The 141,920-nt window shown below is 45.9% G+C and overlaps 3 protein-coding genes across 8 annotated transcripts; 2 read left to right on the top strand and 1 right to left on the bottom strand.

Moving 5' to 3' along the window:
• The first annotated feature begins 4,300 nt into the window (after positions 1-4,300).
• On the top strand, positions 4,301-23,295 carry TMEM183A (transmembrane protein 183A). 3 transcript variants are annotated; one of them, XM_036756536.1, is made up of 8 exons: positions 4,301-4,611; positions 4,768-4,857; positions 8,310-8,500; positions 14,590-14,749; positions 15,866-16,046; positions 18,677-18,757; positions 21,585-21,740; positions 22,534-23,295. In XM_036756536.1, the coding sequence occupies exons 1-8, from the start codon at positions 4,301-4,303 to the stop codon at positions 22,717-22,719; spliced, it is 1,356 nt and encodes a 451-aa protein (XP_036612431.1). In that variant the 3' UTR covers positions 22,720-23,295. The 3 variants fall into 3 exon arrangements, with proteins under 3 accessions (XP_036612431.1, XP_036612429.1, XP_036612430.1); XM_036756534.1 differs by having other exon boundaries at positions 4,402-4,611; positions 8,342-8,500; XM_036756535.1 differs by having other exon boundaries at positions 4,402-4,611; positions 8,342-8,500; positions 14,593-14,749.
• Positions 23,296-25,626: 2,331 nt separating this feature from the next.
• Positions 25,627-95,371, top strand: PPFIA4 (PTPRF interacting protein alpha 4). Of its 4 annotated transcripts, none has more exons than XM_036755244.1 (30): positions 25,627-25,749; positions 46,772-47,419; positions 50,720-50,821; positions 50,979-51,143; positions 51,506-51,580; positions 51,800-51,889; positions 52,589-52,780; positions 53,105-53,251; positions 54,399-54,533; positions 60,336-60,419; positions 61,185-61,316; positions 61,549-61,611; positions 63,036-63,127; positions 64,436-64,556; positions 65,528-65,736; positions 66,688-66,928; positions 67,709-67,744; positions 68,114-68,247; positions 68,681-68,847; positions 70,637-70,730; positions 73,531-73,612; positions 74,244-74,444; positions 75,519-75,581; positions 76,260-76,286; positions 77,300-77,475; positions 84,602-84,699; positions 85,059-85,234; positions 87,422-87,490; positions 92,510-92,684; positions 92,990-93,105. In XM_036755244.1, exons 2-30 carry the CDS (start codon positions 47,186-47,188, stop codon positions 93,046-93,048), a joined length of 3,639 nt encoding a protein of 1,212 aa, XP_036611139.1. In that variant the 5' UTR covers positions 25,627-25,749; positions 46,772-47,185; the 3' UTR covers positions 93,049-93,105. The 4 variants fall into 4 exon arrangements, with proteins under 4 accessions (XP_036611139.1, XP_036611138.1, XP_036611141.1 ...); XM_036755243.1 differs by lacking the exon at positions 92,990-93,105 and adding an exon at positions 93,595-95,371 and having other exon boundaries at positions 25,694-25,749; XM_036755246.1 differs by lacking the exons at positions 76,260-76,286; positions 92,990-93,105 and adding an exon at positions 93,595-95,371 and having other exon boundaries at positions 25,694-25,749.
• Positions 95,372-102,664: 7,293 nt separating this feature from the next.
• MYOG (myogenin) lies at positions 102,665-105,602 on the bottom strand. Its single transcript, XM_036758101.1, has 3 exons — positions 105,048-105,602; positions 103,957-104,038; positions 102,665-103,512 (listed from the first exon to the last, which is right to left on the bottom strand). The coding sequence occupies exons 1-3, from the start codon at positions 105,600-105,602 to the stop codon at positions 103,391-103,393; spliced, it is 759 nt and encodes a 252-aa protein (XP_036613996.1). The 3' UTR covers positions 102,665-103,390.
• Positions 105,603-141,920: the final 36,318 nt, after the last annotated feature.

The raw sequence follows: 141,920 nt of genomic DNA on the forward strand, positions 1-141,920 counted from the left end.
ACTTTTCCTGACCTTGTTAGATATAGTGGGGATGCCATAGAAAATCACTGCATTCAGAGTCAGAGGACCTGGGTTCTGATCCTGGCCCTTGAACAAGTCACTTAACTTCTCCAGGCTTTTTTCCTCCTCTATAAAATTTTACATTTTGGACTAGATGACACACATTAGATTATTTCCAAAGTCCCTTCCAACTCTAAATGTATGAGTTCTGGAAAAGTCAATTATTCTTTTATCTTAAGCTTTATTTGAGAAATTAAAAATAATTATGTGAACATGTTCACGAAGCATTATTTCAGTATGTGGAGTTATTTTGGGTCACTGTACAGTTACACAGATCCACAGTCCAATCTTCAATCACAGATGTAGGGTGCATTCAGAGAATGAAATAATGAACCAATATCTGACTACACAAAATTGATCTCAGTAAAATCTCATTCTGAGGCACTTTTTGATTATACCAATATGAGAATCAAATGAGTATCTCATGGGTCAATACATTTCAAAAAATTTTGTCAGCCTTCTGTGTGGAAGAGAGGTACTAGTTAGGTGCTGAGAGGAATATAGAGGTGAATAAGACAGGGTTTGCTGTGGTCTGGGACAGCAAGGACATGAAGATAAATAACTGCGATGTATGTTAAATTTCCGAAGAGATGTACAAAGAGAGTGTTTCATTGCTTAGAAGAGAGATCATATTGGGTTGAGAAGGCTCAGGGAAGGCATATTAAAGACTGCAATTAGACATTTATTAAGTGCCTACTATGCCTCAGGCAATATGCTAATGTTGTGGTGAAAAAGTAAGGCAATAATAACAACACAGATGATAATTGTCAATATACCTATGAAGTTCTGTATCGCAAAGTATACAAGACTTTCCACAAATGCTCAGCTCCCACAGCCAGTCAGTCCACTTCATCATAACAGCAAGGAACCCAAAATATTCAATACAGAATATCACAACATGGAGCCTCTTCATCCCAAAACCTTTCCAACCCCCTGCTGGGGTCTTCCCCAAAACAAACTCACAGTACAGCTAAGTCAGCCTCTTCAGTTCTAACAATCATGAGGGCAGCCATTAGCGGCCGTTAGAAGCCATAACACCTCTCTCTCAGCATTTTCTGTGACATAACATCCTTTTCCTTTCAGGAAGCTCCTTCTACCACATATGTCTTAGTTTTCCTGTGACATAAGCAGGTCACATGCCCTATTAATGGGTGGGAAAGATCTTCAAATCCAAATTGGTACTATATGGGGTTACAAAAAAGAGGCAAACACCCAGTCTCTGTCCTCAAAGAGCTCATAATCTAATAGGGACATAATAATAAGCAAACAAATATGTACAAACAAGTTATATGTAGGATAAATAGCGAATAATTAAAAGAGGGAAGGTGCTAGAATTGAGGCTTTGGGAAAGGCTTCCTATAATGAGATGCGATTTAAGTTGGGACTTAAAGAAAACCAGGGAAGGCAGGAAATGGAGATGATGACAGAGAGCATTCCAGGCATGGGGGAAAGCCAGAGAAAATGCCTTATGTGTGAAATGTATAGTGAGTGAAGTCTCTTCAATGATTAATAGCTATCTGAACAGTTTTTAGCATTTATATAGGAGACCAGCACTAGCGGAGAGGTATGGAAACATTGCTGCATAACCTCCAGGCACGCTTGACCAGTTTTGACCACAAATATCCTGTTTTTCATAAAGACCTTTGTCCTTTAAGGAATTTGCACAAACAGCTATAAAAAGTTTTTTCTGACCCTTTATCTCTAAGCTGAAAACATGGATGCGGCAGATAAAGACTGCCTGCCTCCTTGTCTCTAGGCAAAGTTTATCCTGTTTACTTTGTGCACCCTAAATCCCAGCCAGTGGGAGGAAGAGGGAGAAGTAGGGAGGGGTCTTGTGTTAGGACCATAAGTACAGGCTTTTTCCTTCGCTTGGTGCACCCCAACCTCTACCGCTTGGGAGCCCTTTCTCATGAGAAAGAATAACCGCCTTTTCTGATTTCTGGCTCAGACTCCAGACTCTCTGTTGTACTGTTGCACACACTTAGAACCAAAGATGGTGTGTCTTCTTCATGGAACTTTGAAGAGCATGTTGGGGGTAGTAAGATGTGAGAAGGACAGCTAGGTGGCAAAGGGGATAGAGTGCCAGTCCTGAGGTAGGAAGACTCATCTTCAAGAGTTCAAATCAATCCACTTAACCCTGGTTCCCTCAGTTTCCTCATTTGGAAAGTGAGCTCGAGAAAGAAATAACAGACCACTCCAGTATCTTTGCCAAGAAAACCCTAAATGGGGTCACAAAGAGTCAGACGCAACTGAAAAACAATTCGACAAGGTGTGAGAAGACTGGAAAGGTATCAGGGGGCTAGGTTATGAAGGGCTTTGAATGCAAATAGAGGATTTTGTAGTGAATCACTGGAGTTTGAGTAGGGAGGTGACACGATGGCATCTGTGTTTTAGGAAAATCACTTTAGTGGCTCAGTGGAGGATGGATTGGAGTGGGGATGATGAGGGCACAGTCTCTGGGAACCCCTTGAACCCTTGAACTCTCCTTGAATCCTCCCACTCGACCTGGCCTTGGCCTGAGGCTATAACCATTAGGCCTAAATGCCTACCTTGCCCAGTCGTCTATTGTCCAGCTGTTTCCCACCCTCAATCCTGTTTCCCATCCTTAATCCTGATCAAAATATCTATACCCTAGCTCTGTTACCCTAGCCCTTTATTGTCTGTCATTTCCATCACCCCAGACCACCCCTCAATCCCTCCCACAACCTTTGTGTATATAATCTCCTTCTTGCCTCCATGAAGTTGGTCAGATCCAATCTAGCTCGGATTGATCTGGCCCGCTTTCCTTACAGGCGTCGCAAGGGGTGGGATGTCTTGGGGCAGGCCTATTTGGCTAACTCTTAATAAACTTTATCCTTTCCCTTGGCTGAGAAAGCTTGAGTCGAATTCTTTCGGCAGGACCCGGTGTGTCGGTACTTTGGGGTGTCGAGCACCCCTCACCCCAAACCCTCTTCAGGGAGAGACTTGAGGTAGGCAGCCACAAGCGGGTTATCATACTAGCGCAGGTGTGAAGCAATGAGGGCAGTGAGTGGTGGCGGTGCCAGGAGAGAAGGGGGCATATTGGAGAGGTGCTGCAAAGGTGAAATTGAGACGCCTTGGCCACAGCTTGGATTTGTGGGGTGAGAGATGGTGAGGAATCCAGGCTGACTCCTAGATTGTGAGCCTCAGGCACTGGGAGGACAGCGCTGCTTTCCAGCAATAAGGGAGCTAACAGCGGCGTTCTAGGGAAATACTGGGTTTTTATTTAGATGACCTGCTGCACATCGCCACGGTGACCTCAGGCAAGTTACTCGCTTTCCCAAGCTAGGTGTTTCCTCATCAGTAAAACGAGGAGGCTTAAATCAGATGCCCTCTACTAGCTCTAAATCCTATCATCTTGTGACGCGTGGCATTAGCTGAGCTTTCCCGAGGTGGGTCTAACCATTTCCACAGGTGAGAATGGGGGTGGTTAGAGAGGAGCCAATAGGAGCCCAGGAGCAGGTTTTAACACCTGGGAGGTCCAGCTTGGGGAAATGAAGGCTGTAAAGGTGGCCTGGGGCTAGACGGGGTCTCGTGGTACGGTGAAAAGGCCCCGGCCCCGAGTCATTGGCCCTTCCTGGCTTTGAATCGATTCCCTGCCAGTTGGCCTCACAGACCCAGGCTGAGGGGGCCTCTAATCCAAACCTCCCACCTGGGGAGCAGCTGCAAGGAAGGTCAGGGCTCCACGTGGCCTTTAGGCTGTTCGGTGTCTCTACAGTGACCGCTGCTGTCAACTTGAGCGCTTTCCGCGTTTTTAAAGCGCTTTATGTACCGTGGTTGGGGGTCGGGCAGTCCCCAGTCCTCGGGAGAACCATTTTGCCAGGGAGGAAATAGACTTAAAGAGAGAGGCAGCGGGCCCGCCTCAGTAAGGCCCGCTCCCGGCCTCCGTTTCCTTATCTGTAAAAGGGCCGTAATAATGCCACCCCCCGGGGGTTGTGAGGAAAGCGCTCGGTAAGCTGTAGAGCACTACGTAAAGGTGGGCTCTTATTTTACGGCCCCTGCACCCGAGGCGAGCGCCCCGGCCAATACGGGGGAGTCAGGAAGTTCTGAAGCGGGACCCCACGATCGCTGCCCCTCTGGGAAGATGAAGAAGGGTTGGCAGGAAGCCGGGGCCTCCGCAGGCCCTGGAGGCACGGCCGTGACGGCGGTCACAAACCACGCCCCGAAGTGGGGGAAGCTCCGTCCCCCTTCTCTTTCTCTTGGTCTCGCCCGTTCGCCGGGGATGACGTCACCGCTCTCGGACCTGGCCGGGATTGGTTCGGCGAGAGGGGCGCCGGCGGCGAACGCGACCGGACGTGGAGCGACGCAGGACTGGGAGCCGGAGGTCTCGCGAGAACTGCGAGTCCTGGGTGTGGGATGGACGCGGAGCCGGGAGGAACTGGTCCGCTGCTCTCCGGGCCTTCCTGCCGGCCCGAGACATGGCCCGGGGCCCCGGCCCGCTAGGCCGCGGCTGTCCCCGCCCCGAGCCCGCCGCCATGCCCAAGAGAGGGAAACGACTCAAGTTCCGGGCCCACGACGCCTGCTCCGGCCGAGGTGAGAGCGAGGGCGAGGGGAGGGGACGTAAGGGAGGCGGGGAGGCTGGGATGGAGCCGAGGCTGCGGGGAAGGGGCGAACCGCACCGGAAGGACGGAGGAGGGAGAGACACCTGCCGAGAGGGCTGCCGTGGTGAGAACCTGTCTTGTTTTTCAGTGACTGTGGCAGATTATGCCAACTCGGATCCGGCGGTCGTGAAGTCTGGACGAGTCAAAAAAGCTGTTGCCAATGCTATCCAGCAGGAAGGTAGGCAGGCTTTGGTGATCGTGGGGTGCAAGCCGCCCGAGCCGTCGAGCCCGTTGGCCTTGCTGTTGCAGCGCCTCTGCTTGTAACGCCCTCTTATTCTTCTCCCATGAGGATATTCTCATAAAGTCGTTTATCCTCCTCGTATCATCCTCAAATAAGAGCTTTCTCGGGGGATGGAAGAGTGAAGGGAATAGCCAGAAACAGCATTTTACGGAAGAGGAGTTTATCACCTTCATTTGTTTATTTACGCCGTTTTATTGTTTTCTTTCGTTTTTCCCTCAGTTTATTTGCTTTCCAGTCGATGGCCTTTGCTCCCTGGTTATTTTCTCCCATTACATATTTTTCCTGAGTTTTCTTTTCTTGCTTGCCTTTGTCTTTTTGTCCTTTAGTTCCTGGAACTGCTGTAATATGTGCCATCTCTTTCAGGTTGAAGATACGTTGCTCCCTGGGTGCTGTATACCGAGTGTTCCAAAAGTCTTTAAGAGCTTAAAACTGCACTAGGATTTTTGGAACATCTTGTATGATAAAGAAGGGGATAGACCTGTTGGGATTTCACTAGAATAGGGAACTCCAGGAGGCAGAAATTCCTTATACCGATGTAGGTTGGCTCCTTCTTTGCAATTTATTACTTTAGAGAAGTTGCCTAACGGACTGAGAACTTTATTAAGTTCCTTTCTTTGCACAGAGTCACAATTCAGTATGTGGCAGAGGGGGAACGTGAATCTAGGTCTTGCTGGCTTTATGGCAGATTCTTTATGCTTTCCCACACTGCCTCTTCACTAGAGTAGATGTGAATGGCATGAGAATTTGTCATTGCCTTCAATCATTTTTCAGTTGTGTCTGACTCTTTGTGACCTCATTTGGGGTTTTCTTGGCAAAGATAGTGGAGTGGTTTGCCATTTTCTTCTCCCGCTCATTTTACATGTGAGGAAAGTGAGGCAGAGTTAAGTGACTTGCCCAGGGTCACCCAGCTAGTAAGTGTCTGAGGCCAGATTTGAACTCAGAAAGATGAGTCTTCCTGACTCCAGGCAGGCACTCTATCCACTTCATCACCTAGCTGCTCCAGAATTTGTCATCCTTTTTACCAAATGAATTAAATCATGGGGTAGCATGAAAGTACCATATTCTCTCTTTGAGAAATTCGAATTCAGCAGATAGTTAAGCACCTTTATATTGTGAGTTCAGGCCCTGTGCTCAGCTGCAGATGTAGATACAGAAATGAATCAGCCCTAGCCCTTAATGAGTATGCATTTTCCTGGCAATGTACGACAGAGACACATTACCTAAATATGGGGCAGTTTAGAAAAGAGAAAGAGAGAGCAAGTAACTCTTTAGGAAAGATAGATCCTTCGTGGGGTTGATGGGGGTGGGCTTCGTGGAAGAAACTGAGCCTTGAAAAGATTCCGATCAGCGAATGTGACAGAAGACGAGGTTAGATGGTTCAGATGCGTCAGAGCTGAGGGATAGAATTTTGAGTTCTAGGAACGGTTGTTGCTCTATTGGGCTATTGAGTAGAATGTGTGAAGGAGGTAATGTGTAATAAGGCTAGAAGAGGTAGATTGGAGGGACGTAAGTGCCAGGGTAAGGAGGTGGTTGTAGATTGAGCGGTGGGGGGAGCTTTTGTGTCTTGGTAAAAGTAATGATGATGAATGATAGCTAGCATTTATAGAGCACTTTAAAGTTTGTAAAGTACTTTAAAATATTATCTCATTTTATTCTCATGAGAACCATGGGACCAAAGAACTGCTATTATCTCTGTTTTACAGAAGAGGAAACTGAGGCAGACAGGTCACAATTAGTAAATATGTCTTGAACTTAGGTCTTCCTGACTCCAGGTCCAGCACTTTATCCACTGTCTAAGAAAATTATTTTGGCAGCTGTATGGAGTGATTGGAGAGGCAAGCAACTAAAAGAAGTGTGATCCATTTGGAGGCAATTGAAATGGTACAGGACTTGAAGGTGATGGCCATATTAGTGAATATAAAAAATACTGAAGTTGTGGAGGCAGAAGCAACAGGATTTGGCAAATGATTGATAGAGGGATGATGAAGAATAAGGAAAAAATCAAGGAATGGTTACGAGTTTAAATTACAGATCTAGGTGATTTGGAGAAAGGCATTGCCTTCAGTAGAAATAGAGCAGATTGGAGGGTTGGGGGTTGGTGTGGAACTGAGTTTAGTTTTGGACTTTTTGAGCTTGAGATGCCATTTGGGGCATCCAGGTCAATAGCTATCCTGCTGCACATCCAGCAGTTGGAGATGCATGAGTGGAGTTTAGGAAGGGAATTAGTGTTGGATTTATAGATATGGGAGGAATCTCTGAACCCATTGGAATGGGAGAAAGAGGCCCTGGAACTGAGCTGGGGATGAAGGATGTTCCAGCAAATGAACCTTGAGGAGAAGTCAGAAGGGAAAGAGGAGAGAACAGTATCATAGAAGCACCAGGAATGAGAACTAGTGTTAGAGTTGCAGAGAGGAAATGGAAAGGAGAACAAAGAAAGTTTGAGGAAAGTACTTGAGACTTAGCATTCTTTTGGCTGGTGGAGTCAGAGGCCAAATTATAAGAGGTGGAGGAAGGAGTGGTTTAGGAAGTAAAGAGGTTGGTTTATAGACTATTATTCCTATGAATCTGTCAGTTAATGATAGGAGCAGTGTAAGCAAGTAGCTTGAGGGCAAAAGTGAAGATTTCATAAAGAATATGTAAGACCTGAGTATGTTTCCTTGTACTAGGGAATGTTAGTAGACAGAGAAAGATTGAAGACAAGAAATTTCAGGGGGATAGTATCAAAGGTATAAGTCTTAGTCTTGTCAAAGGAGAGGGCCACGTTTTCAAATTTGTTTAAAGTTGGGACTTTCCAAGAAACTCATTATTTTATGGATTAAAACATATTTCTGGAGAAAATATTACCTGGTTTTCTGGAGTTAAATTGCCAGGTTTAAGAGATAACTCAGAAGTACAGCCATTCTTCTCTAGATTAGATTGGCTCATGCTCCTGACTCTTTTTTTCTTTTACTTTTAAAAAACAGTTGTCACTTTGTTATATATTATTTTTATCCATTTGCCCAATGTTTATTACTCCTTGTTGCCTTTTGCATAGTCATAGTCAATGTGCTTATTGTCTTTTCAGTGCTGTTAAAGTTGTATGTTTTCTATTTATCATTTATATTTGTCATTGCTTGTATTATAGTATTCCATACACAGTTCAGCCATTTTTCTCCTTTTGGACATTTAAGGATTTTTCCGGTTTTTTGCTGTTACAAATGACAACCCTAAATACAGATTTTTGATTTGCTTGACAATGCTTTGAAGGTATATCCTTAATAATAGGATTATTTTAGCATATTGTTAGAAAGCTCTTTAAAAGTGATTCTCTTAATTTTCAGTGCCATGCTCTAGATGTCTTCTGTTAGGTTATGGCAGCTTGGCTGGCTTGTTTTGTGCCCCTGGGTGAGATTTTGTTTCATCTGGCTCTCCTGTCTCCTAGTGAAATCTTTGTGTGGCTTGGAAGCCTCCCAGGTCCCCACAGAAGAAGTTTCCTTTGGGGCTGGGGAGCCCTGTGACAGTAGTGATGAGATGGATGCCCAAGAGGAGAGCATCCACGAGCAGACTGTCTCCAGAAAAAAGAAAAGCAAGAGGCACAAAGGTAAGGAGAGTGCTTTGTATTGTCTTTAACATTTCTTTCTATAATGACACAGGGTAGCTACATTACAGCAGTTTTAGGGAAAGTACCAGAGGAAGCTTCCAGAATCAAAGCATGGGGGAAAATATGCTTATATGAGTAGGGATGTAAATCAATTATTCTAACTTTTTCCAGATGTGGAAGGTGATGTATGACCATTAGAGCAATCACTACTAATAGGCAAAAACCTATATAATTGTCCTGGAACACAACTCTGCTGGCTATCCAGGGTGTGAGGCAGGAGAGATGTAGCAAAAACTTGGCTTCCTCAAATATGTGGACATCAGTATGTCAAATGCCTGTGATTTAGCTGGTTTGTAAATACCTTCCACTGATACAGACTCTAAATTTAGTTTTAGAGTGTTGCCTGAGGCTCAGAGCAGCTAGGTGACTTGCTCATGGTCATATGCCTAGTGAATGTCAGAGGTGGGTATCAGAGGTGGTCATGTCTTCCTGATTGATCCCCAGTGTCCTTACTATTATTTGCCTCTCCAAAAAGTATGTATAGTAACTGATTGTGTTAGATAAAATTATAAGTGTTTAGTTTAATACAATATTACATGCCTGCTATATGATTAATAGGTCCTGTAGGTGGATATAAATGTATGATAGTTCTTTTCCTCAAGGAGCTTATGATTTAGTTAAAGCGATGCTTAAACAAGTGAAACGATTAGAGAACAATACAAGATAGTGTAGAATAAAATACTAAATTGAATGTAAGTAGAATATGAGTTCTCTGAGGTAAGGGACATTTCACTTTTGTATTTGTAGCCCCTGTACCTAGCATAGTGCCTGGCATAGAATATGGTAAGTGCTTGTTCATTAATAAAGTACCAAAGTTTATGTTACACACAGAGCTATACAGAGATAATGTGGGAGCACTTCTAGTTTCCTTTCTCTGCTTATATTGCCAATTGGACATTCCATTATTGTCTGAAACTGAGTTTGTCAGATACTGAACTAATTTCTTTTCCCTTCCTCGTGTCACACATCCAAATCCAGTTACCAAATTCTGCTCATTCTCCTCCATAGTATTTCTTAGGTTTGATCTTTCCTGTCAGTTTTTATAACCAGTACAATCTAGACTTAATTTATCTCCAACTTGGGTTTCTGAAGTCATAACTACTTAACCAGTCTGATCTATAGCTGCTAGATTAGTTTTTCCCAACATATTATATTTTCATAATTCACTTCTGGCTGTGGTATAGTGGAAAAGATCCTGGGTTGGAAGCAGAAGTCCTAGATTCATTTTAGGAAAATATTTTGTTGGTAAGATGGCGGCACTATTATTTTCAGTGACTTAACCCTCCTCTGTAACAGAAATACAGTTAAGCAGAACAAATCAAGACATTGACCATATTTGAGGTCGATAGGCCTCATTCCACCCCTGTAGTCCATCACCTTTCTGTTGGGAGGAGGAAGCCATGCTTTACTGTAAGTCTTCTGAAGTATGATTTGAGTTTTGATGTCTTTCAATAATATCTTTCTTTGTATTTTTGTGCATTGTAAATTGTTCGCTTGGTTTTGCTTACTTCATTCTGCATCAGTTCAAAGTAGTCTTCTAAATTCACGTTTGTAATTTGTTACAATTCAATATTTCATTGCATTTGAAAACTGCGTTTTATTCAGCTATTCTTGTTTCCAAATCTTTGCTACCACAAGAAGTGCTACTATAAATATTTTTATTTATATAAGACCTTTTCTCCAAGAGACCTGAATTTCAATCCTGGCTCAGACAATAGCTGTAAACCCACAGATAAGTCAACCTCTCTGAGCTTCAGTTTCCCCACCTATAAAGTAGGCATTGATATTTGCACAGTCTGCCTCCTAGAGTGGTTATTCGGGAAGCCTCGTTAATCTTAAAATATGATGTGGTCTGTTGTTATGAAATGTGTAATACAGCAGATCTTGAAATTGTTGCTTTTGGGGTCAAATCCAAATGCCTGCATTTGGTATTTGTGCTCTTCCATTTATTGTTCCCACTTTTATCTATCCAAACTCGGCTCTTTCTACTCTCCAATGTGAGCCTTCCATTCCAGTTAAGTGTGTTTCCTTACTGTCCCTCAAAGATGCCTTTTTTCTTCCTTCTACCATGGTTTGATTCACACTGTTCTTATGCCATCTGGAATGTCTTCCCATTGACCTTTAACTTGTCCAAGTCCTTTATCTTCTTCAAGGTCCAGTTCAAGACATATTTCCTCCATGAAACACTTTCCCTGGTTAATACTCTGATGTTGTGGGGTTTTTTTTTTGGGTCCCATGAAAGACAATGTTAAATTTTGAGCTAGTCTCTAGCATAGGATTTTTCAGCAATTTTCAGTTCATTGCATGCTAATAGTTGTGAAATTGACAGGGTACCGAGGTAGTTTTCCCATTCCCAACTTAACCATTTATTGTCTATTCAGAAGCATATCTTCCTTACCTCTTTCAGTCATTCCCCTGCTTCTCTCCATTGTGGTTATAACTAGTTCTGCTCTCCTCAGTTGCAAATTGGCAAGAGGAAGAAAGTAAATTTTTTTGTAGTAAAAATTAAAAACATGCTAATTAGTTGAATGTAAAATTATTTATTACTTCTGAGAGCCTTGTGTATACTTGGCACATAGCATTTGGGTATTTGGTTCATTTGTAAAAAGAACCACTTGAAACTTGAGGTCAGCACTCCTTAAATTTAATTATCCTGACTTAGCTTTAGTGCAGAGAAAGGCAATGCACAATCGTGTAATGCAAATACTAGACATAGGTTTACTGCATGGTTAGGGCACATTGAAGTTTTATGTGGTACAGAAATTAATACTGTACTATTTTGTTAAAAACCAATGAGAAATCATTCTCTATTACGAGATCTTTAATTTTTTTCATACACCTTATAGGAGAAATCCTTGTCCGGCTGCCCTGATTCTGCCAAAAAAGACAATGAACCTAGACAGTATTGGGCACCAGGGAATCTGAATTAGCGTTGAAATCTGTCCTAAGGGATGTCCACGTGTTTTGTGATTGCCTCCAATCTCTTAGACTCTAGTTCCATGTTGTTATGCCACAGTTGTAGTTTGTATGTACATTCAGTTAGTGTTTCTCTGCAGGTAAGTCTATTTTTATTCAGTTTTTGTGCTTTTCCAGTTAACAGCATTAAGATGTTAAAATGTCATACAGATCTACCAATTTAATCATTTCTTTCTTTTCAAAAGAAGTGAAGTTACTGATGCTCATCCCTGACATTTAGGCATTGCTCTACTTTGTCTCTTAAATGAGAAAGTTAGCTCCTTACCATGTGAAAGTCAATATACTTATGTGGGGAAAAGCATCTGATCTAATTCTTTTGTGAACACATGAAAATTTAATGCACTAACATTAGTTCTGAACAGTGGTGATGCTAGGAAATGTAAACCTGCAACAGTGGCTTCTGGGATAGGAGGTAGAAGAGAGTGGTGGCTCTGGAGGGTGCTAAGCAGAGCTGTCTTGTCACTGTTGTCACTGTTGTGGGGGACTAGCGGTTAGAGAAAAGAAGACACTTAGAGAAGTTGAGAGGAAATAAGATGATGATGATGAAAGCTGGAGAACTTCATGAAGTAGCCAGTTAGAAAAGTTTTTCAGAAGGAACAAGTGAGAAAAAATTAGGGGAACAGCCAAGTAAGGCTGGAACATAGGAGCAGCTCACTAGGAGTGACTTTGGGGTTGCGTACTTGGAAAGGAGTTTTGAGGGAGATTCTTGGAATGGAAATGGAGTTCAGAGAAATTGCCATATCCATTAAGGTAATTTTAAGGAGAGGAATTTTTCCCAACACCAGTAAATCATTAAGCATTTATGATGCATCTACTGTTTGCCAGGCATTGTGCTAAACACAGAAGATACAAAGAAATGCAGAAAACAGTCCCTCCCCTTGGGTAGCTTAGTCTAATGGGAGGCAGATCTCTGAGCAAGATAACATTTATTAGCAGGGCTGTGCTACCTGTCAATAAATGGGTCCATGGATCACCTGCATTAATGGCAAAGACCCTGAGCAAGAGGACAGTTACTTGTTTTGGGGAGCACAGAACAAAGAACAGAGCAGAGTAGATGACATCAGGGAATTAAGGGCAACATGGTTGATTACAGAGTTGAAAGACAGGGAACATTATTGTTGGAAATGAGGGCTAGCAATGATCCTCCTTCTGTCATGAGACTAAGAAGTTCTTACTGTCTTGAGTGCAGGTGTGAGAATAGTGGCCTAGACTTTTGGACAGCAAACCAGACACCCTTGAAGGATAGCTTGGTGAGAAGATAGCAGGCCCAAACTCCCTTGCTTTCTCACACAGTTAAATTTCTTGAGGTAGGAGAGCTGGATTTTTAAACTTAACCTATTACAAGCCGGCTGAACGCTGAACTAAGTTTAGAGACAAGGAACCATGACTTAAGCAGTTGCAGGACAAAATGAATTACTTATAAATAGGATCAATAGGAAAATGATACAGGATCAGTTTTAATCTCTCTCTCTCTCTCTCTCTGTATGTATATGTATGTGTGTGTATATATATTTATATAAAATAAATTGGTAATAACATAGGGAAATCACTAGAATTAAAGGGGGTTGGGATAGGCTTATAGAAAATGGGATTTTAACTGGGACTCAGAGGAAGCCAGGAGGCAGAGATGATAATGAGGAGGAGGAATATTACAGGCATGTGGGGCGACCACTGACATTTCCTGGAATTGAGAGATAGTGTGTCTTTTTTGAGGCCAGTTGTCATTGGATCATTAAGAGTACGTGGAGGAGTAGGATGTTAAAGGTGTAAGAAGGTATGGAAAGTTAGGGTGGGAAGCAGGTTATGAAAGGCTTTGAATGCCAAACAGAAAATTTCACATATGATCCTGAAGGTAGTAAGGGAACCACTGAAGTTGATTGAGTTGGGGGGGGAAAGGGCCCATTTTATAGGTGAGGAAACCCAAATTAAGAGTAAGATTGTAGCTATAGGGACCCCAAAGGATACCTTGCCTAACATTTTCATTTTACAGATGAAGTAACTGAGTCCCAGAGAGGTTGAGTCGCTCAAGCTCACAAAGGTGCTGTCAGAGGCAGTTTGAACCTAGGCCTCCTGACTAGAGCCAGTCTACAGTCAGTCTGTGTCCTAGAATCTTAGGTCCTTGAGGGGTAACTGTTACTTTAAACTTCATCTCTCTAGTACTTTGCCTGGTACGGAGTAAACCTTTAATAGAGGTGTCTTGTTATGGAGGAGAGAGCACTGGACTTTGAGGCAGGAGGACCTAGGTGCAGATCCCACTTCTGACATTGGCTTTGTGACCCAGGGCAAAGTTGCTAAAGGGAGGTTTAGTTTCCTCATCTGTAAAATGGGAATAATAGAAGCACTTGCTTTATAAGGTTGTTGTGACCATTACATGAGTGCTTTGCAAAACATAAAACACTGTATTACAGTAAGTTTTGTTATCGTTGCTTTGGGCCTGTGATTTCATTGGCTCTTCCCAGTGAGAAACCTACCTCTAGAGAAATAGGAGCTGTTCTGTAATTTATAATCCCAGAGAGACTTGCTTGTGGTACTAAAGGGACACTTTGTAAATGCAGAAATATAGACAGAATAGACACAACGTCAGGTGGTGTTGGTGGCCTTCAAGGCTGGTAGGTAGGAGAATTAGGAAGACTTCTTAAAAATTATAGCTTGTGCTGATCCTAGAAGGAACCTTAGGCAGCTTCTGAGAGTTAGAATTGAGGAAAGTATGTGTTGCAGGCGTGAGGGATGTTTTTTTAACAAAGACATGGAGAGCAGAGATGGAGTGAGTAACGTGTATGAAGAATAGTAAGAAGGCGAGTGTGGACAGTAATGTGCTGAAGTGGGGAATAATGTGGATTAAAGCTAGGAGGTAGTTCAGGACTAGTCTGTGGAAGAGTTTTTTGAAATACCAAACAGGTTTATATTTGTTCTTGGAGGTAATAGAGGATCCTGTCCATCAGAGGAAAATACTGGACTCTAAGAGGCAGAAAATAGTTAGAAAGCCTCCAGTATAAGTTTAAGTTACAGAAGGAAAAAGGCTGAGATTCTGACTCTATTTCATTCTATTTCAGAAGACCCTGAGGGGACTGTTGGAGAAGAGTATCCCATGGATATTTGGCTTTTATTGGCCTCCTACATTCGTCCTGAGGACATAGTGAAATTTTCCCTGATTTGTAAGGACGCCTGGACCGTCACTTGCACTGCCGCCTTTTGGACCAGATTGTATCGAAGGTGCGACTGAAGTGAGCTTAATATACTATTTGTATAGCTGACTTCAGTGCTTCCTGTGGCTTGGAACTGCTCCCTGGATGAGGTCCTGGTGCTTTATGCTATGCCGTGTGCATTTTCTTGCCTTTTGGATGCCTTTCTAATTTATATTTACAATTTCTAATTCTCACCTGTTATCTTTTCTGTGACTTTTCACTTCTGCAGCTTCCTCCAGCAGAGTGATCCCTAAGTTTCCCTGAAAGACCTTTCTGTGGCCTTCCAAGTGGGGCATTCCTAGTCAAACTTGTTAAGTTCTGGAGACACCTGTTTTCTTATCCTCTCAAGTTGATTTGTTGAATTAGTGGTGCCTCTTTCCCTTCTGAGAAGTTTAACTCCTATAGTCAATTCTGAGGTTTCATAATGCTGTCTTTTTGCTTGCATTGCTGTATCTGTATCAGTAGTAGTTATAAACTGCCAAGGAGAGAACAGCTTGTGTATTTAATCAGAATCCCAGCTCTGATTACTGGAAATATGGGTACAATAGAGAGAGTGAAGGTGAACATGCAGTAGGGATAGAAAGGTCTACAGGCCATACTCGAGAAGGCAGTTTCCCAGGAGGTAGACAGCTAGGGTAAGATGATGGTTCTCCCTTCCCTGGTTCACTCTTCTTGTTTCTTCACTTTTGTTTCTAGCAAAGCACTTAAGCTCATTCTAAGAAAGGGACCTATAACAATTCAGATTTTTGTTTCTACCATGGTCCTTCTGGTTCTTGTGTCCTACCTCACTTGGAATCATCATCTCTTGCTGTTACTACAAGTTTAAAGGGAATCTTTTAAGTGTTTGCACTTCTAGTAGTGAAGAGGGAGCCAGAGTGGTAACGAAGAGGACTTAAAAGTGTATAATAGGTGGAAACCTGGAGATTATATATCCATCTGTATTTTGTGTGGGAATAAGAATGATTGAGAGGTATAGGAGATGGCGGCTCTTGGGTGTGAACATTGTGGGTTGGCTGAGAACACCTTTAATGGGGTAGTATAGCCAAGTTCTGGCTCATCTGGTTTCAGCCGTGTAGTGGTCCTGGTCTGGCATGCTGTTGTGGGATCGTTCACATGTTGGTATGGGTAACGTGTCCTGTTACAGGCACTACACGCTGGACGCCTACCTGCCCCTCCGCCTGCGGCCGGAGTCTATGGAGAAGCTGCGCTGTCTCCGGGCATGTGTGATCCGGTCTCTGTACCACATGTATGAGCCGTTTGCTGCTCGAATCTCCAAGAATCCAGCCATTCCAGAGACCACTCCCAGCACTTTAAAGAATTCCAAAGTAAGTAAGAGGGAAATGGGGAACTTGTTGATGGGGTTTGGGACTGATGGTCTCATGTGCCTTTGGGGGCACATTTTTATATCAAGTTTCCATTAAGATTCCTGTCCCCAGCCAGAGTTTTGGAGTGGGAGGGAAGAAAGGTTTTGTGACCTATTAGGGAACCAACACTGGCTCTTTTAGTTCAGTTTAGTCCTTTGAAATATTTTTTTTTTCTTGTTGAGATGGCTTTTTGCAGCCATCGCTGTTAAGGCCTTTTTGTGCTTTTAATGGAGTTCCCTGTTTACTTTTATCAGTTTATTTGCATTGTGCTGAATATTGGGACACTCTAGGTGGTGGTTTTGTTGGGTTTGGGCTAGGAAGAGGACAACACAATTTATTTTCCAAGTGAGAATGGAAGGAATTGATTTCTTTATGTGGATAAATACATATTTTTAGACAGGGGTAGCATAAAAAGTGCTTTTTATCATAAAACAAAATGAAAACTTTAGCACACATGAAAAGGGCAAGCTTTTTGTGGGTCTAAGAGCTAGGGTTTCCTTTTCTCATTATATCTATGTCAAACACCCTGGATTTTTAATTGTTTGAAGCCTCCTGTCTTCGAGAAGTTGGCCAATTACTTTACTTTTATACCCTCTATGTCTAGTCAAGTACCTGATCGGACATAGGTCTCTCAGTAACAGATTCTCTCTCTCCTTTCCTCTTGTCACCCTGAAATCTCCCTAAATGGTGACGTTACTTCTATCCAGGCAGTTTGACATCTCTGATCCTTTGGGGAATCAATCTCTCAGGTTGTTCCCTAGTTAGCTTATACCTCCCTGCTCTCTTGAGTTTTCAGATCCTTGCAGGCAGGAGCCATATCTCAGTTATCTTCTTACCTCCTCTAGTGCTTCACGCAGTGCTCTGTCCGTAGTAGACAGTCAGTAGATGTTGACTTGAGTTGAATTGCAGGTCACTTGGATTACCCTGCCCCTGATCCTGCAACCAACCTAGCATTCTTCCAAGCCTTCTCAAGTCTGTTATACTGATGCTTTAATTAACACCAAAGTTATACAGTCTTTAATTATACAACCCTTCATTTCAGATCTTGGGTGACTGCATAGCTTTCCATCTATCTGTCTATCTATATCTATCTGTCTTTTTATCTATCTGTATATAGATGGTTTGGCATTATATGCATTATATACTGTAGTAGTTTGAAGTTCCTTTTCTTCCCTTTGTCAACTGAAACCTGAGAGTCAGGATTATACACAAGGGCTATTAGCAAAGCTTTCAGCTTAGCATCATGTTACCTGGTGGATTCAGGTCAGGAGCAGAATGCATGGCGAATGGAATTCTCACTCAATAGCTGCTTATGCTTCTAATGTGGATGGATGGTGTGTCATTTGTAGCATTTACTTAGTGAGCTTCCCAGATGTTTACCATAGAGTTAGATTGGTGGTGGTGGACATGGGGCTCATCCCATAAATTTACGGGCCTAGTTTTGTTGGTTAAAGGGAGTAGAGTGACATTGGGCAAACTCCTAGAGACACATCCTAGCGGCTCCAGTGCAGAATGCAAATGCTATGGCTAAGTTGATCTTAAATGCCCATCTCTTCTTATTTGTACTGCTGCTTGTTAAATTGGAGTAAATGAAATATAAAAAGCCGGAGTGGAATGACAGTGAGGGTTTTACCCAAACCCGGGCAGTGAGCTCAGGCCGCCATGGCTTCTTCTATGCTTTTGTGTTAGATTTTTCTGAGCTGGAAGAGGGTTTGGGAACCAGAGTGGCAGGTGACCTGTGCATGGCCTTGCCAGTTGTGGACCCACAGTCGCATGGCATTCAGGGAGCTGCTGGCATGCCTGTAGGAGAACTGTCCCCTGGTCCTCGGCTCCAGCTTTTCGTATTTGATTCTCCCCTCTCTCTCTTTTCAATAGCATAGCTTGTGTGGGACACTGGAGCCGTTGTGATGGCAGCAGAAGTATTTGCCCCCTAAAGCCAAGCCCATTATTTTTGATGGAACAGCAGGACGTACAGGGCATGTCTGAAGGGCAGGACAGCCAGCACGGCGGACGACCCACCCCCTACCCCCTGGGAGGTACTTCACTTCTTGTGCTTAACCCTAGCTGTAGCTTGGCTGCCACCAAGGGGCTGCTTATTAACAACTAGTGCAGCCTGACTACAGTTTTCAGATGGGCCCGCTGCTCTGAGGAGCTCTTGAGCGGCTTCCTTTTATCACAGGGGCGGGATTTTCTCTGCCCAGCTTTACAGCCTTGCTGGCACCTTGCCTGGTGGCTGCTGACTATCCTTTGGTTTCAATATGGAGATGTGGCCTACTGAATCAGAGTGAATGCACCAGTCTCTGTAGCCCACATCTCTGTATTTTAAAGATGAGAGCAGCAGGGGGTGACCTTGAGAGATTCTAAAGTTCACACTGTTGGTCCCTCTTCTTGGTGATGGGCAGCCCTGGGATTGTCTAGTTTTATGTGAAAAATAGAGATGAGCTGGGCAGCTCTCACTCAGCGCCTTGCAGTGCCACTGTAGATGATAACTCACTGTAGGTGGTACCAGATCTGTCAAGCAGGGAGGCTGCTGTTGGTGATTTTGTTTCACTTTACAGTCTCTTGTGATGTTTTTTATTTCCTTATAACAGTGTCTGCTTTTCTGGTACAGAAAGATTGTTGGGAACAGACAAGAACCAATGTGGGAATTTAACTTCAAGTTCAAAAAACAGGTATGAGCTCTTCTGATAACTCATTTGGGTTTGGTTAGCAGTGGCCCTGCCCAGCGTTTCTGGAGTGATTGGGGGTGGTTGGGTGTAGGACTTTAGTGAGGCCCAGAGGGCAGAACTTTTCTTGAGGATTTTGTCATACTGGGGAATTTCCCGATGGTTGACAGCCAGTCCTTTGGATGGACTAATCAGAACCCTTATACTGGTTCTTATTCAGAATTTTCTCATTGATCATATTAGGCCTCCTCTGTTGTTTTAACAATGCTTTTCAGTCCTTCTTCCTTTTAAAAATATATCCTAAGGCTCCAGATGGCTTCCCTCTTAGGAGATGAATGACACGTAGCTTAAGATTCCACGATGTCGGTATAACTTTTGCCAAAAAGACTACCATGCCAAATGTGAACTTTAAGAAAGACGAAGTTCCTCCCAGGGTGTATAACAGTGATGATTCTAAGGTCAAGCCCCTTTTGAAAATTTGTCGGGGGGACCTGGAATTTAAATTTAAACCATGACTTTGCAGGTAGCTCTGTTTCCATTTTGTACTATGGGTACACAGCATAGGAGAACTGCCTAACTGAAATTACATTTATAATATATGAACATTTATATAGCACTATTTCATTTTAGTCTCACAAGAATCCTGGGTGGTAGGTGCTATTATTTACCCCTGTTGTACAGAGGAAGAAACTGAGGCAGACAGAGATTAGTGGCTGCCCTAGAATCACACAGCTTGTGAGTGGTTTTGAACTCTGGTCTTCCTGACTCCAGACGCAACACTCTATTCACAGTGCCACCTAGCTGCTCTGTAAAAGAAGGAGGAAGTCGGTACATTTTTTTGTTATTCAAATAAAGCAGATGTTTTGGTGCTTGTGCCTGTATTTTGTGGGCTCTTTAGGATTTGGAGTGCCAGATAGCTGGTACGTTTCAGATTTAACTTAAAGCTATGGTGTCCAAGGGGCAAATGCTTTCTACTGGGATTGTCCTTAAGGGCCAGTCCCTTTTCTTGCTTGTCTGTCTTTTACCACCTTGCCTGCTTTGTTCCCTCACTTATCTCCTAGATTCTGAGTTGCTTTACAAATGGTTTACCCCATTTAATATAAGACATTCTGGGGAAAAGTACTTTTGTAAAGTGAATCAGTTTTTAATTGATTTTTATGTAATTTCTGGGAAAGGAATGTGCGCTCATGTAAGTATATTTAGTGTGAGGGGCATTTATTATATTTCTAGGCCAAATTTTTGGTCTTGATATATAGCTGCTAAGATATTCTTAGTCCCCTAACTTCTTGTCATATGTCAGACATTGGGGAAACATGTTTGGCAAAATCATGCTAAGATGGGATATTGGGTCAGGATGGGCATCACAAATTCCTAACAAATAAGAGATAGGAGCTTAGTGACTATGACAAGGCAATCTTGAGAATCTTCTACTCAAAAAATGTCTAATTTCTCTAAGGAATAGTGACCAGAGTTCGATTATCTTCCTCTGTGCCACCTCTTTGTACGCAGCACATCTCGCCACTAATAGCTGAAAAAGCAGGAAGCATATACCTGTCATACACTAGTTGACATCTTACTAGAGGTTCCAGTTTTGCTACAGCTTGTCAGACACCCAGGAGTACTGACTTACTAAATAAAGTACAGAGCCCTACCACAGATTTGGGAATTCTGTTATTATTGCAAGTGCTAATAATCCTTTTCTTTTTAATAATTTAAAGTTTTCAAAGTCCTGTCATATTTATAGGATTGTAGATTTAAGAGAGTTTAGAGGCCTGCTAGTCCGGCCTCCTCACTGTACAGATGAGGAAACGGGGATCTAGAAGTGTCATATGGATTGCCCAGAGAAACAGGCAAGATATTTCAGGGAAGTTCGTATGAATCTGCTTCTCATAATGGCTTTGTGAATTAAAGCTAGATGATAATCCTCATTTTAGAGATGAATAAATTTAGATTTAGAAAAATTAAATTGGTAGTTGTATTTTAATATAATTGTTTTCCTTTATATTCCTGTAGATTTTATTTTATGTATTTAAAAACATTCTTCTGATGTTTTTATAGGTTTCATCAGAATGCCAAAGGAGTCCATGACATAAATAAGGATTTAGAATTCCTGGGCTAAAATTGAGGTCTTTATCATCTAACTGTTCCATACTGATTCTTTGTCTTGGTAGATGGGCAAATCTTGTCATAAGATGAATTAATTTGAATAAAATCTACCCTTTAAAAATAATTGATTTCAGATTTTAATAAATCATTTATTATTGTTGGTCATTTGCCAGAACATAGAAATAATTTGCACCACTAATAAAACTTTACATTTAAAATATTCATTACAGCATTTTTCCTGTAACAGCTCTGGTTAGAAGTTTGTTGAGAAATGAGTTTATTCAACTAAAATAAAATTTTGGCATATGTCTGTGTATGTATACGTGTATATATACACATACACATGGGTGTCTATCTTTCTTCCTGCCTTTCTGTCTTTCCCTCCCACCTCTAACACTTATTCTAAGTTGAATGTAACTACTTTTTGTAAGATTCATTGTTGTCTTTTTTAGTAAATCTTAAGATATCATTCGTCCTTCTTTCCTCTGCTCATGCTCAGGGACAGATTCTTTGAAAGTGGTAAATTATAAAGTGCTATGTGAGCATAAGCTGCTGTTGTTCTTTCCTTGCTTACCTTACAATCTAGTCCTTTGCCGCACAGAATGAGTAGCCAGGTGAAGCAAAAGACAGTAGGTGTCATTAGGTTAGGCATAGGTTTCTCATTGGTGGTATCCTAGAACCACTTACATTTTTCTATTCCACTGAGTTCATTTTCAGTTCTGTTTAGTCCCCTAGGTTAAAGAGTAAGTGTGTGGGAGGGCTGCAACCTCCTGTTCAGTATGAAGATGTTCACACCAACCCAGACCAGGACTGCTGCCTCCTACAAGTCACCACTCTCAATTTCATCTTTATCCCCATTGTCATGGGCATGATTTTTACCCTGGTAAGTGGAGACAGGATGAGTCATTAACTGAATAACCCTGTGTGCAGTAGGATAAGAAAGAATGCCTGATAATGACGTGGTCTTTGGCGGGGAGTGACTGTGATTGGGATTTGAGAGAAGAGAAAGTAATGAGAGCATAAAGGGGGAAAAGATGGTCCTAAGTGTTCTGGTGGTTCACTGGTTCCAAAATCAGCTGCCCCTGGCTTGTGGGCAGGTGGACTTTTAGAGTGGGTAATCAGTTGAGATCCCACTATCCTGTCTGAATGTTGAGTTTTAATGACCCATAAACATTGATGGCCCTATTTGTTTGAGAAGTAATAGTGTCTTAGACACAAGACAGACCTCAGGGCATATGGAAGGCATCTCTAACCTAGGATGCAAGTTGACACCCCTTGTGCAAAGTCGAGACTGTTTGAGTCACCTTACCATGTAGTACTGCTATTTCTATACCTCTGGCACATTGTCCCATTTCTTATAACATGTTTGGCAGCTAGAGGAGGAAAAATTATGACATTTAGTCTTTTGTGCCTTTTAGGTTTATATTCAAGGATCATTGTCTTTATTTTTAGCCTAAAAAGCTTAAACTAGGATGAGTTTATAAAATTAAATGATTTTTCTTTATAAGACAGTTTTAGTTAATTTTATAGGGTAATTGTGGTGCTTTTTTGGAGTTGAGCAGCCTCTGAATTCTCTTTAGACTGTATTTTTTTTTGTAGAGTATAATCTGTAGCAAATCTAGCTTGCTTCATTTGAAGGATTGCTTCACGGGGCTAACCTTGCTTTTTCCTTTCAGTTTACCATCAACGTGAGTACTGACATGAGGCACCATCGGGTGAGGCTGGTGTTCCAGGACACTCCTGTCCAGAATGGTCGAAAACTACGCAGTGAACAGGGTGTACAAGTCATTTTGGACCCCGTGCACAGTGTTCGTCTCTTTGACTGGTGGCATCCTCAGTATCCCTTTTCCTTGAGAGCTTAGTCACTGCCTCCTGTGTTTGGGGGCAGCCCTGAGCCAGTTGGATAATCCGTTAGTCATCAGAATACAACTAGGAAGGGGGCAGCTGGATTGCCTTTCCTGTTAGTAACTCAGATGCTGCTCAATTTCTGGGGGCTCTCACATGGGGCTACAGAAGAATCAAGGGGGGGGAACAATGATTTGTAAACCTATTTTAATGTAAATTCTGCATTTGGAAGGAGAAACTTGGCCCTGTTCTTTTCTTTAAAAGCCCTTTTTGGTGCTATTGAGTTTGGTGTCTTTTTATTTTATTAACCCCCGTGAAAGTGGACAATCTTAATTTGAGAAGAGCTCAGCTATTTTGAATCCCCAAACTGGAAAGTTTCTGCATTCCTTTGTGGATTTGAGTCCCATATTGGCCCATCTGCATATAAATAAATATTCTTTCCTCCAGGAAATTAAAACAGTAGGTAGCAGGGTTCTCAGAAATCTAATCATAATGATTTTTTTTTGTTTTTTTTAAATGGAGATATTTGTTGTTTTAAATCTCCTTTGGCCATTTAAAAATCTCAGATGCTTCTGTATAAAGTTGGAATTTGAGATTTCTTGGGATATATTAAAAGGTAGCAGCTAGTAATGTATATAGATGAAAAGTAAGCTTTTGGAATTTGTCTTTTGTTAGATTGTAGTTAAAATGAAAAACAGAAAGTTGCTACAGGGAAGACACTGTTATTCTTCTAGAAATAAGGAGACATTTATATCATTAAAAGAATAAAATTGATTCATCAATTCTTTGTAAAATTGGGTTCCTGGGCTAAATAGGAGGTCCTGATTTACTTTACCTTTAACTTTCACCCAGCTGCCTTTGACACCACCCTGGGTGCCTCCTGAAGCCTGATCTGCTGTACCTTTGCAGATTTGTTTATTCCCTATAGTAGACAGGGGTGGACTGTTTCTATAGCTGGTGATCTGAGAAAAGAGAACAACTGTTTTACATGAAGCTACCTTGTTGCTTTTTAATGATCTTAAGCTCTCAGTGGAGGAGGTGGTGGCAGTGGTGGCGGTGGTGATTGTGATTGGCTAGACAGCTGGATCTCACCTAGAGCCTGGGAACAAAGTAGAACTTTCTTTGTGGAAACCCTGTGTGCCAGGTAGCTGGTAACAGGTCAAGCTTCTAAATGAGTATTTTGCCCCACTATTTTTTTTACTGCATGGGTTCTGGGAAATTTTGAAAAATCGCTGCCTGATGACGCAGCTGTATCTGTTATTAGGCCTATCTGGCCTCATTCCATACCATGTGTGTCCTCCGTTGTTAAGGGGATGAGTGCTTGGGATGGCAACAGCAACATTTGGGGTTGTCACCAAGAAACAGGGAGGTTCCTTATAAACTCACCTATTTTAAAACTTTTTTTTTTGCATTGGAAGACTGAAATAGTCTCCCTGAAATGAAACTACCAGAAATAGGGTGACTTTGAAAGAAAATGGAAATGAAATTATTTGTTCTGTGGGTGTTTTGATTTGATTTCTGCCCTGTTCACTTCCTTTCTCTTTGCAAACCCAAACTTGGAGCTTATTGTATAAAAACAGTGCCAACAGTGGATATTGGCGTAGTTGTCCAGTTGGCGTAAGATTACTCACCTCTCAAATTTAGTAATGATTAATCAAAATATCTTGGTTTGAATGCTAACTTTGCTATTTAGTAGCTAGGTGATGTTGAGTAAGTCACTCCTCTTAAGCTCCAGTTTCCTCATCTGTAAAATGGGAAAAAAAAATACCTACCTCCTGGTTGGTGAGGAAAGTGCTTTCTAAGCCTTTAAAGCACTTTGTGCCAGTTGTCACTGACTCCTGTGGCCTTAGTTTGCCCAGCCACAATTTCTAGACCTTTTCTCTCTCAGTGAAAGGATTTGCATGTCCCAAAGCCTTTAACTTTGAGGAAGCTTCTCCCTTCCGCATTCCCTCGTGTTTGTGGGTGGTCATAGGTAATGGAATGTTTTGTCCTTCAGTTATTTTCTACGAATTGTCCTTCTAGAGAGCCTCTTAGGTAAAAGGGCCTATAATTTTCTCACTAGAGATGGGCATGTCGTCTTCTGACTCACTGGGTTTTGAATCACTCAACTCCCCCCACTTTCTTCCTAAAGCAGGAAAATGACATGACATAGGAAGTATTTTTGGAGAAGGGAAAAGGGAGAGCAAGGCTCTATGTGCCATCCTTCTGCTGCATAAACTAGTATTTGCTACTGAAATAGAACATGTTATGTATATATTTATAAATACATATGTACACAGTGCTGCATGTATATAAAAAGTCTTCACACTTACAGCAGTGCTCATTGGGTATTCTTAATGGGTTCTGTAGGCACCCCGCAACTTGCAGACTAGAGTGGGGAAAAGTGGTGGTGGTGGTGCCAAAGGGAACCTGGGCATACCCCGCACTTCAGGGAGCCGCTAGTACTTTCGGCCTGAGCCCCCTCTCCGGGCTGCCCCTTGGAGCATGGCCAGCGCATCCACAAGGGGTATGGGGAGAGCAGTCCTCCAGGAAGAGTTGGCACGGTACCCCGTTTTCTCCCGCGCCGATTCTCGAAGTACCTACCGGGACTTGGAAGTCTCAAGTTTTTCCACCCGAAAAATGGGTGTATCCCCCTCCCCCGAAGCTAGGGCAAGTGCGGGACCAGGGAGCAGGCCTTAAATGCCAAGACCACAAAGCCTGGGGTTTAGCTGCCGCATTGGGGTGAGGGCTGGGCTGGGAAAGGCGAGGTGGGGAACTGCCGCCCAGCACTTAGCCCCCAAACACCCAAGTAAATCCACCCCTCGCCGGGGGTCCCGCCAAGATGGCGCCAGAAGCGTCGCGACCCTCGTCATGTGCCGCGGGGCGGGCCGGCTCCGCCCACGGGGCGTGGACATGCTAATATACGCGGCTGGGGGCGGGGCCTCGGGCCGGGCACCGGCTGAGGTTGCAGCCGGTTCGGCTCGGGCTCCGCTCACTCGGACGTGCCGGGCTCCCGCGATCGGGGGCGGCTCCCTGCTGCCCGTGAGCGGCGTTGGCAGCGGCGGCAGGTGAGGGCTAGGCGGGAAGCGGGGGGGGCAGGGTTCTTCCTTTCCCCCCTCCCCTCCCCCTCTCCTCCACCCCTCAGCCAGGCCTAACCCCTGCCGGGCTCTCGCCCGGTCTGGTGGCGGCGGTGCCCACGGCATCCTAGGAGATGGCTCTAGCCCATGGATACCCCCTGACCGCCAGGTGTTGACTCTGCCCCTCCTGCCGCCCCTCCAGCTCCAATGGCCCTTGCCCTTGAGTGTGTGGGGATGGGGGTGGGAGGTGGGGAGGGGAGATGATGCATCGTCTGCGAGTGGGAGCGGGGAGCCCTCTTGGTTCCTTCCTAGGCCACCCCAGACTGACCCCCGCCTCCAGCTCCACCAGCCCCGGGGGGAGGGGGGCTGAGTTGGCCAGTTCGAGGGGGTGGGGTGGGGGTCGTTGTGGATAGCACCACCCTTCCAGGAAGCTCACCTAGCCCCTTCATCAGCTCAGCTCTCTGCGCAGACTAGGCCCTGGGGGGTGAGGGGTATCTGGGGTGGGGTCTCGGTCCGAGGCTTCTTCCCTCACACCACCTCCCACAATTGTCTAACCCGTCAGTTTTCTGGATAGCGATGCCCTCCCTCTCTGCAGTGCTGAGGATAGGGGGAGGGAGCCAGCTGGCCAACCCTAAACGGGGGTCCTGGAACGGGGGTCCCTGAACATGTGGGGAAAGTGAGAATTCGTTGCCGTCTGGGTGTATGTGTGTGTTTCCTGGAGGGTTCCTCTCCAGATTGTGTTCCTTTGCCAAATAGGGGGAGGGGGGAGAAAAAAAGAGGTGGTGAAAAGATTGTAAATGTGATTTATGGTTTTCTTGGTGGTGGGGGTAGGAGAAAAGCAGGGATCATGGGAGAGGAGAGAAGGAAGTGCCACTAGAAGGTGATGTCACTCTCCTGGGAAAGACTTGTGGTGGACTCCTAGGTATGGGGCTGGCTCCCCACTCCCACCTCCCTTCCTGATGTCTAGCATTTAATGGTGTAGAGGGAAGAGGGATGATGAGGGAAGTATTGCCCAGGTTTTATATCCCTCCCTCTTGGGAAGCTTAAAGGGCTTCTGGCTTGGGCTTGAAAGTGGTCCCTTGGGGCTGCCTTGAAGTCACCTCCAGGGACACCTGGGTTGGAACCTCAAGCACTCCTTTATGTGTATATGTATGAGTGTGTGTTTGAACAGCAAAATGTACTTTCATCCAGTCTACCCTCCCCTCTATTTGGGTGTAACAGATCAAAGCAGAGAGAGCGGACCACATCCTTTCAGCAGGCTTTTTGGATACTCCCACAGTATAGCTGGCCAGGCATTCCTGGGGAAGCTGTCCTGGCTGGAAGGACAGGACTGTATTATTTTTCCCCCTTTGTCGTTTTCCAAGGCTTTGTCCTGCATCTCCTCGATGCCTGAATTTAATGGCATCTGGAAGTAACTAGATGATGAATGGTGCAAAGGTTATTAAGGGCCAGGAATGCACTAGGCACTGGGCACAGATGACATCTCTGGAAGAAGGAAAAGTGTGGGGGAGGAAACGGGGTTGGGGGAGGGGGGCAGAAAGGGAATTGTACTTGTTGGCATCAAGGATACTGCTGTGAAACAGAATATCATGATGTCATAACCGTGGGGGTGGCATCAAATCTGGGGCTTGAGGGTGGGTGGAATGCCAGGCTCCCAAGTATCATCTGGGATCTGATTGCTGTGGTCTAGTGAAAGGAAATTTTAGCTGGGGGCCATTTGCAGTATATTTTTTAGGGCTTCAGAGGACAGTGGAGGTGGGGAAGGGAACAAGATGCCCACGATAATGACAATAAAATAATCCATTGTGATAAATGAGGACCTTTATGCGGGACCTGGTACAGGTGCCTGGTATAGACAGAACCCTGAGAGAGAATTGTTTTGGCTCTGTGTGCTTGTAGTTTGAGAAAGCTAGCTGAAATCTTCTTCAGCCAAGGACTCTATTTATCCCTTGGGGCTTTTGGCCCTCTCATGTTGAATTGGCAAATAGCTTGAGCTAGGAAAATGAGGTGTAATAGGGGTGTGAATGGTGGTGATAGGATTGACATTTAGAGTCAGGAGTTGGGGGAATAAGGGTAGGGTGGAGAAAGCTGTTATAAAGTTCTTTTCTTAGGAAAATGGGAGGGATGGGCAAAAAGGAGTGTTTGTGTGTTTCAGGGCCACAGGAAGTCACCATCTGTCCCCTTCTCTGTCCTAAGAGCTCACTGACCTATAATTAGCTACAGAGGACATGTGTGGTGCTGGTTTTGTACGATTGTGGTGCTGTGGGTAACAGGGTACAGAAAGCTCCTGGTTCTAAGGGGAGGCCTGGCTTGACTGAATATGAAAATATGAAGCAGTGGGTACCATCATAGGACTTAGAGCTGGAAAAGACCCTAAAGATTATTTGGTCCAAGTCCCTAGAGGATTTTATGAATGAGGAAATTGAAGGTGCCCCCTCCCCCCAAAGAGGAAGTGACTGGCCCAAGGTCACACAGGCAGCGGTAAGTAGCAAAGCCAGAATTCAAACCCAGATCACCTGACTCCACTTTACCACTTTCCTTAGTGAGTCACTTTGACAAACATTTATTGAACACTTACTGTGTGCAAGGCATTATTCTAGGCAGGCTAGATAGATGACAATAAAGGAAGTCTTCAAGGAACTTCCATTCTAGTGAGGGTGATGTATAACTTGTGTCCCATAAATAAATACAAGGTAATTTGAGAAGGAAGGGTGAACACTAACAATTAGGTAAATCTGGGGAGGTAGGAGCTGAGTTGAGCCTTCAAGAAAGGTTAAGATCCTGGTATGCTGCCATGAGAAGGAAATGTATTCTGGACATTAAAGACTGCTTGAAGATTATAATGCATGGAAGAAGAAACCTGAATGTAAATTTTTGGGAAGCACCCCAAATATAGAAAATGAATGAGTTTGGGGACTAGTTTGGCTGGGAAGAAGAGTGTCAAGAGGAGTAAAGTCATAACTGACCAAGTAGGTGGGAGCCAAATTGTGGAGAGCTTTAAATGATGTACTGAGGGGGTTATATTTTATTCTAGAAAACAAGATCGAGAGCCAGTAGAAAGCCATTGAAGATTTTAGATCAGGGCATGGAACATGGTCAGACCTGTGTCTTAGGGTGTTTTGGCAGCTGAATGGAAGATAGTTTGGAGAGGGGAGAGATTGGAAATTGAAATCCATTTAGGAGGTAGTTACAATAGTCCAGGCAAGAGGTGATCAGGGTTTGAACAGGTTGGTGGCCATGTGAATAAAAAGGGGAGATGGATTTTTGGAGGTAGTTTAAAAAGTAGAGTCAACAGCAGTTGGCAACTGATTGGATCTGAAGAGTGAGGGAGTGGGAGAAGTCCAGGTTGGCTTGGAGCTTATGGATCCTAGGAATTGGAAGAATAGTGGTACATTCAACTGAAAGAGGGAACTTTGGATGAAGGGTGTGGGTTAGGAGTGAGATGAGTTCTTACAGAAAAAATAATGAGGCTGTGGTGGGATACAGTGAGTATGTGATGAAAAGAAAAAATGGGAAAGGGGTTGGAAGAGAGAGGCTGGCTAGTTTAAGGGTAGGAGAGGTGGCAGGGTTTGTTGCCCTGTACAGGAAGGAAGTGTTATTTATAGGGGAAATCCAGGGAGCTGTGGTTGGGGGATGGGGTCAAGGATGGTCCGACAAATGTCAGAGGCAACAAAACCTGTCACTGAGAGAAGGATCAGGGGTTCATTGGTCGAGAGTCGGAAGAGATCTTAGACATCTTCTTGTCCAGCCTCTTCATTTTATAGATAAGGAAACTGAGACATAGGGAAGTTGTTAAGTGGCATGCCCAAGGTCTTGCAGGTATTAAGCAGCAGAACTGGGATTGGAACCCAATGGGACATGTGCAGTGGGAGAGAAGCAAAGGTCAAGCACCAGCTTGGCCATGGATCCCTTCTCTTGCTTGGTCCCAAGAATCTCTATTCCCAGAACCATGAAGCTAGGTTGGTCAATAAAGGATGTTCTTGGAAATGAAAGAACATTTATTTCCTACGCTGTCCCGTGGCTTATTGAAGGTAGCTACCCTCTTCTAGGCACAGTAGATTTCTAACATTTTTTAAAAAAATATTTTATTGGTGATCTTTTTTTTCTATCACTGTCATCTCCCCATCTCCACAGAAAACTTTGTTTTCTTACAATAAAGAAATACATCTAAGCAGAAATAGACATACCGGCTCTGAAAATGTGTGCCCCGTTCTGCATGTCCAATCCACCATCTCTCTCTGGAGATACATAGCTCTTGGGGAGAGAAGCATGTCTAGCCATGACACTGTTACTTCCTACATGATATCCCAGAGGCTTCACCAGTCCAGGAGGACCAAGAATAGATATTTCTTCAGTTTTATTCAGCAAGCTTTGACTGAGTGACTTCTTTGTGCTTGGCCTTGGACTAGGCTCTCGTGAAGAAGACCAAGGCATCATTCTTACCCTCTAGGAGAAGAGTGTGTAGTCTATTAAGGACAAATCAAGGAGAGAGAGCAGAAAAGGACAGCATATAATCCAATACTAAATGACTGTTACAAATAAAAAAGTACCTGGTGCTTTCTCCCTGTGGCTCTGATGTGCCCAGTGCCCCTTCTGCTCACTGGGCCTCCCACTGTGCAGCTGGGCCCGGAGCTGTCCTTTTCTGTCTGAGGATTTTCTATTGTGAAATATAAACTCCTTGAGGACAGGGACTGTTTATTTTTGTCTTTGTATTTCCAGCACTTAGTAGGTGCTTAAATGCTTACTAGATTGGATTCAATTGAATTAAGACTTGGGCCTGACCTTGCCTTGTGGTTTTGGGCACCTTGGTTTTTTTTCCATCTTTTCATTGACAGTTTATTCACCCTTCTCCTCAGCTTTGTGGGGGAGGTTCTAAGACTTAGAGTCTAAGCTATATAAGGGACCCTAGCTCTTTTCTCTTATGTATATATAATAGGGGACTTTCTTTGCAGAAGGGAAACAAGTATTTTTGCCTTTATCAGATTTTATCTAGTACTATATTTATTTATACATACCTCTTATTTCCTTAATTTTAGGAACTCTTGACAGGCCAGGAAGGGGCTGGTTTGGAAAGATGGGGCCTTTCCTAGCACCTCTCAAATCACCCTTGATCTCAGGCCTCCCTATTGTAGAGCTATAGGAGGCAGATGGGTGCCAGTAGAGAATCTTAGCAACATAGGACTATAGATTTAGAACTTTAGAATAAGCCACCTAGTTTACCCCCTCATTTTACAGATGAAATTGAGGCTCAGAGAAGTTGTTTAGCAGAATTTGAATCCAGGTCCTCTAACTCTAGAGTCCATGCTCTTTCTACTGAAAGTTAGGCCACTCCTAACCCCTTCACTCCCTGGAAAAAAGGGAAGATTTGGGAGAAGTGGTGTCTAAGAATTAACCCTTCCTATCGTGACTGAATGTGCGTGACTTTAGGAAACCAAGACTGTTGCAGGAACAATGAGAAGGCCTTCGAAGTCTGTTCTTGTGGCACAAGTAATAAAAATAGCCCCCTTTATGTGTACAGTGCTGCCCACTTTTCCAAGACCAAGAATCTAGAATCATAGAATTACAACATTGGAAAGGTCCTCAGGGATCATCTTGTTTATCTACAACATTGCTGCCAAGATGTTGTTAAGGATCACTTCGAAGACATTCAGGGACAGAGATCTCACTACCTTGCAAAGTAATCTGTTCCATTTTGGAGCAGCTATAATTATTAGGAAGTCCTTACTTAGTTTGAGCCAAAATCTGCCTCCTTATAACTTCTATCACTAGTCCAGGTTTGGTCCGGTAGAGGAAATAGCACAGAATCCATTTAATCCTTTTCCAATTCAACATTTCATTAATTACCTACTCTGTGTAAAGCACTTCATGTGAGAAGCAGTATTTTAGTGGATAGAGAGTCAGCTCCACAGGAAAACCTGAGCTCAGGATGTCCCACCTGTGACACATACAGCCTGTATAACCCTGGGCAAGTCACTTAACCTCTTACCACCCCAGGCAACTCTAAGGTGGGGGTTCTTAACCTGAGGTCCATGAACTTGTTATCCCAAGTATGTCATTTTATGCATTTAAAATCATTCTGAGAAGGGGTCCATAAGCTTCACCAGAGAGGTCCATGTTACAAAAAAGCTTAAGAACCTTTGTGCTTAGACTAATTGCAGATCAGGGGCCTGTCAGCATCAGTCAATGAAGTTTCCTCACTAGGAATTACAGACACCAATCAAATTAAAGGTTCAACCTGAAGAAAAGAAAATGCAAATCACTCTTAGGTATTGGATATCTACAAAGAAGAAAATAGACAAGGCCTGCCCAGAAGGAGCTTACAGTTTAGTAAGGGGAATGATCCACGAGCAAGATAGGAAGTAGATTGACTTAAGCAGGAAGGAGAGGCCTACGTAAAGGATTTCTTTTAAAAACATTTTTTAAGATAAAATTTTATTGATACCGAGTTTTTTTTTAACATCATGAGAATTTCTCCCAGGATCCCTTTCATATCTGCTTCTAGAGAGCCACCCCATATAACTAAGAATGTTTTTAGTGAACAAGAGGAAAAAAAGAGCTAAACTGAGCAAATACATTGAAAAAAGTCTGCAGATATAAGCCCTGTTCCACACCTGTGGATCTCCCGCTTCTGCCAAGGAGTAGGGTGGGTTTATTTTTCTTTCATATCTCCTATTTTTTTTTCATAGTGTTCACTTTTGACTGTTTTGGGGTGGTGATTCTTTCCATTTACATAGCCGTAGTCATTGTGTATGTTGTTTGTTTGGCCTCTATGCTTCTCTGTATTCATTGTTTCTTATAGCCCAGTAAGATTAACATTCTGTTTCACTCATGTATCACAATTTATTCCCATGTCAGTGGGTATTAACTTTGTTTTCCATTCTTTGCTACTATAAACAGTGCAACTACAAATATTTTGATATGTATGATGACGTTCTTCTTGTTAGTAGCCTCTTTGGGCAGTAGTGGAATCTCTGTGTTAAAGGGAATGGGCATTTTAGTCATTTTATTTGCATAAATTTCAATTGCTTTCCAGAATGTTTGTACTGATTCACAGCTCCACCAACAATGCACTAGCGTTTCTATCTACTCATAACTCTGTCCAACATCGACTATTCTCATCTTTTGTTATCTTTCCCATTTTTCTGGATATGAGGTAAAACCTCACGGTTGTTTTGACCTGCATTTCTCTTATGATTCGTGACTTAGAGTAGTGGTTAGTAGTTTGCAATTCTTCTTTTTAGAACTGTTCTTCATATCCCAACAAAGTATTTCAAGAATTTGAGGAGAGAATGATCCCTTTGAATTCAGGAGTATGCGGAGTTAATTTTAGGGAAGTGTCCTTGGAAAAAATTCCCTAGGAATTAGGCTTGGAAGGAGGAAATGGATTTTGAGTGGTGACGTGGGGCAGGTACAGGCCAGGGTTGGCCTCTTCGAGTACAGATGAGAAGAGTAAGTTGAAATCCAGGAACATCAAGTTGCATAATTTGTCTGGAACATAGAGTGTGTGATGGGGACTCATATGAAATATGGCTGGAGGGTTGGATGGCCTTCAGTGCTAAGGCATTTGTGGTATAGTGGAATCAGGAAGACCTGGTTTTGAATTCTGCCTCAACACTTGCTAGCTTTTTGGCCCTGTGCAAATCACTTCACCCTTCTGAGCCTCAGCCCCCTCACCTGTAAATTGGGGATGCTACTTGTCACATTTACCTCACAAGGTGGTTGTATGGATCAGATGAAATATGTAAATTGCTCTGCAAACCTGAAAGCCTATACAAATGTGAGCTGTTTATTTTATCCTGTAGTCACTGAGGTTTTGCAGCAGTCTTTCAGGAAGATTATTTGGGGAATAGTTTGGAAAAGGGGAGAGATGGAGGCAGGAATGTTGTTAGGTCATGATCATCTAGGCACGAGATTGTCGTTCATTTATCAGTTATGTCTGACTCTTCATGACTCCAATCGGGGTTTTTCTTGGCAGAGATACCAGAGTGGTTTTCTGTTTCCTTCTCTAGCTCATTTTACAGATGAGGAAACTGAGGCCAACAGGGTTAATTGACTTACCCAGAGTCACATAGCTGGGAAGTCTAAGGCCTGATTTGAACTCAGGAAGATGAGTCTTCCTGACTCTAGGCCTGGCACTCCCTCCATTTGGCCACCTAGCTGACCCTAGAGATAGATGGAAGATCTTTAACAAGTGTCAAAATAGGCACTTAATAAGTGCTTGCTCCATTGGGATCAGCAGGGCTGGGCAGCTGATTAGATGTGGGATTGAAAGAGGGAGAAGAGTCAAAAGTAACAAAAGAATTTTTTTTTTTATGTTTGAATGACTTCTTCCATATAGTAGTTATTTGAAGGTAGTTATTATCATATCCTGCCCCTGGTTCTTCTTTTCTCTTCTGTAGGCTAAACATGCCCAGTTTCTTCAACTGATCCTCCTGTGACAATCCTATCAACTAGATAGGGCTCCTGAGGCCTAGAGAGTTGGGCATGGGGCTATATATTAATACTACTACTAATGATAGTAATCTGCTTGGTCTCTCTGGTTCAGGTTTCTTCTTTTTCCCATCTGTCCTCCAAATAGCTAACAGACTGACATTCCTAAAGCATAGATCTGAAATAGGTAACTTTCCTACTCATGAAGCTTTAGTGGTTCCCTGTTGTTTCTAGAATGAAATAGAAACTTCTCTGTTTGGCGTTTAAAGCCCTTTTCTACACTGATTTCACATCACTCTCCCTCTCAAACTCTGTGTTCTAGCCAAACTGGCCTTACTTGTTATCCTTGTAACATTCTGTTTCCCCCCTCTGCACCTTAGCACAGGCTGTCCCTCATACCTGGAACACTCTCCTTCCTCGCCTTCCAGGCCCACCTCCTAGAGGAGGCCCTTCCTGAGCCTCCCAGCAGATTGAGCTTCCTCCTATCTCCACAACTACTTCGTAACTACTTTGATATTTTGCATTTGTTTGTATATGTATCGTTCCTTCCAGTTTACCTTCTGGTAAACTCCTTGCAGGCAGGGAACATTGCCTTTTTTGGTTTTTGTACCCCTGGCACATATCCAGATACCCAGCTAGATCTGGGATCTTATTGATCTTACTGTACTGGCTGTTCTCTCCAGTGACACAGTTTATAATCCATCCGTGCCTGTCCTCCTGCCCACGTCTTCCCACAGGTTAGCCACAAGGGCTCCACCTGACGTGCTGAAGACCTTGATCACTTTTTTCCAACATTATGAGGACACCATAGAGGTTACCAAGCTATTACTGCTTGTCTGTGCTTGTCCAGGAATAGCTCATTTTCTCTTTTGATCATGCATTTCTTTGATGACATCCTTTACTCTGGTTCCCTTTTGGAGTTTTTTATTTTTGTTATAGTTTGCTGACTGCTCCCACCATTTATTGCCTTCTGTGGTACTCATTTTTAATTCTTCAGAAACTGTTGTATCTTGTGTTTTTCAGTAACATAGACAAAACATGTTGGAATTAAAAGGCTGCACCTTTATTTTGGGAGAAGTCTGGAGTCATTAAAAGAGCTTTTGTAATTTATGAAGGCAGTCCAGCCCACTCCTCTTCCCGTTTAACTCTAGCCACGATTCACTGTGTTTGTGTGTGCACATGTGGGTGTATGTGCATGTTCATATAAAACATACATCATTGATACGCATCTGCTCAAAGGCCGTTGGTTGTCCACCTGCATGTCATACTCTGAGTAATAGACATTCTTTATCCACTTGGTTTTTCCTGTGTGGATAGTCAGACCAAATTCTTTTGAGTGGTCATGAATCCCTTCCAGGAGACTCTGCAGCATCGTTGATATAAGCAACGATGTTGTTTGCCAACAGAAGATCTGGAGAACATCCCTCCTCCTCCCCATCCTTAAAGAATCTCTCTTCAACTTAGACTCTTCACTGGATATGTTCCATCACAGTGGCAAACACTTTTGGAAAGCACCTACTCTTTGTTCAATATCTCGCCTAATGCTTGTGATCAGAAGGTTGCTGAACAAGGTTATCTCTGTAATATAAGGAATCTTGAATGATTTTTACATATAGATGGGAGGCACCTTGTTGAAAGAAAGCCTCTTTTTTTCCCTCTACCAAACAAAATGCTTTTCATAACATCAACAGACAGTAAGCATAATGGGATCTTGTATCCTTTGAGTTATATAAAGGTAAAGGTGTAGCCCACTGTGGAACATCACTTGCAAAAGCCTGTCTGTTCCCTTCTAATATTTTCATCAAGCATGCCCTTGTAGATGATTCTCACAAAAATGTAATGTAGTTGGGAAATAGGCGTATAGGCTGGTAGTTGTTGATGGCTTCTCTTTTTTCAGTATTAATGAGGCCTAAGATTTTTTCCCATTCATTTAACATCTTCTCCTTCAGATGTATTATGAATCAATTCCTCTATGCCTCGTAATTGAGTCTCCTCCAGCACGGATCGCCTCTTGTGTACTCAGTTTAGTCCTGCTTCTTTTCTTCACTTTGTTCTCTTCTGTGCTATTTATATTTCTTCCATAAGCACATCTGGGATTATGATGTTAGAGTCCAAGTGTGGTAGCTCTATTGTTCTTGTTGGAGAAGACAGTTTATTATAAAAGGACAGTTTATCTTTTTCACTTTTCTTTGGTTTGTTGATTTCTTTCCATTTTTATCCTTATGTAGCGCCTCTTCTGGGCTCACTCCCCCAAACTCGGCTAGAGGGTTAGGTCCTCAGAGAATGATCACTTCTCCTCTCAGGGTTCTTTGACTAACTCTGAGGGACCAGAGTTTCTTTTATCCATGAGCCCTAATCGGCTGCTCCCCCAATATCGATTAACTAGTTGATATCGATTAGCTTTTACAAAGGGATATTTACTAAGCATAGTAAGGACAGAAGTGCACAAACATCCCTTCCAAACTCAGGAATACAGTCTTCTTAGGATAGTGGGCTTAAGCTTAAAGTGGTTGATATAAAATGTTCCCTCCCAACCCAGGGGACTCTCTTTCCCCCCTCCCCCCACCTCTCTCTCTCTCTCTCTCTCTCTCTCTCTCTCTCTCTCTCTCTCACACACACACACACATGGTCCTTGGGAGAGTGGCCTCAAATTTGGAGTACAAAAGGTACTGAGGAACCCAGTTAGGGAACCTATGGGGCTGAGTGGTACCTCACAACTTCTGGCCCTGGGATTCTTTTTCTCCCTTCTGTGGATTGCTACCAACTTTGCTTGGGGGCAGGTAATGCCAGCTGGACTGGCTTCTTCTAGGGCTTGGTATCTCAACTGCTGGGCTGTGCTCAATCGCTGTGTTAATCTAATCCTTCACTGTTGCAATTGGCTCCAGTTGTCTCTGCTACCAACTCTGATTGCTGGTGGAACCTGGAATGGCTCTCCTAACATTTCAGAACTCACAAGGCCATAACCTGGTCCCTTCCTTTTCTGGATACTCATTCATCTGAGATCAAGGAGGAGGAAACACAATAGAAACAGAGATGCCATGTACTCCGGAACACATGATGTCTGGGTGAGATATAGGATACTCTGCCCTTCCCCCGTGTGGTGGCAGCTCACACAAATTCTTCTCACTGGGAAGCTGCCAGGGAAGAAAGTGAGAGAGAGATCTTCTGCTTGAACCTTCTGTATACTCCTTCAGTTCCGGCTGCTCAGCCAGTTAGAATGCCAGAATGCTGCTAGTCACTCACAGCCAGTGGTAGGCTCAGTAAGCCGCCATGTGCTGGATTGAAGCCAGGGAGGAGATATTGCAAGTGTTCTGTATAACCCACGAGGATCAGGCAAATCCACATGTACTCTATGGGCTGGGCCCCCATTGACTATTCTTGCATTACCTTTAAATGCCCTTGGGATATATTTGCTTAGTTGGATCTCTCACTAAGCATCTTTTAAACTGATTTTTACCTTTCACTGCTTCTCCCTGCTTTGTGAAGTGATATTACTTATAATCATCCTTCATCATGAGGCCTTTTCTAATTCCCTCAGCTGCTGGTGTCTGCCCCCTTCCAAATTACCTCATATATATTTTGTTTATATGTAAGTATTTGTATATGTCGTCTCCCTTGTAGAATGTAAGCTTCTCAAGGGCAGGGACTGTTTTGTCTTTACATGCCTAGCATCTGGCATAATGTTTGGCACACAGTAGGCACTTAATAAATGCTTGATTGATAGACTATGCTTTTCCATAAAATTTTACAATAGGGATTTTTGATATAATTGATTTAGGAAACTTCCTGGATGAAGAGACTCCACTGTAAATTTGAATCAGCACCTTCTTATCTTAGAAAGTTACCTATAGTCTGGCTAAGTTAAGTGATTTGTCCAAGATTATGTGGCTAATATGTGTCAAAAGTGGGACTTGATCCCAAGTCAGCCTGGTTCTGAGACTGGTTCTCCATTATGCCATATTGACTCTTCAGAATTTTACAAATAAGTTTGTGTTCTATACTTGTGTTGCCTTTGGCTGCCTTCTCATTCTGGTTATCAAGTGTTTGTTGATTACTTTGTGTTTTAGGCACTTTGGATTTGTTATAAAAATTGTTTTACATTGGTTAAATTATGAAATTATTTAATTGCTGTCAATGTCTTTTTATTGTCCATTGCCCATTTTTCGTTATCCGTAATTTGCTTGAATGGGTCAGGGCTGACTTACTTCAGTTGCATGCGGTATCATTTTTTTCATCGATTTTTTCTAGTTTTGTACCCTTTTTGATCTTTGCTCAAACAAGTTATTTGTCTTATTGCCCACAGATAGCTGATTCAGGAATGACTTCCATATCAGTAAGAAGCCTTTTCCTGTGTTTAAACATAATAAAATGTCAGTTTTTGTAATGTTATTTGGTACATGGTTCCCATGTCTAGCCTTTCATGTTGTAGATGCATGAAATCTCTGTGTAGTCTAGAACTGGTCTGGGAAGGTTAGACCTGGAATTAGACTTTTGGCTCTGACCAAGCAAGACGCTTACTGCATGGCCTTGAGAAGGTCACTTCATCTTATCTCATCTGTAAAATGGGTAGACTGCCCTCCTTACCCGATTGCTGTGGGAATTGTCCTTTGTAAGCCTCAAAGTGCTCAATAACAGTGAGCCTCAAGAATTGAACCCAGAAGAGAGACATCAGGGAGATTGGGCAGGCGTGGGAGTCACTGTAGGGGAAGGGGGATTGGGAGCATGTCAGTGAAGGAAGGGCAAAGGAAAAGGTGGAATCAGATCGAGAAAATTAAGGGGCACAGGAGCGAGGATCCTTAGTGTAGCGTGAACTGGATCAGATGGAGTGGGTCGAGAGGGGCAATTGAGGCAGTGGCCTTTGGAATGTAAGGAAGGTGGGCAGCCAGAGAGCAGGATGCTTCAACCGAAGGGATGGTTGGTTGATGATCTTCCCCTGGGTGTCTTTGAAGACCCTGGCTAGTACTCTTATTCCCTGGGATGCTCTTCCCTTCCTATCACCCCTTCCTGGCAAGTCACTTAACCTTTGTCTGGTAGATTGGTCCCCACCACTGGGTCACACCACTGATTTGTGTGTCTGGATGAACTTTGACCTTGTGAGAACATGTGTATGTATTTAGGGTTTTGGAAGGACTAAGGGATAAACGTACAACTTAGGGTCATCCACTTACAACTCATTTGTTGGGCCCCATTGTGAATCCAGTGAACTAGTATTTGAAAAGTGCCTAGCACAGTGCTTGGAACATAGTAGGTGCTGTGTAAATGCTCATTCCCTTTTCCCTTCTTCTCATCTTGAGCAAATTCTAGATCGGAGGAAGAGAGGGCTATTAGGGATGCTGAAGGGGAACATGGAAGAAGAAATCTTATTCCAGGAAGGGTTCTGCCTCTTGGCTGCTCCATGTTGGCTTTTTCCTGAAGTTGGAGGATGAGTTGACAGAGGGCAGGGCCAAAATATTCTTGGGCTCCTCCTGCCAAGCTTGTGGAAGGATGAGGGGAAGGATATGGCTGATTTCTTGGGGAGTGGGGTGGTGGTGGAGGGCTGAGCATTTTAATTAAACTATGGGCATTGCCCTCTGCCTGTGGCCACTTAGGGGCTTGGCAGAAAAATGTGGATGTTCCAGTTTGTTGTAGTGGGGCCTGCCTAACCATCTGGCAGCCTGACGAGGAGCTGGGCCCTTTGTGGCCAATAGTGACTGAGGCCAGGGCTGTCCTCCCATTTGTTTGACAGAAGAGAGAAATTACTTTTGGGAAGGCAGGAGAGATGCCTCAGTCTTGGCCTCTTATACTGAGTAAAGAGCCTGATTTCTTCCCTCCCCTTCTGCCCAACCTTCCCTGCCCTGTGCTGCTGTCTCACTGTTCCCCTTCCTTGGTTTCACAGTCTCCCCACACTCCTCACAGGCAAAGCCCATTGCAAATTGCCTGCTTTAAGGAGCTGGCAGCTTTCGCCCCTGAATTAGGGACCTGTAAGTGTTACTTAGAAACCACACTGGGGCTGGGGAGGCTTCTGTGAGGCTGAGATGATAATTGTGCTATTTAAAGCCAACGCCAGAGCCAACAGCCTGATGTAGCCTCGGGAGCTGCCTCTGTCCCCTCTGGATGGGAGAGGGGTGAAGGAAGGGGGGGGGGCACAGAATCTTGTCTGTTTTGTGCGTGTGTGTCTGTGATTGTTCCATCCTCCTCCTCCAGAACACTCCTGACCAGTAGAGAGATTGACAAGCAGTCTGGCTCCAGAGGAGGGTCACAGAGTCAGTGAGGGGTCTGGATACCAAGCTGGGCAAGGAGCAGCTGAAAGAACTAGGGATGTTTGTCCTGAAAAAGAAGAGACTGGAGAAGGGCAGCAGGAGACACGGGGGTTCTCTGAGCTGGCATGTGGAAGTAGGGTCAGACTTGTTCTATTTGGTCCCAGAGGGCAGACCTAGAGGAGGGGGAGAGAAATTGGAGAGGCAGATTTAAGCTGGATGTAAGGGAAGACTTTCTAACAATTAGAGCTGTCCCAGAGGAATTAGTGGCTTCCCCATCTTCAAGTCAAGTGAGAGGCAGTGTGGGGGCAGCTGGTGGCTCAGTGCAGAGAGGATAGGCCTAGAGTCCAGAAACCCTGAGTTCAAATCCAACCTCCAACAATTAACTAGCTATGTGACCCTAGGCAAGTCACTTAACTTCTGCCAGCCTCAGTTTCTTCACATGTAAGATAGGGATAACTGTACCTACTTCCTGGGTTCTTGTGAGGATAAAGAAAGATACTGATTGTAAAGTGCTTTGCAAACCTTAAAATGCTGTATAAATGCTAGCTATTATTATTATTGTTATTAAAATGAAGGGGTTAGATTCACTGGTCTCTAAGGTCCTCTCCAGCTCTAAAAATGTTTTTGGTCATGTTGTATGCAGGGGATTCCCGATGAGGTGCTGGTTGGCTTCTGAAATCCCTTCTAGCTATGTGATCCTGAGTAATCCTGCCTTCCCTGTCATCTGGACAATGCCTTTTGCACCCTGGAAGATGAATAAATATTAGGATAGTGAGGGAACCAGAGTACGGGTCCCCAGGGCCAGACAGCCCTTTTCTCATGGCCAGCAATCTTTTAGAGGGTAGAGTGGCTTCCTGTGAGGTTACTGCCTCAGTGTAGGACTCTTGGTTTCTTATTGGTTGTCTTTTCCTCTCCCCAGTGAGATCTTTTTTCTTCCTTCAGGGGAACATCAGACATTCCATCCATGTGATAGTCTTTGCCTCTGAGAACATGAATCTGGGGGTTCATCTTTGTGGGCTTTCCTTTCTTCAACATAGATTGCGAATTCCCCGTGCCTTGGTGGGTGATGACATGACGTGCTGTGGCCAAAAAAAAAAAATCATCCCCTCTACTCCTGGTAATGACCTTCTCTGCCCTTAGGCTGGTTTTTGGATCATAGACAGGGAATTCTCCAGGCCCATCTCAGTACCTTTCCCAGTGGAATTTGCTGGCATAGCTTTCCAGATCCCCTGGTCCTCTCCTCTCCCTGCCTTGATGGCGCATGGGAGCAGGACTGGTGCAGGGGGCCTCTTAGAAGAATTAGTGCTCTATTTCTATTATTATTAAAAAGTTATTGACATATTTTGTTTTCACTTTTACTTTCCCATATATCCCTTATTCTACCTAGAGAACCATCCCTTTAATAAGAAGGGGAAAGCAGTTCAGCAAAATTTACCAACACAGTAACTCAATGCACCATTATATGAAGTATTCAACTCCCGTAGTTCTCCCCTTCTGCAAAAAAAGGAAGGGAAGTACACTTATATTTCTTTTACTTTGAAAACTGCCTGTTCATACTCCTTGACCATTTATATCAATTGAAGTATGACATAAATTTGAATGAGTTCTCTGTAGGTCTTAAAAATGAGACCTTTATCAGGGAAACTTGCTGGAATGATCCCCCCACCCCCATCTCTTGCTTCTCGTCTAATTTTAGCTGCATTGGTTTTGTTTGTACAAAATCTTTTTGTTTTTATGTGATTAAAATTGTCCATTTTACCTCCTGTGAATCTGAGAACTTTTTCCATGCTTTCCTGATTTCCTTATGATGCTGCTCTTTATGTCTAAATCATGCACTCATTTTGGGCTTATCTTAGCATGCAGTGTGAGATGTTGCTCTATACCTAGTTTCAGCCCGACTACTTTACGGTTTTTTCAGTTGTTTTTGTCAAATAGTGAGTTCTTGCCCCCAGTGGTTAGAATCTTTGGGTTCACCAAAAACTAGGTTACGGCGTTTATTTTCTTCTGTATCATTGGGGCCAAATTCGTCTATTATAATTGCACGTTTCATAATTTTCACATCTGCTACCTATGATCGTCACTACACCCCTGTGTGATAGGGAGGGTTGATTGTGATTTTCCTTTTCCAAAGGTGGCAGCTGAAGTACAGAGGTGCCTAATGACTTGTCCAAGGTGTGGTTAGTGGCAGAACCAGGACCAGAACCCAGTTGTGTTCCTTACACCATGCTGCCAGAGGGCCTGAGACTTTACGGGGTGCCCATAGTCTCAGGATCCCACAAAGACAGGCTCTGGAATGCCATTGAAAACATTCCTCTGGGTACAGGACAGGTGGGGTAGTGTAATGGCTAAAGTGCCTCAGACGCTTATTAGCTGGGTGACCCTTGGTGAGTCACTTAACCTCTTGACACCTCGGTTTCCCCATCTGTAAAATGGGGATAATAGCATTTGTTACCTCTCAGAATTGTTGTGAGGATCAAGTGAGATGATATATATAACAAACTGTGTAACCTTTAAAGCACTATCTCTTATTATTGCTAGCCTCTCACTTCTTTTCTTTCAAAAGTTAATTATTAACGCCTTGGTTTATATCGCCATCATTTCTCAATGTACTCGCTGCCTCCCCCCAGCCTCTCCTACCTCTGCCCTACCATGCATCCTGCTTGTCTAACAAAGAGAAACAGTGAAGCGGTACTAGTGGATGTGGCAACCACCTTTGTCAGCGCACGCAGCATTCCATATCCATACCGCCCCCCCTTTACTAGTAGCACATTTCCTCAGCCTTTTCCCAGGGCCAGGATTGCTCATCACAATTACACAATGTCTGGCATCAGCTTCTCTGTGTATTTGCCTTAGTGCGGTCACTGTGGAGTGTCTTCCTATTCCTGCTTCCTTCAGTTATTCCTCACTGGGTCATATCAATCTTCCCATGCTTCTCTCCACTCCTCACGTTCATTGTTTCTTATAGTACAGTCGTATTCCATTACATTCACCCCCCACGGTTTAGCCATTCCTCAGGGGTGGGCCCCAACTTTGTTTCCACTTCTTTGCTATGAGAAAGAGTGGTGTGACTAATATTTTGGTATATGTAGGACCTTTCTTCTTGTCTTTGATCTCCTTGTGCCCAGCTCTAGCTTAAAGTCATCACTTCATTAGGGAGTATGGGGTGTTTGTCAGTGTTACAGCTCCAACTCTGACAGTTTCAGGAGTGAATGATGAATTTCAGGATGAATCGAACTGCATGGAGTGATAGTTATGGGGGCTACTGTTGTCTGGGTTTGCAAGATGGCAGCTCTGGCCTTCCCCACTCTCTTTGTCCCAAGTGGCAAGGGTAGAGCTGGGCATGCAGCCTTGCCTCAGGTCTTTCTGACACTGTTAATCTATTGGAGAGGGAGGAGGAGGACTTGTGGGGACACCTATCTGACTGCCGTGTCAGGAGAGATGGGCAGGCACGGGCAGGACATCCATAGTGGGGAGCAGCCTAGGGCTTGCCTCTGCTGGAGCTGTCATTCCAGGAGAGCCACAGTGATCTCTCTCAGCTCTGTGCCAGATCCATCTCTGAGCTTCTGGGCATCCATGTTCGTTAGAGAAGGAGGAGCACTGAATTTGGAAGAGTCCTGTTGTTACAATCCAGGCCCTTCAGCCTCAGGCAAGTCATTGGCCTTTTCTGGCCAGCATGTTTTCCTCATCTATCAAAGAAGGGGTTTAGACTAGGTGATCTCAAAGATCCCTTATTTTAAGGGTTCTGAGTCCTGTTGCTGTTGTGTTTGTCCTCCGTTTTCAAAGAGGATGATGACATCAGGGAAATGATGACATGACTTGCAGTTGACTTTGATTTGAGTGAGGGAGGTCTGTGCAAGGTCACCAGCCTCACTTTCTCCTTCAGAACCATCTGGGTCCAGTGACCAGATATTCATAAGAATGACTGGAGATGACCCAGGATGCAATGGGGGACCCTGGCCCTTTTAGGCTAAGGCCTTTTCATGTACTCACTTAGAGTGAGGTAATGCCCATTCAGTGAATAGACCTCTAAGAAGTGACTCAAGGGATGGCCCCTTTAATTAGAAAAAAGAAAAAAAAATCAAGTTGGGAGGGGAAGACCCTCAGGGTTGCTGTTCCAAAGAGAAACAGTTATGATAGACATTCACTCTAAGCCAGGAGGGCCCAAAATATAATATAGCCATTAAGTGAAGCTTGGGCAGGGACCCGTGGTGGTCCAATCTATGCACTTCAGAGTGAACTTTCTTTCTAAGTCCTGTACTTTTATATATGTGTCTGTTTCCAGGTGTATGTGTGTGTATGTGTATATGTATGTGTGTGTTTATGTGTATATGTATGTGTGTGTGTATTTCCCCCTTTTGCTTTTTTTTTCTCATGATCTGACTGTTGTCCCTTTCCATCCAGTACACTGAATCTTCTCAGAGTCTAAGGAGGGCTGGCTGCCTAGGATTGGCTCTACATTTTCCTCCTTATCCTCTCAATAAAGATGTGTTGCATTAGGAGTATCACGCAACCACATATGCACATCATGAAATATTCACATCCTGTAATGTACATGTGTTCATTATATCATATTCACATGTGTGTATACATACCCACAATATAGAAACGTGTCAACACACATACATATATTGCATATATGAAAGAAAGAATGCATAAACAAAGCATTTATTCAGCACTTGCCATGCATGAAGCCTTGTGCTGAACTCTGGGGATACGTAGAGAAAAAGTTCTTGCTTCCAAGGAGCTTATATGCTTATGGGGGAGACAACCCACCTGGAAGGTTCGCATGCACTTATACATCTGTGCATATGCACATATTTATATTTATATATATGTTTATTGTGTATGTATAGCTATGTAAGGGGATGCAAACCTGCCTCTGCTGTTGATGCCTCAGTGACACTTGGGCACAACTCTTCACTTCTCTGGTGCCTCGAGGCTCTGTAAAGGTGGAGTTGGACTGGATGACCTCTAAGGTTCCTTCCAGCTCTGAATCTTCAGATCAATCCCAGGTGGACAGCAGAGCTGATACTGCTCAAGCTGAGGCCCTGATCCCTATCCTCAGCCCAAGACCCTGGCTGTCTGCTGTTCCCTGGCCCTACCCCAGGGAGGGTTCCAGCTCTATGTGGTGAGAGGAATTATAGGAAATACTCCCATGGGATCCTAGCTTTGTTGGGTGGGTTTGGAGTCTGATGTTGTTTCCCACATGGACTAGACTTTCCATTGTTGCTCTATCCCACCGTGAGGCCCCCCTCCCACCAGGTGTTAAGTGTGCTAGAGACCAAGGAGCCCTCATTGGTTCCATGCTGTCTAGGTACAGCTATCTGTCAACCTGGAGCCAGGTGACACAGAAGGAAATTCTTATTATGGAGCACAAGCTGAGCACAGGATGGTTCCCCCACCCCTCTCCAGCCTGCCTCCAGGGAGAGCTCTCCCCGAATTGAGGAGAGATCTCTGCCCTACCTCTCATCCCTATGCTAAGCTCCTTCCCAAAGCAGAGGAGGGAGGAGGAGAGCTGGGATCTGCAGCTCGCTGCCCCTCCCCAGGCCAGGGTGCTATATAACTTGGCAGGTTCCACAAGCACGAATTGACTTGGGCCAGAGCCATCTAACTAGATTAAGGACATCTTGGCAGGTCAGGGCTCTGTGCCTGCCCCAGTGCCCATCCTGTGCCCCTCCGGCATACCTCTTCTATGTGGTGCTTTTTTGGGTACAGGTGTCTAGGGCTGGGGACTGTCCTATGTCCCCAGGTATCCTCACCTGGGTGTGACTCTTGAGTCACATAGAACCCTTTAACTCCTTCAGGGCTAGCACTGGGAGGAGATTGGGTGGCTGTGGGGGTGTTGTGGGAAGATGCCACCTTCCATCTCCCTCCCTCCTCCACGAGCTCCCCCTCCCCAACTCCAGTGAGGACTCTGGGCATCGGGCCGGCTGCTGCTCCTCTGCCGCTGACTGAATCATTTCTATATTTGGCCAGTGAGCCACGTGGGTGGGGGAACCACTGCGGCTGCCCTTCTGACAGCTGCTGGGGGGAGGGGGTGGGAAGGTGGGGCTGAGCAGGAGGGACTGGGGCTGCAGGCAGCAGGCAGCAGGCAGGAGGCAGCAAGCAGCAGACAGCAGGCAAGTGTCTGGATTTCTCCAGAGAGCCAAGCATGGCTGCGTTTGAACAGTCCTAGAGAAGGGGCAGGCTCTGACCTCTCCCTTCCCCCTTTCTTTCCCCACAGCCTCCACCCTCTTCCTGCACCCTGAATCTTTGTCTCCCTTTGTCTTTCCACCCTTTTTGACTCCTAGGTATTCCCCCTTCCTCCTGGCAACAGATCCTTACATCTCCTTCTTCTCCCACAGACCTGGTCCAATTCAGTGCACTCTCCGTTGGAAATGATGGGCGTCCCTAGGCCCAGCTGGGATTCTGCCAGGCTCCAGTGCCTGGTGTGAGAGGAAGGCATCCTTTCCAGCCTTGGCATCTCTTCTCATCATGGCCCCACTCAGCTTCTGCCCATTCGCATGGGGACTCAGAGGGCCCAGCTTCAGCCCTCAGAAGTCCCATCAGGCAGTTTGGCACCGCCCTTCAGAGGTCTCCCAGGCACTGTGCTCTACCCAGAGCAAGAGCCATTGATGGCCTCAGCATGGGAGAACCCCCTACCCGCATATCCACCTGCCTGGCACTGCCCACTCTAAGGCCTGTGAATTGGGTCGATCTGGAGGTGCCAACCCTGTGAACCCATTCCCCACCCCTAGGGATCCCTGACCACCCCAACCATGTGTGAAGTAATGCCTACCATCAATGAGGGGGACCCTCTTGGTCCCCCTCATGGTGCCGATGCTGATGCCAACTTTGAGCAGCTGATGGTGAACATGTTGGATGAGCGGGAGAAGTTGCTGGAATCATTGCGTGAAAGTCAGGAGACCTTGGTGGCCACACAGAGCCGACTCCAAGATGCTTTGCATGAACGGGACCAACTTCAGCGCCACCTCAACTCTGCCCTTCCCCAGGTAAGCTGCCCACTGACTGTCCTGCGGCTTGGACAGTCGTGTTAGTCCTGGTACCTGCCTGTTCCACCTTCCATCTCTACCCATCCTTGAGGCATTGGTAAGCAGGCTTGACTCCTTCCCCCTCACTCCCCCTCCAGTCCTGGGTTTGGAGTTCTAAGGCCTGGGTTCAAATGCTGGGTGTGGCACTTAGCACCTGTGTGACTTTGAACAAAATGCTTCCTCTCTGGGGCTCACTTTTCTCGTCTGTAAAATGAAGCTGTTGGACCAGGTGGCTTCTGAGGTCCCTTCCAGCTCTAAGTTAGTGATCCTCTCATTCCCTCCACCCCAGTCAACTAGTTTGGATTAATTTGTATACCATATACACATGCCTTGAAAATCTAATTAACTTTTGCCCTCCTTTAGTCTCTTCACCTGATCTTTTCCAAGCCTTGTGAGTCAGTCTGGTCTGAAATGAAAGATTGGGGGCTTCCTTAGCTGTGGGTTAGTTTTGATCTAGGGGAGGGAACCCTTGGAGACCCTAGCCACAGCTGTGACTGCAGTGAGCAAAGCCTGCCAGCAGGTGGCACCCTAGGCTGGGAATAAATTTGCCAATTAGATCCAATGGCTCTTGACTCACCCAACCTGGAATGGGGGTGGATGATTTTCTGAACAAGGGGGTAGGTGCAGGAATCCTTGGTCATCAGGCATCTGGGCTTCTTGCCTGTGGATTGTCAGGGGAGTGAGATGGGGAGCATCAAACCCTGGGTGAAGGGGATGGTTACTCTGTGCCCTGAACTACCATATCCTATATGCGCTCATCTGGTTCCCTGTGGTTCCCTCTCCTCCCCTCCCCCATCATCCCCCTCCCCATTCTAGGAATGGAATTAGCTTTCAAAACTAGTTGCTAGACACCAGACACCAGTTTACCAGTGATCACTGAGCCAACAAAGGGACCCCATGGTTGGGAGGAGAACTGATGAATCTGGGGAGGGGGTACATGTATAATCTGAGAGCCTGGGGCAAGAGCCTCCTATGTTGGCTCCCTTGGGGTGGGTCACAGCTTGCTCAGTCTCTTGGCCAGGGTTTATTTAGTGTGGAGGCCGCTAAGGCGCCCCACATGGGCTGTAGCTTCTCAGAAGACCCCAGCCCTGCCTGGCTGGGGTTAAGGGAGTCAGATGTGGGAACTCTTGCTTTGGGCGGGCATTCCTTTGCGCTAGGCTAATGCTGCTGCCTCTCCTTGGGTGACAGAGGTGAGAGGACCCTGGTGTCCAGAGAGCCTTTTTATATTCCACTCTGAGAGCAGTGGCCTGGCTAGTGGTCATTGCAGGGCCTGACTGCTAACACTTCTTGAGGACCTAGTGTGAGCAGAGCACAAAGCAAGGTACCTGGATCTAGGGGGCTCAGAGATGACACAAACCGTGGTCCTTGTGGAGCTAATGGTCTAGTGAGTGGATAAGATACACACAAAGGTGACCATAGCAATCATGGCATTAGCAGTCATGATCACAGCCGGCGTTCATATATAGCACATTAGGGTTTGCAGAGTGCTTCACAAATATCTCATTTTCTCTTTGCAACAGCCCTGGGAGATAGGTGCTATTATTATCCCCATTTCACAGATAAGGAAATTGAGGCACAGAGAGGTTAAACGATTTGCCCAGGGTCACACAGCTAAAATAAGTATTTAATGCAGGATTTGAACCTGGGTCTTCATGACTCCAAGTCCAGGACTGGTCCACAGTACCACCCACTTTGCCTCTAATACAGAACAATACATGATAAATGTATCTGAGAGGTACAAAATAGTGGTTTGCGAGGTCTGAGGAAGAAAAGGTCACCCCTGACAGGAGGAGAAGCTGTTATAGAAGAGGTGACATTTGAGCTGGCCTTTAAAGGTGGTAGAGGAATTCAACAGAATAATACCAACAACTTGAATTTATATAGATAGTTAAGGCTTTCAGAATGCATCCTCTACAACGAACCAGCAAGGTAGATTGGAGAGAGGAAAGAGATAGTATTCAAGGCACAGAGAATAACATGAAGTGAGACTCTTGGTCGGGCAGAGTCTCCTTTGGCTAGAGTGCTCCTCTCATCAGCTCTGTGACCAGGCTCATCCTTGTTGGCCTACAAGAGCATTTTATTTTTTTTCTTTTTTAAATAAAATGTTATTACTGTCTTTTTATATCACCTGCATTTCCCAATGCTCCCAGAGATCAATTCTTTATAACAAAGAACAAAAAAGGGGGGAAAAGCCCTGTTAAACAAAATCTAATCAACAGATAGAAAAAGACTGATGATAAATGTAGTGTTCTGTACCTATAGTCCCTTCCTGCAAAGAGGTGAGGGAGATACAGAAGGGCCCTGTTTTCTTGGTTAGGGAACTAAGTTCTCGTGGAGGCCCAAATGGAGGCCTCAGCAGAGTCAGAGGACCTGGGTTCAAATCCCATCTCAGTGGTGACTACTTGGGAATCTTTGGGCAGGTCATTTACATTCTTTGGGTCTGAGTGTGCTTATCAGTTAAGTGAGGGGGTTGGATTAGATGTCCTCTGAGGTTTTCAGATCTAAGTCTGATCTGATCTGATGATCTCCAGGCAGGGTTTGGGGGTGGGGGGAGGCTTGGCACTAAGATGCTGGAATGGTGGGCTGGGACATTCTCTAATGTCAAGGTCTGAATGATCATTGCCCTGGGTCATGAAGCCAGAGAAGTTTAGGTTGTGGAGGGGTCCACAAGGTGCCTAGACCTCATGTCTAACTTAGTAGGAAGCGAATAGCTTCTTATAGAGATGCCTTCAGGGCATGTGCCAGTAAGTTCGATGCTCTTATAGCTTCTTCCTCTTCTTCTTGGCCCCTGCTGCTTAGAACTGGAACAAGTGTCTCCATTGTATAGTTCCGAGGAGGGAGAAGGCTCCCTTTTGGCCACACAGTGTGTTGAGGGAGAGTACCTGATAGCTTTTATCCATGTGACCCGTCCCCCCAGTATCAGACCCTCATGATGAGGTGGAGCTCAGTCGCCTCTGTCTCCTGGCTTTGTGACTTAGGGCGAGTCAGTTAAGCTCCCTGTGCCTCAGTTTCCTCATCTGTGACATGAGGGAGTTTGGATCTCTTCCAGCCCTACCTCCAGAGCTGCATCATCTCTGATTGCAGCTTCCTCCCTGGGGAGGCCACCCAAAAGCTGAAGATGGAGAATGGATGCTTGGGTATGGGGGTGGGTGGTGGAAGGCATCAGGAAGGGTGAGACATTGCTTCCACTGCCTTGAGGAGTGTAAGCCCCTCCATTGGGGTAGGATCCCTGGGCTCATGGGTGTCTTGGGGGGTTTTCAGGAGTTTGCCACATTAACCCGGGAGCTGAGTGTGTGTCGGGAGCAGCTTCTAGAACGGGAGGAGGAGATCTCTGAGCTGAAAGCTGAACGGAATAACACAAGGGTAAGTGGGAAGGGCTGGGTGTGTGTAGAAGAACCAAGGCAGGCAGATGCTGTCGGGACAAGGGCTGGGCCCCATGCCAGTGACACTCTTGTCCTGGACAGCGTCTAACAGCAGACTAATGACCCCTTCCTTATCCTCCCCCCTCTCTCCTCTTCAGCTGCTGCTAGAACATCTGGAGTGCCTTGTGTCCCGTCATGAACGATCCCTTCGGATGACAGTAGTGAAGCGTCAGGCTCAGTCTCCCTCTGGTGTCTCCAGTGAGGTGGAAGTGCTCAAGGCCCTAAAGTCTCTGTTTGAGCATCACAAGGCACTGGACGAGAAGGTGAATGGGGGCCCCTTGCCCAGTCCAGCTCCAGGTCCCTCACCAGATAGGTCACCATGACGCAGCGCAGTGGCCAGCAGCCTTGTCTTCCCCCTTTGCCCCTGTCTCTGGGGCTCTTATCACCCTTTACCTAGGGAACCTTGCCAAAGGAACTTTCATGCTGCTTTCTGGTTCAGAGCTGAAACCTGCCTATCATTCTCCTTGTCCCAGGACCTTCCTGTGCCAACTCTTCCAGATGTCTCACCCATTGGCATAGCCTCCTCCTCTCCCCCCATTGCCTGGCCTCAGATTAGTAGACCCATTCCTTCAGTCTGAGGAAGGCATCAAGATGACTTTTTCCTCCTGCCATCTGGCCTGGCTAGGTTCGGGAGAGGCTACGGGCAGCGCTGGAACGTGTCAGCACCTTGGAGGAGCAGCTGGCAGGTGCTCACCAGCAGGTAAGCCACCCACCTATCTTTTTCCCTCTTTGACTGGCAGGGTCCTCCCATAAGACTGGATGGCAGGGGCTGCCTTGTACTTTTAATCCCTCTTTGTTCCTCTGATGTCCTCGTATCCTTAATGAGGCACCTGTGGCCTTTGGGTGGGATATTTCCTCTTTGAGAAGATGGGGGTTCTCATCTCCAAAGCAGCACTTATTATGTTCTGTTCCCCTGTAGGTATCTGCTCTACAGCAGGGAGCAGGGCCCCGGGATGGAGCTTCAGGAGAAGATGGGGCTCTGGAGTTGGGACCAAGACTCTTATGGAAGGTGGGTCTTTGTGAGACTGGCGGGGAGAGGGGTTCCCTCTTTCCTCTCCCTTGTAGGGGCCATATGCGCCTTTATCTTAGCAACCAATCCATCCCTAATTCCCATGATGGAAGGTGGGGCCCAGCCCTACTTTAGAGAGGTCGACACTGGGACCAGCTTGATTGGCATTTGAGTCTCTCACCTTCACTGCAGATACCTCTCCGTACCCTTTCTCCCTTTGCATTTCCTTTGACCTGATTACATTGCCTACCACAATGCTGGGCACAGAATATTTACTTAACAAAGACCTGTTGAGTTGACTTTAGTTACAGTGTATTGGGTTGTCACTGCCCTCTGATCCTCTTGCTCTACCAGGTCAAGAGGGCCCCTTCCTTTGCTCTTCCCTTTCCGGGTCTTAGTTCCCACTTCCATAAGCCTGCTTCTCCCCAAGACTGGCATATTCATGAGAAAGTAGGCACTGATTTAGAAGAAGCTGCCTTCTGTGAGGCTGGCTAACTGAGTACCAGAGTGGGCTCCAGAGGTCTAGAGGGAGGAAGGGGCTTAGCTGGAAGTGTACAGGGATGTTGGAGGCAGAGCTCTGCATAGAGGCCCATTGCTGGCTTCTCAGGGGGAAGGGAAGGGGTGGAGGGCACCCCGAAGGAGGGTGCTTGCTGTGCTCAGGACACACAGAGACTGACCCGTGACTTGGTGCCCCTGGAGGATGAAGCAGGCCGGGCGGGAGAGCTGCAGGAGCGCCTGGAGAAGCAGACCTTTGAGCTAAATCAGGCCCGAGAGCGCCTGGTTGCCCTGGCTGGCACGGTGGCTGAACTAGAGGAGGATCTGAGCACTGCCCGCCGGGACCTCATCAAGTCAGAGGAGCTGAGCAACAGACACCAGCGGGACCTCCGAGAGGTTAGAGGCTCTCACTCATCCCAGATGTGCCCTGGACTGGGTTTAGGGAGAGCAGTACGCTAAAATTGAGAGAAGGTGGTGGATCCTGGGGATGGCTAGTCAGGGTGGGAAAAGGGGCAAATATACCTGGGCAGGGAGGGAGCATGGTGGGGCATGACCAGATGCCAGAGGGGCAGTGCAGGCAGGCACTGTCATGGAGGATCAGAGGCCAGTGTTGGAAAGAGTCAGGAAGGGAAAACTCCAGTGTTGCCCAGTGTCAGAGGGAGGGCTCAGCCTTCGGTCGGGTCCAATGGGCTCAGCACTGGTGACTCTCTCTGTGGTCAGGCTTTGGCGCAGAAGGATGACATGGAAGAGAGAATCACCACACTGGAGAAGCGCTACTTGGCAGCCCAGCGTGAAGCTACATCCATCCATGACCTCAACGACAAGCTGGAGAATGAACTGGCCAACAAGGAATCCTTGCATCGCCAGGTGTGTGGTCTGGGTGGGCTGTGGAGTGGGACCTCACGGCCTCTTGTGGCTGTTTTAACAGAGACTCAGCTTCTCAGGTCACCTGGGTCTGGGTCAGCCTGTGTCAATAGGACTCTGCCAAATTCCCCTGGCTCCCAGGGGCCTCAGGTTATTTCACTTGGTCTCTCCTGGGGTATCTGCTCATTCCACCTTGCTTCTGCCTATTGTAACAATCCTAACGACTCGATGTTCCGCCATGCTTTCTACCTTACGCTGCTCAGAGATATCCTCTATAGCCACCTAGGCTGTACATTCACTTTTCTTTCCCATCCTAAGCCCAAACTACAGTTGTGTTTCATAAGGAGATTTATTTGTCCGGAAGAGACAAAATGACCAATATAGACAAAGGTTATGAGAAATCAGACCCTTCTAGTCACTGGGCCAGTAAGAAACCTTCTCATCTAAACCAGTCTCATCCCAACTCTGCTAGAAAATTTAGTTTCCTTTGCTGAGAGGAATGCCAAGGCTTTCTGTGTCTCCCAGGCCTCTTAAAGATCTCCCCTCTTTCCAGAATGAATCCAGGGGAATGGCTAATGACAGTCACCACACTCCATCGGGGGCAAGTTGTCGCCTTAGTGGACAGAGTACTGAGCTTGGAGTCCGGAAGACTCCTCTTCCTGAGTTCAAATCCAGCCTCACACACTTAATAGCTGTGTGACCCTGGGCAGATCACTTAACCGTGTTTGCCTCAGTTTGCTCAACTATAAAATGAGCTGGAAAAGGAAATGGCAAAGCATTCCAGTGTCTCAGCCAAGAAAATCCCAAATGGGGTCACGAAGTGCCAGGCACGACTGAAAAGTGACTAACAACAACACCCCCTCAGCATGCGCTGCCCCCTTTGTGAATTAGAGAGAGACCACTGGGCAGAGGATAAAAGTGACACCCAGCTATCATCATACTTATACAATTCCTGCAGCCAGACTTCACAAGAAATAGACTATTTTATCCCAAAAGGTTGAGATGCTAGTTGCTAGTGCTGAGTGGAAAACTTGAGGCTGCTGTGGTCTGTGACATGGCCCCTCTGCCCCTAACCCACAGCTCCCAGGAGCCAAGGGAGAGAGCCCGGTCTAGCTTTCACATCCTTTTCTTGCGTCCAATCTCTCCGCAGTGTGAGGAGAAGGCCCGGCACCTACAGGAGCTTTTGGAGCTGGCTGAGCAGAAGCTGCAACAGACAATGCGCAAGGCTGAGACCCTGCCTGAGGTCGAGGCTGAGCTGGCTCAGAGGATCGCTGCCCTCACCAAGGCAAGTGCCCAGATAGCAGCCCTAGGCCTTCTCCCCTTCCCCCCCTCCCCTCTGCCACCTCTCACTCTCCCATGGAGCAAGGCAGATGGCAGAAAGTGTGGTGGGGTGGACCAGGAGGTGGGAGCCCTGGCAAGCTGCTGTGCCTCTGGGCCTGTTAGCCAGTCTGCCAGGTGGGGAGGGTTATTCCTGTACTACGTACTTCATAGAGTTATTGGGAGAACAATGTGAATATGTGAATATGGTTTGAAATGGCAAAGTGCTATACAGCTACAAGGTGCTATGGTTATTCAGTAGCTATGCCTTCTCTATGAGGTCAGACCAAAAAGAACAGGACTTTTCCATCTAGTCTGGGGGTTCTTAACATTTTTTGTGTGTCTTGGATGCTTTTGGCAGTGCAGTGAAGCCTGTGGACCCCTTCTCAGAATAATATACTTCAATGCTTAAAATAAAATACATCATAAAGGAAAACAATTACATTGAAATACAGTTAGCAAAATAGTTCTCACATTCCCTGAAATCTCTCCATAGGTCTCAGGTTAAGACCTGTGATCTAGGAAGATTCAGACAGAGAGGGGATGGGGAGGAGGGAAGATGTGATCAATTGATTCATTTTTATTTCCACTAATATTTGTTGAGCATCTGCCATATTGCAAGACAAAGATAGGGTGAAAAGGGATAGAGTGAACAGATTGTTCCCCAGTTCCAGGATAAGGAGTCCTGGCTTGGGAGGCACTCCTGGAATCTTGAAGGAGGGAGTTTTAGGGCAAATAAAATGACAAGTTTGGAGAAGCTTGTCAACAGGTTAGCCATTAGGTGATGGTAGGTTTTTTTTTGGTCTGTCGAGATCAATGAAACTGGCAAAACCAGAGACCCCTTGGTCTTGTGCGGCTGACACCTGTTTCTGAGGTGACTATATTGGAATGGCAAAAGAGTAGAGGATGCTAAAAAGTATCCAGTCCTTAGGCCATCGATAAGCATTAGTTTGCCTGGTGATGCTCATAGGGTGTGATTTTTTGTCCAAACCAACATGGTAACTCATTACTGCCCTAAATGCTGAAACACACCTACACTGACATTCATACTCAACAGTCCTGTGGTTCTCAAACTTGTGTGGTTTCAGGACCCCTTTATGCTCCTAATAATTGTAAAGGACCCCAAAGAGCTTTTGTTTATGAGGGCTTTACACGTTGATACATACTGTGTTAGAAATTAAAACAACTTAGCATCATTATGAAAGCAGTTTTGGCCTCACAGATCCCCTGAAAGGGTTTCAGTTACCTTCAGAGGCTCAGCACCACACTCGGAGAACCACTGATCTGCATGAAACTGGAGAAGCCACAAGCTACGTAGAAGGTCAGCTCAGTGATTCTCCCTTGAGAGACTAAAAAAGGACTTGGCAAAGTTGGATTCGTAATGTACTCAAAGGTAACAAGGAGAATCATTTCATAAGCTGCTTGATCATCTGGCTCCTCATTGGGCATGGTGAGTGCCAGCACACAAGATGCTACAAAGATAATTGTGGCTTATGCGCCAACATCTGTTGCAAAAGATGAAGGAATGGAGAAATTCTGTAAAGAACCTTACAACATTCATTGATGTACACCTCGATAGTCAGTGATCTCCATGCAAAGGTGGCCATAGGGGAGGATAACAAAAAGTGGCAAGAAATGGAAGAGACCGCAGTCTTCCACAGTCTTGTGCAGCTTCATGCTAAGGATATCATTCATGCTTTAGGTAATCGGTGAATTGAAAGAGGTGAGTGTTGAATGACATCATACAAATGATAGGAAACAGCTGAGTGATGACAGCAGTGATCATTTCAGATTCAGATGTTGGTGCACTCAGATGGTTAGAGCAAAGACCGAAGTTAATATCACATTAGAGCAAAGGACACAGCTTCAGAAGGGACAGCATTTCCAGTCTTACCTGTTTAGACTCCGTCAATGCAAAAAAGAGTAAATGGAAAGAAATCAATTCTCTCAGTAATTTTAGAGGAGTGAAATTGTTTCAGAACAGTTGCTGCCACGAGAATGCTAGGAAATTACAGAAACCGCTCCAGCCATCGAACACACCTTCACCCAACTGTAACACTAGGGAAGCACTGGTTTAGCATACAAACAACAACTAAAATCCTGGAGGAAGATCCCAAGCTGCACTGCCTCATCAAAGAGTAAAAAGACAAAACACCCTGGAAGAGAGCTTGGGGTGAGATCCCCTATGCCAAGTCATCCCAAGAGCCTAATTCATAGCTTCTCAGAAGGAAGACAACAAAGAGATTTGAAATGGAATGTCTCTACTGGCATTTGTTTGGTGATGTTTGCTCATCAGCGCTGGCTGCGGAACGAGCCACAGCATTGAACTCTATCGCCTCAAGATCCTGTATATCATAAGAGGGAGAAGCAATGGCCCTTTGCAAGTTTGGAGTAATTGCATCTGCCCCTCTATAGGGAGGGTGTTGGGACCGGTAATTCCGTTGGTCTAGTGAACTTCCAGGTGAGGAAATGCCTTCTTCCAGCGTAGGTCAGCACCTTCCCTGCAATGTATCAATCAATCGACAAGTATTGATTAAATTCCTACTCTGTGTTGTGTGCTGGGGATGCAAGTACGAAGAATGAAACAATCCCTTTCCCTTCTAGTTTTAGGGCACCGAAAAGTCTGATAACTTGTCGAAGGTCACACAGGCAGAATGAGTCATAGGCAGTTCTTGGCTCTCTGTCCACTTACCATGCTGACTTTTGGACCAATATGGAAGAAATCTGTTTTGGAAACAAAATTTTAATGAGGCTCAGGGGTCAGTTGTCAAGATATTCATAGGTAGAATGCTAGTCTTAGAATCAGTAAGATCTGAGTTTAAAACCTGCCTCAGACACTAAGTGGTTGTGTGACCCTCAAATCACAACTTCTCTCAGTCTCAGTTTTCTCATCTGTAAGATGGGGATGATAAAAATAGCACCCACTGCACAATGTTTTGAAAATCAAATGAGATAATGTGTGTAAAGTAAACCCTAAAGCACTTTATGAATGTTAGCTATCATTATCACAAAAGAATGGAAAAGATCATTGAATGGTACTTTTAAAAAGGGCAGCTGAGAAGAAATCAGCAGCTGCTAGCCTTACATGCCTCCTTGCTCATTTCTATAAAATCTTTATGGGTATGGTCTATGCATGTCTCAAGAGTGTCCTTGATGGAAAGACGTGAAGGGGATAGTCAGGCTTCTGTCCACAATATTTACAGTCATACAGTGATCTCATTGATATAGAGAATCCAACATCCCATTTGCCTGTTATCTGATTATTAAAAAGCATTTGATTCAGCAGAACAAAATTTGTCCTTTAAAGCTCTCATCAAACAGTGCCTTCCATACGTATATTAAAATAGCATCCTATGATAGAAGCAGTTAAGGAGAAAATTTGGTTCAATGAATTGTTGAATTAATGACATCAAATAGGACATAACATTTGGAGACATATGCTCACCTAAATCATTTGCCAGGATCACACGATGTACTAGAGAGTCCAAAAAAGAAGGACATTCTCTATGGGCTGAAGTCCTCTGAATGCTCCTTGTGCACACATGGTATGACATTGAGTTCCAGAGCATTACAAAGCCTCCTCAGTTAAATCCAAAGTTATGGAGAAGAACTTAGTCTAACTGTCTGTACCAAACAAAACAAAACAAAACCCACAAAACCAATTTCATTGTGAGTGAAAATTGCAGCTAGGAAGCACAACTCGTTGAGTTAGTACATTTATCTTTCTGTCTGTCTATGTAAATATGGGATATCCTGAAAGTCTTGGTGAAGTTTTAAGCTACTGAAATTTACAATGGTTTATGATTATTAGAGTTTGAAATCGCACCAAGACTTTTGGGATGCCATGCACGTATTTTGAATAGACAATGCAGAGCTGGGACCAGAATCATGTAGGAGGGGAAGATAGGGGTATATTTGGGAAATTATGTGAAACTTTGAATGATCCCAAGCTGCTTGTTGACACAAAAACCCATCTCTTATGCCATGTGACTCTAACTTATGGAACACCACAATTTTGGAAAAATAGAAATAATGATTAACCCGAAGGGCAGCACCAAGATGCAGGGTAGGCATTGATAGACTCCATCCCATTACCAACGGCGACTCCTGCACAAGAAGACACAAAATAAATTGTTCAGGGCACATTTGACCAGAAAATGAGGTGGACTGGTCATGTAGTGAGAACATGAAACAACACGTGGATTGTCCAGGTGCTGCACTGACACCCCCTTCTCCCCCATACCCAAATATTAATGAACCTCTGCACTGGATGAACCATTCATGGGAAGGTATGAGTGAGAATAGCACAGGATGGTTAAGTGTGAAAGGGCTGTGATCTGCCCTGGCGGTAGGAACACACACCAGTAAGATCCTTGATCCCTTTAAATACCTATATAGACAATTAACTTCATGGAGCTTATTCCCCACCCCTCCCCCAAAAGTTGGTGCTATAAGATGGAGATAATGTCACAGAGCTCTGACTATGAATTACAACTCTAAAATCAAATTACTTTGAAAGGAAGAAAAATGGTACTTACGTGTGGCAGAAATGACAATGACTATTCTGCGTGCAAGTTTTATACAAGTCAGATGTAGGAGGAAAAAGAACAGTTTATTTTCTGACCAACATGGCAAATAGTTTCAAGTAAGATTTACGTAAATTCATGGATGACAAATACATGAATTAAAGGAAGTGTAGGAATATCTATCTTATCCTTAAGGGAATCTGCTGTACCTTCCTTCCTCTACCATTTCTGAGTGCCTCTCAAAATGGAAGCTTGGTTCATTCTACTATTTTTGGATTAGAACCGGGAGGTATTGACCCTTGGGTTCAATGTCTTCTTCTCCTTGGTAATCCCCCTGCAGGGGAATTTCCAAAGATGTGTCTGTGTGCATTCTCGGCTTCTTCTGCAGGCCTCTGGTTCTTGTCCAGAGAGCCCAGGGTGGCGTTCGAATATGGTTTTGGAACTGTAAGGGTTTTCTTTGCCCTGGTAAGGCTTTGATTAGGTGCCTAGCCTTGAGTATGGTCCCAGAAACTGGAAGCCTCAGATTTTGAAGGGAACTTAGAAGTCATCTTGTCCACCTCTCATTTTATAGATGATAAAAACGAGGCCTAGAGATGTGAGTGTCTACAAAGGTATTAGTAGTACATCTGGGACCAGAGCCCAGGTCTTCTACCTCTAAGTTTCCTTCCACTCCACATTTCTCCCACAATATGAAGAAATCAAAGAACAACTTACCTGGCAAGAGGTTTGAAAGGTGGGCTTCTGAGGGTGTCTCAGTCTATTTGTCCTGGCAAAGAGAGAGGCTGGCAGCTTGGGAGCTTCTTAGGTCCTGTTAGAGTCTTTAGGGTATTTTGTGTAGGCTGGGGCAGCTGACCACAGGCCAAGTTGATGGTGGGAGGGGTTTAGGTCAGCTTGAGAAGAGCTGCTTGATGGTGAGAATTGTGAACCACAATATTGGGCCAAAGGGCTACAGAGCTTCCTCTAGTGATTTTCCTTTTTTAAGAAAAGCAAAGGCAACTCTGTTTCCCTGGGCTGGTGTGAATGAACACAGGGGAATGGCTTTGTAGCTCTTTAAGTCCCAGTTCTAGCAGTGTCAGCTAGGAGAGTGCCAGGTTATAGAAAAACCTGGTCTGTTCCTCACTCTGAGTTCTGGTGCCAGCTCTGCTGGGATGGGCTGTGGAAGGGAGACAGGTGGGGAGGGTAAGGAAGGGAAGGAGAAGCTAGGGAGGGAGTGTGATGGTCAAGTGCAGTATTGGCATCCCCAGGCTGAAGAACGGCATGGCAACATTGAGGAGCACCTTCGGCAACTGGAGGCACAGCTGGAAGAGAAGAACCAGGAGCTGGCTAGGGTGAGGTGACTAAAGACCCATGAGTGGCTCCTGTTATGGTGTACTTGGGCAGGGGTGGCTTCAGGGGGGACAGGAAGAAGGGACTCCAGTGTCAGGTTCTCCAGGTGATTCTCTGGGAGTAGAGGTCCTAGAGAGTGTGGAGGGAGTGCAGTAGAGTGGGAAGTCTGGGTTTGTAGTTATGGGGGGTGATAGGAAGCAGAGAGTATAGCCAGATGCTTGGGTAGGAGTTCAGAGGGCGTGGCCAGATGCCAAAGATTGGTATCTGTGGAGGGAATGCCCAAACACTGGAGCAGGAGGTATGGTTCTTGGAGGGATAAAATAGAGCCCTCATGAAGCACTTGTCATGTGTCAGGCATTGTGCTAAACACTTGGGATATTAATACAGTTCCTTGCCCTTGTGGGGCAAGACAAGCCATAAAAGGGAGCTGGAAAGTGGGGGAGGGAAATTGGGGAAACTGAGGGCAGCTGAACGGAGGCCAGGTCCCTAGGAAGATAAGACAGAAAGGTCACCCATCAAAGCCAGGGAGCAGGAGTGGAATACAATTTTCTGTTGGGTTAGAGACAGAGAGGAGGGGCGTGATGAGGGGACTTCAGGAAGTTGCAGAGAGGCCTGGGCAAGACAAGACCAAAGAGGAGATTCCCAGAAATGATGCCATCGGAAGGAGTGAGGCAGAGAGAAGGAGGATGAAGCTCAGTTATGTCTCTTGAAGGAATTCTCCAAAGTCCCGGGGGTTTCTGGGTGCCACATGGCTTGTTTTATGGCAGGTGCGCCAGCGGGAAAAGATGAATGAGGACCACAATAAGCGTCTCTCAGACACCGTAGATCGGCTACTGAGTGAGTCCAATGAACGGCTGCAGCTGCACCTCAAGGAGCGGATGGCTGCTCTCGAGGAGAAGGTGTGGCTGAGAGCTGGGGCTGCAGCTGGAAGTGGGGGGGTCACCTAGGTGAATGCAGGGAAGGAAGGGAGGATGGGACTCTGAGAACCACACTTCCTTCTCTGGGTCAGGGTGTGTGTGTGTGTGTGTGTGTGTGTGTGTGTGTGTGTGTGTGTGTTTGGGGGAGGGGTGTGTGGTATCCAAGTTTCCTGAGTCTGATCTTTGGCACCCTGGGGCTCTCATTCTTCCTTAGAACACACTCATCCAGGAGCTGGAAAGCTCTCAGAGGCAGATTGAGGAGCAGCACCATCACAAGGTATCTCCTAGCCGTCACCACCTTCTAAAATGGCCTGCCCAAGCCACTGGACATGGCCCAGGGCTCGGGGAGCTGGCAAGTCTTTTTGGGGGAGACACTAGTTTGGTGCTAGTGGACAATGGAGAGACAGAGACTCCTCAGGAGGGCCGGGCAGGCGGCATTTCACTGATGTGGCCTCCTTCCCCAAATTCCGGTGAGAGATGTTCTCTGGGGTTCTTATTTAGGGTTACAGCGTCCTAGCATTTAAATCAGCTCACTCTGCCCCCTCATTTTACGGATGAGGAGGGTGAAGCCCAAAGAGGAAAGAAAGGGCTGCTCGAGGTCACACAAATATCTCCCCGGGCTGGCGCTTGACCCCAGGTCTTTTGAGGCCAAATCCAGCATTCTTTCTACTCAAGAAGTTCTTCTGGGCTTCGACCGCAGCAGGTATTACCGGCATGGCAGGGATTATTTGATCTCATCATATTCACATCAGTGAGTTCCAGGTAGGCCTACAGGGCAAAGGGACCTGTGCCAGACTCTGTCCATTGGAGGCTCTGCAGAGGGAGATTTTGGAGCTGAGTGTCTGCTGTTCCCATCCCATGAGCCAGCCCTCCTTCCTGTGTTCGTGAATGACAACAGTGTTTGGCAGTAGAGATTCAGGAGGAGGGGTGGGTGGATGGGACTGGGTCGCTGCAATCCGCTACTCTGCTTCTCCCCTGAAAGGTGTTCTCAGGGATTCTTTTGGAGATCTGCCTCCAGTCCCTAGCAGATCCCACTGTGAAACATGCTGCTTTCAGCAATAACCTCCCCTTCAGATCTCATATGGGACTTGGTTTTGTCTCTCTCTAAGTACTTATGTAATATTGTGTGTGCTAGTGATCTGTAAAGTCTATCACCTCTCTACTAGACTGTAAGCTCCCCGAGGGCAGAGACTTCCTTATCGAAACTTTATCTCCCCCAGCTCCTAGACAGTGCTTTGCGCCTGTTGTGGAGGGCACATTGAATCAACGTTAGCAGGGCCATGGGACTCATGCCCTCCCTGGAGGGATAGTCTCTCAGGCTGAATTCCTATCAGATCTGAGTTCATTCCCCAACCCCTTGGGCCAGCCCTGTTTCCTCTTCTATGTGTGACAGACAGCAAGTGTGTTGGGCAGTTCTCTGTTAGCTATTAGCCTCCCTCCTTAACCAGATCCCTCTCTTAGCTTTAATACTCTTGGATCAGCCCTTTGCCAGGACCCTCCGCTGATGCTCTCGTTGATCCTTTAATCATGTGGTGTCAGGAGTGGGCCTAGATTGGGGCTTCTGGGGTGTGGCCTGTGCTGAGTTCTTCTTTACCCTTCCCTGACCTCCACTTTCCCCTCTCTGCTGTCCTCTCTTTGCCCCAACCCAACCCCCACCATTCCTTCTGTGACCCCCACCCTCCCTGGGTTGGCCTGGCACAGGGCCGCCTTTCAGAAGAGATTGAGAAGCTACGCCTGGAGGTGGACCAGCTGAAGGGTCGAGGGGGGCCATTTGCAGATGGCGTCCATTCCAGGTACTAGAGTTGAGGAGTCTGGGTGCACTCGGAGGGGTCCCTGGAGCATCCTGAGAGAAGGAAACACTTTTTCGGATGCTGACCGTCTTATGGTTCCTGGGATAATCCCCCTTCAATAACCTCTGTCCTGTGAAAAGAACAAGAGCCTCATCTTACCCAAGGCTCCCAGAGGTTGAGAGAGAGAAAAGGTGGCATTTAAATGGCCCTTGATGGCCCAGAGAATACTGTCTCCTCCCTCCAGCTCTGTGAGACAGGCCCCAAAGTGGGACTATCCCTTTGTCACAGCTGAGGAAATTGAAGCCTAGGCAAATTGACTCACCCAGGGTCACTCAGCTAGAAATGTGTCTGGATTGGGGCTTGAACCCCAGGCCTTCTGACTCCTGTGTTCTTTTCATTGCTCGCCTACAGCACATCAGGGCAGAGGCGGGACCAGGGCCTGGCTCTTCTGCCTGGTCGGTCAGTTCATTCTGTCTTCCAAGGGAACTACATCCATGTTCTGCTTTGAAAACTCTAGATGGTCAGGGTTAGAGAGAGCAGCATCCGTCCTATAGACCTAGAATGGAGGAGGGGCCTGAGTCAGACCCTCTCATTTTACAGCTGAGGAAAGTGACTTTTGCCCCAAGATCCTCTTGAGGGAGGTTGAGAAGTAGATGATACAAAGAAGGGGACGGCTGGTCAGTCTCTTTCCGCCAGGCTCTCCAGAGCTTTTGCCATGCTTCCTCTGCCCCGCCCCCCAAAGCCCCATTATCCAAAACACTATTTCCTAGGGTCTTATTTTCCTTTGATGGAAATATGATATGACCCAGGATGTAATTAGCTCTTTGCCACTTTTTTCTTTCTGTTCTGTCTTTGGTGTCCTCTGGTCTATACCCCCAAATTTCTGGGCCTGGGGTGGAGGGCTTAATGTGATGGGGAAAGATAAGCTGGAATCTCTACTCTCCCATTCCCCATAATCACTCTGAGTAGTTTAATACAGACTCCTGCGACCTTCTGGTCTGCATCCCCCTTGGGGTCCTAAGTGGCTTGAGAGTAGTGAGGGGCAGTGGGGAGCTAAGGACTTAGCAGGGACATTGGAGGATGGTTCCAGGCCAAAGAAGTTTCTTTAGGCCTCCCTTCTGTTGTGGTCTCTAGGCTTGAAGCCTCCCCAGGGTTTGCCATAGGCCCAGGGCTGATCCAGCTCTGGGTAGACTGCCCAGGATGGGGAGGTTCAAGTGGATCCTTCCCTGACAATTCTGTATGGTCCAGAAGGCATGACATTGGTGGGGAGAGTTTCCTGTGCTTAAGGGATGTTTTGCCCTTTTCCCTCAGGTCCCACATGGGCAGTGCTGCGGACCTTCGGTTCTCTATGAGTGCCGGAGCCCACGCTCCCCCTGGTCCTACCCCCAGCCTTCACCGCAGGTTTTCTGCCCTTCGAGAGGAGCCCACCAAGGTAAGGAGCCGGGGAGTGAGGCAGGAGGAAGCTCCCTCGGGGCCTGTGGGGTCCAGCCTGCCGCGTGCCTGGCTCCAGTTACGCTGGTGGCTGGCGTGTGGTGCAAATCCTCACCCTTCAGCCCTCCCCTCAACCACTGACAGCTGCAGCAGCGGGGGCTCAAGGCCGTCTGTCAGTGGTAACAGCTGTGGGGTCCCCCTGGACCGCCTGAGCCTCCCTCCTCCCTGAGGTGGGGAAGAAGGGGGTAGGACTGGCAGGTGGCCAGCCAGAGGGTGTGTGCGTGTGCGTGTGCATGTACGTGTGTGTGTGTGTATGTAATGGGCAGGGATATCAGGAAAGAGGCTGCCATTTATATGGGGAAAGAGAAAAGCTGAGGAGCTAACTTGGCCCTGGAAATGGCCTCTGGACTTTTCTGGGAAGTAACTATGAGCCGATGGGCTCCCTCTTTGCCTAGAAGGGTGATTCCCTGCAGTATGCTCCCTTCTATTTTCACAGCATTCCCCTAAGGACTCCTCTTTTTCCTCTCCTCTGCTCCCTCTGCTTTCCACCTCCACAGTGCTCAGACTGAATAAAGGCTGTAAGGGTTGGTCACAGAGAGCTGGGAGTTGAACGGGCGAACAGCCTCTTCCCCGACTCCAGGGTCTTGGGCTCTGACAATAGTTTTTTGCCTCTTGTCTCCTTCCCCTTCCCTTCCCATTCTCTTCCTTTTCTGTATCCACCTCTACTCCAGTTTGGATATCTGGGAAAGAATTAGCAAAGGGAATTGGGGAATCCCAGGCCAAAGTGACTGGTATGGGTGCTGAGAGAACCTAGGTGTCACCCACATCAACAGCACTGCTACACCCTCCTTTATTTTTCCTTTACTTTAATGATCTAAGCACAGTTCTCCTGGAGGCAGGGGGTGAACCCAAACACTAGCGGGGTATCTAATTGCCACTCCTTCCTTCCTCCACTTCCCAAACCACGTTAAGGACTGGGAACCATCGCCACTGTCCGGGGTGCTGGCGTCCACCGCCACCCCCGCCTTTGATAGTGACCCTGAGATCTCAGATGTGGATGAGGATGAGCCCGAGGGGCTTGTGGGCTCTGTGGGCGTCATCTCTCCCAGCGGCCACTCAGATGCTCAGACCTTGGCCATGATGCTTCAGGAACAGCTGGATGCCATCAATGAGGAGATCAGGTTTGAGGCGAGGCTGGCCTGATTAGGGACAAGGGGACACTGATAGGGCTTGGCGGGGGGGGGTGGTTCTTCTGAATTTGAGAACTGGGAATAATGTGAATTATGTGATGCTTGGCAAATACAGTATATGATTGCATAGAAGACCTAGAGTCAGCTGAGGAATTCCATTCTGTAACAAGTTCTGTCTTGGTGCAGGGCTGTTCATCTCAGTTGAGAGCTCCAGACACCTTCATGTGGGTTCTTAGTACCCCACTGGGGCCTGAAGGGGAAAATAATGACCTCTGCGGCTAGCCTGGTTTTCAGAGTGGGAAGAATTGAGGAAGAGGAAAGGGTTCTGGGGCCCTTGGGGGAAGGGGCCCATGCTTGCCTTTCTTGGCTGGCTCCCAGAATCCTCTGATCTCTGTGGGGCACTAAGGAGGCATTGGAGAGAAACCATCAACCAGGAGGTTTGTCATGACCCTGGGGGTTGGCTGCTGGCAGTGTAGAGGAATATAAGATAGTGGATCTAAATCAGGAAGGAACTTCAGAGCCATTTAGTCTAGTCTGGATGAGAAACTGAGGCTGAGAACTGAGAAGCAGCTTGTCCATGGCCATGCAGTGTCAGGGTGAGAGACCTCGGGCCTCTGAGCCCAGTCCACCCTTCACTCCTTCTTGGCGTGTACCTTTCTGTAGGCTACTTTGGTGGTGCTGGGAATGTAGACAGGGGCAGGGTGGGGAGGCTTCTGACTAGCAATCTGGGGAAACTCCTTCCCTTCCAGCAGCGGCTGAGTGTAGCTTGTGAGGGTGGAGAGAGCTTGATGACTTTTTAATGATGTGATTCAGGGGTGAAGGGGTTTGGCATGGCAGCTTTCCTCCAGGCCGCCATGCAAATGTCCAAGGGTCCTTTGTGTAGAACCTCAGCCCTTTTGGCTAGAGATCCTAGTGGCTGAGTCTAGTTTTCTTACCTGCCAGGATGATCCAAGAGGAGAAGGAATCGACCGAGCTACGAGCGGAAGAGATCGAGACACGGGTAACCAGTGGCAGCATGGAAGCGCTGAACCTCACCCAGCTGCGCAAACGCAGCTCAATCCCCACCTCGCTGACCGCCCTGTCTCTGGCCAGTGCTTCTCCACCCCTCAGTGGCCGCTCCACACCCAAACTCACCTCCCGCAGTGCTGCCCAGGACCTGGACCGAATGGGTGTCATGACCTTGGTGAGACCTGCTTCCTGGGTCTCCTTGAAACTTCCTAGGAGCCCAGGATGTCACGAGTCTCTGCTTTGGGAATTGATTGATGGAGTCTAGCGGGTCTTGGGCCGAGGTTGCCTTTGACTGGGAGAGTCTTATTCCTTATATTTCCTGGGGGTAGGATATTTTGTGCCCAGGATGCCAGTCCTCATAGGCCAGGCTACTGACTTGAGTTTCTTGGAGACTGGAGAGGTCCTGTGAGACCTCTTGCTGGGGATAGAGATAATTAGCTGCTCTTCCCTGTTCTCTGCTCTGTAAAAGTACGTTACCCCTGACTGGTTGCTATATCTGGGCCCAGCGCTGTCCTGCCATTCTAGCGAGATTTCTCTTGGCTATGGACACCAGCATCTGATTTCCTCTCCGTCAGTGTTCCCACCTTCAGACCAAGGCTGTGCCTTTTCAGTGCCAGGCTTTTCCTGGGCACCCCGAGATTCTGAGGGAAATTGACCTATGGGGATTATGGGATCGTAGGATTTTAGAGAGTCCCTTGAAGATCATCTAATCCAACCTCTGCTTTATGGAGGGAGCTGTTGAGAGGCTAAAGGACTTGTCCTCTAAGGTCCTGGATGTTGTAAGTGGCAGAGCTAGGCTTCAGGCCCAGCTCTTCTGACACCCACTCTAGTCTCTTCCCACTAGACTGTGCTGCCCTATCCTGTTGTCCTCTCCCACGCATGGGCCTGACTGCCAGCTTTGGGAGCATCTGGAGAGGAATTTGTATGTTCCACTTTTCTTCTCTTTCTCTTGCAGCCAAGTGACTTGAGGAAGCACAGGAGAAAGCTGCTGGTGAGTGCTCATGAGTGCCCCAGGTGCCAAGGGGTACCTCTTAGAAGCCTGGGATGCCCTGTCTCATGTCATTCCCCAGCCCCGGACAGAGGGAACAGTCTGGTAGCCAATGGAGGCTGTGGAAGTCTGCCCCAAGTCTGTGCACTTGTACTCAGGTGGCTATCAAGACGGGTACTCTCCTTTCTTTACCTCCCTCACCTCCTGGATTCATGATGGTCCAGTCCCCTAAGCTCCCAGGGGAGTTCTCCCCTTACCCTCCAGGCTCTGCCTTCTTGGAGGAGCTGCGTGTGTGGGTCAGTGGATGGTTGACTGGTTGGCAGGCACCAACATCTCTACCCTGTTCCCCTCATGGCTTCACTGTCTGTTCAGTCACCAGTGGCTCGGGAAGAGAACCGAGAAGATAAAACCACCATAAAATGTGAGACTTCTCCTCCTTCCTCACCCAGGACTTTGCGGTTAGAGAAGCTTGGCCATCCGGCCCTGAGCCAGGATGAAGGTAAAAGGTAAGTGGGGCGGGACCCACCTCTGTTCTTCACCTTCCCCCTCCCCCCAGTCAGTCTGTCAACAATCTTTATTGAACACCTTCTACATACAGGGCTCTGTGCTAGACTCTATGGGGTATACGAAGAAGATTAAAGCATAGTCCCTGTCCTCATAGAGATTATACTCTAGTAGGGGATCTCACCCAGGCTCCTGCCCGCAGACAGGCTGGCATCTCACCTATCCCAGGTACATGGAACTAACTCTAAGCCTCTGCTTGAAGCATCTCCAAATAAGGAGATGGCCCCCACCCTCCCCTGGTCTCCTGCTCCAGGCCCATGCATTGCTTTCTCCCTAAAAAGGTAGCTCTTTTTGAGGTCTAACTACTTTCATCTCCCTGCTCCAACTTAGCCAGTTTCCTCTGCTCCTCTCACCCTCTTGGCTTCTATCTTTCAGTTCCTTGGATGATCAAAGCAGTAACCCCAGCAGCAGCAACAGCAGCCAGGACTCCCTGCACAAGGGCACCAAGCGCAAGGGCATCAAGTCATCTATCGGTCGACTCTTTGGAAAGAAAGAGAAGGGCAGGCTGATCCAGCTGAGCCGGGAAGGAGCCACAGGCCATGGTCTCTGACCTGCCTTAGGAGAGTTTTGGATGGGTTCTGGGAATGGGATAATGCACGGGAGACGGGGAGCAAGAAGAGTTGACTAAGCCTATTTCTTTGGAAACATTAGAATGCTTGGGACTATTGGAAAGAACTAGAGGAGATAGAGGGAAGGAGAGAAAGAGAAAGAGAGAGGGAGAGGGAGAGAGACATGGAGAGAGAGAGTCAGAGAGAGTGACACAGTAAGAGAGATACAGAGGGAGAGAGAGAGAGAGAGAGAGAGAGAGAGAGAGGGAGGGAGGTGTCAGGATAGTCCTTGATTGTTGCTTATCCTCATTATATATTAGTCTCAAGTTGTTGGTACTATGCACTGTGATGCTTGATGCCTTTTTGACACTCAATTCAGGGAGGATTTATTAAGTGCCTATGGTGTGTCCAGTGATTATTGCCAGTTCTGTTTATTTTTCCTCCTGAGCTCAGCCTACAGCCCTGTGGGAGCTGGGAGGGAAGAACTTTTAAGCCAGAACACCTAATTGCCATCTCCACCTCAGGAAGGTGTGAGGCAGAAAGGAAGCTAGATGACAGAAAGAAAGGGATGGGGGGGCAGGTTGGGCTAGTGCTCGTGCATGGGTCTTGGATGCAAAGTTAGCATCTCCCAGCATGCAAGGAGGAAGCGGAAACTGTGGATCAAAGGGAAGGGTTTCTTGAAGCTGAATAGCTTTTCAGCTTTACCCCAGAGTCATATCTCCTCAGTGGAGCTGCTATTTTATGTTTAATGATAGGAATTTTCACAATGCTTCCCACACTTGTATTTACCTCTGAATATAACACTGTATTCCCAAGGCAAATGGAATATAATATGATTGCATTAGTTACCATTTGGATTCTCCATTTCACTATCCTTCATCCATTGGTGTGGATTATGGAGATCATACTTTATAAGAAGTTGCCTCTTCCAATGGATAGGTCACAGGGTTCTGGGACCAGTTCAGAAATGGAGAAAACATGTTGTTCAGTGAATGAGAAGAGCACAGAAGGATCTTTATTTTATGCAAGTGAGCACTCCTGGAAGGAGGCAAGGAGACCTCCCATCAATAAAGGGACCTGTTTGTAAGCATTCTCAATAGCTTACATCTCTCACTACCAGGACCTGATGTTGGATTTTGTTCACTCACATCTCTCTGTCTTGTGAGAATGGCTGAGTCTTCTTTCCTTCCTTAAATTAAATACTGTCAGGGCTCTGTGTAACAGTAGGCATTTAATAAACGTTGGATTGATTGACTGAAGGACAGCCTCTATCCTGGCAGCCTCTTCTCAATAGGCTCAAAAAGATACTGCAGATTTTAGGATTTCCAGAGATGGCTCTGGGGTACACGCACTGTAGCAACCTAGGGAAAAGGAAATCCCAGGCAAATCTGGGTCTGTGGCCATAGACTCCTTGCCCATGGTCATTCCTTTGCACAGGGCTTCCAGAGGGGGGACTTGTGTGGTGACAGAAGCGCCAGGATATTTCTCTAGCTGTGGGTTGAGGTGGGAAGGGGACAGAAGAGGATTGGGAGGCTGGGCAGAGGTGGAGCCCAGAAGTCCTTGTACTAACCAGTGGTGGGAGAGAATCTTCAAGGCTCTGGAAAGATGGACAGATATCCCCTTGGACGGCCTCTCTCTGGTTTTCACTCACTTCTGCCTTTGAATCTGCCTTTGACACCCTACCCCACCCCTTGAATGTGGTCTGGGCTAAGAGAAGTCAGGGATATGTCTGTGTGAGTTCCAGGGAGTCTGGACACTGACATCCCCATTACTTCTCTTCTAGTCGTACTGTCGGAGTCAGAGCTCAATCTGCAGGAGCCCTTAGTGCCTGCCAAGCTGGGAACCCAGGCTGAGAAGGACCGGCGCTTGAGAAAGAAGTAAGGTTTGAGGGGTGGGTCAGCTCCTCCTCTTCGCCTGCCATCCATTCTCAAGTGCCAACCCCCTGAGGGCTATTGTGGTTGAGTCCAATGATTTGTCTTTCCAGGCCAGCTCCGATTTACACATTAGGGACTGATTGGGGAGAGAGGCAGGGATTTAACATAAAAGGCAAACCTTCTAGAAGGAAGGGTCAGGAGAGCTGTCTTTGTTTTATTATGAAATGGTTAGCATGTCAATTCTAGGACTGATAATATAGAAATTAGTTAAGAGCCCAGGACCTTTTGGAAATAAGGCCCTGTTCTCTGTTTTCCCTAGTTCATTCTGAACAGGGCAGAGTTAGCATTTAGGAGGCTAATGTAGCTGTTTCTAGGCTTGGGCCTGGGGAGAAGTTATGATAGGCATCCTAGTTCCTGTTTCAGGAGCCCCCAAGGTCAGTGGGTGGTGGACACAAAAGAGGGCCAGGCTGGATCCCCTCTGAGTCTGCTTTGCTTTTTTTTTTTGTGTGATCCGAACCAGATTAAAATGTAATTAAGAAATATTTAACAAAAAAATAAAATACAACATAAATAATATTAGTTTTTAGTTTTCTAAGTTAGTATATGGCCTGAAGGAATCTACTTCTATTTGAGCTTAACATCACTGTTGTAGATGACATAAAACTGTAGATAATAAGTAACTTTTTTGTTGTTAGAGACGTGATCCAAAAACTTCTCAGCACGGCAGAATGATAGTCCGAATCTAATAAAATTAAGTTAATAAGATAAGGTCCAACATGAAGTTCCTGTAATTAGAGCTTGCCAAAAGTGAAATGGATTTCTTGGAAGATAGATTTTTTTCATGGGCAGTCTTCAAATGAGATTCTAAAGGTAGAAGGAATTCCTCTCAAGATGCAAATTGGCCTAGATGATTCTCTGAAGTCCCTTCTGAATATCTCTGAATCTTATCAATTGCAGAGAAAGATGTGCCTTTTCATGCTTCTCTTGATTCTTGTGTTTAAAAGTCAAATTTTCTATTCAGCTCTGGTCTTTTCACTGATGAATCTTGAAAGTCCTCCATTTTATTGAAAGTCCTCTATTTTATTGAAAATCCGTATTTTGCCTTGGAGCATTATACTCAGTTTTATTGGGTAGGTGATTCTTGGTTTTAATCCTAGCTCCATTGACCTCTGGAATATCATATTCCAAGCCCTTCAATCCCTTAATGTAGAAGCTGCTAGATCTTGTGTTATTCTGATTGTGTTTCCACAATACTCAAATTGTTTCTTTCTGGCTGCTTGCAGTATTTTCTCCTTGGTCTGGGAGCTCTGGAATTTGGCAACAATATTCCTAGGAGTTTTCTTTTTGGGATCTTTTTTCAGGAGGCAATCAGTGGATTCTTTCAATTTCTATTTTACCCTCTGACTCTAGAATATCATGGCAGTTCTCCTTGATAATTTCTTGAAAGATGATATCTAGGCTCTTTTTTTGATCATGGCTTTCAGGTAGTCCAATAATTTTTAAATTATCTCTCCTGGATCAATTTTCTAGGTCAGTGGTTTTTCCAATGAGATATTTCACATTGTCTTCCACTTTTTCATTCCTTTGGTTCTGTTTTATAATATCTTGATTTCTCATCAAGTCACTAGCTTCCACTTGCTCCAATCTAATTTTTAAGGTAGTATTTTCTTTAGTGGTCTTTTGGACCTCCTTTTCCATTTGGCTAATTCTGCCTTTCAAGGAATTCTTCTCCTCATTGGCTTTTTGGAGCTCTTTTGCCATTTGAATTAGTCTATTTTTTAAGGTGTTGTTTTCTTCAGTATTTTTTTGGGTCTCCTTTAGCAAGTCATTTACTTGTTTTTCATGGTTTTCTTGCATCCTTCTCATTTCTCTTCCCAATTTTTCCTCTACTTCTCTAACTTGCTTTTCCAAATCCTTTTTGAGCTCTTCCATGGCCTGAGACCAGTTCATGTTTTTCTTGGAGGCTTTTGATGTAGGCTCTTTGACTTTGTTGACTTCTTCTGGCTATACATTTTGGTCTTCTTTGTCACCAAAGAAAGATTCCAAAGTCTGAGTCTGAATCTGAGTCCGTTTTTGCTGCCTGGCCATGTTCCCAGCCAGCTCACTTGACCCTTGAGTTTTTCGTGGGGGTATGACTGGTTGTAGAGTAGAGAGTGCTTTGTTCCAAGCTTGAGGGGATGCGCTGTTGTTTTCAGAGCTAAGCTCTGCCACACCAGCACTCCTCTTCCCCCAAGAACTGCCAACCCAGACTGGACTCAGATCTTAAGCAGGTTCTGCACTCCTGCTCTGATCTGCCACTTAATTCCTCCCACCAGGTGGGCCTGGGGCCTGAAGCAACTGCAGCTGTAGTTCTGTAGCTGCACCACCCCCGCTGCCCCCAGGGCGGTGGCCAAACCGCAGACTCCTTTCAGTCTGTCCCTGCAGCTTTTCCCACTAACCTTCTCTGTTGTCTTTGGTGTTTGTGGGTTGAGAAGTCTGGTAACTGCCACAGGGTGCTAGGGCCTGTTCCGCCCAGCTCCCGGTCTGCTTAGTCCGGGCGCAGCCCACGCTGGGCTCTGCTCCCCTCTCCCAGCTCTGTGCCTGATAGACCTTACCCAGTGACCATCCAGGCTGTCCTGGGCTGGAGCCCTGCTTCCCTCTGCTATTTCATGGGTTCTGCAGTTCTAGAATTTGTTCAGAGCCATTTTTTATTGGTGTTTGGAGGGTCCTGGGGGAGAGCCCTAGGCAAATCCCTGATTTCTAGCTGCCATCTTGGCTCTACCCCTAATTGTTGAGAACTTCTGCTTTGCTTTCTTCCTGCCAGACACCAGCTTCTTGAGGATGCACGCCGGAAGGGAATGCCTTTTGCCCACTGGGATGGCCCCACTGTGGTCTCATGGCTGGAGGTAAGGCAGGGAAGCTGGTGAGACACACTAGGATATGGCTGACAAGGATATCCCCACTGGGGGAGGAGTAAAGGGGCCAAGACTCCCTGATTGGGGGTGTAATGTCCCTGAGACCTCTAGTGCTCATACCCTGGAGTCCTGTATTGTTGGCACAGTTCTTGGCAGTGTTAGGCTCTGTTCCTCCCAGTTATTTTGAAGTACCTAATTGCCATTGTGAATGACTTTCAATTCCCTTTTTGGCCAGGTGTTTGGGGGTAAGTTTAGGAAGGCTTCCCCAATGGAGCCCATTGTTCTGGGTCTGTTCCATTCTTACCAGAGATGCGATCCTTGGTAGGGCCTTTCTTCAAGGACTAACTAGGTATATGACCACAGTCAAATTCCTTAATATCCCTGGGGCTCCTATTCCTCATGTCTAATACAAGGAAGAGAAGATTCAGACTAAATGCCTCTAAGGACCCTTCTTGCTCTCAGATTCTCTGACCTCCAGGTTGCCTCAGTTCCTATAAGGTGGGTTCCTAGAGAGGAAGGCAAGAAGCCTGATGGTTAGCTACCCCTCAGTGATTCATGATTTTTGGGAAAAGAAGGGAAATAGAGTGTCTGAGAGCCAACCCACTCTCTTTTCTCTTGGCAGCTGTGGGTGGGCATGCCAGCCTGGTACGTGGCTGCCTGCCGAGCCAATGTCAAGAGTGGCGCCATCATGTCTGCTCTCTCAGACACGGAGATCCAGCGGGAGATTGGCATCAGCAATGCCCTGCACCGGCTCAAGCTTCGGCTGGCCATCCAGGAGATGGTGTCTCTGACCAGTCCTTCAGCCCCACCCACCTCTAGGACGGTGAGCAGGTGTCCCTTCCACCCAAGGACTTCCCGAGGGGGGTTGGCTCCTGGTCTTTGTCACTGGCTTTCAAACCAGGAAGATCCTGCCAGGCTGGAATTCCCCATACCTGTGGGCCTTGTTTGCCCCATTTTGGCTTTCTTGGGGAGTGCATTGAGTTAGTCTAGGTGCCCTCTCACAGCCAATGACACAGTCACAACCACTGTGGGCCTCAGTTTTCTTATCTGTAAAAATGATGTTTTTGGACTAGAGGATCTCCAAGGTTTCTTCTAGCCCTAAGTCTAGGATCTCCCTTCCTTCCTAGCAAATAGCATGGCTTATACCATTCTAGAATGGGCTAGGGTGGGGAAGTTTGGAGGGGAAGGAAGCAATAAAGGAAAGGGTTTATTTCATCTCTGTGGTCTAGGAAATGTCCATGCCCTCAGGGGCTTTTACTAGGAAACCTGATAATTACACTTTGGTGAATCATGCTTTTGAGGAAAGGGAGGAAAATGGAGTGACTGGAGGCTAACCTGTTTTCTTTTTAGAAAGGAAAAGCCCCTTTCCTGGTGCTCAGCTGTGCAGTTGTTTGACCTTTAGGAAAGCTCTTTTTGCCACTGTTATTCTTTCCGCCTTCCTCGGTTCTTGTACAGGACCTCAGCTTCTGTTCTGCTTTTCTTTTGGAAGACACAAACCTGTAATGATTCTTGCCCATCATCTAGGAGTCCTTTGGGGAAGACGCTCTGGTCTTCCTCGAGGGAAACTCAAGGCCGCTGATGGGAAAATATAATTGGCCAAGCAGTGAGCTCCTTCCCCCACACCCCCATGCCCCGATGTTTTGCAGTGAATAAGGATTTATCCTGATCATTTTGAAAAATCCAAGTGTTTTTCTCCTTCAGTGTCCAGTGTCCAGGAGGCCAGGAAATTAAGTAGCTTGGGCTGATTGGTTGTGGAAGGCCCCTTGGCAGGGAAGCACAGAGTGCAGAGACATGGCGTTATTGACTTCTCTCTGCCCTAGGTTCTGCTTCCTGGGGCTTAATTGTTTGACCATGGTCCCCTTTTCCTTCCCAACTTTTTTCCTCCCACTCTTTGCAGTCCTCTGGGAATGTCTGGGTCACCCATGAGGAGATGGAGACGCTGGCAACATCCACAAAAACAGTGAGTTTACCCCTCCACCCTGAAGCTTAGGAGTCAGAGTTAGGGGGGTGACTTCTAGGGATCTAGGGGCTCAGAGGGCACTGAAGCTCATGAAGCTTAGACCTGGGAGAACCCTTCCATCTTTGAAGTTGAGAGGAATGGGATGGGATGAGGGACAGGACTCTTCTCCATAGGGAGAGCTCATGAGCTCTATCCTGGGCTGCAGGTGCCCCAAAAGACACCCATGCCAAGGTAGGCCTAGAGTGGAGATAAACTGGCTCTCCTGGGCTCTGATGCCAGGGGGCCTCTGTGCCATAGGCACAGCTCCTTACATTGGATCATGGACCACGAGCAAGGGTGCGGCAAAGAGAGGGTCTGGGGACATCTTTACATTCTTACTGTCACTTTTTAGGAGAAACCCAAGGACCTAGCACATGTGTGTGTGTGTATGTGTGTATGTGTGTGTGTGTGTGTGTCACCCCCCAACTTTTCCAGATAAATACATAAAATACTCCCATCCATTTTACTGCTTACTCTTTTCCTCTGAGAGCCTCAAGTCCCACCAGTCTCCTTTCTCCCCAGTTCAACTGCAAGACCCCCTCCCTCTGCCCCTGCACAAGGTGGGGTCAATGCAGGTAAAGGTTGTGCATGAATTGACTCAGTCTGTTTCTCCTGACATGCTGCACTTGCTCCTGCTAGGACAGTGAGGAGGGCAGTTGGGCTCAGGTAAGATCCTCTGCATGACTTCCTCTGAGGATGGACGTGCAGGATGTGAAGGCCCCAGGAATTCTCTCTTCAACCCTTCTAGTTGGGGTCTACTCCTCTCATGCTTATGTTTTCATTTCTGGTTTTGTTCCCTAGAAGAGCCATCACTAGGCATTTCTGCATCCAAAGCAAGGTTTAAAAATTGTTTGTTGCCTTTTACTGTTCCTTGGAAGTAAAAAATAAATGCCCTAAAGGCCATGGGGAGCAGAATTTTCTGCCATTGAAAAATGCGCATTTTTAAAAAATGGCATTAAAACCTCCCTTAGAGTTTCCTGTTAAGTGTTGCATTCTAGATGTCTGCCTTTTATACTACTCTTAGTCTTACCTCCTAGAGGAAGAATCCAGAGACCTGGGGGATTGATTCCTTCGGGAGTGCCAGGACACCTGGCAAGGCGATGCTGGAGCTAGCTGGCTCCTGGCTCTTCTTCTGAGCTCGTCACATCAGCCCCAGAGCTGAGTCTCCTTCCCTGGAGAGGAGAAACAATACATAGACTGGTTGGTGTCAGTCTCCCCTGTCCCTTACCCTGCCTGGGAAAAGCACTGATCAAACAAGAAATAGCCCGTATTTAGAGAGCCAAGGCCCGAGTGGTAACCTGCACACTAAAGGCCAGATAATGGAGACTTGAGTCTATTTGTGGTTATATATTACCAGCTCTCAATGATTCACACTAAGCAACTTAAATACTTTGAGGATTCTTTGAAGGCCACACATCCAGTTGACCATCATCAGTCTGAGCCAAAGAGAAGGGAAGAAGGTGAATGACGAATGACCATCAGCTTAGGTCACTGAAAATAGATCCAATTTTAATCATCCTTTCCACCCCCTCACCCCTACTCCATCCATAAAAAGCTATAGCAGAAAGTCAATGATGAAACTTTTTTACTCCTTTCTGGGTACAAGTTGGATTAACAATTCTTCTAACCAAATGTGAATGCTGCAAATGGCTCCGTCCCTCACCCTTTTGCTCTGGCAGACCCTGGCCTATGGGGACATGAACCACGAGTGGATTGGGAACGAGTGGCTCCCCAGCCTGGGGCTCCCCCAGTACCGCAGTTACTTCATGGAGTGCTTGGTGGATGCCCGCATGCTGGATCATCTCACTAAGAAGGACCTTCGAGTCCATCTGAAGATGGTAGACAGCTTCCACCGGTAAGCTAGGGCCAGGAACCCAGGGGCACTTTGCCCAAATCCTTGTCTCTGGATAGGACCTTACGTCCCCCAGATTTGGTCATGGGCTGCCTTGCTATAGGGAACAAGATGTCACTACCTCACTCAGTATTACATTCCAGTGCAGCGGCTCTAAGCCTTCACTCTTAGGAAGGCCTTCATTTTTTGTTGACCCTTAGTTTCTCTGATTGTAGTTTTAAGGTGAGGGTCATGACTATCGCTTATCACTAAGAGTGTTCCAGGGAAGAGCTGGGATAACCACTAGACAGAGTTTCCATAGAGGGGAATCATCTTTTGTCTGAGACGTTGGGTTAAATGACCTCTTGAGTTCAATGAATTAATCAACAAGCATTTATTAAACGTGCCAGCCACTGGGCTAGATGCTGGGGATGCAAAGAAAGACAGAGGTACAGTCCCTGCCTTCAAAGAGTCCCCATTCTAATCGGGGAGACAACATGCAAATAAATACCTACATGTAAGACATACACAGTGTAAATGGAAGGTGATGTTAATGGGAAGGTACTAGTAGTGGGCGTGGAGTGGGGCTGGGAAGGGCCTTCTGCAGAGGGTCGGATTCAAGTTGAGTCTTAAAGGAAGCCAGAGTAACTGAGAATCAAGAGGTGAGGAGGGAGACATTCCAGGCAGGGGACACAACTAGTGCAAAGGTGTGGAGGCAGGAGAGGAACAGCCAGGACGCCTGTGTCTCTGGATCACAGACTACTTGGAGGGAAGGGAAGTCTAAGAACATTGGAATTGTAGGGAGGACCCAGGTTGTGAAAGCTGTCAAAAGCTAAACAGAAGCTTTGGTATTTGATCCTGGAGGTTTGATAGGGACGACATGCCGGAAGGGTTTCCCTCCCAGCTTTGAGACCCCATAGTTTTAAGTCCAGTTTCCTTTGACCCTTAAATGTTTAAGAAATTGAAGAATCACTTCCTTTTAGCAGTTCCTTCTCCAGCTCTTTTTTAGCTGGTTCTTTCAGGGCTGATTCTTGTTACTTTTCTCTTGACTCTGTATCTTTGCTTGAATTCAGGATTCACAAACTGAATCCACTGCCCAAATCAGGTCCAAGTAAAGTAAAAATGTTATTAATTAACCATCACTATATCATGGCCCTCTAGGGAAGGCTCCCCCAGACCTTTCTGTAAGCTTGGAGCCCCCTCAGAGAAGGATATTATTGAAACCTTCAACACTTTTATTCCCAGATGTTTTATGAGAGTTTATGGCCCATTGGAGCAATATTGTGCTTCAGGGAACTTGTGGGCTCTTGTCTGAACCCAAGACCGGGTTCTGTCATGTCCAGAGTTGATGGAGGGAATGGGGAAGTTTCTCTAAAGTGCATCTCTTTCTTTGCCTTGTGGATTTGTCTTAAAAGGCTTCTTGATTCCTAGATCATGGTTCACCGATCCTATCAGGTTAGAGTAGACCCTAGAGACACCCTCGATTCTGGCCCCTTCATTTTATAAGTGAGGAAATCGAGGCCTAGACTGAAGTGAGTCATACGGGGTCACACAGCACATTGGTGGCACCAGCCCTGGTACCAGAACTGAGCTCTCTTAACTTCTATTCCCCTGGGCCCTGCTGCCTTCTCTCCAGGAGTACCAGGATGAAGGATCTCTCAGAAGCAAAGGCTGCCTTCTTCCTGCTGTCAGAGCTGTAGGGTGCATCCTTTGTCTCCTGGAGAGAGCCTGCCAGGCCCTAGGCACCTGTTCCCTTCACTCCCCAGCTCAGTAATTGATAGGGAGGCTAGGGGGAGCTGGGCAGTTCTCCTTTCCCGTTCTGCTGACTGGACACATTCACTTTCTGCCCACACAACTGGAAGTGGGGGATGGAGTCTCTCAGTCCAACCACAAGGTTTTTTTTTGGAGCCCCTTCCTTCTTCCCAGAACCTTGGACTTGACTCTTAGAGTATTAGTTAAATACTACTCCCACCCTCCTCTGGTGCTGTGGACTTTCCAAAGTGCTTTCATCTCCACTGATCATTTTGCGTAACATGCCTTGGAGATGGGTCAGGCAGGGACTCAGAAAGAGTCCCTAAGAGTTTAATGGTTTACCCCCAAGCACACAAGGAGTGATTTCTAGAATCAAGGCTAGAACCTGGGTGTCCTGACTACCTCCCTAGCCCAGGCTCCTCCTCACTCTCCTATGCTGCCCAGCCACAGCTCTTTTCCATAAGGAGCTTGTGAGATGATGCCGGGGGAAAAGGCAGACTCAGCCTGAATATACCCTGGCCCCCAGAGGGGTGTGTGTGTGTGTGTGTGTGTGTGTGTGTGTGCGCGTGCGTGCACGCGCGAGCGTGCGTGTGTGATGGGGACAGGAAAAGGCCCTGCTTCCATAAACACTGAACATCAGAAGATTGAGGGCAGGGCTGGGATTTGAACAAGATCCAGAGCCGGCATTCTTTCTAGCATCCTCAGTTTTCTGATTTTTTTTCCATTATCCTCGCTGGTGAAGTGCCTACTATGTGCATTTGAGAGGCAGCTTGGTCTGGTTTATAAGGAAAGCGCCGGCCTTGGAGTCAGACCTGGGGTTGCATCTCGCCCCAGATATCCGGTAGCTTGGTGACTCTGGGCAAGCTGAAGCTATCTCACCTGTAAAATGGGACAATAATAACTGTAATACTTACCTAACGAGCTTGGTGAGAGAACTGATGTGATGAGCTGGTCCTTTGCAAACTTTAATAATAATTATTATAATAGTAGTCAGCATTTATACAGCTCATTAAGGTTTGTAAATTGCTTTACAGATGTTTATCTCATTTGATTAAACTCTGGGAGGTAAATGCTATCGTTATCTCCACTTCACAGATGAGGAAACGGAGGCAGTTGGAGGTTAAGTGACTCATCCGTGATCATAGAGTTAGGAAATCTGAGGCTGGACTTGAACCTAGCTCCTGTGAGTCCAGAGACAGGGCTCTTCCCACTGTTCCGTGCTTTTCTTTGTGGAGGAGAGAACATTAGGAATCCCAGAAAAGGTGGTCTCAGTATTCTCAGCAGAGCAAGACGTGAGGTCTATTGAGAGAGGTGAGTTTGTGGGGTTTGAGGAGAGAGGAGAAGGTTGTATTTAAATAGTTGTTTTGGGGGATGTAACAGGGAGTCAGTAATACCAGATTTCTGAATAGCAGTGATGACCAAGTTGGAGTTAGATGGTGTAAGTTTAGGTGAGGCTCAGTCTGCACAATTGTATGATTTGTTTCTGCCATATTCCACTTCTCTCCAGTAGAATCAGAGATGGCAGGTAGTGGGGGTTATGCAGATTGGGGATTACAAGCATGGAAACACAGGAAAGCCAGAGAAGGTCGGACAGAGACTCAAAGGTGATGGTGCATAATTGAAGTGGCTGACCACAGGGTCAAGATTTATAGAATCTCAGAGTTTAGAGGGTCCCCAGTGGCCACGTAGTCCAATCCGAAGGCTGCAAAAGGAAGAACGAGAACCCAGAACAGGGGTGAAAGGACTGGGAGAAGAGGGAGGGGTCAGAGTTCATGATGACAGTAAAACGTTGGTTCAGAGGAATGAGGCGAAAGGATAAGAGATAATGTTCATAGAGGGGAATTTCTAAGTTCAGAATCTTGGAGGTGGGACAGCTTTTGGTGTTGCTGAGGTCTGTGGTGGTGTGATTATTCCTTCAAGGGCTATGGTAGGGTGGATATTGAGGAGCTGAGAGACCAAGGTGTTAGAAGAGTCAGCAATGTGAATATTGAAGTCCTGAATTGGCTAGCAGGTGACAGGTCGGAGAGGAAGACTGAACCAAGTGCTAAAGTTATTGGAGAAGGCAGAGGAGTGTTCTGGAGGTCTGTCAGTGGCGGTAGCAAGGGTTACGATAGAATAACAGTGATCATAGATAACACTTATATAGTGCTTTGCATAGATTTTCTCATTTGCTGGGGAGAGGATGATATAATTGGACAGTGTGATTTTCAAAACAGGAAGAATTTTTGACTGATGATGGCAGCACATTTATGATGGTGGGTTGTAAAATGGATGAGTGAATTATGGAAGCCCTCTGGAGGGGGGTAGACTTGGGCTGCTATTAAAAGGAGGTTAAAAGTTGGGGTTTCTGTGAAGGGAAGTAGTTCCAGATATATGGAATAGTCTATGGGAAGGCTGGGAAGAAAAAAGAGGGAGAGGGGAGAAATGCAATAACAAAATTAGAGGAAAATCTATCTCATGATTCTAAGCAGAAAAAAAGCACTTGTCTCAATTAAGGAATCACAGAAATAATGGAAACACACAGACTTTATTTGGGTCTCAGTTTTCTTTAATCAGTAAGTTGAGGGGATTGTGCAGCACATGTCATCTGAATATAATGGCCTTTCCCAGCTCTTTTTAAAAAATTAATTTTAATGAGTTTAAACACCAAACAATGAGCATTTGCATATACATATTAGAACAGAAAAAGAGGATTGTACGTAAAATGCAGATCTTTATAATGTACAGCTTTCTAACTTTAAAAATACATGAGTCACTTGTAGCTTTGAAAGCTGTCCTACTTTCTGACCTTCTTTTTGCCCTTCCTTCTGTTCTTTTCTCTGGATTTAACAAAAACATACCACAATGACTTCGCTCCCTATCTCTCTTTCTCCTCCTCTTTCTCTCCCTCCCTCTCTTCATTCCTTTTCTTTCCTTCCTTCCTTCCTTCCCTCCTTCCCTCCCTCCTTCCTTCCCTCCCTCCCTCCTTCCCTCCCTCTTTCCCTCCTTCCCTCCCTCCTTCCTTCCCTCCCTCCTTCCTTCCCTCCCTCCTTCCTTCCCTCCCTCCTTCCTTCCCTCCCTCTCTCCCTCCTTCCATCCTTCCTTCCTTCCTTCCTCCCTTCCTTCCTTCCTTCCGTCCTTCCTTCCTTCCTTCCTTCTTTCCTTCCTTCCTTCCTTCCTTCCTTTCCTCCCTCCTTCCCTTCTTCCTTCCCTCCCTCTCTCCCTCCTTCCCTCCCTCCTTCCTTCCTTCCTTCCTTCCTTCCTTCCTTCCTTCCTTCCTTCCTTCCTTCCTTCCTTCCTTCCTTCCTTCCTTCCTTCCTTCCTTTCCTCCCTCCTTCCCTCCCTCACACCTTACCCACCAGTATCCCACCTTATTAGCAAAGTAATGGGCAGTATCTGCCACATCCAGGTGAATGTTGTTTATTTTCCCTTCCTTTTAGAAGTACTCTGTGCTAAAATACCTGTCACTACCAAGGAAGGTCTAGGGAAATCAAGAGCCTGATTCTTGCCCAGCTGGCTTTCCTTCACATTATAGTTAACTTAATTAGCTATTAAGTTAATAATGAATAAGAACTTAATATTACTATTCCCTAGCTGGCCTTCCATCCCTTAATAATAATGGCTAATAAGTATTAATTAATTAATAATCCACAATTGCTTAACAATAACAGCAGCAATAGTAGGAATTCTTCTCCAGCCTGCCTCCCCTCTCAATGAAGTTACTCCATCTCACACCTGCCTTAATGTACACGGTTCGTCATGCTCATAGCGACCACTTCGGGCTCTCGTTTATCTAACATTTCAAGATTCATAAAGTACTTTTCTCATCACAACCTTGTGAAGCAGGTTCTAGAGCCAGCTCTTTCCTCTCACCCTGACAGCTGTGTGGCCCAGCAAACATGGTTCCTGATGGCTCCTTCCTGGGGAGTCAGGGAGGGCATGGCTGACCTGGGCCACGTGTCCTGGGCACAGACTAGCTGGGCACATAGCCAGTCCCTCCAGTGCCACAGGGGCCGTGACCAGTACCTAAGGGCTCCTGGTGTCCTGGCTGATTGGGTGGGTGTCTCCAAAGAGAAACCAAAGTAGCGAGCGGGGAGAAGCCAGGACTGTCCTCAGGAGGTGCAGTTCTTATTCTAGTTCTTGCTCAGTGTATGAATTTGAACGAGTCCCCTCCCCTCTCTGGTCCTCAATTTTCCGGTCTCTAAATGGGAAACTCAGGCTGAGGGATGTCCCGGGTCCCTCTGACATTCTTTGTTTTGCTTTAAGCCCCGTCACCCCTTTGGCCGGTTTTCGCCTCAGCCTTGTCTGGTGTGAGAGTGCTCGAAGTGTACTGGGTACACCCCCAGGGCTGTCTTCTCCTGTGTGCAGGTTGGAGCTAAGGTGGTCTAAGTCTGACTCTGCCGGGTGCTCCTTGTGTGACCTGGTGTGCATCATAGCCTTTCCAAGCCTCCGTTTCCTCTCCTGTAAGATGAAGACTTTAGACTGTGCATTTCCAAGGTTCTCCTTTCCTTTCTAAATCCATGATCCTGAAGCAGGGGACTCTTTTCTCCTACCCTTTTTCTCTTGATCAGGGTTATTGTGGAGGCAGGGGGCATCGCATTTATGGTCATGGAAAGAGCGCTGATGTTTCTACCCCCATGACCTTGGATGAGTCACTTCATCTCCCTGGGCTTGTTTCCTTACCTGTGGAGGAGTTAGAGGAGATCATCTCTGAGGTCCCTTCCTGCTTTGATATTCTCTGAATTCTGGTGTATTGAGAAGACCATCAGACCTGGGTTCAAAACCTGGCCCTTCTGTCGTTGTGTCTTTGGGCAAATCACTTCTCTTCTCTGGGCCTCCGTCTTCCCTTCTGTAAAATGGGGAAGTCAAGCTAGATGATCTCTAGGGCCCTGCCGGTGCTAATCCTATGAGCCAACGACTCTGTAGTCGTCTTGGTCTTGACATTGCCTAGATGGAGTAGAAGGGATGTGGAAGGAGGCATCCCCAGAGTAGGGCTCCAGTGTGGAGCTGAGAGCTGGGTAAGAATGTCTGATGGAAGGGCAGGGGGGCATGAGTGGGCAGGGAGGTAGGCTCCTTCACTGTTGCAGGCAAGGAAGAGTAGCAGCAATATGTTCACCTGAGGCAAGGGGCCAAGGGTTGGAGAGAAGAGTGTGTGCGTGGAGGTGGGGATCCTCACTGGGGTTATGGGGACACTGTGGCACAGGTTTCAGCCAAGCTGAAATTATGTCAGGAGAGAAAGATGAGGAAGAGGAGGGAGTCTTTGGTGCAGCTAGCTCTAAGCTCCTCCTCTAGTGCATTGCCCCAGCCACCCCTACCCCTACCCTGGTTATAGAGTTCTTGCTGGAAGGGGGAGAGTTGCTTGCCTCCTCTTCCCTCCCACTACCACCCTGGGCTCAGTGCCATGCTTTGTGCCCAACAGGAGCAGCCTGCAGTATGGCATCATGTGCTTGAAGAGGCTCAATTACGACCGAAAGGAGCTGGAGAAGAGAAGGGAGGAGAGCCAGCATGAGATCAAGGGTGAGCTGGCTCCTGCCACAGGACTCCTGCAGCTGGGGGTGGGGGGAGAGAGGAAGTGGGCAGGGTCCTGGGAAGGGCCCAGCTATGCCAGCATTCCCTGGACCCCTGTCCTAGGGTCCTAGATTTAGAGCTGGAAGGAAACTCGGAGCCATGTTTTACTGATGAGGAAAGCGCAGCCCAGTGGAGGGACCTGACTCACCTGAGCGCATGGCAGGTGGTCAGTAACGGAGTCAGGATTCGAGTACAGGGTTTCTGACTCCACATCTGACCTGCTTTCTCTGCTGTATCACTTGGCTTCTCTGAGGGGCCTGGGCTGATGGCAGGACCACTGCTCTCTCTCTTGATCCTTCCCCCTCCAGATGTGCTGGTCTGGACCAATGACCAGGTGATCCACTGGATCCAGTCCATCGGGCTGCGGGACTACGCCAGCAATCTTCATGAGAGTGGCGTGCATGGGGCCCTCCTCGCTCTGGATGAGAACTTTGACCACAACACATTGGCCCTGGTCTTACAGATTCCTACGCAGAACACCCAGGTGGGCTGCCCTCCCTTGTCTTCCGCTTTCTGTTAGGTCAAGCCAATGTTCAAAATCTTGTTTCCTTAAGGCAAATAAAATTTCATGGGTGGGGGGGGGAGAGAGAGGGAGGGGAAGAGGGAGGGAGAGAGAGACAGAGAGGGAGAGAGAGAGACAGAGAAGCAGAGAAGCAGAGATAGAGAGAGAGAGGGAGAGAGAGAGAGAGAGAGAGAGAGAGAGAGAGAGAGAGAGAGAGAAGGAGAGACAGAGAGGAGAGAGAGACACAGAGAGAGAGAGAGAGAGAGAGAGAGAGAGAGAGAGAGAGAGAGAGAGAGAGACAGAGAGAGAGAGAGAGAGAGAGAGAGAGAGAGAGAGAGAGAGAGAGGCAGAGACAGAGAGACAGAGAGATAGATACTGAACTGTTCCAGGGCCTAGGAGGCTCTTGGTTTGCCATTGAGAGGAATGCAATGAATTGAAGCACATTTTAATCCCCATTAAAAGGAACTCTTCAATGGAGTCTTCGGGTCAACTCATGCCTGACGAAGTCCTTCTTGCCATCACATAGTGTCTCTGAGTGGTCTCAGCCTCCATCTTAGCTCTATGATTAAGTGGGTCAATACTCTTAAGGAGGCTGTTCCATACTACTCTATCCTCCATCACTCTTGGATCTATTCCCAGAAAACTGGGTAGAACCACAATGGCAATGAGGGAGGACCAGGACATAAGCCCATCAGAATTTCAGCCTTGATCCCCATGATTTCATTAGCCTGAGGTTCTATCCCTGACAGAGGTGCCAAGCGATGAGTTTTGGGAGGGCGTGACTGGCCTACAAAAATTAGGGTGTCTTCCTGATTTTTCTTTTATAACTCATTAGAAACTAATCACCCAGGAATTATTTGAATCTTCCTTGAATCTATTTATATTTGGGGTCTGCATAACTTTCGGGGGATCATTTTTCCTTTTGCAATTTTGTTTTTAGCCCTGCAAGGGATTGTAGAGATTATCTAGCACAGCAATCTCATTTTACAGCTGAGAAGTTAAGAGACTTTCCCCAGAAAACATGGCAGTGAATTCTGTGTGGGAAGTAGCACTTGCTTTTATTTGTCACAAAGTTAATCTATTTTAAGCATTAAGGTGGGTGGAGGAGAGAAGTCTGGAGTAGTCGGGGTCTGGTGAGCAAGCCCATTTTTAGCCTAGCCCCTGTCCTTCACCATTTTATAAACTCTGATCATATTTCCCCCCAGTTCTTATCTGTCATTTTGGGACAAAGAATCTCCACCCCCGATGGTTTTAGTCATCCTGCTTTGGACTTTTTCCAGATGTGTTGTTTGTATCTTTCGGGGGATATAGCAACCAAAACTATTCACAGCATTCCAGCAGTGAACTTGTTTTGGCTTTGTGCAAGGATAGGGTGATATTTGCTGATGGTACTCAGAAAGGTAGTGGCCATTTTGGTCATAGAAGCACACTGGGCCAGAGTCTTGGAAACCGACTAGAATGGCTGTCAGCTCTTCCCACAAGAACCCTCTTTCCTAATAGTTGTCTCAGTGTCTCTCCTATAATTTATAATCTGGATTATGCCCTCTGGTTACCCATTGTCCACATACTTATCCTCTCAAAGAACCTCAGTAGCTTAAGATGCATGCTTTTTTTTTTTTACTTTTAGAAATCATGTTGCCTTTCCCCCACTGTGTTCAGTGATCTTACCTTTTATTATAAATTCTGCCAGACTATACCACGAGTGAGTCTGTAGTTCTTAGGTTCTCCATTGAAGTCAGTCTCAATGATGGCTGGCAACACTTCCCAGGAATACACTTAACACAATGATAATAGCTCTTCACATTTATATAATCCTAAAAGTTTTACAAAGTACTTTTATATAACTTTATATATTACATATACGTATGTGTGTGTATGTGTGTGTATGTGTGTATATATACATATACACACATATATCTTTACCAAGTACATTAATATAACTAAATTTATAACCCTGAAAGTTTTACAAAGTTCTTTCATCACAACGACCCTGTGAGGTTAGTGGTAAAAGTATGGGGTCCTCTTTTTATGGATGAGGACATGAAGGCTTGTGCTTTCTCATCTAATGCATACTTCTCTTGTGGGTGTCCGAGGGAGTCTGGGGAGGGGCCTTGAACAGGGCTCAAGACTGTAACTCCTGTTCTCCTCGCTTCCTCCTGTTATTCCCAGGCCCGCCAAGTGATGGAAAGGGAATTTAACAACCTCTTGGCCTTGGGCACGGATCGGAAGCTGGATGATGTGAGTACTTAAACTTAATTGGAATTCATTTGGGGAGTTTTGGTCATTGTTGGGATTTGGCCTTCACAAGCCCTTCTGATACTAAGGATTCACAGTGAGGTGTCTTAAAAGATAAGAGGCTTGTTTTGTTTGGGCCCAGAAGGCAGATCTAGGGACACTGGGTCAAAGCTGCAAAGAGAGAAACTTAGGCTCAATGCCAGCAAAGAAGTGCCCACAGTTGCAACTGTCCCAAAGTGTCCCCAAAGCCTCCTTGGGGAATTAGCTTCTCCCTCAGTGAAGGTCTTAGGAGCAAAGGCTCCATGATTGTGTGATGGATATCCTGTAGAAGGGATTCTTGTTTAGTTATGGGTTGGGCCAGATGGTCACTGAGGCCTCTTCCAGCTCTTGACATTCTAGAGTTCTGTGGGAGAGGCACCAAGGCCTGGATAAGAAACCCTTGAACTCTTCGTAGGTGCTTATACCCTATTTTGCTTATGGACAGCTTTTTGGTCTCCGTAGGTTATGGTATATGAGCTTTTAGGAGAGGTTATAATGTATGGTAAATTTGACCATTGCCCCCTAAAGGATCAGAGTTTTCTCCTCCAAAGATCGTGCCATTGAGATCATAGTTTTTCTTTTGTATTTCTCTCTGAGATTCTCCCTCTCTTTATGGTAACTTCAGCATGGCACGTGCTCAGTTATCTACTTTGGGTCCAAAAACTATTTTGCTACAATATGTGGGGATCTCAGGGTACAAACTCTAAGTGGATGGCTAAATATTTGGGGAAGAAATTTGAGGCAGGAAGACCAATTAAGAGGCAATTCCAATAGTTCAGGTAACCAACCTGTTACTCAGTTCAGTTTGACACGGCTTAACTCATCAGTCATCTCCAATTTCACTTTCTAGCTTCCAGCCTTGCTCCTGCCCCTAGTCTAAGCCAGTGCCTTCCTGTCTCAGTATTCCTGATCTCCTTCCCACTTGCATTCTGCAGGCTCTCTTCTAGAGTGTAGGCCAGGCAGCCCGCCCCCATCCCCCCAATGGTAGTGTGTACCAACTGACAAAAATACCCTTGAACTTCTCTATTTACTTGACATGGTGCCTGCCCTGCTGTCTCCCTGCACCTCCCACCTGACATCCCACCCCATCACCTGCCAGTTCCTTTGATTTGTCCCTTGACTAATATGCTCACCTCCCTTCAGTTAATTCATTGTTATTTTTTCTCTGCTCACTCCAGCTTCTCCATTCCTCATAAAGCACCCTGCTCTCTGATTCCCATTTTCTCATACCAGCTTCATTTTCTCTCCTTTAGCCTCTCTGTGGTAGAATCTGTCAGACTTCCTGGTGAATGGTTCTTGTCTGCTTTAGCGGTATACTTCAAAGATCAATTGGTTAACCAACAGGCATTTCTTAAGTACTTGCTAGGTGTTGGGAGACTGTGGCCAAGTGAAACATTGCCTGTCCTTGAGGAGCTGACATGGCAGCAGGGGAGACCACATCCATCTATGCTTATCATCCATCCATCCATCTGTCCGTCCGTCCATCCGTCCATCCATCCATCCACAGCTCTCTCTTTACGTACATGTGTATATGCAAAACACGTACAAAGCTGCTCTCAGGCAGCCTCAGTGGATGGAAGGCTCCAGCCCCTGGGAAACAAAGAAAGGCCTCATGCGAAAGATCTGACTTGAGTTGAATTTAATGGAATTCTGGGATTCCACAGGTCAGAGTTGAGGAGGCAGAGCATTTCAGGCCTAAGGATCACCAAGGCACAGAGTCAGGATGTGGTTCATCATGTGTGAGGAATGGGGAAAAGGCTGAAGTAGCTAGAAAGACAGGATGGATAGGAATGTGACTGTCCATGAGGGAATGCATCTAATAATGTATTCTAATAATCTAATAAGTAATATAATTATAATAATTAATATAATAAATCTAATAATCTAATGAAATACAGTCAGCTGGAAAGATAGGATTAAACACCAAACAGAAAGGTTTCTATTTGATCCTAGTGGTAACTGGAGCTGACTAAAGTTTAGGGAAAGGAGTGATATTAGGAAAATCCCTTTGGCAGCCACAGGGAGCCATGAGTGGGAGGGGGAGACATTTGAGGCAGGAAGGCTGTTTACAGTTAGGAAGCTCCTGCAGTAGTTCAGTTAAAGGTACTCACTAGGGCAGGGGGGTGGGAACCTGTGGCCACATGTGGCCTCTAGGTCCTCAGATGCAGCCCTTTGACTGAATTCAAACTTCACAGAACAAATCCCCTGAATAAAAGGATTTGTTCTGTTAAACTTGGACTCAGTCAAGCAGCCTTACCCGAGGACCTAGAAGACCACATGTGGCCTCGAGGCTGCAGGTTCCCCAGCCCTGCCCTAGGGCAATTACTTTGTGTGTAGAGGGAGGATCCATGACTCCATCCATGTGAGTAACAGCTCAACCTCTCCCTGCCTGAAGAAGCTCATCACTTGACATTTCTGTAATCACAGAATCTAAGTGGTGAGATGGACTTTCAGGGTCACCTCATCTAACCCTTTCATTTTACAGAAAGGGAGACTGAGGCTCAGGGAGATTATATAATGTGCCCAAGGTCATTTAGGTAGTACTAGCAGAAAGCCAGGATTTGAAACCAGCTCTTTTAACTCCATATTTGGTGAACATTCCTTCCACAGCACCATGCTGCTTCTGTGGTTGTTTTTGCCTCAGTGCTTGAAGATTCTCCTCTATTTGTGGGAGGAGAGGTTTTTTTTTTTTTTTTTTTTTTTTTTTTTTTTTTTTTGCATAGCAGTGCCTTGGGGCCTGGAGTGGGTTTCTGATTTAGGAAAGTTGACCTTTCCAGTCAAGTGGGTATCAGATAACTTGCCTCCCTCTGTTTTCACCTTCAGAAATATGGCTGTAGTTCTCCTTATGCCCTCTGTGTTGTGTATCTCTCTTGGCTCTTAAGTCTTTCTGGTCTCTGTCTGTAATGTCAGCTCAAGGGAAAAGTGGAGCTGACTTTCTAGGTTCCATGCACCAGGGTGGAGATGTTGGTGATGTCATCTGGCAGGGGACATGGGAGGGCTGGGAAATACAAAGATTCTAGACAAAGAGAGCTTCCTGGAGGAGAAGATAGAGACCCAGGGTCTGGGCTGAGACTTTGTGATTCAGAGGTGGCCTGAAAATGGGGGAGGCTGTCACCTACTGACCTACCCACTATCTGCTAAAGGATCAAGTTCCTTCTGTTCAGAATTTTTCCAAGACTTACTTCCCAGCCTTCAGAGGGAATCTGACTATCCATGAGGGAATGTTGCTTGAAGTATAGTCAGTCATTTAACAAACACTATGTGCCAAGCACTGTGATAAGTGCTGGTTTATAGCAGGAAATCCCTCAGACTACCAAGGTAGGATTGTTAGAGAACACAAGAATTCAATTTAACAAATATTTTTAAAGTACCTAACAGACATCAAGGTACTGTTCTAAGCTTTGAACATAGAGAGGTACAACAAAGATCCTGTCCTAAATGAACTTATAATCTAATAAGGGAGGGAAAATGTACACAAATAAGTGTGATGCAAAAGGAGAGATCCAGGCAGAAGACTTCTGAGAAGTTGGAGGGAGAGATCACTTCACCCAGGCAGCGTGTGTGTTGGGGGGAGGGGATCTGGAAAGGTTCCAAGGATGCTGCACCCGAGTTGGGCCTTGGAGGAAGGAAGGGCCTTCAGAAGATGGAGAATGCTGGAATTGGGAGGGTGTTTAGTTCTCCCAAGAGCAGAGGCATAGAAATGGCACAAGCTTTGGAAACTTTTCTTGAACCTGAGCGTGAGTGGGGCGGGGCGACTCTTGGTCTGGGACAGGTGAAGGGTAGGCCCGTCTAGAGTCAGGGCATGGATTAAAAATGACCACTGAAGGATATTTATAGCCTGAGAAGGCCTTGATGAGCACAGGAAGAGTGCGTGTTTGTTTCTGGTAGCCAACACTGACAATCCTTTGAAGGGATGGCTGGGCAGGCAGTGGGGAGACTAACAACACCACAATAGTAATGATAATAATGACAGGGTGCTTTGAGGTTTGAAACGTGCTTTACGAATATTCTCTCACTGGATCCCCACGGCAGCCTTGGGAGATAGGTGCTGTTGTTATCCCCACTTTACAGAGGAGGAAATCTGGCGCACAGGGTTTAAGTGACTAGCCCAGGGTCACGTAGCTTGTGAATATCTGGAGAAAGATTTGAACTCAGGTATTCCTGACTCTAGGACCAGCGCTTTGCCCGCTGTGACGTCTCTGGTTAGCTGACTAACGGCTGATTTTGGCCAAGACCACCTATGACTGTCAGAACTCCATTGACCAGTCCAGTCCCCAGCATTACTCCAAAGAGAGAGAGAGAAGGAAGGAAGAAAGAGGCCTGCTGAAAGACTGCCCAGAAAAGAGAGGTGGTGGGAGTGGATGGTTCCCCCGTTCTGTTTTCTTGCGGCACGGAAGGTGCAACCTTGGCCTTGCACATAGAAGAATATACCTAGCTCATGGCACTGGTAGCTGGAAGCCAAGGGGATTCAGCTGAGAGGAGATACATAGGGAACCAGATGCCCAGTGCTGTCTCCACTTGGCTGGGTCTGGGAAGGACTGCACATTCACTAGGGCTAATGAAGGCCAGGATGGTGTGTCTGGTGGGGCCAGCTCTTCACTTTTCTCCGGGGGGAAGGGATGGGAGACATGTGGCTGGGTGGGAAGGCGTAAGGAGAGTGGAGATGCCAAGCCTGGGCTGGGATGGTTGGACCAGGGCAGCAGGATCCTCACAGAACTGGCCTGAGACACTTCCTTGGAGTCATAGGTCTGAGACATCCTGCCTTTGAGATCATGGAATTGAACCTACGCGTTATACCGATGAGGAAATAGAGGCCCAGACGATGAGAAGTGGCACATCCGAAGGTCCCAGAAAGGTTCCCACAGGGTTCGAAGGCAGATCCAGACAAGAGTAGATGAGGTGTGAGTCCCAGTTTGCTGAGGGTAGTGATTCCTCATGTTCTTTGTGTGTATGTGTGTGTACATGCATGTATCTAACTTGCAGGGTGAGGACAAGGTGTTCCGCCGTGCCCCATCCTGGAGGAAACGCTTCCGTCCACGGGACCCCCATGGAGGGATGCTCAGCACCTCAGCTGAGACCCTCCCCACCAGCTTCCGAGTCTCCACCCTGGGGCCATTGCAGCCCCCACCGGCTCCGCCAAAGAAGATGCTGCCAGAAGGTGAGCCGGCTGCTGGGGCATAGTCAGTGTCCAGTGGTCACAGGATCTCCCCCTGACACCCCCTCTCCCTGGTATTCAGAAGCCCAGCTATAGGGGGGACCAGAGATGAACGTGGTGGCAGTATCTGAGCCCCAGTCCTGCCATTCATTTCAGAAGGCTGGTTGCCAATCCCTGGCTTCCCAGTTCCCCCTGCTAATGCTAAACTAATGGTCTGGCCCTCCACCCCTCTACCCAGTGCTTCCCATGCCCCACCTTGCGCACTAACCCCTGCTCTGTGTGTTCTTGCTGCTTCTGACTCCTCCCAGCTGGGACATCAGGGTCACAGAGACTGGAGACCTCTACGGTTCGGACCTACTCCTGCTGAAATCCCCCCTACCTTCCCTACCCCGGGTCTGACGGGGGGGTGTGCCCGTGGCTCGGGGTAAGTGGGGGTAGGCCCTATGCCAGGCTGGGAATGGGCATGTGGGGCCATCCCTACTTCTGCCCACACAAACTCCTCCCCTGCCACTTCCCCAGACAACTTGCTTTCTTCTTGTTTGCCCCTTCCACACCCACTGAGCGTAAACGGTCCCCAAACATCCACCTAGGAGAACTTCTCCCAACTATACCAAGGAGCCGAGATGCTCCCTCTTGGGTTTTGGCTTCCTCACACAACTGCTTTGTGCCCTCCAGGCCTGGCCCTTTCTCTCTAGCACTGGTCCATGCACACTGCCCTGCCTGGCCATCCTCTTGCCTTTTCTGCCTTGCTTTGCTCTGGGGATTAAGGGAGGTGGGAGCTGACCCTCAGAGGTGGAATGGGTGGGGAAGATTTGCAGCCCCCTACCTGCCTGGAGTCATCCTGGCTCTTCCTAACCCCATTCTCTCTCTCTCTCTCTCTCTCTCTCTCTCTCTTTGTGTCTATCTTTCCTAGTTCATTCCCACTATCTCTACGGACACATGCTCTCCGCCTTCCGGGACTAGCCACGGCCCCACCCGGCTTCCTCCTTGGCCTCACCGGCCTGGCCGGCGATCCCCTCCTGCTTGTTCCCTTTCCAGTAGCTCCCAGTCTTGTCTGTGACTTTCCAGTTGCCCCTGGATCTCAGCATATACTCATCCTTGAGCTCTGACCCCCATCCCCTTTGTCCATGTGTTTCATGAGGCTTTGGTTGGGGCCTCTATGTGCCAGGCTTGGCCCCATGGACTGGTCATTCTCAGACTGCAGGGGAGAGAAGGCAGCAAGCCCAGGGGGTGGAAGCAGCTCCTTCCCCTTCATCTTCTGAATATCTGACCTGTTCCCCTGGCTTTGGAGCAAGGGCCAGGCCATGTGGTACGGATAGAGTAGTGTGAACTATGGCTCCCAGGGGAAAGACAACTGTGTGCTCTGACTCTGGGCTGTTTCCTTCCTTCTAGGGAGGGTCTCCTAGGCCTTGAGAGTGTTTCTACCTAACAATTGATTTTGACACCCTGTGACAACTTCTACATTAGCAATAGCCACAGAAACCGCTCTCAGGACTTCCTGGGGGTTTAAAGGGACCTTGAAACCTTCTGGGAAGGCAGGAGAACAGAGCTAAGGTCTTCTTCACCTAGGCTTGGGGCATGGGGAGAGTGAAACAGCAGGAATATTTCCACCACCAGAATAGGTTCCGGCTTAGTCTCTCTGGGATCCAAGCCCCAGCCCTGGCCAATGACAGTTAGGAAGGATGGGGTTGACCAGCAGGCCACCTTGGGGTTGATGTGGCAGAAGAGGTGAGAAGAAATAGAATATAGAACTGTAGGCCAAGTGTCCACGAACAGGAAAGCCGCTTTCTTCAGTCAGGTATTTGGGCAGGCGGGAGAGGAGAGCAGACTCTTCTGTTAGCAATAAGTCACATGTGGCCATGGGAGCTCTTCTCTCTCTGCTTGCTCCCCAGACTCTGGCAGGGCTGCTGGGTTGGTGGATTCTAGAAGAATGTCATAAATTCACACTGACTCAAAACACTGGGTTGGAGAGAGGAGTGGGCAAGGATTCCCCTCTACTTCCCCTAAACTCTCCCCAAGGGATGGAAGTGGGAAGTAGGAGATAGAAAGAGAAAGGAGAGGAAATGAACTTCTCTGGAGAGTGACTGCACATGTATCCTTTTTGGCTCAGAATCTTATGGACCCCGAATTTCCAATCCTCTGACTTTTGCCATAGATTCCTCTTTCCCTCTGCCCTGAGCCTGCTCTCTCTATCCTGGGAGTGTCCCAGGAAATCCTCTTCCTTGTATCCTTTCCCCACCAAGAAGTATTGCAGGTGCCTAGTGTCTGTGGTGAGTGTCTGGGGAGGGAGAGGGGTCCAGAACCGAGTTTTAGAGTAAGGAGTCAGAGATAATGACTGGTTTCCTGGGACCTCTACAACCCACTCTCCTTCCTGGTTCTCTCTCTGGAAGAGGGCTAAGGTTTTATCATTCTTCAGGTAGGCCTCCCTATCGGAAGAGCTGGTGTGCTGGTTTGTCTGCTTAGCTTTTGAGCTGGGCTTAGCAATCAGGCTGACTTGAGGCAGCAGTTGCCTGCCTACCTGGAGGGACGATGTACCAGGAGGGGCCCCAAGCGGTGCTAGCTCTGACCTGGTCCTTTGTTTGCTTTGTAATGGAAGGAAGAGGAATGCTAAACCTCCGTCTGCCTGCACCGACACTGCTTCAGTCTGAGGAATTGATGAACTGGTTCCTTCAGAGGTTGAGGCAAGTGGGAAAGAATCTTGTGATGCCCATTCTCCTGAAAGGCCCTCACCTGCCATTTGGGACATCTGGGCTCATGCGCTGCCTACTCCCTTCCCACCAGGCTGATGGAGTTGGTGGAACTGGAATTTTTAATCAGGAAATGAGTTGGAAGGAGACTAGGCTGAGAGAAGAAATTCTGTTCCAAGACCAGACTTTTGGGTTATAGAATATTGAATGTTAAGATCCTGGAATTGCGCATCTAGGATCGTGGGGATTGTAGTGCCATCTGAATCCTTTAAAGGACTTAATTATTTTTCTTTTGTAAGCATCCCACGCTAAATGGGTTGTGCTGAATGAGAAACCAAGCCAACAGCTGCATCTCCAGCTCCAGCTCTCTAGGACCTTAATGTTGACCTGCCCTGGCTGGCCTGATCACAGGGCAGAAGCTAGAGAGAGAAAATACATCCTTCCAAGGGCTGTTGGGAAGCAGGGGGATCTGCGTCACACTGTGGTAGTGGGGTGTTGTCTCAGTATGTTCCTTGCCTAAGACTCAATATGTTTTTTTATTTGGAGAGTCACTAGTGACCCCAGCCCCCTCACCAGCCTCCTCTGTCTTGTCAGGTCCTCCTTCCTCAGTACTGTATCGGATCACTGCATCAGGAATGGGTGTGCAACGCCCCTCTGTGTGTGTGTATGTGTGTGTGTATGTGTGTGTGTGGCAGGGGTGTGTATGTAACAATAAACAACCCGGTTTTAAAACAACGTATACATTGCCTCTGGTCCTCTTGAATGTTGGTATTCTGGGTTTTGGGCTTCCTGGAGGCTGCTCCTGGGCTGAAATTCAGTTTAAGAAAAGAGTCTTTTTATTCAATCAATCAAGAACCCACTTGTCTGCGGCTGCCACCTTGATCTCTCAGGAGAGAAGTCTGGGGACGCAGGAGATGAAGAAAAGGAAGGGGAGAGGGCTTTAGAATCTGGGAGCATCCTGAGGCAGAAGGTCATCAGCACCCACCACCTATGTGCAGGGCAGACTGAAGACCACAGGAGAAGTGGTGGGGGGAGGGACCGAAGCCCAATCTCAGGAAGCATTGCTTGCTGGCCAGGATTGTGAGGCCCCAGGTGAGGTTCCCCAGAGAACAAGCGGAATATCCTTTTCTCCAAGAATGTGAGAACTACCTGCCTCTTGCCCTTCACCGGGGAAGCTTACTTAGGGTCAGGCATAGTCAGTAGCAGGGAGGTTGACCGAATAGTCTTTGGCACAATCGACTAACCCAGTGATTCTGTGCCGTTCCTTCCCTGGAGTCTCCTCCTCATAAAAGAGGAGAGACTGAGGAACAGAAGGGGAAGGGGATGGGCTTCTGATGATATTCAACAAAGAACTCAGGAGCCTCACCTTCCAGACAGCCCCCCTGGGGCCCCAGAACACAATGAAGATTTTCACTGAGGATTCACTCCATGTGGGTATGTAAAGCATGAGGGCACCAAGTTTATCTGAAGTCATTTGCATGCAATTTACATAACCTACCAGTTAAATTGTCATTTCCATTCCCCTGATAGTCGTCATATTCGATTCCTTCTCATCCGCCTACTCATCCACCCTCAGGTTTCCATCCACCAGATACATATGACAGGGGAGGAAGAGATGTACCAAGCTGGGGGGATGGAGCAACCTGCAGACAGCTCGTACGTAGACTAGGGTTAATAATTGTACTCCCCGCCCCAGGCTGTTGCGAGCATCTGATGAGACGATATAGGTAAAGCATTTGGTAAACCTGGAAATATTCCATCAGCATAAGCCGTGATGGTTATTACTATGTTAGGATCCACTCAGCTGCCACAGATGCCCTGGACCTCTGGGCACCTGCCGCTCCTCCCCCCACTGCTTCCCCAAACCTCAGATACAGTTAGGTGAGTTTGACAAAGTAAGAGTCAAATTTACAAGAAATTAGACGCTCAACAGCATCACTTTCTAACCTAAGTTTCTCTTCCCAACCCTGTCTAGGACTGACTAGGACCAGCCATTTTATCCCTCTCTCCTTTCCCCAGATCTCTTGGAAGACTCCCTCCTTCTTATTCCCATCACGATCTCTACCTTCCCTTAGCTCTGCCCCTCTTTGAAGGAAGAGCCGATGACATCCCTTCCACCCCCTCAGCATTCGCCATCTACAAGTCAGCAAGGGGTCCACTTCATATGTACCTGGGAACAGAAGTCATACCTGCCTATTTCCTGTGCTTATGTAATTCTTCCACTTAAAATGTCATTTTGTCACAAGTGCTTAGTGCCAAATGTGTGGTACAAACAAGTGCCACAGGAGGCAGAGATCCTTATGGGGGCTGGAGCAGCCAGGGAAAGCTTTATGAAGGAGATGGGAATTAATACGAGTCCTGAAGAACAGGTAGGATTTGACTAGCCTGGGGGAAAGTTACCATGGTGTAATGTAGTGGTTCTCAAACTTTTTGGTCCCTTTACACTTCAGAAAATTATTGAGGATTCCCCAAAGGGCTTTTGTTTATGTAGGTCATATCTCTTGATAAATACTGTTTTAGAAACTCAAACATCTTTGTATTATTATGAAAATAACTTTGACTTTGTTGACCCCCAAAAGAGGGTCTCTCTTACTGCAGCCCCCAAGATCGGTTACATCTTTTTTTGCCTGCTGTCAGCTTGGAGTTCACTAAAGCCCCCACATCCTCTTTGGACAGGCTGCCATCTGGATGCACCTCCCCAGGCCTGTCTTTGTAAGGTTGATTTTCTGAATCCAACTGAATGACTTTATATTTATTTCAATTAAATTTCATCTCATTAGGTTCAGTCCAATGATCTACCAGATCATTGTGTCCTCGAGGCCACAAGTTCCCCACCCCTGACTAGGCTGTCAAGATCTTTTTGGACCCTGACCGACATCTAGTGTGTTAGCTACTTCTTCTCTTCCAAGCTGATGTTGAACCATTACCCGTGACTCTTTGAGTCACAATCAGTTCTAAGTCTGTCAAAATGTAATATCAGGAAGATCCAATTTCAAGTCCCACCTCAGACAGTGACGAGCTCTGTCACTCTTGGCGAGGCACCGAGCCTCTCTGCCTCCGTCTCCCCTTCTGTAAAGTGGAGATAAGAGTAGCACCTACCTCTCAGAGCTGTGAGGATCCAGTAAGGTCATGTTTGTAAACAACTGTGCAAATATCAAAGCATTGTAAAAATACATAAGAATGGTATGAGACATTAATAAATTAAGAACCAATGATGGTCCCCAAAATAATGAAAGATATTTCCCTTCCCATGGCAGAGACGAGGCAAACCATCATACACACTGTCAGATGGAGCCACTGTTCTCTGTTGGGACACTCTACCCTTAATTGTTTTTCTTACAATGCATCATGTTACAGTGAAAAGTGCCTGCTTCTGGAGTCAGGGGACCTTAGCTGGATGGCATAATGGATAGAGCTCTGGGCCTGGAGTCAGGAGGGCCTGAGTTTCAAATTTGGACAATTACTAGCTGTGTGACCTTGGGCAGGTCACTTAATCTTTGCCTGTCTCAGTTTCCTCATCTGTAGGATGGGGATAATAACAGCACCCTCCCCCCAGGGTGGTTGTGAGCATCAAATGAGATAACACTCAGCATTTCCCTGATCTGTCCAGTTTTGTAACCCCATCAGAAAAAGGGAATAACATCTGTCTGTCTGCCATGACTTGTTCTTTCTGAGGCCATGCTGGCTGGCTCTTTGTGATCACTGCTTCCCTTCTGGATGCTCACAAACCATCTTTTTAATAAGTCATCCTCGAGTTTTTCAAGAAACCGGGTCAAATTCACTGGACTATAGTTCATAGACTCTTCCCTTTCCTGAAATCTCAACCTTTGCCCTTCTTCAGTCCTATGGTCCATTCCCTGCTCTCATTGACCTTTCAGATATTGAGAGTGCAGCTCTCAGTGAGCAGATCTGCCAATTCTTCTGGTGACCTAGGAAGCAGTTCACCTGGCCTAGATAACTAGCTAGTGGAGAGCAGCTTGGTACTCTCCTAGTACAGTATCTCTTTGCTGATGTGGGATGCCAACTCCTCATTTGCTCTATATTTTCCTCTCTGAAGGGCACTCTCCTTGGTAGAGAAAACAGGAGCAAAATAAGGAGTTTCCCTGCCTCGTATCAGTCTCCAGTTATCTTTGTCCTTCCCATCCTGAGCAATGGTCTAGCGGCTAGACTCTAGCCTTTCTTTGTCCTATCTCCTGCAGTATAACTAACACACTGCCCTCTCTCTTGTCCATAGTTGTATTCATTGGCCTTGGTTCGTTCTGAGCTTTGGCGTTCCTGGCACTACCCTTATATATCATGCCACACTTCTACGTATACCTAGGTTGGGTAGTAAATTCTACATGCATTCGTATCAGTTTCTTCAGGTGATCACATTTTTCCTCCCTGATGGAATTCTTTACCTTTGTAATTCCATCATTTCATGGTTGAGATTTTCCCTCCCTCCTGTAGTATCATCTTATGTAGATTTTTAATCCATGGTGTCCTTTTTCTGAATACTTTAAAAATGGCTGTCCTCAGATCTGGGTTTTGCCATGTTCTTTCCATTTCTATTACAAACTCGAGGAAGGAGTGGTCTCTCTTCTCCAATCTCTTCATCACTTTTGTCTATGAGTGAGAATCTGATCCAGAATAAACAGGATTCCTCTCAGTTGGTTCCTTTACCTTTAGAAGAATGGAATTATCGTCAAGGCAAGTCAGACCATTATCTGGTGCTGTGCGTTAGCCTTCCCGACTCCAGGTTCATCACTCCATCCAGTGTGCCACCCAGCTGCTGTGGAGTCTGGCCCCCTTCCAAGCCATCTTCTGAGTAGCTGCCAAAGTCATCTTCCTAGAGCACAAGGCTGCCCATTTTACTCTTTTCCTCAAGATCCGTTAGAGGCAATAGAGAATGCCTTTAGGATAAAATGCAAACTCTTCTGACTGGCATTTAAATGAAGCCTTTTACAATTTGGCTCCTGCCTACCTTTCCAGGCTGGTTGCACATTACTCCTCTTCATGCATGCCGTGTTCCAGCCAAACTAGGCTATTGTATGTTTCCTGAACTTGGCATTCTAAGTCCCCAAATATAGTTCCCACTGTTCTTTCCAGACATTTTATATTACTCCCCTTCATATGTTCATCATTCCAGCCAAACAAATCTACTACTTCACCAGTTTCAACATTCCAACTTCAAACTTCCTTCATGCCTTGGAACCTTTTCCGAAGGCAGCTTGTGGCTGCACCGTCCCCCTCCCCAACCCTAGAATTTATTTCCTCCTCATCTCCACCTTTCAGAGCCCCTAGCTTTCTTCAAGGTTTGACACACTTGCCATCTCCTGGGGAAATATTTCTTGACCCTCTAAGTTGTTAGTACTTCGTCTTTCAGATTATCATGAATATATTTATCTGTCTATATGCTGTATACTTCAGTAGACTGTAAACTGTCTTGTATCCCTGGCATCTAGCACAATTGCACGTAGTAGGCATGTAATGAATTTTTATCAGATTGGATTGGATAACCAATCTGAAGCTCAGAGGGTTAAGTAAGCACACAGAGTTATTTACTACCAGGCTGGACCTCAGGATAGGAAATACAGGGTGTGTAGTTCACATATGATTGTGATCTAAGTTATTGAGATAACACATGTCATCTTTTACTGAGAAGCAGTAAATGATGCTAATAAAATAAGATTAATGATTACATCTGAAAACATCAGTATAAATATCGCTATAATTAATGCATTTCTTAGTGTCTGATATTTATGGGACATTAACCCAGTTGCAGTTGTGACATATTACTGGAAAGTAATAAACTTCCTTTTAATAGTCTATAATTCATGTTAATCCCAAAGGAATCTGAGTTTGTGTGTGTGTGTGTGTGTGTGTGTGTGTGTGTGTGTGTGTGTTAGGGTGGCTAAGGAAACTCAAATTCTAGCTAATGTCAATCCTCTCCAGTTAATCATTACATTCTCTCCCAAACTGTCTGGCCCATTTTAACATTGTCTGATGAACCAGAGTTTTCAATTATTCCACCTAATCTTTGAAAAATTAACAACCCCAAAAGCAAGAAAACTTTTGCTACCCTTTCAATAGTTACTCGTTGTTGTCTTCAGGTGTTGCTGTTGGACTAATGGCAGAGATCAGTACATCTCATAGCTTTGAGCAAGAGAAGAGATAAGGGAAGAGATGTGTCTTGGTATTGAAAGGCAAGTGAACATGTGATCATCTCCAACCTTTATTGGTTATAATTACTCTGCATCTCTCCAGAGGACTCCTGGATCTTCTCTATCGGGGTTGTGGGAAGCCAAGAGAAGAATCAGAGGAAGGATGTGGGGAGGAGAAGGCACCTTGAGTCCAACCCCAGTCTTTGCCTATGAGGCACAGTGCTAAGAATATGTACAGGATGGAGTGACCGTGTCACTGCTCCATTCTATCCTCTTGGGATTACCTCCAGTATAAAATACAAACTCTTCAGCCTGACATTTTAAGCCCTCCAAAATATGGTTCCCACTGTCCTTTCCAAACATTTTATATTACTCTCCTTCATATGTTCATCATTTCAGCCAAATTTGCTTGCTATTTACCAATTTCAACATTCCCTCTCCAGCCTTCATGCCTTTGAATAGGCTGTTCCCCCATATCTGGAATGAATTCCCTTCTCATTTCACCTCTTAGACGCTCTTCAAGGCTCAGCTTAGATGCCACCTCCTTCATGAAACCTACATGATCCCCACTCCTACCCCTTTAGGTTTTAGTGTCCCACCTCTAAATTACCTCACAGTCGCTTAGACCTGTGTGTGTGTTGTGTCTTCACTGGAGCATGAAAGCTCCTTGAGGTCAGGGACTGTTTTGTTTTTACACTTATTCCTCCAGTGCTTCCCATAGTTCCTCGCACATGGTAGGCATTTAATAAATGTTTGTTGGAATGAATTAGGGAGTGGATGGGAGTTGCATGCCATGGAATGGATGGAATAGAATATAGTGAAGTAGAATATTTGTCACGCTCACACCCTAGTGCCCTTCATTGTTTTGTCTGAAACCTTTGCCAGGCTTTCCCAGGGAGGGTGGAATGGCAATGGTGGCTATAGTACCCCCTGCCCTGACTTTGTCTCCTAGTGACCTTGTGAAGATTGATGCCCCTTCCCCAAACTCCTTCCTAACCCTCCCTTCCCTTTTATATTGCTGGAAACTACCCATGGGAATATGGCCAGTTTTCTGAGCAGAAAGGGGAATAGGGCTCTTGGTACTCTCTGCACTCCTCCTTCCCCCATGGTTGTGTTCTTCAAACACCTAGATTTTTATTAATTTTTATTTTTTAAAAAAAGGAAATCTAAATAAGTTAGCAAAAAATTACAAAACAATGGCAAAACCACACAATGCTTAGTAAAAAAAAAAAAAAAAGAAACCAACAACCCTCAAGATCCCCACTGCCATTTCCCCCTCCCCCCAGCCTCCTGTAACCTTACTCCCAGGAGCCCCTGACTTTGGCACTAGGAGACATTGGTCAAATGTCCACTTTATAAAAACAAAACAAAGCAAAACAAAACAAAACAACACTGGGAGGATCCCAATAATAGCTTGGCCCCCAGGCATACCTGGATAGAGCATTTCCCCTATTTAGGGCGGGCCCAGCCCAGCCACTGGAATCAGGGAGAGATGAGAGCATATGGGCCACATTGCCCACGCTCCTATCCCTATCACTCATAATGGTTTTTTTTTGGAGGGAGGGGTTAAGACAGAGGGGCATTTTGGAAAGGGGCAGCTGCTAACCCAGGTTGACATGCAGGAGGGGCCACCCAATATTCCCTGATTTCTCTCCCTGGAGAGAAGGGAGCTGAAAAAAACCCAGCTGAATAGGGAAGACACCTCCTCTAAAGGCTGATCCAACCTCTTAGAGATATGGGAAAGTCTGTGAGACTTGGTAGTTCCGGTGGGTGACTTCCTGGCATCGAGACATCTGAGGCCGTGAGATCCCTGCTTTGGAGGCAGCGGTACCCGTGGCCCTGGTCTCCTGGGAGAGCCTCCCCCACCTCATAGCCAGCCTCAGTTCGGTATGGCTTCATCTGGGAAGGCTGCAGAAACATCTTCCACTGTGATGCTGTCCACAATGGACGTGAGGGAGTGCAGGTTGTGGGCATCGGAGGTGTCATCTGGGAGCAGATGGTCTGGGGTGGGGAGGAGAAGGTACAATGTTAGCTGTAGGCTCGGGGCACGGTGGCACTTGGAGCCCAGAAAAGGGGAGTAATGGAATAGTAAGATGGAATATTTGACATAAGAATAAGTAGACTCTAATAGTCCTTGCCCTAAATGTGCAGTCTCTGTGTGTTAATGTGAATGTGTGTATATGTGAAGATGCAGCCCAGTGAGGCTTTATTTAGCAATTCCCAAGGACCCTTAGGGCAAAGTCCAGGGGGGTGGTGAGTGAGATAGGAGAGGAGGAGGAGAGAGGACAAAAACACAGATCTCTCCTCTGACCAGTCAGGGAGCAGGGATGCCTGGAGTCAGAGCGAGAGGGAATAGGGCTGACATACAAAAAGTGTGATGGAAGCTGCATCTCTAGAAGGGGAGAACGAGGTCTTTAGGGTGAGATTGGGTAACTCAGAACTTACCCCCAGGGTTGCTGCTGAACTCCAGTGTAGTACCCCACTCAGGACTGCAGGAGGCACTATGGGAGCTGCATTCACTGGGCACCTGTTAGGGTGGGGGGCATGGTGAGGATTTCTCCTTTTTTACCACCCCAGAAGAACCACAACTCAAATCCCAGCATCCATGGCTCGGGCGACAGAATCCCATCTTTAGGAGACCTCACCACTACCTAAATTCGACTCCAAGGATCTCCAAGCCCGATTCACTCAGGTCCCAACAACGAGTTTGGGCTCTCCTAGTGTCTGCCTATATGGTCACTGCAAAGGCTGGCTCTGCTTGTCTGGGAGCCCAAGACACTGGGATTCTCACTGTCATTGTCTCTAGGCAGCACCCTTCCCATGGTTCCCATCACTCTGTCCTTATGGCTCTGGTGTCAGTGTGCCAATCCCAGTTGACATCCCTGTGTTTCTGACTCTCTTAGGGGGCGGGAATTTACCATGGAGAGAGAGAGCCCTTCCTCTTCCTGTTCTGCAAAACGGGACCCTCAGGAAACTGGGGGAGTTTTCTCTTTGCTCAGCAGTAATCTCCTGGTTCTCCTCACTCTCTGGACTGGGGCAGAACAGTCTTGAGCCCCATGGGGTTGTCACAAATTACTGACACCACAATCCCCTGTTAAATGCTCAAACCAATTTGTTTGGTTTCATTTCCACCCAGCAAACTAAGTTCCCACTCCCAGCCACCCTTTCAGTCTCCTTCTGCCAAAGTTTCTCCTCACACCAATCTAGAATGCCTTACTGCCTTTAACCCTGGTTTGAGGCTGACCCACTTGGACCCGAGGTCATGCCATATAATTCATCTTTCCCCAACCCCAGATCTGCCCAATGGGGGCCTCTTGAACCATTTCAGCACCCCTCCCCAACCCACTCTAAGGATGGGAGTGGAGGGGGGGATGTATCCAGAACCTCAATGACTACTCTCAAGCATCTTCCTTCCTGTCACTGCCACCTGACTTCCCTCCCTCCCATTGCAAAATGCCCCCCCCCCCCGCTTTTGGAAATCAAGTCCACCCACATGCCCGGAGGTCCAGGAATGGGAAGCAGAAGCTGCCACTTACCCCTGGCTGGGGCCCCGCAGTGCGGTAGCAGGCTAGGTCCCGCTCCTCCTGGTTGAGGGAGCTGAGCAGCGTCTGGAGACGCTCTATATATTGGATGGCACTGCGCAGGATCTCCACCTTGGGCAGCCGCTGGTTGGGGTTGAGCAGGGTGCTCCTCTTTAGGGCCTCAAAGGCCTCATTGACCTTCTTGAGTCGCCGCTTCTCCCTCAGGGTCGCTGCCCGCCTTCGATCCACAGACACTGTCTTCCTTTTGCACACCTTACAGGCCCAGGGCAAACACTGGCCTGGGCAGTGTTCAGTGGTCCCAGAGCCCTTCTCCTCCAGTGGTACCCGGCAGTCAGGGCCCAGACCAAGGTCAGCCCGCTCATAGCTCGGGGGCTCGAAACCCGGGAGCCGGACAGGCAGGTAGTTTTCAGTCTCATAGAAGCGGGGCTCAGGGTAGAAGTAGGGAGAAGTCTCGTAGAGCTCCATGGGGTCGGGAGATGTTTGCTCTTGCCACCAGCCCCCGGCCTCCTGCAACCCCTCAAACCCCTCACGCCAACTGCCGGGTGCCATTTAAACCCTTCCTGCTGGCATGGAATCAGAGATAAATATAGCCGACCCCTTGGAAACCTGAGCCTCCCTCTAAGCTGTTGCTGCACATCAAGACATTTACAGTGGATTAGATGTGATTCCCCCTTCTCCCCCCGCCCCTCAGTCCCCTACCCCAGACCAGCCTGCCCCAAGCAAGTCCAGTGGCTCCTGTGCATGGGGAGGGAGGCCGTTGGGTGTAATTTGATTAGTTTTCATTTCTCTGAAGCCCCTGGGGGGCAGGGGAGGCGGGAGGCTGCACAGCATTCTTTCCTCATCTGCTCCTTTCAATTATGCCTAGCTAGGCAGCATGGCCCCCCTGGGTCCCTGAAGTGGCAAGACAGAGAAGAGAGGGGATGGGCTTTGCTTGGAAGGGACCTTGAAAGGTCATCTCACCCACACCCCTGTTCTTCAACAGAAGCTCGTGTAAACATCCCAATCTCATGAGATTCTGTCCTGGCTGTAAAGACTCTAGCCTAAGAAGGAGATTCTATAAGCTCTTTGTGTCTCTTAAAAGCTGCATGACCTTGGGCAAGTCACCTGCCCCTTCTGAGTCTCCATTTCCTCATTTGAGATATAGACTTGAACAAGATAATCCCTAAAGTCTCTCTCAGCTCTTCTGTTTTATGACATGACTCATAAGACTTCATTGCCAGAAAGTTCTTCCTTGGGTCTAACCGAACTCCCTTTTGTTAGGATGTTAGGTTCTCAGAGGGGGATGGAAGCTAGCTGGCGCCTGTCTGTATGGGGACAGAATAGTCACAGAATCTAGAGGGACAAATAGTTCCTAGCTCTCACTTTTTTATTTTTCTGAATGGCTTCGATATCCTTTTCCGTCTCTTGTCTGAGGGAGTATTCCAAGTCATAGGGGAAGAGCTGGGAGAAGGAAGGCTCCTTGCTCAGGTGCACAGCTTGTTTGGACTGGAGCACAGTCTCAGCCTTGTCACCTTTGCCCATTGTCACAAGTGTCAGGAGCCATTGGGATCTGATTGTCCCCACTTACTCTGGCCCACTCTCTAGCCAGACTGAAGATACCTTGCTTCCTTTCTTGATCAGGGAGATCCCCCCTTCAAGGGGGCACCAGGAACAATTCTGGCTGCAATGTGAAGGGGGTGATTGGAAGTTTGCAAGCTTGGGGATGACAGAAAGCAAGGTCCCTTAAATGTCACCTTCTCAAAGTCCTCATTGACTTTTCTAGTTAGTAGGAATCTCTCCCCACCTCTGAACTCCTAGAACAGCTCATAGATTTCATAGGACTGAGAGCTGGAAGGGACCTTAAAAAGAATCTAAGTCATATCCCTTATCACGTGCTGTCTTTGCCACACAGGTACTTAGGAGGTTCTGCTTTGCATTGTTGGTAGTCTTGTGTCATTTACCATGTGGAAGAAGTATTGGACCTTTATCCACAGCTCTAGAGGGCCGAACCAGGATCACTCAAAGGAAGTTTCACAGAGGCAGACTTTTGGTCCCAGATAAGGAAAACCTTTTGAACAGAACAATGAGAACTGTCCAACACCCAGGAAAAAATGGCTGACTTCTTGTCATGGATGTCATGGAGGGCATAGAGAGCTGGGTTAGCCTTCAAAACGATTTCCCAATTCTAAGGTTCTATCATTCTGTGGTTCTAAAATGTAAGCTTCCCAAGCACAGGGACTGTCTTTTGTCTTGTTTAGCACAGTTCCTTAATCAGATGATTAAGTGCACAGTAAGCACTTAATAAATGCTTATTGGCTGATTCTGGTGCCCTCGTGAAGGCAGAGGTCATGCCTTAAGTATCTTTCTGTTTTTCCCAGTCCTAGATCCATTGCTTTGTACATAGAATAGAAGGTGCTTAGTTAGTAGTTGCTGAATGAATGAATAAACGAATGATCAGGAACCAGAGGAGTCTCTCTCTCCACCCTGGCCCTTCACACCTCAGGCTAGCTTCACAGCTCCCCATGATACATTCAACCATTATATAAAAAACCAAACCAAACCAAAACACTCCTACTTAAATAGGATTTTAAGATTTACAAAACACTTTCTTCGCAAAACCCCTGGGAGATAGAAAAACAAGCATTATTATCCTCATTTTAGAGACAGTTAAGTGGCTTTCCCATTACATATAGGAGCTAGGGTTCAAGCCCAGGTTCCCTGGTGCCAGGTCTAATACTCTTTATTTTTCAAAAATGCATTTAAATTTTTTTTGCTGATGTTTAAGAATAATCAATATCATTTCCCAGCACCCTCTTCCAATAAAATCCACTTTTGTAAGAAAAAAATGTAGTTAAGTACAGCCAACCAAAACAATGATCTTAACCAATGGCATATGCCTCATTCTGTACCTGTGGCGCACCACTTCTCTACTTAGAAGAGAGATGTATCGATCAGTCAGTCAATGAGCACTTATTAATCACCTACTGTGAACTATGTTTCATTATCTATTCTATGGGGTCAACATTGGTCAATACAGTGATCTGAGCTCTGATGCCCTTTAGGTTTTTTTTTCCTTTATGTTATTGAGGTCATTGCTAACACTGTGTGACCTTGGGCAAACCACTTGTGTCTCAATTTTCTCAGCTGTAAAATGGAGTGATAATAATAGCACCTAGATCCCAGGGCTGTTGTTAGGATCGAATGAGATGGCATTTATAAAGTGCTTAGCATAGTGTCTGGCCCATAATAGGTATGTTCCTTTCTTCTCCCCTCTTTCCATTACAATGTACTGCCCCTCATTTTGGGGCAGGCATTCATTTCAGGTGTTTTTCCCTTTCCCCTAGGCTGGACATTCCCTTTTCATCAAAGGCTGAGGGCAAAGAACAAAGATGGCAGAATGAGCGGGATGATGTGTATTGCAATGAGGAAAAGGGAAAGGTGCCAAGGAGTTGACATTCACTGAGAAACATCACTGACATATAAATATCCTAGGAGGCAGCTCCAGGCACTTTGGGAGCCAAGAGCCAGGACCACTTTGGCTAAAAGGCCTATGGTGTGTTCTCTCCCTGTTCTGGACATTCTTATCCCATGCGGTGGGAGTTAGCTTCAAGGATGTTTAGAAGCTCTAGGAGAAAGTGAGCCCCTGGTTAAGTTCCCTGTTCAAAGGTTTGTGGAATGAATGGAAGATAGCCGATGGTCTGGAGGGAGGGGGCCAAAGAGCCAATTCTGTCCTGCCCCTGTTACTCATTTGTGAAATAGGGGTGTCATACAATAGCATTTGCCTTTGGCGTGGAAAAAACTGAAGGTTTTTGCATAACTGTTCTATGTGATGATAAAGGGTTAGGGGCATGTTTCCAAGGCTCTTGGGCAACAGCAGCTGAAGATTTGTCAGTCTGATACCTGGTGAGCACCAGAGTTTAAATCTGTGACTTATTTAAATCTCTGTGACTTATTTGCTGTGTGGCTTTGGAGAAGTCACAACTTCTCTGGGCCTCAGTTTTTTCATCCGTAATATGAAGTCAACAATATGGTGGCCAAAAAAGTTAATGTGAACTTGGGCTGCATTCAGGGAGGCCTAGCTCCCAAGAAGAAGGAGGTAATCATACTTCCATGTTAATAACATCAGGAGATGACAGTGCCCCTGATCAGACCCTATTTGGAGTATTGCCTTTAGTTCTGGACACCACGTTAGAGGAAGGGCTTTATGAGGCTCAAGGGCATCCAGAGAAGGGTAACCAGGCTGATGAAGGGCCTTGAGTCCATGCCACCTGAGGATCATTTGGAGGCATTGGGAATGTTTGCCCTGGAGAAGTGTCAGGAGCACATGAGAGTTGTCTTCAAGTACTTGAAAAGCTGTCTTGTGTAAGATAGATCTGTTTCACTTGGCCCCAGAGGGCAGAACAAGGAACAAGAGGAGGAAGTCAGGAAGGAGGCCTGCTGTCAGGATTATAACAATTAGAGTTGCCCTGAAGTGGGCTGGGTTGCCCTGGAAGTGGTGGGTTCTTCAAGCAAAGGCTGCTTGACAATTGTCTGGATGTCCCAGGGGGAATCTTCTCTCTGATTGGGCTGAACCAGATGACCAGTGAGGTTCCTTCAACTCAAAAATTCTTTGACTAGATAACTTCTAAAGGTCTCTTCTGGTCTAAATCTTTGCTCATAATGATGCTTCTACTCTACAGATTCTTTCTGGAATAAATAAATTATTTCTGCATAAATAACTAGGGAGATCACATTAGAAATATTTGTACAATGGCCTTAGGAGCCCCACGTTCCCATCATCTTCAACCCTCTGTTCTGTTCTTCCTGCACTCATGTCTTTGTTGGTTGGTTCATACTCAATGAGGACCAAATTGGCATCAGTATGTTGGGGTCAATGTGCAGTGTATCTGACTGTGGCTGATCAGATGCCCCCTTGGTTGCTGCTGGGGAGTTCTCCAGGAAGAGGGTTAGGGGTAGAACCATGTCAAGGAGGAGCCCCTATGTGGGTATAGGAAGGCCTCAGGTTCCCATCTTAGGATCCACTGGACTAAGGGCACATAGTTTATATTCCTAGTTAGATGCAGTTGCATCACTGGGTGCCCTATCCCCTAGAGAGTCTGACCTGTACCCCTAGTTTCCCCAGCTCCCTGGAAGATGTGGGCACAAGAAGAGGGCACAGATTGGGATGGGGTATAGTAGTGGTTAAGGCTCTTGACCCTGGAATGTAAGACCATACCTGCAGTGCTGAGGTCTGGCTACTGGGACTGTCAGGTGGTGGTGGCCTGAGCAAGGTAATAGAGGTGGTTTCACTGCAGAAGCAGGGGGCTGCAGTACAGGGGCCTGTAAGGATGATGGGACCAAGAAGACTGCAGTTGCACCCTTTTTTCTATACACACAGATGTCAGGCACTGTGGGACGAAATACCGATTGCTTCATCCTAGTTATGGCTTTGTAAAATTTTACCTCTGCAGACCTCAGAGTATTTTGTTCTGCACCCTTCAACTATACTAGTGTTCTATATAAGTGTCATTTTCCTACTGGACTGTAAGCTCTGGGAGGACAGGGATAATTTCTTATCTAAATTTCCTTACCTACTGCCTAGTGTAGTGATCTGCACTCAGCAGATGCTTAATAAATGTTGGTTGAATTGTTGTCAGAGAAAAGCACGGACCATCTGTGCACATTTACTGTCATCTAAATGGTAAATTCTTCAACTAAATGGGGAGGTTGGAACACAATTCTAAGAGCAAGGAATTATATCTCATCCTTCCAATTGAATGTCAGCTTTTAGAGGGAGGGTAAAGTTTAGTTTTTGCCTTCATATCCCCAGTGCCTAGCACAGTGTCTGGCACATAGTAGGTACTTAATAAACGCTCGATAATTTGAATTTTGCCTTCTCCCATTAGGTTGGAGACTTCCCCAGAATGGTGTCTCTCTCATAAGGTATGGAGTTCACCACTGTTATGCCTTCTTCCTTTGGTTCTCCTGTCTGTGTTCTGGATTATAGCGGGAGTGAAAACAGATAAAGTCCTTTATCTTCTGTCATCAACTCAGCACCGTATTAGTAAGAGGATCAGGGGTCATATTTACTCCATTGATGACCCAGCTGGCTAGAAGCATAGGGAAGTGGAGGTTCTATAGATAATGAATGTATGTATTTGTCAACCAGTCAATCAACAAACATTTATTAAGCATCTACTTACACTTAAGTACTTACTAGTAGAGTGCAAGGTGTTGGGGATACACATACGAAGAAAGAGGACCATACCTGCTAAAGGAAGTGTACATGTTTGTATGTGTGTGCATATGTGTACGCATTTGTGAGCATATGTATTCGGTGATTCTGTGTGTGTCTTTGTCCTTGTGTGCTCAACACTGAGGGGTCCAGAGTGATCTGGTGGTTAAGGAAAGTTAGCTTTCTCCCATTTCCTGGGGATCTGGTTGTAGCTTCTCCCCTCTAAAAGAGCCCGGAATATAGGAAAAACTGTATCTGGTGTCTGCTGCTGGGGCTTCCTCTCCCCTAGGGCCTGTGGTTCTTTCCCCATCCTGCCCCCGCCACCTCTTGTGTTGCCCTCTGATGGATGGGAACACGTTGATGCCAAGTACAGGGCTGTCTTTGTCCTCCACCACCAGCCAGGATCCATCAGCTCTAACCTGACAGCAGGGAGTCCAGCCATAATCCCCACTCCTGCTGGTTTGGCTGGAAGGGCCCCCATTGCCCGTGGCTGCCCTCACCCCCCCGCCCCACTAAACACCCACTCCTGACCCCTAGCCTCTTACAGCTTCTCCATGGGCCCCCAGTAGCATTTCTGTTAATTCCCCTTCTCTAGCTTTAACCTGATGCTATTTGCATGATGTGTTAGACCTCATTTGCATGGTAGCTACTAGATTTCATAATTCACAGAAATCCCCTCCACCTGCTTCTCTTCCTCCTTCTCCTCCTACTTTCCCCCTCTCTTCTTCTCCCTCTCTCACCACGAAGGACTCCCAGCCCCAGGTTTCTGAAGGCCAGTATCTTTCAGTCCCACTTGGGTCCAGGTGGGCTAATTTAGCTGGGGAAAATGCCTGGTTGAATTGGACTCGTGTGTGTGTGTGTGTGTGTGTGTGTGTGTGTGTGTGCATGTGTGGACTGGAGAGGTTAAAGCAAGGGCCGAAAGGTAGAAATATCAGTCCCAAAGGGTTGTGAGGAATCTACCTTGTAAAGGTCAAAAGTAGTTTAACTTGTAAAGCTTGGAAAGTAGAGTATTCCCTCCTAACATGTTGCTGTTCTTCTGGTTCTCATCTTGTGTGATGGGATGCAGATGGAAACAGTCTTGGCACAAGTCACTATCCTGCTAGCATTCTCTTATATTTCATAATCTATAGACTATTACACAGATGGTCAAAACTGCTTTTGGTAGTTAAATTATAATAGCTAACATTTATATTGTGCTTACTATGTGCCAGGTACTGCGCTAAGCGCTTTAAAATAATAAATAAATTTTACATATATATTCTCTCTATATAAAACAAAAGAATAAAAGTATCAGGGTATAAGCTCATTGTTGGTGTTGTCTTCACCTTATATTCTGTGGCATTCAGATACTCTTATTAGTCTCTTAATTTTAACATTCCACAGGCTTTTTTGAATAAAATGATTGTTGTTTATAATTGAGTAAAAGCATTGGCGTGGCAGCCCATCTTCTACAAGTCCATCAAAAGCATCTTTGGTAAAAATTAGTATTTATTATGATTTGTTGTTGTGCCGTTGTGTCTGACTCTGTGACCCCATATGGGTTTTTTTTTTGGCAAAGATATTGGAGTGGTTTGCCATTTTCTTCTCTGGTGCGTCCCCATTTTATAGATGAGAAACTGAGGCAAATAAGGGTTGAGTGACTTGCTCAGGGTCAAATAGCTAGTAAGTGTCTGAGGCCAGATTTGAACTCAGATCTTCCTGACCAGGCCCAGTGTTCTATCCAGTGCATTAACTAGCTGGCCATTTATTATGATTACTGTCGCTTTTCTTATTCAGAGCTCAGCAAGGTTACAAATATGGCAGCTCCTGGTGGAACCCAACTAGTTAGTTTAGTATAGCTTAACCCAATAGCAATTTGGAGGGTTTAGAAGGTTATGGTCAGGATGTGGATGTATGTGTTGGGGTGGCAGTTTCTGTGCGTTTAAGTAGTAAGTAGAGGTGTGGAAATGATACATATAGCAGTCCTAATTATGGAAGGCTGAGCAGCTTGGTGAACACTAGGTGTTTAGAAGAATTTCTCTTTGGGCACTGTCAGTCTGTCTTCAGGATTTTGACAAAGTATGAAAGCTAACACAGATGACCTCAGTGTGGATGAGGGAGAGAAACAGATGCTGTTGTGTTCTGACTTCTCTCTCTGCCGAGAGAAGTGAGTAAGATGCGTTGAGTGTATGTGTGGGTGGTGGGGAGGGGATATTCAGGATTGGCTTCCTGGAGGTGGCAGACAGGCAGGCAGGGAGTGAAGGAAGGTGCTTAGTGGATGTGGGAGACTGACAAGACTTACCTAGACATAGGGTTATGCCTAGCGGGGAGGAGAGGGTCTGGAATAGTAGAGGAGAGAGGTGAGCGAGGGAAGAAAAGAAGAGAAAATGTGTGTGTGTGTGTGTGTGTGTGTGTGTGTGTGTGTGTGAGAGAGAGAGAGAGAGAGAGAGAGAGAGAGAGAGAGAGGAGAGGAGAGAGGGAGTGCTTGGGAAGGGAGGGTGGAGATCAACTTCTATCCCTTCCCCCCCTCCTTCCCCAAAGAGACCATCAGAGAGGCCACACATTGTTTCCACTGAGGACAAGGAATCAGATGACTGTTGGGAAATCCCGGCTGTGCCTGGAATCCAAAACCCAGAGCCAGGCTCATTCTCTAAGATTCTTTCACCTTTGGGGGAGTGGCAAGAGAAAGATAGGGAGCTGCGGTCTTGGGGGGGGTGGCTCTTAGGCTGGGATGGGGAACACAGAGGAATCTGAGTCTGTCTATGGAGAAGGGAATAGGGACCTCACTTCTTAGGTCAGAGGGTAGGGAGCAGCCAAGGCTTCTGTATAATGTGGCTCACAACTGTAGGGACTGGGACTTTGAAACTATGAGTGAGGATGGAGAATCACACATTTTTTGAGCTGGAAAGGATCTCAGGGTTCCCATTTTTTTAACAGTTGAGGAAACTGAGCCACAAAGAGGCCAAGCTATTTTCCCCAAGGTCACACAGGAAGTAAGCAGCTGAAAGAGATGTTTGAACCTCTGATTCCAAACACAGTACATTCTTTATTGTCCCGCTGAAAACAGGACCTGCAGCTCACTCCACAGAGCTAAGTTCTGTACCAACAATAAGAGGAAGAGCTCAGGGAGGAGGCTGAAGGAGGCCTAGAGGAGGCCACCCTGGGTGGAAAGGGTTAGCAGGCTGGCTCAAATGTAGGATGAGCAGTGTGGTGTAATGAGTAGGTCAGAAAAACCTGAGTTCAAATCTTTACTCAGACTGCATGTCTACACAAGCCACTTAATTTCTCTCAGCCTCAGTTTCCTCGTCTGTAAAGTGAGAGGATTAAAGTCTATGACCTCTGAGGTTTCTTCCAGCTCTGAGTCTGGGAGCTATGATCAGAGAGAATGGTAGAGAGAGATACTTCATGTTCCCCACTGGCCCAGGTGTCACTGTCTCCTCCCCACGCTAGGAGGGACCTTGGAGCTCCCCTAGTCTAGAACACTTGACTCTCTCTCCTCACCACCACTTCCCAAGCCTTCGTCCCCTTCATCTTAATAGTGTCACTCGTTGTCACTCGTAAGGTTCCCGGCATCTCCTCACCTTTCAACACACACAACTGCCCTCCACTTCAAGCTCTGACAAACTGAGAAGCAGTGTAGTGTCACAGAAAGGACACCGGATTAGATGTCAGGAGACCTGGTTCCGAATTTTGTCCCCGCTACCTCTTAGCTGTGTGACCTTAGATAAGTCACTTTTCCTTTCAGACTCATCACTGGTAAAACGAGGAAATGGGAATAGACTATTTCTTTCACTTCCACTTTTAAACCTATGAAATCTCCCTGCCCAACCCCTAATCTTTGCCTATTTCTTTCCTGCTGTCCTAGTCCCTTAGCTGTCTCCTCCACCTCCCTCCCTTGGGGGAAAAACCCCCTAGCCTTTTTCCACCCTCCCTCCCTGGAACCAGCTTTTATTTCTGCCCCTTTGACAAGTTGTAACATATTTAGGAGCAGCTGCTGCCTGGATGAAGATGCCTTCGCCTCCCTCCCCCCTCCAAGCCCTCCTGGACTGCCCCCTCCTCACTCTCTACAACCACCACCCCCATCTCTGGAATGTGCCCTGGGCTCCTCCCCGATCTTTCCTCACCCAGGGTTGAGACCAGTTGTGTCTCATAGGTCCCTACCACATGGCTGGCAGCCTGGGCTGACAGAATAATTGAGAGAGTACTGGACCCAGGCATCAGGAGACTTGCTTTCTAATCCGTTTTCCACTTTAGACAAGTCACTTAACAGCTCGGAGACTCAGTTTCCTTGCCTGTAAATTGGGTATGATTGTATCTGCTCTGCTTGTCCCAGGTAGGGAAGCTGCCTGTTTTGTGATCTACAAAACATGAGGAATCATTCATTATTCTTATGAGAGAAGCCAAGGGCATCTGGAGTGCGGGGTCCCATGGAGTAGTCATCAGACCCCAAACTTGTACTCCCTGTGTGAGCCCCTTTTCTTAAGTGTATAAGGAAGGATCACACTCTAGGGCCACACCTCGGCATAAACCAGATAGGGCTTGATTCAAGATAGGTGCCCCAGGGGAGGTGGTTGAATCCTGCTTCCTGGTTAAGTTCTGTGTCTATTGGCCTGCCCTGCAGACTCTCACCCCACCACTATCCCCAGCTCTATCACCATCAGTTGCTGGGTGTCTCTGGTTATTAGCTTATTAGCTGTGTGACCTTGGACAGATCACTTCACCTCTGATTCTCAGGATCTTCATTTATAAAATGAGTGCATTAGACTAGAAGATCTCTTAGGTTCTTTCTAACACTAACAATCTACCATCTATGATCCCAGAGGTCCTTCCTCAAGCATATTTAGCTCCATTCCCCTGGCCTTATTCCCTCCACCCCACTGCCAGCTGTCTTCTTGTGACCCTCTATTGCCTTTCATATCCAATTTGATCCCCTAATCCAGGCCTTCAAAGTTCCTCTCCCCAACTGTCCCCTTCCCCAAACAGCCCTCATGTCCCATGACTTTCTGGCAAACTCACTACTGCACCAGGCAAGCCTCTCTTCTCTCCTTTCTGTCTCTGGGTCTCCCTGACCTTTTTACATAACCTGCTCCTTCTCTGCCAAGCCCTATCCTTCTTATCCTTGAAAAGCCTGTTAAACACCTCCCTCCTCTGGGAGGTTTTCTGAAATCTACCTGCTTCCGTATCCCATTTCCTCCAGGTTGGGGCTCCTTCCTCTTCCACCCTCCCTGCTGTCTTTAAAACCATACTTTAGTACAATGGTTCCTGGTTTTTGTTACCTTATGCCTGTATGTCCAGTGTCTCTAAGTCAGAAGGAGCAAGAGCCTGGGAAGCTTCTTAAGCAACTCCATCTCCTCCACCCATTCAATTCATTCTAACATCTGTTAATTGAGACCCTGTACTCGATGAATAGGTCATGTTCTTTGCCCTCAAGAAGCTTACACTCTTGAAGGGAGGTAAATTATACTTATTCACAAATAATTATAATACAAGGCAAAGTGTGATGGATTCCAGAAGAGAAATACCAAGAATGTGCATAGTATTAGTGTTCAAAAGAGGGAAATGATTGGGGGATGGTGAGAATCAGAAGAGGTTTTACAGAGGAGTTGGCATTTGAGCTGGGCCTTAAGGGAAGGTAGAATTTCGACTGGAAGAGCTGGGGGGGGGGGGGAGGAAGGCATTCCCAGCAGAAGGAATGGAATGAACAAAGTTCTGGAGGCAAGACAGCATGAGATGTGCTCAGAAAACAGTGATTATTTATCTGGTTGGTCTGGAGCATAAGGTTAGGGAAGGGGCCAGTGTGAAAAAGGCTGAAACTTGATTGTAAAGGGTCTTGAATGTCAGGCTAAGGAGTTTGGACTCCATTCCATGAACAATGGAGTGCTCTAAAAGGGTAGGGACCATGTGTTACCAGTCAGGCCTGGCCTGTCTGAGCATCATAGAATCTGAATTGGAAGGGCACTCTGGAACCATCTAGCTCAACCCACATCCAAATAAGAACCTCCTTTAAAACTTATTCAACTTATCCTCCAGTAAAGGGAACCCCAGCACCTCCTCCTGAGGCAGTTCATTCCTCTGTTGGAGAGCTTTACTCTAGCCTAAATATGTTTCTTTGTGTTGACTGTCCACCATCTTGAACATGGCCACCTGCTTGTCTCACAAGCCCTTCACTTTCAACATGAATTCTTCATCTTGGAATTTCAGATGGAGAAGAATATAGTCAGAATGAGTCTAATATTGTAGATTTTAGGAAAGCAGTTTTCAAAGCCTTCTGTAAAGTATAGGTAGGATCCCATAGACTAAAGTTCTGTAGAGGAATTCAGCCAAGGGAGGAATGGGAAGATTTCATGAATGAAATTCTAAAGAAACTCTTCCAATGAGGAAGAAAAGGTGGAGTTGTCTAAAGAGGCCAATGTGAATTCGCAAGGGATCGTTAGCCAACTTGAATTTTTTAAAAGTCACATCCTCAATAGGGAAACAGGATCAGGTAACGAACTATAGTATGATCCTGTGAGATAGTGTTGGAAGTACAAAAGTTTAGAATGAGCTGAAGCTGGTGAAATAAGTTGAGGACAGCAAAGAAAAGCTATATGGGAGAAAGAAAGAGTAAGATCCCACAGTGGAAGACAATGATGACAGAGGATAGAAGAGAAGGCAGAGCTGTTCAATTATTACTTTACTTCTGTTTTCCTGATAAAGAGAATGGAAAGGACAGCACAAAAATGGCCAATATTTTGATGCCCAAAATAAATGGGAATATTGTAGGAGAAGAGCTACCCTTGATGAATTCAAATGAACCAGACTCAGATGAACAGAAAGATCTAATAGAAGTGATGACCGAGCCTCTGTCAATTGTCTTGGAAAGAGTGTAGAGAATGGGAGAGGTAAGCCAGGACTAAAGGATGGCAGTTACTTTCCCAATTTAAGGAAGAGGAGAGAATAGAATCTGCACACATGGTGAGTGAGTTTGACAATTCCCAGCAAAATGCTACAAAGTAGGTTGGTTAATAGAAATCTGAGAGGCAGTGAAGTACAGAGTGGCTGGAGTGCTAGACCTGGCTTTTAATCCTTTTATCGACATTAGCTGAGTGATCATGGGCAAAGTCACTTCATACCTCTGGGTCTCAGTTTTCTTATCTGCAAAATAGAGATAATGATACCTGTAGGACATACCTCACAAGGATGTAGCAAAGGTCAAATGAGATAATATATATAAATATAAACTATATATGCATAATATATAAAAACATATAATATATAAAATAAACATATAGCATAAATATATATAAAATGTATAACTGTAAACTATATACAATATATAAATATAAACTATATATACAGTATATAAATATATAATATATAAATCTTTTTTTCTCCATAATGAAAAAAAGACTATTTTGTGGAGAACTCACAGAACTTTGGAATTGATTGTGTGACATGGGAGACACTGGCACAGGACCATTCAGCATGGTGTGCCCACATCAGAGAAGGTGCTGTGTTCTATGAGCAAAGTAGAATTGAAATAGCTCAAAGGAAATGCAGGATGCGCAAATTTAGAATATCCACCCCAAATGTTCACATGGACTATTTGTGCCCGACTTGTAGCAGAGCATTCCGAGCTCATATTGGGCTGATCAGCCGCAGTCTGACACATTGAATCTTAACTCAAGCACAGTGATATCATTTTCGTCCTCTTTGAGAACAAAGGACAACAGTCAGATATAAGTATAAACTATAAGTGTACAAACCCTATAGAAATGCTATGCAAGTTATTTTTATTATCTAGAAAAGGAAGCGGTGGTCACATAGATCCAACATGTTTTCATAAAGATTAAGTCATGTCAGGCTAATCACATTTTCTCTTTTAACAGTTATTATGTTGGTATATCAGGGGAACTCTATAGATTACTTTACCTGGGATTTTTGTTGTAGTTTAGTCGTTTCAGTCATGTTCAGCCCTTCATGATCCCATTTGGGATTTTCCTGGCCAAGATACTGAAGTGGTTTGCCATTTCCTCCTCAAGCTCATTTTACAGTTGAGGAAACTGAGGCAAACAAGGTTAAGTGACTTGCCCAGGGTCACCCAGCTAGTAAGTGTCCGAGGCCAGATTTGAACTTAGGAAAATGAGTCTTTCTAACTCCAGGACCAGCACTCTGTCTACTGGGTCACCTACTTGCCCCAGCCTAGATTTTAGCAAAGCCTTATATATAGTCTCCCATATAATTTTTATTGCAAAAAAGGAGAGATGTGGGCTAGACAACAATACAATTAGGTGAATTTGACACTGAGTTAATGGATAGTTCATAGTTATTAATGATTTAATGTTGAATGATGTTTAATAGCAAGCCCCAGGGATCTGTACTTAGCACTTAGCTTTTAAACATCTTTATTAATGACTTGGATAAGGTCATAGTTGGCATGATTATCAAATTTGCAGATGACACAAAGTTGGGAGAGATTATAAGCAAGGAATGATAGTCATTCAACCCGGCAAGCTAACACATGAATTCAATTTTAGGCTGCATTGGGAGTTATAGTGTCCAGGACTATGGAGTTGTTAATTCTGATGTGCTCTGTGTTGACCAGATCACACCTGGTATAATATCCTGACACTACATTTTAGGAAAAACATTCATATTCTGGAGAGAGTCTAGAAAGCAACAGGATGGTGGAGGTCATCAATGTCGTGCCTAGTTCCTCTTAAAGGGACAAGGATTCTTAGCTTGGAGGAGAGTAGTCTCAGGGGAGATGTAATAATATCAATCATGTCCATGATAGACATGTACATGTAAATTTGATTTCCATAAATTCAACTTTATGTGAAGAATTCTGAGAGAAATTCACCTTTCCCCCCCAAAAAAACCCCATGCTAATTTTACTGTACAGTACTGTACTGTGCTCTCTCTGCTTGCCCCTCGCTGCCATCCCCCTACCAAAATAAACCCAATCTGAAGAACCCCTCTAAGTGGAAGCAGGAGATCAAGGGGCAGAGAGATTGGCATTGCTACAGCCATACCGGGAGTTTGGCTTGCGAGGTCCATTGCAGAAGACGAGACCCTTGTCCTGCTCTGCCACATGTCTATCCTGGCCTATCTGCCTTCCACCCCTCTGAGCTCAGATACTGTGTCTGTCCCTGCCCCCCATGTGTCCTGGAACTGTGGGCATATTTGCATTATGTAGAAATTGCTTTACTTAGAAGTCTATGGAACAGTCCACTTATATAAAGTGAGAACTATCTGTATATGAAGGCCTGCTGTGTAGAAGAAGGATTACACTTGTTCTGCTTGGCTCCAAGGGCAGAACTAGACGTAATGGGTAGAAATTGTAAAGAGGAAGATTTAGGCTTGATGTGAGTTTGATAGGGTTTAACCCTGATCTCATGGTATGGCCACACAATGTGATCTCACTCAGCATCAAAGTACAGGAGCTTTGGGATAAGATAAGAATTCTTTATTGAATGCTGAACCGGAAGTCAAGAAAACCTAAGTTCAAATCTGGCCTTGGACCCTTACTACTTAACTACTTTTAGTTTCATTATCTGTAAAACAGGGATAACAATAACTCTTACTTCCCAGGATTATGAGTATAAGATAAGATAACATTTATAAAGCATTTTGGAAACCTTAAAGCATTATATAAATAAGAGCTACTGTTATTGTTATCATTATTATTATCAATCCCCATGGACTTGACCTTTGGGATGATGAAGAAGTCCTTGTTGAAGCATCAGTCCCTGGCACTATGTCTGGGGGCCTGTTTCATTGTCTCCGCAACTCATCCAACAGAGAATGGATGACCACATGTTGGCTGTGTTGTAGAGAAGTACTGACTGGTCTAAATAATATCCTCTGAGGTCCCTTCCAAGTCTGACTGTTCTGTGATTCTGTGAGATTACATCTCCACGTTGGCTCCCTGGTGTTCAAAACAGGCCCAATTACCTTATTCCTTAAAGCTTTCCCTCCCTTTAACTTCTCTGTTTCTGTTGATGGTACTATCACTCCCTTGTTCACCTAGGCAAGAAAGCTGGGCATCATCTGTAAGTCTTCTCTGTCTCTCATCTCCTCCATCCAGTTGCAAAGTCCTTTTCATTCTGTATCTGCAGAATTTCTCACTCTGTTCTGTCCTATTCATTCCCACTTCAACCTTCCTAATCAAAAAAACTCACTGCCTCTTTCCTGAACAATTGGAATAACCTGAAACTTGTCTTTCCAGCCTCCAGATTCCAGTCTTGCCTCTGTATTCCATTCTTCAAACCACTGGGTGCAACCTTCCAAACAGCACTGATAAGGAAGGCATTCCCTTACTCAGAAACTTTCAGTGGTTCCCCATTGTCTACCAAATAAAGTATAAATTCCTCAGCATGGTAGTCGAGATCCCTCACCACTGGCCCCTGCCTGCCCTTCTAGTCTTATTTCTCTCTACTACCTTTCCTTGAATCCAAATTATCATCAAATTAGACCACTGATCATCTCCTAATCACATCCTATTCTTTCCTGTTTCTATGCCTCTGTTCAAAGTTCCCCCAATTCTGGAATGGACCTTCCCTTTTCTGGCTGTTAAAGTTCTTCCCTCTGTCAAGACCCAACTCAAAAGTTACCTTCCTCACAAAGCTTTTCCTACTTTATTCCATCAAATGTGTTATAGTACTTTGTCTCAAGTCTCTTTTGCACACATCATATTCTTTCTTGTAGTGATTCATGTACATGTCTCATTCACCCATCCCCTCCCTGCCACCTTCCCACTAGACTGTAGGCTCCTTGAGAGCAGGGATTCATTAACAAATATTTCTTGAATTGAATCTAATTTCATTGTCCCATCCACTTCAAGCAGTGGTCCTGTTCCTGCCCCGTTCTTAATACAAAATACAATACAATAGCTTTCTTAATGAAAAAAAGATCTTTTGGATGACTTTGGTATTCATTGAAAGGTCAGCTCATTCTGGGGTTTAGCCTACCTGACATTCTTCTTACAGCACCATGTTTTGTATTTAGTCATTACTCATACTTGAGAGGCAGTGTGTTACTTGGGGCTAGAGCACCTCAGTTCTTGGAAGACTTGTGTTCAATGCCCCCTGCCCTTGATACATACTGACTATGTGATCCCAGGCAAGTCACAACCTCTTTTAGGCAAACTGCTACAAACTGCAAAGAAGGTGTTGACCTGAACTGGTAGAAGGTTTCCTTGCAAGAGAATTCATTCTGCTAATGAAATCATAGATCTGGTTCCTACCTCTATCCCAACTTGTACTTATTCCCTTCTCTTTGTATGTCAAAATTTGAATTTGTGGAGGAGCACCTTATGCAGCCACATCCCTCTCTTTAAACACTTTTCTGCCTTTTGAAAATTGTTACTGTTTGACTCATTAGAATTATGTTCTTTTAACCTTAAGGAAATTTTAGATTTCAGGCAATGGAATCCTACACTATTCTTTGTCTGAATTCTTTGATATTTGCTCTTCCAAACTCTAGGGTGCACCTCAGAGCATAGGAATGTTCTATTTCTTCTCTATGACAAATTCCTAAGATTGCTCTCATTTCAATTTCTGAAACCAGTTCCTCCTTGTGGGTCAGATTCATTTCCAGGAAAGTAGTTGCTCTTGTGTTTTCTTCTGTCTTCCAAAAGATAAAGCTTCCCAATGAGAGGAGGCAAGGCAAGGCAGGGCAGGGCAAGTTTTTATCAGCTGCCCTGCTTTTAGGCGTGGGAGCACCAGCAGGTGTGTGGATAGCTGCAGGCCTTCATCACAGTTGTAGCTTGATTCTGTGCCAGATCTGTCTATGAGCCTCTTCTAAAGCATCATCCACCCCCCCTTCCACTTTTGGCCAGGCAGTTTGAAATATGTTCCAGCCACAATACCCCTTCTGTGTTCTTTGTTTTGATTGTCACCCAAATGTTCTCCACTATGCCTGTTTCCCCTTGCCCTTTCCCTTGACAAGTCAATGAGCATTTATTTAGCACTTACTGTGTGCCCACGTTGTGATAAGCATGGGGACACAAGGAAAGGCAAAATCTCATGCATTTCCCACACAACAGACTATCTCCTTTGCATACATTGCTCCTTTGAGCTTCTCTCTTTCTTTTGAGAAGATTGTTAGGTTGTCCCATTGACACCCCTCTACCCCTCACCCCACCATGTTCCCTCCCCAGATAGTCACCTCTGGGAATGCGAACCAGGGGCAGAGCTGAGCTAGTCAGATAAGTCCTACCAGACAGAAATTCAACTTTTAGCTCTCATTTTTGCTTGAGTTGCACTCACTGGTATATGTTGGAGGTGGGACTACTACCAGACCAACCAATCAATTACTCAATCTACAGGTATTTATTAAGTGCTTATGTGTCAGGCACCATCCTAGGTCCCTGGGGATACAAACACAAAACCATAATAGTCTCTGACCCCCTCAAAGAGTTTCCATTCTCCCAGGGGATACAACATGAGAAGCACTGTGGTACACTGGCAAGAGCACTGGACGTGGGGTCAGAGGACCCTGGGTCACATCTTTTCTCCATTGCTTACAACCTGTGTTGCCTTTGGCAAGAGGCCAAATCTCTCTGGGCTTTGAGGCTATGCACTAAATGGCCCCCGATGATTCAATTATTCTTTGTTATTCAAATTATTATTCATTCATTCGTTATCCAAAAGTTGAACACAGGCCTCTGAATCAACCATTATGCCAAACTGCCTCTTTCGCTGCCTCCTTTGAAGTACTGGGTACCTCTACTTCTTTTCTTCTTGCTATGTGAGAAATTCCTACAGGCCTTGAGGAATAGAATTTTCTGTCATTAGAAATACTTGTATAACAAATATCACATTGGAAAGTGTCAAGTGTGCCCCAAGAACGCAATACTCCAGGTGACCATCTAGCTTGCTTTTCCCTAAGGCTAGCTCTGCCCGGGTTCCTGGCTGGAGAGGAGTTTAAGGGATCTCAGGGTCAGGGCATGAGGGAAGAGCAGGATCTGTGAAGGGAATGTGCAGTGGAAGGTAGAAAAGCAGATTATCATTTGAGATTTTTGGGGTCCTTCAACTAGGGAGTGCCAGGGTCCCAGGACTTCTGATGTGCTCTAAGCATGCCTGAGATAATTTGGAAGGCCTCAGAAGGCATTGTCAAGGACACAGCTGTCACTGACCTTGTGATATAGACACTGTCTTCCCCTCTTTCCTCCTGGATACTCTTGCCTCCCTTGGCATCTGTGCCACTGCTCTCTCTGGATCCTCCTAGACTGCTCCTTCTCAAGATCTCTTGCTGGATCATCATCTATCTCCTGCCCCCTAACCATGGGTATCTCCCGATGTTCTGGACCATCTTCTGTTCTCACTCTATACCCTCTTTTTCATCAGACTCCTTGGTTTCATTTCTGTGTAGGTTAACCCCCAAATCTATGTAGGGGATGGAGGGAATAAGTATTAAGTACCTACTATGTGCCAGGCACTATGCTAAGAGCTTTACAAATATTTCATTTGATCCTCACGGCAATCTGGGAAGTAGGTGCTATTATTATCATCCCCATTTCACAATTGGGAAAATGGAGGCAAACAGAGGTTAAGTGACTTGCCCAGGGATACAGAGCTAGTAAGTGTCTGAGGCCAGATTTGAACTCAGGTCTTTCTGATTCTGGTCCTGTACCCTTTTCCATTGTACTATCTACCTGCTCTTAATGTACTAAGCCTTAATTTTTCTACTGAGATCCAGTCCTGTCAATAATTATCCCCCCACCTTAGGGACACACACGTATAACCTAAGGGAAAACAACATGCAGGGGAAGCTCCCTGGGTAACCAGACTGCCCAGAGCTGGGCTACTCTGGCAGAAGGCAGCCTCACTGGGCTCCTGTGTCTTCCCTCTTCCCAAACGTACAACTCAAACACCAGAAGATCATGGGCCAGCCCAACATTAACGGTTCAAGTCTCTCTTCCTTTACCTACTGCCTATGGTGAAACTCAGCTAAAGTGAGATCGGTGCCTTTGTCATCACTTAGGAGTAAGACCTGATTCCCACCTGCATCACTTTGTGGAGTTTATGTGTCTGTGGACATAGTGCATCTTCCACAAGTAGAATATAACATAGCCCCAGAGCAGGGGCCTTATTCTTGGATCCTTAGTACATAGCTTACTGTCTTGTGCATTTGGTGCTTTATAAATATTTGATGAATTGACCTGGAGAATGTAGGGGAATTTCCTCCCAAGGGCTCAAGATTGGAAGGGGAGAGTCTCCTTAAGAGGAGGGACTATGAAACCTTATTCTTGTATCCCCCGTACCTAGCTTAGCGTCTTGTGAACTAGGTGCTTCATTAATATTTGTTGAATTGGAGAGTATAGGGGAATTTCCTCCCAAGGGCTCAAGGTGGTGGGAGGCAGGGAGTCTAATTAGGCTTATCTAATGTTAGTTGAATTTTGGGGTCCCTGGGCTTGACAGAATTTTAAGAGGTAAACTATTTCATCTACTTAACTCTAGGAAAAATAGCACAGAATCCATTGCAGTCAGATGCCTAAGTCTTCCAAAGGAGAATGCCTTATTTTCCAGCTTAATGTTCTGTGCTTCTTTTGTTCTGTTATTTCCCCCTGATGACAAAATCAAAAAGGCTCAAGGTTAAGGGGAAGGTCAAAGGTCAGACCTTTAGCTCCCAAACTCCAACCTCATGGACCCAGGACCTAGCAAGGACATCAGGCAAGAGCAGGGCACAGGGAGGAACCAATGGGAGGCACCATCTGGTCCTCAGTCTGGGCTGGGGAACAGCCATGTGGCAAGGGAGTGGGGAAGGCCAATCACGACTTCAAAAACACCATATTGCCAGGGCTGTGGGCCCTGGCATCAGACTGGCCCTCACCAGCCAGCGGATATAGATGATGGAACATTCAGGAGCTCAGAGTTCCTGGTGGGAGCCCACCCCGTACTGCTGGACTGAGGAGAAAAAGAGCCCGGTATACTTTGCTATCAATCACACGCTCTATGGAAGAACTGTCTGAGGGTTAAGAGTTCTAGCCCCTTGCCTCTATTATCCTAGTTTCTTCAATATGATCCTTTCGGTTTTCCAAACAGACTGATTTGTGGTTCAGAAATATAAGGGGATTCTCTGGGAGAGTTTGTAGTGGGGTCATCTTGTGGCAGTCTCATACAGATTGGTTCTTCGGAAAGAGAACCAAATTTGGAGTCATAGATAGAACCACAGGGTAGGCTGGAACTCCAGGGACCATCTAGTGACATTAGTAACTAAACAAAAATACAAACATATTTTTGCCTGAAGGCTCTGAGTGATGGGCAGCCCACCACCTCTCAATGCAGTCCTTACTACTTTTCCAAAGCTGGTTGTTCATAAGTCTTCCTTGACTATTAAGATCTCTCTGCAACTCTTCCCTACTGCTCTCTGGAGCTGGGAAAATGAGGATAATACCTCTTCTGCATTGCTGTTCTCTGAATACTGGAGGATAGCTGTCATGGGCCTCCTAAGGCTTCTCTTCTCCAGACTAAATATTCCTGGTTCCTTCAGCTGAATGGGGTGCTCAGGGAGAACTAGCACCTCTGCTGTGATGGCTTGTTGAGCCCTTTTCAGGGCCTTTCATCCTTTAGTGTCCACTTGTCACTCAACTTGCCCGTGGCTCCAAGAAGCTATAGCATGTGAAGCAGGCCACCCTCTGGTAAAAAAAAAATCTCTGCAGTTGAGGGTAACCCACAGGCTTTAGACCCATCAGTGAGGTAGTCTATCCCAAGCATGAGAAGAGTTCTTTCTGTGGAATAAGCAGACAAGAACAATTCATTCCAAAGGCCCTGAAGGTGGCTAAAGCAGGCACTGAGGAGAGCTTAGGCACCCCCGGCTTAGAGCGTGGTTAGACATTGAAGACTAAACTAAGACACAACTAAACAACAACACTCAAAAACCCCACCCTATTTACATTTAAATGAATTCATTTCAGTATATAAAATATCAATATCTTTTTTTCAATTGCTCCCTTAAAATCCTCATCAAGATTCTTTGTCCCTCCATTCTTATTGATTTATCTTCTCATGTGATCACAATTTGTTAGAATTCAATACACTTGGTTCTTTTTTTCTTTTTTGCTTACATTATTCTATAAAGGTTTCCAGATTCTTTATATTTTTGTACTTGTCTGTCTTAATTGCATTATGTTCTATTACCTTAGTGCATCATAGCTAACTTTACATAAAATGTTTTATTGATTTTCTTTTTATTAAAAAAATTCCCTTGTCATTTTTTTCTGACTCCCCTGCTTCTGTGGAACCCTCCCTTATGACAAAGAAGTTGTTGTTCAGTCATGTGATCCCATTTGGGGTTTTCTTAGCAAAGATACTGGAGTGGTTTGCCATTTACTTCTCCAGTTCATTTTACAGATGAGGAAACTGAGGCAAAGGGAAATGCCACTTGTCCAAGGCCACACAGCTAATAAGTGTCTGAGACTGGATTTGAACTCAGGTCCTCCTGTTTCCAAGACTGGAGCTCTATCCACTGTGCCACTTAGCTGCCCCAGAACCAGAGTAAATGTACTATAATTGGGAAATATTTACAAAAGAAATAAAACACAATAGAATGTAGACAATGTCCACATGTGGTCTTTTAAGGCAATAAGCGGCTCACAGAGATCCTTATGTATGATTTATTCTTGTTTGTTTATTCTTATTTCTATTTGGTTTGACACCACGGATCTAGTGCCATGGCCTTTCATTTTCCAGATAAAGGCAAAGTAGATCAAACACTGGTCCTGAAGTCAGGAAGATCTGAGTTCAAATCCAGCCTCAAATTCTTACCAGTTTATATGACCCTGGGCAAGTCACTGCCTCAGTTTCCTTATCTGTAAAGTAGGAATAATAGTACCACCTCCCTCCCAGGGTTGTTGTGAGGGCAAAAGGAGATAATATTACTAAAGTTCTTTGCAAACCTTAAAGTGCTATATAAATGGGCACTATTATAGATAAGGTTGAAGTCACTTGCCCAAGGTCACACAATCACAGATCCAGAAGCCAGCTAGTCCCACCCTCTTGTTTTACCAGTAAAAAAAGTAGGACCCAGGGAGGTTGTTACTTGCCCAATGTCATCCATGTGACAGAGTCAGAGGCAGGATTTGAACTCTGCTCCTCTGATTTCAGAGCTGGCCACCACTTACATTGGATTCCATTGCCTGAACTCTAGGATTTGGAATTAGAAGACACTTTAGAAGTCACGCAGTCTAACTCCCTTGTGTTCTAGAAGAGGAAATAGGGCTGGAGATGGTGAAAGGTGATTGAATGAATGAGCAGTGAAGCTGGGTGGAAGGCAAGGGATTCAAGTGGTCAGCGTCGGGCCAAAGGCTGGAAAGACTTAGGGGAGGAATTGAGGGGATGTGATCTCCCTTTCCCATGGCAGGTGAATAGACCCAGGTAGGCCTGGCCGTTTAGGAAGCATCCGGAAGGACCCTGGAATAACCCAGGGCTTTAAAGAGGAGCCCTCTTCCCCCACCCCTCCCACCCCCTCTCCCCAAAGCTATCTGTTTTCAGAACAAGCCACAAGCTGCTGTGGAGCCCTGCACATGTTAGGATCCAGCATTCAAGGAGGGGAATTCAGGCTAGCAGAGACGGAAGAGAATTACAGGCAATAAGATCCAGGAGCTGGAACACGCTGTCCGTATCCCCCCCCCCCCCCACCCCAGCCTGCTCGCTATGCCAGGAACGCAGCAGATGCGACTGCCTGGACCAGAATGAAACATTTGGTTTATCGTCTCACACCAACTCACTGGAGAGGGACTCTCACCGGAAGCCCAGGCACTGGTAAACAAAAGGGAGGTGGGGGGAGGAAGAAGAAGCTGGGAATTAGGGAAGGGTCTGAGACTTCTAAGAGCCTTCAAACAGGTGGTGATAGAGTGAGAGGCTGTTGGGCCTGCCAAAGACTTTAGAGGTCATCGGGTCCATTGGCCAAGCTGTGCAGATGAGGAAGGTGAAGTCTGGAGAGGAGAAGTGATATGCCAGTATGAGTTAGGGCAAGAGCTTGGGAAGGGGACTCAGGTCTCTTGAATCACTTAACCTTTGTCTGCCTTAATCTGCTGGAGAACAAAATGGCAAACCACTTCAGTACCTCTGCCAAGAAAACCCCATGGATAGTATTGGGGTACTATCATCCATGGGGTTATAAAGGGTTGGACACGACTGAACCACAATTTGCTTCAAAGGTATAGCAAAAGCAAATATATAAACATTTCCTTCAACATCTCTGGGGCATTCTCTCCCTTACACCACCTCAGTCTCTTGGGGAGTAGGTTAGAAACAGCTCACTTCCTACGTAGCTAATAGTCTCTTCCGTTACCTTCTTGTCTAGTTGCAGCATGAAAGTTAGATGAGCCTGTGTCTCAGTTACCTCTGGGATGGGGTCCTGAAGGTCACTCCTTGAGGCATTGCTGCTGGGATGGCTGTGAAAATGTGGACTCTGGAATTAGGGGATACCGAAGAAGGGCATCAGTGCTACACCAGATGCATGTCTCAGCTCCAGAACAACAGGAAGAACCCTCTTCATCTTTCTAAATCACAAGGTTTTAGGTTCCATTCTCCTGACTGGACACCAAGCTCCCCCAAGAGCACTGGGGTAAAAAGACAGGTCTTTGTGAATGTCTCCATAATCACTATCTTTTTTTCTGCTAAAATTGATTAATTTTTACATGCATTTTAAAAAAATTTCAAAGTCCAAATTCCCTCCCTCTCTTCGGCTCCTCCCCCACTCACTGAGAAGGTAAACAATGTGGTCTCAATTATACATATGAAGTCATGCAAAGCATAGTTCCATATTAGCCATGCTGCAAAAAGTAAGAAAAATAAAGTAATTGAAAAAATTATGTTTCAGTCTGCACTCAGAGCTAATCAATTCTCTCTGGAGGTGGATGATGTTTTCCGTCATGGGTGCTTTGAAGTTGTCTTGGATCGTTGTATTGATCAGAGTAGCTGAGTCTTTCACAATTAATCGTTAAAATATTGCTATTACCGTGTGCAATGCTCACCGCAATCACTGTCAAAGTGCCTGCTATTTAACACATGCTCAGCCAAATGGAATCGGTTTATAGAATGCTTATAAACACTCCACAGTCTCTCCAATGCACTTCAATTACATGTCCTCACAATTTTCCTGGAAGAAGCTTCTTAGCATCCTCTCCATGGAAAGACATCATCTTCTTCCTAGCTTCCTCCATGTGAAGATGCCATCTGAGGCACTCTGGACATGAACTAGACCCCATTACACACTACATACTCTGTATATATACAGGGGACACAAAGGTAAAATTAAAAACAATTCCTGTTCTCAAGGGGCTTACATTTTACTAGTGATGAAACATTTATACAGAGTAGTAGAAATGCCATAATTTGATCAAGGAGACAGTAAGTCCTAACAACTAGAGTTCAGAAAAGGCTTCTGATAAGAGCTTTGAAGAAGGAACTTAAGGATTCTAATTGGTGGCAGTAAGGAGAGAATGTATTTCAGGCATGTTAGCCTCTACAGAGATTCTAGCATTCTGGGATTTTAGGGCTGCTAGGTAGCTCAGTAGACAAAGTGCCAGGCCTGGAGTCAAGAAGACTCATCTTCCTGGGTTCAAATCCAGCCTCAGATACTTACTAGTTATTTGACCCTGGCAAGTCACTTAACCCTGTTGGCCTCAGCTTCCTTATCTGTAAAATGAGCCGGAGAAGGAAATGGCAAAACATTCTATTATCTTTGCCAAGAAAGCACCAAATGGGGTCATGAAGAGTTAGACACGGCTGTAAAGTGAATAACAACACCAAAAAGTATTGTAGGAGTCAATGATTCAGACAAATATGTGAAGAGACAAAGAGCTGGCTATACAACCCTCCTTTCCATTTGAGAAAGTGATGGACTGTTCACTGAGAGACTTGTAAGTCAAAGTGGAGAGAAAGGAGAGTAAGGATGGTGAGAAGCCTGTCAACCATGACGAGGAGGTGGATTAACTTGGAGAAGGGGCCACTAAGGCTGTTCTCAGCTATTTGAAGAGCTGCCACATGAGAAAGAGGCTAGTTTTCTTCTGATTAGACCTAGAGGGCAATAATAGGAACTGTGCTCCTCAAGGGCAGGGTTAGTCTCTGCCCTTCTTTGTTCCCCCAGTGCATAGCATAGTGCCTGGTACATAGTAGGCACTTAATAAGTGCTTACTGACTGACTGACAATGGATGGTAGTTGCAGTTGCACACTTTAATAACAAGTGTAGGGGGAGCTACAAATTTGACTTCATTGCTGACAGAAAAGTTAAACATGTTGTTAGCCTCCCCAATTTACATTCAATCTTATTTGGTGAAACTCCTGGGCTGATTTTCATGGACCTGGAACATGACGGGACCTGAAAGGCATTTTCTTATCTTAGCTCAAAGGATAGACTGACTCTAAAGAATGGCAGCTTAGGCAAAAGAAAAACAGTTAAAAGAACAGGCTTAATAACCAAGGGCTTCTCTGACTTTATAGTGTTTATCCTTTGTTCTTGAAGAGGGCCATGACATCAGGGAAATGATGACACGACTTTGAGTTGAGTGAGAGAGGGCTGGGAAAGGTCACCAGTTATAGGTCTGAATCACAAAGAGCAGAGATAGCCTTTGGAGCTATGAGCAGAAAGAGCTGAAACACCCTCCTCTAGAGAAACAGACCACATAACTACTGCAGCTCAGTGGAGAACCAGCAGGTGGATGCAGTGAAGGACCTAATGGAGAACGACTCATCAGAGATACCAATATATAGCAGTACAGCAGTGACTAGGGATTAGAAGGTTTTGCGGCAAAGACTAACAGTCTGCAACAGTAGCTAGGAGCCTTATGGCATCGTCAGATCAGCTGATGACATCAGTAATTCTGCTGGGAAGCAAGCAGGGAGCATCAGAGCAAGAGAAAAGTTTCAGTAGGGATGCAGTCCTAGGAGCAGGAATTATCCTATATTCATTGGGCACAGGTTCTTCTACATGTATGTACATACACACACACATAGCCTTTCCCATGTATGCCATCTTGGCCACATATCTTACCCACACATGTGTCCTTCCCATATGTCCTCATGTACATTCCATGGCCATGAATGCTCTCTTACTTGTGTTTCCTCTCCTACCAGGTGTATGGGAATCTATGGGAGAGCGTGCCTCTGTGACAGGGAGTTTTCCTTGTTTAGCTGCTATGCTATTCATTAAATGACTTTTGCTTTCAACCTTTGCTTTCGACGTGTCCTCTGGTTGGTCTGGTAGAAAGAAACATCAATAGGGGCTTGTGAGCTGTGGTTTCAGAGGATGTCGACCCAAAGCATACCTTGAACCTGGGGTGGTTGTCGGAGTGCCTGAGCTGTATAAGGAAGTACTTTATTAAGCTGTCCAAATGTGGAATGGGCTTCCTCAGGAGGTAAAATTCTCTAACACTAAATATTTTCAAGAGAAACAAGGATTTTGTAGAGAGAAAATCTGTTCATATATAGGATGGATTAGATACTCTCTAAGGTCCCTCATAACTCTGAGATTCTGTAATTTGAGGTTAAGAGGAACTCAGATTAAAAGTCTGGCTAACGGATGGGACTTGATAACCTCCCAGCCTGGGCATTCTGAGAGTCCATCTCTACTCCAGCCCCAGGCATTGTCAGTTATTGGCATTGAGTTTCTTGTATTTCATGAATCTCATTTCTTTGCCCGTTATGAGTTATAAATAATCCCTGGGCCATCTGCTCTGTGAAACCCCAATAGCAAGACAATGAGCAGTGTCTCTGAGTCCTAGACTTACCTATCAGGGAGAAGAGACCCGCCTCCCTCTCCAAACAGTCCTTTCCACCTGTCTCCTACAGGATGTTTATTTTCCTTTATTTTAGCTCTTATGCCATTCTCTTCTACCCCTAACACACAGACAGAATCCTGGAAGGGGCATGTTGATTCAATCTTCCTGCAGATAACAGTGGGGCCTTGAGCTGAACAAACCAAGAGCTGCTAGTTTAAGGAAATTGTATAGAAACGATTTGTTCTCTCTGGCCATCCTGGGCAGACAAAGACCAGCCAGGGTCCAGCTGGAGACAGCCTGGAATGTGGAGGGAAAACTAGATTCAGGTGGAGGCAGAGTCAAAACACAAGGTTCCTAGCCACATCTCCTTTTCCCCAAGGCTAGGCAAGGGTATGTCCTCTCCACCTATCAGTGGAAGCAAAGGAAATGACTCTTGGAGCAGGATAGAATTAAGGTAGATAGCAGGAGAAACTTCTAACCTGTGCTTAAAAAAAAGACTAATGGAGTCGGTATGGTAAAATAGGACCCTGAATTTTGAGTCAAAAGACCTGGATTTGAATGCCAGATCTTATGCTCATTATCTATATGACCATAAGTAAAGTCACTTAAGAGCTTCAATCTCTTCTGTCTGGGAGATGGGATTAACAATATTGCCACTGCCTATCTTTCAGAGTTATTATAAGAAAAGTGCTTTGTAAACTGTAAGGCACAAGAGAAATGTCAGCTATGGCTGAGTTCCTCTGCTCAAGTCTTCTCCCGATGCTTCAGGGTGGCTTGGGATTACATGGAAAGAGCACTGGTGCCAGTCAAAGAACTTGGGTTTGAGTCTTGCTAGCTGTGTGGCCTTGGGCAAGTCATTTAATTTAATCTCCCTGAGTCTTAGCTTTCTCATCTGGGATACTCCTAAAGAATAAACTATCCAGTGAGGAAGAAGAAGGGAGATTGTCGGGGGCAGGAGTTCTTAGCCTTTTTTGTGTCATGGATCCAGTGGGCAGTTTGTTAAGGTCTAAGGACCTCTTCATAATAATGGTTTTAAATGCATAAAACACATAAGACTACAAAGGAAACCAATTATATTGAAATGCAGTTATCAAAATATTTTTTAAAGCAAGTTCATGGACCCCAAGTTAAGAGCCCCTTGACTGTTTTTTGGGGGTGGGAAAGGCAGGGCAATTGGGGTTAAGTGACTTGCCCAAGGTCGCACAGCTAGTAAGTGTGTCAAGTGTCTGAGGCCAAATTTAACTCAGGTCCTCCTGACTCCAGGGCCAGTGCTCTACTCACTATGCCACCTAGCTGCCCTTAGAGCCCCATTGTCTTAAGAGACTGATGTGGAAACACAAGGAACTTATCAATCAATTTAGATTTTTGAAGGACATGTACATTATCTTCTCTCCTAAATCTTTGCCTTCTCCAGACTCCCCTGTTTCTATGATCTAGGCCCTATGATCCTTCCAGTCACCCAAGTTCAACATCTCAGTCATTCTTACTTCTTCGTCCACTCTCCTGTAACCCCCACCCCTCTTCTTAAAACCATCCACTTCAGTCCCTCATCTTTCTCACCACTACCGCTTCAATGGCCTCCCAATCCAGCATCTTTCTAACATTTCCCCTCCCCCATTGTCAATGTAAGCACAGTACCTGGCACATCAAGACTGGAGGCTGCTTGTGCTAGGCAACACAAATCACCCATATCAGCTCTACTACCACCTCCCCCAAGATCCGTATGGAGATAGGCCAGGACTCTGAACCCAAGAATCTTAGGAGCTGCAGTGACCCTCTAGACTACCAGACCTGCTTCCATCCCAGGCCCCAAAGTCATCAGTGAACAGGGAAATATATGGAGAGGGGGCCCACTTTCCTCACCATCACCAACATCAACTGCTCACCAACTGCCACCACAAGGCAGGTAAGCTCAGGAAGCTTGGGAATGGCAGCACTCCCCTCCCATCCCTTCCAAACTACTAGTGGTAAGGATGGAAGTCAGGATGACAGGAATGGAGGAGCAAGTGGATAGTGAGGAGCTAGAGGTTCCCAAATTTAATTCCATTCAAGTCAATGCTATTGTATTTGGCCTATCCTTTTAACATGCTGATATCTTTGGGTCTGGCTATTCCTTAAGGTTTAATGTTATCTGCCAATTTGATAACCATGCCACCTATGTCATCCAAGTCATTGATTCAAATTTTGAATAGCATAGGGCAAAGGATGGAGGTACTCCACTACCCATTAGGCTGAAATTTATCCGCCAAAGAACAGTTCTGAATCTACCTATTCTTATTTAGCCCCAGGTTCTCCATATTTTCATAAGGGTGCTTTGAGAGACCATCAAATGACTGACTAGAATTTAGGTGTACTATGTCTATGGCATTCTTTTGAACTATCTGAAAGTGAAATGAGGTTATTATGATATAACCTACTGACTTTTTCCTTTAATGTTTTATTTATCCCTTTTTAAATATCAATGTTATTTCCCAATATATACCACCTAGAACTCTCCTTTGTAATGAATGAAAATAGTTAAGCAAAACCAACCAACACAGTGATCATGTCTGATAGTGTATGTAATATTGTATACCCATAAGCTATCTATAGTCATATGAAAAATGCTCTAAAACACTATTGATTAGAGAAATGCAAATTAAAACAACCTCCACCTATCTAATTGGCTAATATGATAAAAAAGGAGAATGATGAATGTTGGAGAAGATGTGGGAAAATTGGAACACTAATGCATTATTGGTGCAGTTGTGAACTGATCCAACCATTCTAGAGAGCAATTCGGAACTATACCCAAAGGGCTATAAAAATGCTCATACCCTTTGACCCAGCAATACCACTTCTAGGACTGTATACCAAAGAGATCGTAAAAAAGGGAAAAGGACTCACATGTACAAAAATATTTATAGCACCTCTTTTTGTGGTGGACAAAAATTGGAAATTAAGGGGATGCCCACTCTGGTTCATACCCTTATTGCAATGATAGCTTTCTGGTTGGTCTCCCTGCCTCAAGTATCCATTCCATGTTCATTCAGCTGCCAAGGTGACCTTCTTGAAGCACAAGGCTGACCCTGTCAGTCTCCTATTCAATATACTCCAGTTTCTCCTTGTTATCTCTAAGATCAAATATAAAACTTTCATACCTGGCTCCTTCCTACCTCTCCAGTTTTCTGACACTTTGCCCCCCTCCACTTTGATGCCCAGTGACACTACCTTCTTGCTGTTCCTTCCATATGATCTGACACCGTCTTGAGACTGTGTCTTTTCAGTGGTCTTCTTCCATGTCTGAAATGACCTCCCTCCTCACCCTGGCATCCCTGGCTTCCATCCTGGATAGAGCCTTCTCTGTGACGTTACCTCCAATTTCCTCTGTATATATCTCATATGTACATAGTTGTTTATACTCCCCCCTCCCCATTAGAATGTGAGCTTTTTGAGGACAGGGACTGTTTTTTGCCCCCTCCCCCCTTTTTTTGTACATCCAGCACTTAGCACAATGCCCGGTACATAGTAAGTATTTAAATGTTTCTTGACTTGTTGACTTGACTGTGGATAGATGGGCATTGGGAGGGGAAGTTTGGGGGAAAGAACAGACCTTTTCCTTGTGACATTACTCAGTCCTTTAGTAGGTAGGTATAGTTGGTGGCACTATAGTCTTTTGTTCTGAAGTGCCTTTAGTGCTGATGAACTTCCTTGAGACCTCCCTTCTCTGCCATAGCTCCGTCCTACCATCTCTTTCTCCTTTTGCCGGTTGACTCTGGGCGGCAGAGTGTTTTTTTCATACTCAACTCCATATGACCCCATTTCTTCCTCTCTGCTTCCAGACCTTTGAAATCTGTACTTGGTCTGAAAAAGCTCCTCCTTTTCATACAAATTCTTCAGGGCATGCATGACCAAGCCTCTCTTGAAATAGCTTTGATTGATTCAAGAAGGTTTATAGGCCGCTTTCCCACTCAGTTCTGGTTGATTTATTCAATTAAAAATATTATTGCCTAACAAAGAGATCTGAGCTGGGTGACTTCTTTTAATTACTTCTAAATGGGGTGAGAAAAAATCAATGGAGCCCCACCTTTTTGTTGTTGTTCAGTCATGCCTGACTCTTCACGATCCCATTTGGGGCTTTCTTGGCAGAGATCCTGGAGTGTTTTACTGTATCCTTCTCCAGCCCATTTTACAGATGAGGAAACTGAGGCAAACAGGGTGGAGTGACTTGCCTAGAGTCACACAGCTAGTTAGTGTCTGAGGCTGGATTTGAACTCAGGAAAATGAGTTTTCCTGACTCCAGGCCTGGCACTCTATCCACTGCACCACCTAGCTTCCTTGGAGCCCCACCCTTACAAGAATATTTATCTAGAGGTACCCAGGCATCAAAGTAGATACAGCCCACAACCTGGAGTCAGGAATATCTGAATTCAAGCCAGTCCTCAAGCACTAACTAGCTCTGTGACCCTGGACGAGTCACTCTCAGATTCTTCATCTGTAAAATGTGAATGATAATTAATAATAAATAATAACAGCACGTGTCTCCCAGGTTGCTGTGAGTATCAAATGGGAAAACTATTTGTAAAGCTCTCTGTAAGCCATAAAGCCCTACATAGATGTTCCCTGTCATTATCACCTCCGCCTCCTCCCTCTGCTATAGACTCCCCCAGGCCAGGGCCTGCACCTAGTTTCATTTTGTGTTCCCAGAACCCCGTGCAAGTGCCTTATAATGCTGTAGTGGCAATTCAGTAAACTCTCACCCTGGTACAGTAAATTGACATTAAGTTTTTTCCCCTTTTTTTTGTATTCAGTTCTACATCTGTAGAGTGGGAGACGGGGCTGAGCCAAACGAGGGTCTGCTTGCTAGCTCCTGAAGGATTAGTCACTTCATCTTCTTACCTCTGTGTCTTTGCCAAAGCTGTATTTCCATTTCTGAAACGCTCTCCCTTCCTTCTGCCTTTCGAATCCCTTAGCTCGTTTGGAGGCTCAGTTCAGGTGCTCTCTCCTACGCGAGCCCCCAAATCACTTTTTATTTATTTTTGTATGCTTCACACTTCGTGCATGTGTTGTAGCCTCCCTGTAGAAAGCAAGGTTCTACTCAAAGTTTTAAAAATGAACATTAAAAATTGTTTTTACATGTAACTGGGGAAAATAGAATGCTAAATAAAAATTTAAAAAGAGCGATGTAGGAAAAAAGAAAGGAAGATTCTAGAGAGTAGCTATTGTTTCATTTTTGCTTTTGTATGCACCAGTTCTGGCACAGAGCCTTGTACATAGTAGGTAGTGAATAAATTATTGTTGCATTAAGTATAATTCAATTGGGCTAGTTCAGGGGTGGGGAACCTGTGGCTTTGAGGACACAGGTTCCCTACCCCTGGATCATCTCCAGAATCCCTTTCAGCTCTAACATTTTATATTCTAAAGGTCCCTTCCAATTATGACCTAGACAGACACATAGCATTTTATATTGGAAGTTCCAAGTTCAAATCCTGGCTTTGCCATTTACCACCTAAGTGATTTGGGGCGAGTCTCTTTAATTCTGTGAATTTCGGTTTCTTCAACTGTAAAAGAGAGGGTTCAACAGATGATCCCTAAGTTTTCTCCCATCTCCAGATCTATGATCCTTCTCTTTCCTGACCATCTCTCTTTTTTCCTTCTTTTTTTCTTTTCTTCCCTACTCTTCTCTTCTTCCACCATTTTCCTTTCTTTCTCTTTCTGCATATTTTCTTTCCCTTAATATTCCTTATTGCTCTCACCTACCCTGTAGGGTAGCTGAGGTGAAGGTCTGTAAAGATCAGCCTTAGTTCTTGAGGTTCTGCCCAGATTAAACTTTAAACTCTTCGCAATGCTATGAGGGCAGGTGAAGGCGGCTGTGGTGGTAGTGGTGGTGGCAATGGTAGTGGCGGTGGTGGTGGTGGTGGCAATGGCAGTGGTGGTGGTGGTGGTGGTGGTAGTGGTGGCAGTGGTGGTGGTGGTGGGGTCCAGAGCAGTTTCCTCTCTTGCACCTGGCCCTAGATAAAGGAGAGCAGATGGACCAGGCCCAACCCTGCTGCCTGGAGAGAGAGAGAGAGCTCAGACTGAGGGGAACAGGTGGAGACTCGGTACTGGGGTGTGAATGTGTTCAATTCATGAGCCTGTGGGCAGAGTGCCCAGCTTGGGGGGCAGCAACAGCTGGGTGGTATGGGGGGGCAAGGCACAGGAATGATGGGGAGTAGGCTAGCCATGAGAGAGGGAGAGCAGAAGACAGGGACATAGGGATGGGAAAGGACATGGGCTATGGTCCCTTGGAGTTCTCAGCCCGCACACTCCCTGCCATGGCCGGAGAAACTCAAAGGTAAATAGCTTGATCTATATGGCCCAGGGTAGCAGCATGAACAAATTGGCACTGTAAGAGAGGGTGAGCCCAGGGTACCCTTTTCATGTCCCTTCTCTGCTTCATCCACCTGTCCTCTGCCTCTCCCTAAACCCAAGGTATTTGGGCCATTTCAACAGCTGTGCCAGTCATCCCTTGGCAGGGGTGGGGGCGGAGAGCAGCTGCCATCTCCCTCCCTAGCTCCCTCTGTAGCAGAGGGGCAGGGACACAGGCAGACAGAGGCCATAGGAAAATCTGAAAACATATTAATGGACTCCCAGGAGTCTGGCTTGTGTATTAAAACATTCTCTATGTAATGTAGTTGTGGTAGAAACAGGTGAGGTGGGCTTCGAATAGTAGTGTCCTCAAGGCAGGGGAGCCCATCTAAAAATAGCCATCATAGCATTTGCTGGGTTAAGTGGTCTCTCCTGGCTGGAGGCAGATGAGTGCTTGAAATGACTTCAATAAGCCTGTGGACTATGAGAAATATCTCAGTGAAATTTCAAAGAAACAACTCGGGACAATTTTGGTCTTTAATGTTATTCTTGGTTTCATTCCTTTGCTCTGAGTAGAGAGTTTTAGAGAACTAGAGGTCTAGCCCCTTACCTTCCCTCCCATGCCCTCTCCCTCATTGCTATGTATCCAGTTTCAGCCCCTCTTCTTCGCCCGCTGGAGAAAACCAGCCATTGGGTAACTGTGCATTGGAATGGACTCCTCTGTTCTCTTTCTCCCATTGAGCCACCAGGGGGACCCCAAACCCTAGGAACCCAGGTCCCTGACCAGGGCAGCCCATTGATGCTTAGGAAGCTCAATGCTTTCCAAAGCCCAGAGGGCACCTCTTCTCAGATCTGGAGCAGACGTGCATACTGTTTGCAGCTTTTCAGGAACAAGGAATTGCGGGGTACGGAGAGGCCGGGATGGGGATGCTTTTTTGATCTCTGTGGTACGTGCATTGTGTGGTGGAGATGCTGCAGCTGGAGGGAGAAAACTGAGGAGTCAATTACCTGCCTTCCTCCCCTTTCCTACTTGGATTGCAGGGAAAGGAAGACACCTGAATCACCACCCCTCTCCTACACCATGGTTTTGCAGACCACCCAGATAGAAGGGGGGAGTGATAGTCAGCCAGCCAATAAGCATTTATTAGACACCTGCTAGGTCCTGGGCACTGTGCTAAACTCTAGGGACACAAAGAAAGGCAAAAGATAGTCCCTAGTCAGGAGCTTGCAATCTAACAGGGGAGACAACATGCGAACAACTAGATACAATTGGACATTGTTTGTAGTATAGGATAATAGAACATTTTGGATAATAGGATAATATTGGGACAAATAACAGGATAAATGGGTAATAATCAACAAAAGGAAGGAACTGGAATTAGGAGTAATCAGGAAAGGCTTCCTGTAGAAGGTGGGATTTGAAGGAAGCCAGGAAGCAGAGATGAAGGGGGAAGAGTATTCCAGGCATGGGAGACAACCGATGAAAGTGTTCAATGTTGGGAGATGTAATACCTTGTTCAAGGAACAGAAATGAGGCCAGCATCACTAGATTGATGAGTGTGTGTGTGTGTGTGTGTGTGTGTGTGTGTGTGTGTATTAAGGTGTAAGAAAGCTGGAAAGGTACAAGACAGGGAGAGAAGTTATGAAGAGCTTTGAATACCAGAGATCCTATTTTTGATCTGTGAAAGGAAGCCACTGGAGTTCATTGAGTAAGGGAATGACATGGTTATACCTGAGATTTAGAAAAATCGCATGGACGTCTGAATGGAGGATGGACTGGAGTGGGGAGAGAGTAGAGGCAGGCAGTTCCACCAGCAGGCTATTGAAATGGTCCAGGCATAAGGTGATAAGGGCCAGGACCAGAGTGGTAGTAGTGTCAGAAGAGAGAAGGAAGTGTATTTCAGAGGTGTTATGAAGGTAGAATGAATAGCAGAGTACTCAATTGGCCCTCTCCTTCAACCTGAAGATCTAGGTGAAGGAAGGGAGGCCCTCACAGAACAGGTGGTACCTGCTGTAGCCATAGGATGATCTGAGGGAAGAGAGGGTAGGTATGCTGTGTGGGGCATTTTCTCCTGTTCAGCTGCTACTGTGGATGCCTGGATTGAGCAATCAGGTTGCAAGTAGGGGTGAGTTGGTAAATATTTAACAATTGGTTGTCTGAAAAAAAGTATAATGTATAACCTATATCAAATTACTTGCCTTCTCAATGAGGGGAAGGAAGAAGGAAGGGAGAAAATTTGGAATGCTAAATTTTTAGGAGTGAATGTTAAAAATAGTTTTTGTATGTAATTGGAACAAAAGAACATTTAAGATGTAAAAATTTATTAAAAACACTTAAAAGTTTAATCTATCATTAACATTTTCCCCATGGCTTTCTTAGGTCTAGATGGTCAAGGAAGGAAACAATAAATCAAGCCCTGATTTGCTATTTTCTGAGGTATAAACGCTCAAACTGAAAATTTAACACTCTCTTCCTAGGCTAGCTGGTTTGAGTCAGCTCAAGCATACCCCTGGCTGTAACTGCCTTGGGGAACAAACTCCTGGTATAGAAAGGGAAGAAGATGGAAACTTGCACAGTAGAGGGAGGGAGTAGGATGGGGCGCTGTTGGGGGAAAGGGGTAGGTGAGATTGTATTGGAAATAAACCCTAAAATCGGCC

This window comes from Trichosurus vulpecula, chromosome 4 (genome assembly GCF_011100635.1).
Source record: "Trichosurus vulpecula isolate mTriVul1 chromosome 4, mTriVul1.pri, whole genome shotgun sequence".
Classification (NCBI taxonomy): Eukaryota; Metazoa; Chordata; class Mammalia; order Diprotodontia; family Phalangeridae; genus Trichosurus; species Trichosurus vulpecula.

What these genes read in the sequence shown, in the direction of transcription:
- MYOG (XM_036758101.1), bottom strand. Translation starts at nt 105,602, where the DNA reads ATGGCACCCGGCAGTTGGCGTGAGGGGTTTGAGGGGTTGCAGGAGGCC. An exon ending in CTGCGGGGCCCCAGCCAGGG is followed by an intron (nt 104,039 to 105,047) that starts GTAAGTGGCAGC and finishes CCACCCTAACAG; the next exon opens with GTGCCCAGTGAATGCAGCTC. An exon ending in GTTCAGCAGCAACCCTGGGG is followed by an intron (nt 103,513 to 103,956) that starts GTAAGTTCTGAG and finishes TCCCCACCCCAG; the next exon opens with ACCATCTGCTCCCAGATGAC.
- PPFIA4 (XM_036755244.1), top strand. Translation starts at nt 47,186, where the DNA reads ATGTGTGAAGTAATGCCTACCATCAATGAGGGGGACCCTCTTGGTCCC. An exon ending in TGGCAACATCCACAAAAACA is followed by an intron (nt 75,582 to 76,259) that starts GTGAGTTTACCC and finishes TGCTCCTGCTAG; the next exon opens with GACAGTGAGGAGGGCAGTTG. An exon ending in TTCCTACGCAGAACACCCAG is followed by an intron (nt 85,235 to 87,421) that starts GTGGGCTGCCCT and finishes TGTTATTCCCAG; the next exon opens with GCCCGCCAAGTGATGGAAAG.
- TMEM183A (XM_036756536.1), top strand. Translation starts at nt 4,301, where the DNA reads ATGACGTCACCGCTCTCGGACCTGGCCGGGATTGGTTCGGCGAGAGGG. An exon ending in CAATGCTATCCAGCAGGAAG is followed by an intron (nt 4,858 to 8,309) that starts GTAGGCAGGCTT and finishes CCCCTGGGTGAG; the next exon opens with ATTTTGTTTCATCTGGCTCT. An exon ending in TGGACCAGATTGTATCGAAG is followed by an intron (nt 14,750 to 15,865) that starts GTGCGACTGAAG and finishes GTCCTGTTACAG; the next exon opens with GCACTACACGCTGGACGCCT.